The sequence below is a fragment of the Rousettus aegyptiacus genome, unplaced genomic scaffold (genome assembly GCF_014176215.1).
Source record: "Rousettus aegyptiacus isolate mRouAeg1 unplaced genomic scaffold, mRouAeg1.p scaffold_m13_p_9, whole genome shotgun sequence".
In the NCBI taxonomy this organism is placed as follows: domain Eukaryota; kingdom Metazoa; phylum Chordata; class Mammalia; order Chiroptera; family Pteropodidae; genus Rousettus; species Rousettus aegyptiacus.
In genome coordinates this window covers 27,221,399-27,365,577 of record NW_023416312.1, presented here as the reverse complement: position 1 = coordinate 27,365,577, position 144,179 = coordinate 27,221,399, and the positions used below count along the sequence as shown (strand labels likewise).

Here is a 144,179-nt window from a genome sequence, read left to right as displayed (position 1 = left end):
CGACTCAGCCAAACTATACAGAGGTACATATTAAATGTGACTAGGTTTATTTTAGAACAAGACATTTTAATAGGCAATATCACTATGTATGCCAATAATATATTTTTAGCAATACAAGAGAATTTCTTTCTTCTTATTCCCAAATAATATTACCTCTTATAACTTGAAATGATGTCTCAAAGAAAATGCTTATCTTATTAAAGAACTCCCTTACCTCATCATTCCAAAATCCCAAACAGAATCTCACCTTCCAGCATTCCTCACTCACCCATACTCTTATGGCACATTTCCCATCATTAATTATACTTCCTTCACCATCAGCAATGGAACTAAAAAATACCTTTATCCAAGTGTAGCTATTAGACCTACTCCCATTCCCCTTAACTTTACCCACCTTGACCTATGCAACTCAAACTTTGAACCACTTATCGACCTATACTATAATATTTCCTATAATCTAAAACCTTCTTCATGGTTTAACTACTTTGGCACTACCTTACATCCTACTAAAACTAAAAGAATTTCTGGCTCTTTTTCCCTTGGCTATCAAACTTACATGTTACTTTATCTAGATGGTGGATGGAAGAAATCATTTTTACACCACTTTTCTCTTATCACCAACCACTCAGTACTACCATTCACTGACTTTTACTATACTCATAACCCTAGGGACCAATGTTCCCTCTCCAACCCCTTGGAATTTTGTGTTATTTATAGAGGCTGTTATAACTCTACCATCTGCTTACGCACACTCCATTTCCCCCCTATATTTTCCTTTGGCATTGACAAACCTAAACCCAAACTCTCAAAACCCCCTCCTATCATTACTTTAACAGATAATCCCATTCGGATTATCTTCCAACCACAGCTCAAATGAACTACCATCTATTTCTCACCTTCTGATTTTCTTGATACATCACTTTTACCAAAATGTGACACTCTTGACCCCCCAATCAATATCAGAAATACATCCTTTCCACAGCATTTTCATACTAACGCCAGACAACTCTTGCAACTCTATATCGCCTCCTTTGCCCTTGCTTCAGCTTCTCTTTCTATCAGCATCGCTAACTCTATCAAACTTAGCAGCTTTTCCCATGACCTCAATAACTCCATTTACAAGTCCTCCGAAGACCAAGCAAGAATTGTCAAGCTCGTCTCATCATCCCTGGACTCTGCATACACCTTAGCAGCACAAACCCAACAACAAATTGAGCTACTTAGATGCTCCTCCGAAGAATCAAAAACATCTCTCCAAAAGTTGCATTATGACCTCGAAGACCTCAGAAATCATTTCCAAAACTACCAGTTAAGAACTCAGTACCAGATCATTCAAGACTGATTTACTCAAGCATAAAAAGATCTCCTACTTCACCTGCAAACAGGTCACGACTATAACCCCCTTTGTAGTGATTACACAACCAGAGTAGACTTTTCTAAACCCATTGGCTGTCTTTTTAATGATTGTGAACTCTCTATTATCTCTACTATTGGTGGCGAACATCTCATTGCCTATCCAACTTTCAACATCCCTAGTAGACTACCTGATGACTCTTTCGCCATCCCTACAGGAGAATTACTATATGTTGACCTTTATTTCTTTCTAAAATCTAACCTCATAGCTTTCATTCCTCAAATCTGTATCGCAACCACTACCCTAGAGCTGAACACCTTTCCCACTGATCTCATGCCTCATAACCTTGCTCCTTACATCTATAATCTTGGACACCATAACTTCATTGTATGTTTTTCTAACTTCTCTTACTTTGATCATACCACCTCCCTAGACCTTAATGCTTCATCTATTCATGACTGTACACTTATTTCCAATACCATGAATGTTACACTCTCTAATAGAATTCATTACACCACCTATACAACTGAATCTACCCTTTACTGGAACCACACTATTCCCCTCATTCCCTCTATACAACCCCACCATTATTCTGCTCCTCCCTCTTTTAATGATTTCTTACAAAAACTTAAAGATCTTGAACCTTCTATTCACAAAATCTTATCAGACTTAGGCAAAACCACCAATCTTCTTCATCACCTTACCTACGTTCTGAACGCCATGGCCATCACCGCCAAAAAATTCATAGATCAACTGCATACAAGCTGTTCATCAACTGACACTTCCTATCATTGTGGAAGACAGTACCCTGTCAACCTAATTGGAATCAACTAAACCCCACCACTTGGATTCAACACGGCTTTTCAGGACTTTTCAGTTTTTGGACTTTACTTAAAGAAATCCTTTTTGCCTTTGCATGCCATTTCCTCCTTGGTTTATTCATTAAATATATTCTACCTTTATTTCGTAGACATAAAAATAAATTATAATCTTGGTTCCTTTGATCTTAAATCACGGGAACCACCGGGTGGAATGTTACAGTGATTTATTACATGTGGATTGTGAGTTTATTTGCCCTTGTGTGAACTAGATTTGAATTACATTACATGTGTGTGAAATGGCTCCACTAATGTCAGAAACCTCAGAAATGTAAACAAACTGTTTTGCCGAACTGAAAACGTTTACCCCAAGAGTGAAATTGTTTTGACCAAGAATGATAACCAGACACCCGTGCGCCTGGCTGATAAGACACTGAAGACATCACTGCTACACGTAAAATCTCTAGAACTCTCTGCCTGAATCAGAGCACTCTCTCTTTCTCACAAGAGCATGTCTCTCTGTCCCTTGATTCCCTTCTTGGCCCAAAATTCTGTCCATCCGAACAAGAGGCCTCTTCGCCCATCGACAGTTGATCGACCGGCAATTGACCCAGGACGATGCTGTTACTGCTCACCATGTGTCTGTTTCAGCCAGCATCGCTGGGTGGTCTGCTAGGACTGAAAACCATCAGGATCTGGTATGAATAAACCCTAACATGCTTGCAATTTTATTTGTTTGTGTGTCTGCATCCTTACTTAGTTGTTGTCTCGCTAGGCTCTTCATATTTAAGTATATTAAGCAAAGTGCTATCACGGGTTCAAACTGACTTAAGGGCCTTAAGGAACAAGTGAAGCCACTTGCGCATAAGTCCAAGAAAGAGAGTGACTTGGACAACCACCCCAGGGGCATCACACAGACAGGCTCTTTATAGTATATATGCCTTTCTCAACTAGTGACCTATACAACTGGAAGACACAGAATACACCTTTCTCTGAGAAACCCCAGGCATTAATGGGACTCTTAGTGTCTTTCAGATGCACTTCCCCAACTGGGATAATTGCCAACAGCTTTTAATTACCCCCTTGACCTCAGAAGAATGCAGACCCATTTGGACTCAAACACAGAAGATAGCTGTGGGAAGGAGGAGAGCTGAAGAAGCAGGGAAACAGGAATTTGCCTCCAGCCGCCCAGACTGGGGACACAATTCTCAGGCAGGGAAAACAGCATTAGATCGGTACCACCAGATTCTAATTGGGGGAATTAGGATGGCTGCTTGCCAGCCAACTAACCTTTCTAAGGCAACCGAAGTTACACAGGGAGGGACCTCAGGAATCCCCTGGAGCGTTTCTTGAATGAGGCGTACCAGATATACACCCCCATTGATCCTGAGGCCCCTGAAAACGAGCAGGCAATAAAAAATGGGGTTTAGGGCTTTAAAAACCTGTACCTCTACATTTAGGGGCTGCTTAATTTGGGGTCTGCGTACCCCTGGCAAACCCAGCTGGCCAAAAAGACTGTGTTTCCTATAACTCACTGAGTTATGGTGGTCCGTGTGTCTTTCAGGGGCTGGTGGCTACAACACGGGAACTCCTCTGATGGCAGCTGGTCTCACTGTGATCTGTATCTACAGCGGGAATGCTCAGGCACAAAAGTTGCAGCATGTATATGGCTTTAAGTAAGGCTAAGATCTCCTCCTTGTTCTTAATGTCCTTCCCAGATGAAGTCAGAAGCCTTCTTTCCTTGTAGATGACTCTGTGTATATGTGTAGTGGCAAAGGCGTATTGGCTGTCAGTATATATTGTGACTGCCTTATCCTTTCCCCATCTTAGTGTCTCAGTGAGGGTGATGAGTTGTGCCTTTTTAGCAGAAGTCCTATGGAGAAGAACTTGTGACCAGACGGTGCCAGTTAGAGTTACAACCCTTGTCCCAGCATTCCTCCTTCCTTCCTGCATGAAGCTGCTCCCATTCATGAACAGAACTTCATCGGCCTCAGGCAGAGGGGAGTCTTTGAGATCTGGCCGCAAGGAACACACAGCGTCAGTGAAATCTGTGCAGTCATGAACGGGGGTCTCGGGGTCTGGGTCTGGCAACAGATTGGCTGGGTTGATGACAATCGCTTTGAATTTTAGCCATATGTTTGGGGTCATCCAGTGGCTCCCTGTTATTGAACACCTTTTAGGCTAGCTCAGCAATTGGGACAGGTTCATCTCTGCAAAACCTTCTAATTTTTTGCAATTTACGCCAGATATCAGGGGCTGCCTGAGTAGCAAAGGGTATATTAATTGCCTGCTGGTTCTCAGGGGCCTCAGGATCAATGAGCGTTCAAGAAATGTTCCAGAGGATTCCTGAGGTCCCTCCCTGTATAACTTCAGTTATCTTAGAATGGTTATTTGTCTGAGGAGTAGCCATCCTAATTCCCTCGTTTAGAATCTGGTGGTACCCATCTAATGTCTTTCTCCCTGCCTGAGAATTGTGTACCCAGTCTGGGCGTGTGGAGAGAATTTCCTTCTCAATCTGTTCCTGTGCTTCCTCAACTTTCCTTCCTCCCACAGCTATCTTTTGTATTTTAGTCTGAATGTCTTTGCATTCTTCCACGGTGAAGGAGGTAATTAAAACTGTTGGCAATCATCCCAGGTGGGGCAGTGAGTCTGGAAGACACTTTCTAAGAGTACCAATAATGCCTGGGATTTCTCAGAGAAAGGTGTATTCTGTGTCTTCCAGTTGTACAGGTCACTAGTCAAGAAACACACATAAACTATAAAGGGCCTGTCTGTGTGATACTCCTAGGGTGGTGCTTCTCACAAGGAGAGAATGGCCAGAGTGGTGGTATTGGCTGGTGCCTTGCCTGGGAGCGGGAGCAGGAGGTCCATAGGGGTTACCTGATGGCAGTCCGAGGAGGTGAGGAGGTGCTATCTGCCCTCTGTTGTCCTAAATTATAGGGTGGGAGATGGTCACTGTCCTCCAGTGGAGATTGGAAGATTGAGCGATTGGGCTGTCTTGGAGATTCAGTTGCTGCATCTTTCGGGGTGCCCACAACTAAGACTCATGCCCTTAGAGAAAAGGGCACAGCGGTGGAGCCAAGGAGGGCGTTTCTGAACAAGATTTAATCATTGATTGATGTACGGAAACTGATAAGGATGTCCTGGGTCTCATGTGACAATCTTTCCAAACATTCCTCACTAAAGCTCTGTCAAAAGAACTCTCCGGAGGCCAGTTTATATCAATATTGCAGGAGACACCCCAAAGGTGTCTTCTGTGAACTCGGGCTTCTCCCCATTGCTTGCACAGAAAACACAAAACAAACACTCAAACAAGAACAATTACTGGGGTGTAGGTTGACCCAGAGAAGTCTGCCACCTACAACCTAGACAAGACCAAAGACAATAGACAGAACCTGATAACAGAGCACAAGAGTCTGCTTCCCGTGGCCTGGCCACCGTCCAGGAGATATGACTGCGTCCAGTCTCTCCATGGACCCCCAAATGACCAGTCAATAGAAACAGAAAGGTACCTTTTATCCAGATGTCGAGGCCTGGGAGATTCCCATTGGGACCAGGAACAAAGAGTGTGTCCTTAAAGTTGCATCCTTAACGATTGCATTGACCCCATCACAGCATTTAAGGGCCCTGGAATGTCTCAGGTTGGCCACCCTTTTGAATCCGTAATAGGGACTGCAACCACTTTGGAGGCTGGTCTGGTCTTATATCTTAGGGCCACTCCCTGAGATCTCGCTGGGGCCTCCAAATGTTGTAGCCACCAGCCCCCGAAAGACACACAGACCACCAGAAATCAGTGAGTTTTAGGAAACACACTCTTTATTCAGCCAGCTGTGTCTGCCAGGGGTATGCAGACCCCAAATTAAGCAGCCCCGAAATGTAGAGGTACAGGGTTTTTAAGCCGCAAACCCCATTCTTTATCCTGTCTAAACACAAAATTCTATTTTTCTTCTATTTACTAACTGTCAACCTACAGGTCGGTTGTGCAAGCAGGGGTACAGAAGCAGAAAGCTTATTTTTAGAATGTTATGTTCCTATGGGTGATAGCCTATGTTCCCATGGGCAATAGCCAAGCAGTAATTTTTCAGCCAGCACAACAGCGCTGGCTTTGTTGTTGGGATTGGAAACACCTCACAGCGATGGCCACCCTACTGTGAATACTTTTGGTTCTGAATCACTTGGAAAAGGGATTGGCAACCATGCAGCAACAACTGCTCTCGGCAGTCTTCTGGTTGGGTGGGGCGGGGTCTCAGAGAGACATTGGCAGTCAGATCATCAGCCTCAGTCTTGCTGCAAATTTGGTAACTGTTGTGAGTTCCTGCAAAAGACCCAGCTCATAGCAAGACCAGCTGCTATCTGGGACTAGCCCACGAGTCCCTGGTATCTGCCCAAGTTTGTGTTGTCAGTAGCAATCTGCCTGACTCTGTCTCTGAAATGTGGCTCACAGCTGCTGTCCACTATTGCTGGGATTAGAAACGCTGCTCTCAGACCAGAGGTTCCTAGTGGCTCTGTAGGAGGGTTCTGCACAGTCAAGCTGGTACGGTTTGTAGACTGCCTGGTAGCGGGGCTGGACTAAGGCACAATGGTGGCTGCCTTTCCAGCCCTTGTTTAGACAACAGATTATGGAGACCTTTTCAGAATGAATCCCACGCAGCCTCTGACCCACAAATGGCATCCAGAGTGAGTGTCCACAGGTCAGAAAGCCTCTGTGCGGGTCCTTCAAAGGGACATCTAGGGGTTCAGTTGCCTTCTGTCTCATCCAGATGGCCGGAATCCCCTCCAGTTTCTACAGTCAAAATTATTGGAATCTCCTCTTCCCTGGTCTAGGATCCTGTGCTGGAGGGCCCGCAGATGTGACCAGGATTCCCCCTCTCCCTCAGGAGAGCCTCTGCAGCCTCGCTCTCTCTCAGCAATCCTCCACCACCTGTGGGTGCAGATCCATCCCTATTTGCGACTTCGCCTCTCCTACTGGCTTCAGTGTGGCTCCTTTATATTATCAGATGTAGGTGTTATGATCAGTTGGAATTCAGGTGATTCTCCATTTTGGTTATTTTATAGTTTGGCTGTAATTTCAATGTGGTCCTGGGAGGAGACGAACCCTGCTTTTACCTAGTCTGCCATCTTCCTCGGATTCCTGTCCTGTATTTTTATTTGCTAAATTTGGCAACCCTAATTCCAGCCTCAGCTCCCTCTGTTCTTCTATGCCTCTGGTACACTATACTAGTCACCTCTTCCCAAGGTGAGTACTGCATGTCTTCATCCCTTCCTTCTACATCTTCTGAGAATGGCCATCCTGGACTAGTGCACCCCATCCCCATTAAATTTAATTACACTCTACTTTCTGCCAGCACAATCCTTTAATATTAATCTCTCTATGAAGACTTATCACATTCTATTGTTATTATTTACTTAGTGTTTATCTTACTATTAAAATAAAAGCATCGGGAGGACCATGTCTTACTAATCTTGGTATGTTCAGAGTGCCTGGAAGCAGGTGAGATCTCCCCGAACATTTGTTGCCTAACTGAATAAATGGAGGCAGACATGAGTGAATGGTCTATGTGGCAGTGATTTCCACACTTATCTCATGACAAATAGGAATGACACTTCTAACAAGACCATTTATTTATATTTTTTTTCTATTTTCTTCTGCAAGTTTAGTGCATTGTACATTTATCATGTACTGGACATTTTTCTCTCTTTTGGACACCCAAGATCTAAAGTTTCTTCTTGCATTTGGAGAATCTGCCACTTCATTCACATAATGACATGGTCTGAGACAGGTATTGGTAGCTGGAACATGATCATGTGACCCAGGCCCAGTCAATTAATATGGACTTTGAATTCAAAATACATTCAGGCTTTGAAATTAGAATAAATGATCAGAGCAGTTTAGCTTTATTCTGGTAGTTCTAGTGGAGCCCAACCATGCTCAGTGGTTGCACTTTAAGGACTTTTCCTTATTCATGACTGTTCTAGTACTGAGTGCTATTTGCCAAATATTTCCAGTTCTTTCCTTTTTCTGTGTACATGGTGCAATTTCATTTCCTGGCTTCCTTGAGATTGCGTAGATCCATATGACCCATTATGGCAAATGAATTGGGCTGCAGATGATGAATGTGACTTCAGGGCTGAGAATTTAATTGGTCGAGTGAGACCCTTCAGAATTATCTTTTCCTTTTGACATGGCCACTTGCAATGTTCGAGATTGTGGTTGCCTTATCAGCCTGAGGCCTAGAGTGACTATATTGAGCGGAGAACCTCTGTTATCCTAAGATAGACATGTGGGTTGAGCAAGAAATTAGCCTTTATTGATTTAAGCTGCTTAAATATAACCTAGTCAATCCTGTAACTGGTTCCAGTTTATTTAGTAGCATAGTTCTTTAGCCGTCCCACTGATATGAAGCCAACCTATGTCCTTTCAACAAATTCTTCTTTCTTAAGATAGATAGTATTAATTTCAGTTGTTTACCACCCAGAACATCAAGTGTCCCACTAGAGGTACACTGACAGCTGACAAAGCTAATGATAGCTTCAATTTGTAGGAAAAGAATCCTTTTGGCTTAATATCTGTTTCTGAATTATTATGGACAAGAAATAGAATCTCTAGGAAGAAAGAAAATTTTTGGAAATCCTAACATTCTATGGCTTGGTAGTTATGCTACCTTTGGAATGAGCTGCTACTTCTACCATTTGAAACCTATTCGTTCAGGGTTGATGTGAAAGTCAATGAGAAGTGTCATGTGAAAATGTTCTGTAACCTTATCAAGGCTGTACAAATGTGTCAGTTCATACTTGACCCAGGGCGGGACTGAGAATTTAAGGAGTCCCATTGCAATAACATTTGAGATTGAATTATTAGGTAATTACGCAAAAAAAAAACCCAAAAAACAAAACAAAACAACAACAACAACAAAAACAGGTCACTGCAGGTGCTGTGTAAATTTGAGAAGAGATTAGGAACCTTGTGAAAGGAGAAACCATATCAGCTATAGTTTCAGTGGGCTTGGGTGCATGCTGTGTTAACAAAAAGAACAAACAAACAAACAAGAAACAACCTGCCTGCCCATCCCAGGTGTCACTGGGATGAAGCCAGAATTGCTCTAGGCTAATGGGAATAGCATCACACCCAACTGAAGTTTCACCTGAAAGCTTTTATTTATAATAAGGCGACTGTTTCTGGATTCTCCTTCTACTTGACAAAAATAATGTATCAGACCCTTCAGATACCTTGCTCCACATCCTCCTAGCACATTTATTTTTTGCCCCAGCCATTGAAATGACAACCAGTTTTGCACAGGTATAAGATCACAGCTCTTCATTTTGACTGTATCTTGTACTTTTCGCATTCTGTCCCAGGGTTCCTCTGACACCACTGTATGAGGTACCTGTAGAAACTTTCTTGTCACTTATATATGCATAAGCTGGAAGTGTGGGAGACTTAATGTCCTACAGTCAACACTTGACCAATGAAAGATGGGAGTAATTGGATAAATGCTTCCCCTTTATGTACCATTGACAGATAACTGTGAGACACATTCTATACGGCCCCCCAGAAAGTACCAGATAGATTGAATCCCAGGTGCCCATATTGTGCTCCTCCTTTTTATTTCCCTTTTCCCAGTCCACATCGCCATTCTTTGGAAACACTTCCCCCAAATAAACTATCTGCATGAACACCCTTGCCCCAGACTGTTTTTTATGGCAATCAGGCAAAGGAAAGCACCATATTTATGCAAAGCTGATGCTCTCCAAGATCATCCATCTACTCTATCCACTCCCTTTTCCTAGAATTCCTGTATAAAACTTCAATATTCCACACTTGCCTTCCATATTTCTCTCTTTTTGGAGGTGTGTGTGTGTGTGTGTATGTCTTTCTCTTTTGTGCACACACTCACAAATGCACACAATGGCTGCTGGCACTCTTTTAATAAGATCTATCATTTTTGTCTTAAAAATGCAAAGTATTGAGATTTAGCAATTTTACAGATGGATATAAATTCCATAATAATAATAGTAATAACAACTTGGTTAACTGGTGTAAGGTAGTCAAATTTTAATTGTGTGAAATAAAAATATTCTAAAAACTATCTACTTTTATTATTAGTTTCTAAAAGAAGACATGTTAACACCAGAAAAGCAGAAAGAATATAATCTCAAACTAGGTGATGGTTCCCAAATTAGCATAATCTTTGATGTCTGAATATTTCACCGCAGTGTTCTTCATATTCCCATTTTTAGAAAGATTGATAATGCTTGGTGCACAGGGGTTATCTGTTCCCTCTGGGGTTCTACGTGCACTCTGCTGTTCCTTTCTCATACTTTTTGGCCTCTGCAACCCCTCCAACAATGTCATCAGCTCTGTTCCCTTCATTTTGTGCAAAAGGGTTTGCACATGTATCGTTTAATTATTTTTCCTAAGTAGACATGACATTTCTGAAATTCTAAAGCCAAAAAAATATATTTGCAAACAATGCCTCCAGTAAGGGCCTAATATACAAAATATACAAAGAACTCATACAACTCAATAACAACAACAGAAAAACAAACAATCCAATCAAAAAATGAACAGAGGACCTGAACAGACACTTCTCCCAAGAAGACATGCAAATGGCCAACAAACATATGAAAAGATAGTCAACATCTCTAGCTATTGGGGAAATGCAAATCAAAACCACAATGAGATATACACCTAAAAGCAATAAATGAATAGGACAAAAAAACAGAGACTCATAGACATGGGCATAGACTAGTGGTTACCAGAGGGTAGGAGGAAAGGCAGAGGGAGGTAAATTGGGTAAAGGGGTCAAATGTGTAGTGACAGAAAAAAATCTAACTATAGGAGATGAACACATGACACAATATATATATGTCTTACTATTAAATTGCACACCTGAAACTTACTGGATTTCATTAACCAATGTCACTATAAAATAAATAAATAAATAACATCTTATGTTCTAGCCTTTTAAACTAAACCTTTTAAATTATTTTATATTAATATACTTTTGAGATAATTAATTTACATATGCTTTTTATAAGCATTTTTAATGTAAGGCAAGATTTCGCAAACCATGGCCAAGGGGCCAAATTCAACCCATTAACCTATTTTGTAAATGAAGTTTTATTAGAGCACACACACACACACACAAACCAAAAAGCAAACAAACAAACAAACAAAAACAGAACAACAAAGGTATTTCGTGCTTAATAGCTTCCCTTTTTATTTTTTTTTAAGATAAAAATTCAGGGAAATATCCTTGGTATTAGAAAACCAGAAGTGAAGTAATAGCTCTGTCATTTATCAGTTGTGTGATGTCAGAACAACCTGCATCTCTGATAGGCATAGTGTCCGTGTGTGTGTGTGTGTGTGTGTGTGTGTGTGTGTGTGTGTGTGTGTGTCAAGGATGTAACTTGGGTTTCGAGTCATCTTGTAAGTTGATAAAGAATAGGGCTGTGACCTCTGGAGTTTGGACTCTGCCAACTTTGCCCCTCTGACACTGATGGCCTCTGCCCAGGCCCTGCCCTGGGGCATGGCCACTCTCCCTGAGAAATTCTCACCAACTCTGCAATTAGCTATGTGGCTATTATTTTTTCTCACAGTGATTTACTTTATTTTAAAATTATTTATAGTTTGGTGTTTCGGTGTTAGTTTTGTACACTCTCACTCTGTTAAACTTATTTGAAATTATTTTTCTTTGAATTAGTACCCTATTTTCTTTTCTATTCTTTGACTCTCTAAAGTTTATGCTTTTAAAAACTCTTCCCTTCGAGTATCTCTTCATTTTATATGACTTTTATTTTTAAAATCACCATTATATATTTTCATTCTCTTCCTCTTCCAATGCACTAACAAACTTTTTTCATTTTGACTCCTTACGTTTTTACCATTTTGTTTAATTATATTTAATAGTTTAATGTGATAAATATCCTTTTCAACGGTATGTCTTTAATTGGTACATTTCCCCCTTATTTCTAACATTCATAGTAATATGCTGTTACAGGTTTTCAGGAGGAATTTTTTTCCCCCCATGCATGTCCCTTTTTTTTTCTTCTACCTTCCAGACAGATGGCTTGTGTCCAATGAGTCCTTTCATTGACTCATTCTTTTTAGCATTTGGGCTTCATTCAAGGGTCCAAAGCACTGTCTCCTGTCCTGTGCCAACCTAAAACTCCAATTTCTTTGGTTAGGAAAATCATCAAAGACCCCAAAATGGCTGTAGCTTCAGATGATCACTTGTATTTCCATCTGCCTCCTAAGTTTCTTGTTAACTTGGTTATTCATTTAAAAAGATGTGCATTATGTCTCTATATTTTTTATTGAGGTCACATTGATATAACATGATATTAACCATTTTGCAGTGTACATTTCAATGACATTTAGTGTATTCACAATGTTGTGCAACTACCACCTTGTTTACTTGAGAAATATTTTCATCACTCCAAAGGGAAACCCTGTATCTGTTGAGCAGTTAATCCCCCATTTCCTCCTCTCCCCAACTCCTGGAAACCATAACTCTTTCTGTCTTTTGGATTTACCTATTCCAGATATTTCATATAAATGGTATCATACAACATGTGATGTTTTGTTCCTGGGTTTTTAAATTTAGTATGATGTGATGTTTGTTATGTTTTTATCTAGAGTTTTTAGTTATTTTGTATTGGGAGAATTTTCAGGACATGTAGTATATATATCATCTTGCTTGAAATAGAAGTCCTATACTGGTTATTATTTAATATTACCATGAGTAGGAAATTAAGGGATTTTATTAAAATTCTCTTTCAACTAAAATTTATGTCAGAGTTCTGAAACTTTCATCCAGTACTTTATTTTTTTAAAGCATGGATAAGAGAGTTTCCTCTACTATTTGGTCAATAATTCCCTAAAACAATGATATAACAAAACAAAATATAAATTTATTTTATCCATATTTTGAAACTCATACTAAATTTCATTTAATAGTCATAAAAAAGTGATTTTTTTCTAACTTTACCATAGGAAAAAATATTGTATTGAATTGAGAAAAAATACATTGTGAATATATCTTCTTGCTTCTCTCTCTTATAGAGATCAATTTTTTATTTCATTTTTTTCTTTTGATATTTATATAATTTATGAAATGATTCCCCTGATTACTCTATCACCCATATGGCTCTACACATAGTCACTACAATTCTATTGACTATATTCTTTGTGCTGTACTCTACATCCCTGTGACTATTTTGTAACTACAATTGTATTTCAACCCTTCACCTTTTTCTCTCAGCACCCCTTTACCAAGCCCTCTCCCCTCCAGCAGTCAACATATTGTCCTCTGTATTTGTGAGTTGTTTTCATTTAGTTTGTTCCTTTTGTTTCTTAGATTCCACATATAAGAGAAAACGTATGGTATTTGTCTTTGTCTGACTTATTTTACTCAGCATAATAACCTCTAGATACATCCATGCCATTGCAGATGGTAAAATTTCATTTTTTTTATGTCTGAATAATATTCCATTGTATATATGAACCACAAATTCTTTATCCAATCGTCTGTTGGTGGACATTTAGGTTGCTTTCATATCTTGGCTATTGTGAATAGCACTGCCATGAACAGAGTGGTGTGTAGATCTTTATGAACTAGTGTTTTGGTTTTATTTGGATAAATACCCAGAAGTATGATTGCTGCATCAAATGGTAGTTCCATTTTTCATTTCTTGAGGAACCTCCAGACTGTTTTCCAACTTGCACTGCCACCAACAGTGTTTGAGGGTTCTCTTTTCTCCACATCTTCGCCAACACTTGTTGTTCTTTGATTTATTGATGATACCCATTCTGGCAGGTGTGGGTGAAATCTCATTGTGGTTTTAATGTGCATTTCTCTGATGATTGGTGGTTTTGAGCATCTTTTCATATATCTCTTGGCCATCTGTATTTCCTCTGTGGAAAATATCTATTCATGTCTCCTGCCCATTTTTAAATTGGATTGTTTGTTTTGTTGTTGTTGAGTTCTCTGAGTTCTTTATATATTTTGAATATTAACCCCTTATCAGATGTATCATAAGCAAATATCTTCTTCCAGTCAGTCGGTTGTTTTTTTGTTTTGTTGATAGTTTCCTTTACTGTACAAAAACTTTTTAGTTTGATGTAGTCCCCTTAATTTATTTTTTCTTTTGTTTCCCTTGCCTAAGGAGATAGATCAGAGAAGAAATTATTAGTAGCAATATCTGAGAGAGATTACTGCCTATGTTTTCTTCTAGAAGTTTTATGGTTTCGGGTATTACATTTAAGTCTTTAATCCATTTTGAATCTATTCTTGTATATGGTGTAAGAGGAGGTCCAGTTTCTTTCTTTATTTTTCCTTTTTTTTGTATCTGTCCAATTTTTTTGGCACCATTTTGTGAAGAGACTGTCTTTACCTCATTGTATATTATTGCCTCCTTTGTTGTATATTAAGTGATCATATAGGCATGGATTTATTTCTGAGCTCTCTAGTCTGTTACATTGATCAATGTATCCGTTTTTATGCCAGTATCATGCTGTTTTGATTATGGTAGCCTTGTAGTATAGTTTGATATCAGGTAGTGTGATACTTTAAACTTTGTTCTTTTTTCTCAAGATTGTGTGGCTATTTGGAGTACTTTATGGTTCCATATAAATTTTAGGATCATTTGTTCTAGCTCTCTGAAAAATGTCATTGGTATTTTGATAAGGATTGCATTGAATGTAGATTGCTTTGAGTAGTAGGGCCATTTTAATGATGTTTATTCTTCCTATCTATGAGCATGGTATATACTTCCATTATTTATATCATCTTCAAATTTTTTAATGGCTTATAATTTTCCAAGAATAGGTCTTAGCTCATCGGTTAATTCAATTCCCAGGTATTTTATAGTATTTTATAGAGAGAGGAATTGGATCACATGACTGGGGAGACTGAGAAATTTCACAATCTGCTATCTGCAAGCTGGAGACCCAGGAAAGCCAGTGGTATAATTCAGTCCAAATCCAAAAGCATGAGAACTAGGGGAGCAAATGGTTAAAATCTAAGTGTGAGGGCTGGAGAAGATGAGATGAGATGTATCAAGTCAAGACTTGAGGCAAGAGTGAAAGGAGCAAATTTCTCCTTCCTCCACATTTTGTTCTATTTAGGCCCTCAGCAGGTAGGATAATGCCCACCTACATTGGGGAGGGTAATATGGTTTAGTAAGTCCACTGATTCGAATGTCAATTTCTTCTGGAAATACTCACAGGCACATATGTCCAGAAATAATGTTTAGTCTAGGCACTCTGTGGATAGTCAAATTGACATATAAAATTGACCATCGCACCAGAAGTGCTGCCGCTAAGCATCCTACAATGCACAGAACAGCTCCACAACAAAGCCTTTTTTCTGTCAAACATTTCACTTGTATAGACGTTAAGAAACCTTGATCTAGCCTGAAGCAATTCTAGAATTCAAATCTTGCTCGTTCTTGGTCTCAGATAATTTTAATTAACTTTTAAAAATGCATTTAAAATCTGCAAGGCCAGAGAATATGTTCTTGATATTAATACTCTTGTATCCAAATGTTAAATATCTAAGGTTTAGTTTCTTGCTTTTCACTTTTCCAGCTCAAGAAATGTAACACCTATATTTTAGTTGAATATTTCTCAAAATACAGTTTTTAAGCCACTAATGGGTGACAAGGTTTCCCCTGAAGAGCTGAAAACAAACCTAAAAATATAAATGTTTATATCACATCAGTGTTTCTAGGAGTATCACATACAATTCCACAGACTTTAAGTTCTACTGGAAAGTATAATGAGAAGATTCAGCAGCTGTGAAATCTTTTGCTCTGCCTAAGTCATTCTCAGTTTAAAAAAAAAGTATGAGAAACTCTGCTATCGAAACTCTTTTTTTGTAAAAAAAAATACTTTATATCAGTTTCAGGTATACAGTATTTTGGTTAGACATTTATATAGTTTATGACGGGATTCCCCCGATTATTATAGCACCCATCTGGCTCTACACATAGCCATTACTATACTACCGACTATATTCCTTATGCTGTACTCTTATGTCCACGTGACTATTTTGTAATAATCAATTTGTTCTTTATCCTTTCACCTTTTTCATCCAGCTCCCCAACACCCCTTCCCTCTGGCACTCACCAATTTGTCTCTGTATCTGAGAGTCTGTTTTCATTTAGTTTGTTCTTTTTGTTCCTTAGATTCAGCATATAAGTGAAATCATATGGTATTTATTGTTCTCTGTCTGACATATTTTACCTTCTAGGTTCATTCATGTAGTTGCAAATGGTAAAATTTCATTTATTTATGGCTGAGATATTCCATTGTGTGTGTGTGTGTGTGTGTGTGTGTGTGTGTGTGTGTGTGTGTGTGTATCTCATAACTTCTTTATCCAGTCATCTACTGTTAGGCACTTAAGTTGCTTCCATATCTTGGCTATTGTGAATAGCGCTGCTGTGAACATAGAGGTACATAGATCTTTACGAATTACTGTCTTGGGTTCTTTTTGGATAAATACTCAGAAGTGCAATTGCCAGGTCAAATGGTAGTTTCAGTTTTGATTTTTTTGAGAAACCTTCAAATGGTTGAAACTCTTCTTTGTAACTACTCCTTTTGCCTAGCCTCCCTGTCTCTTCCTTCTCTCTCTTACTTTTTACCTGCAGATCTTGGTCTTCCTTCAGGATTCACCTCAAGTCCCCCGACACTGATTGACATATTTATTTTTTGTTCATTTATTACACCCATTGAGAATCTACCAAACACCACTACCATTATGTTAAAGACTGGGGACACGGGAAAAACCCACTAAGACAGAGTTCTTTAGATAGTTCTTTTAATGGAAATAGATTTCCCTGTACCCTACAATTTAATACTGGGTCATATCTGCTACTCATTACTCTCAAATCGACTTCTTTCTTTTAATATTTCCTTCTGAACCAGAACAAAATATCTTTTGGGGTTAGGGTTGCCAGATAAAATATAGAACCTCCAGTTAAATTTTAATTTCAAATAAATGATAAATAACTTTTAGCATGATTATGTTGCTAATGTTATATGGGACACATTTATACTAAAAATGTAATTTATTGAAATTCAAATGTAACTGAGCATCTTATATTTTTATTTGCCAAATCTAGCAACCCTTTTTAGAGCAAGCATTCTCTAATATTTTCCTTACATCTCCAATAAGATATGAGAGAGGCCTGGCTGTGCAATCAATATTCAAATAAGCAATTATTTAATTCCTTTGAGGCAGATATAAAGTTAAAATATTCTTCCTCCAAAGACAGGGACAGTGAGTAATTTGTCTTAGTTCATACCCACATCATAGTTAAACCAGTTATGATCTGAAGTAGAAGCAGGATTCCAAGAAATGGTGGAGCTCAGGAGGTAACTTCTGAAATAACAACTTAAGAGAGAAAATCCAGGCCCTAGGGATTTTTTTTTCTGGAAGGATAGGGTGGGTAGGTGAGAGTCTATCTTTTAGTCTCATTCATTCCAAGCCTGAGTTTCATATAGAGCATTAGTATATTGATAATCCAGGGAAGCAACCTGTTTTAGTCTCAATTATTTGAATAATTAATTTTAACCCCAAATTGTATTTTTTTTCCTCTAACACTTTTCTTCAATAAACATTAAACTATTTCTACAGTGAACACTGTAACTAAAAATACCCGGAACTGCTCCTAAAGTCTCAGCACTGATGAAATGATTTAACTTAAATGCCTAGGAAGCATAAAAAGCCATTGTCAAATGCATTCATTCTGAGCCCAGCAGGTCAAAGTTTCTATTTGCAACAACAACTACAAGTATTCCTTACTGAAGCCTGAAAATGCCCTGCTATCTGTAATTTGTTGGTAAATATCTCACATATAGCAGAGTATTATATAACTACAGTCACACAAAATGCCATGACAATTTCACAAGATTTCAGCTTTTTAATACTTGTTTTTCATACCAAGGAGTCCTGTGTTCAAACTTTGGCTATATAATTGGGTGCTATTGTTTGCAGGAGGAAGGGATATTAGAGATGAGCTTTCTTCCTGTTCCTATTTAGAGCTTTCTGGCTGTTCCACTGTCTCACAGTTAGGGCCTGCTTGACGCCAACCTTAGTCCTTGTCCCTAAGGCTTTAGGCGGGCCTCTATAAGGAGGTGACACCAGAGATACAGACCAAATAGTTTCAAAGGTCTTTTTCAGCTCTGTGGTTTACATCATCAACCCTATTAAGATTGAAAGGTATTAACTTCTCATCTGTTTTGAGGAGATGGAAAATTTGTTTGTATTCATTCCAGGTAATTCCAGGCAGAGAACAAAGAAACTGAATGATTTGCTAAAGTAGGAAGTAAGGAAGATGGGCAAACTTTATTTTCTTTAGTAAATTCTCTATTATCCAACATAGTTAAACAATATTTTTTTCAGATTAACACAAATTTATCGATCCATTATCAATATTCAAATCATTTAAATGTAATAAAATATGATTAATAAAATTATAGTCAACAGATTAAAAAACATTTCATTCTATAAATTTTCAGAAATGCACACAAATAGAAAGTGTAGTATATTCTTCAGGTATCTGTCACCCAGCTTTGATTTTAATCACATTTTGCCAGTCTTGTCTTATTCACAGCTACCACTATTTTTTCCTAGTGTATTCCAAATCAAATCTCAAACATGTTCTTTAGCCTTCAAGTGTTTAGTATGCATCTCTAACTAATAAGGACATTTTTATATAACCGCCATTCCCTTATCACATATCAAAATGAAAAATAATTGCTTAATACCATCTAGTAGCCAGTCCATAGTCAAATTTCTCCATTTGTTCCCAAAATACAGTGGGTTTACACTAATACTCATGACCCAAATAAATCTACACATTGCATTTGGTTGGGTCTCTTAAGTATTTTTATAGGGAGCATATTTAATATTTTTCACCAGACAATTTAGTAGACATGCTAGGATTTCGGAGACTCTTATGACCCTTAGCATAATAATAATTACATTGTATATGACCATGTATCTGTAAGCTGTTATAGTATTAAAATATCAGACTGTAGTTCAGAACTTTGGGATACAGAACTTTTCCAAGTGATACACAAAGAACCAAAGTGAGACCATAGCCTTTGTTATTTAGCCTCTTTCAAAAAAATGTGTAAAGGAGTACTGGAATAAAAATAGACTCAGATCAATGGAACAGAACAGAGAGCCTAAAATAAAACCACGCCTACACAGTCAATTAATCTATGACAAAGGAGGCATACACAATTGGGTAAAGGCAGCTTATTTAATAAATAGTGTTAGGAAAACTGGATAGATACCTGCAAACAAATGAAACTAGACCACCTTCTTACACCATATACAAGAATAAACTCAAAATGGATTAAGGGCTTAAATGTAAAACCTCGAACCATAAAACTTCTAGAAGAAAACATAGGCAGCAAACTCTCTGATATTGCTATTAGTAATTTCTTTCCTGATATGTCTCCTTGGGCAAGGGAAACAAAGGACAAAATAAACAAATGGGACTACATCAAACTAAAAAGTTTTTTCACAGCAAAGGAAACCATCGACAAAATAGGAAGACAACCTACTGAATGAGGGGAGATATTCACCAATGATATATCTGACAAAGGGGGAATATCCAAAATTTATAAAGAACTCATATAACTCAACATCAAAAAACAAATAATCCCATAAAAAAATAGGCAGAGGACCTAAATAGACACTTCTCTGAAGAGGACATATAGATGGACAATAGACATATAAAAAATGATTAATGTCACTAATCATTAGAGAAATGCAAATTAAATCTACAATGAGATATCACTTCACATGTCTCAGAATGGCTATCATCAATAAATAAACAAACAGCAAGTGCTGGTGAGAATATAGCGGGATTGCAAATTGGTACAGCCACTATGGAAAACAGTTTGGAGGTTCCTCAAAAAATTAAAAGTAGAACTACCTTATGGCCTAGCAATTCCACCTTTGGGTATTTACTCAAAGCAAACCAAAACGCTAATTCTAAAAAACATATGCATCCCTATGTTCACTGCAGCATTATTTATAATAGCCAAGATATGGAAGCAACATAACTGCCCATCTATAGACAATTGAATAAAGATGAAGTGATACATATATACAATGGACTATGACTCAGCCATAAAAATGAGTGAACTCTCACTATTTGCAACAACATGGATGGACCTGGAAGGCATTATGCTAAATTAAATAAATCAGACAGAAAAGGACAAATGCCATATGATAACACTCATATATGGAATTTAAAGAACAAAATAAATGAACAAACCAAACAGAAACAGACTCATAGATGCAGGGATCAAGCTGATGGTTGCCAAATAGAAAGGGGGATGGGGGCTGGGTGAAAAAGGTGAAGGGATTATTAATTAAAAATTGGTAGTTACGAAATAGTCATGAGTATGTAAAGTATAGGGAATATAGTCAATAATATTGTAATAACTCTGTATAGTGTCATGTGGGTACTAAACTAGTCAGGGAGATCACTACGTAAATTATATAAATGTCTAACCACTATGCTGTACAACTGAAACTAATAAAAAATAATATTGAATGCCATTGTAATTGAACAATTCTTGAAAAGGGGCGGGGGAAAGGTGAAGGGGAATAAGAGGTTCAAATTTCCAAGTATAAAACAAGTCATAGAAATGTAGTATATAGCACAGGGAATATAGTCAATAATATTGTCAAAGTGTTGTACTTTGTCAGATGATTGCTAAACTTATCATGATAATCACCTCTTCAGGTATATAAACGCTAAATAACTAAGTTGTACACCTGAAACTAATGTAATATTGTATGTTATCTATATTTTATTAAAAATCTTACAGGTGCTGGTAAAAACGGCATAGATGACAGAGGCTTTGGTTTTAACAAGATCCTTCCATTTTCTCTGTTAAGAAGAGACTGAAGTAGGGGACAAGAGTAAAATGAAGAAGAAACATTAAGAAATAAGAAAAAACAGAGATGAAGGGAAAAATGGCATAGATGATAGAGGCTTTGTTCATCCCTCTCACAACAACATCACAATTGTGACAGAAACACGGAGCAAACAGCAAGGAAAGTCATCTGGGATTTAAAATGAGCCCTACAACTAGAGAGAGAAATAATTAATCAATCTGCAATACTAGAAGATAGGGGGCAAGGCTCAAGGCTGCCTGGTCCTGAGCGGCTGAGTGGGACAGAGGCTACAGTAGCAGCAGCTGGCAGCTGTAGGTGCCTCTTAAAGAGGTCATGTCCACGAGCAGACTTTCGTTATAACGGACCTGCTTGCTCTGAGCACTGGTGCCGAGTTGGCTGCACAGCAGGCACCAGGGACTTACAGGGGACACTGGTTGAAGTGAGGGCTGGAGGCAAGGCTCTCTCCCCGGCAAAAGTTCTGGCAATATCCATTGCTCCTCTGTTGTGTGCAGATGCAACGGCACCTTAGCTGCGATGTCATCAAACTACATAACAGAGGTCGCTCTACCAAAGGATTCCTGAAACTCTACCTCACCCAACTTGTGGCCCTACTCGGGCCACATTCAGTTGTGTCTTCAGTGAGTCTGGTGCTCCTTTCTGAGCCAACTACAAGACATACTGGTGGCAGCAGCCTTCGATTTCTGGCATGGCCTCTTGAGGCAACTATAAGCACAGCATCTGTGAATTGCTTGCTAAATCTTAACAGGTGGCCCTGAAGGGGCACAGGCTGGGGCTTAACTTGGCTTGCAGCCAAACCCCTCTCAGGACTGTGCCACTGGACACCTACTACACAAAGCCATGCTAATGAGATGGGGAGACTTAGAGCTCTGCTTAGTTCATAGAAACAGACACAGAAAAGCAGCCAAAATGAGAAGACAAAGAAGCAGAAACCATATGAGATAAAAGAAAAGAGATCCAAGAATAATTGAGTCAAGCAATCTAACAGATGCAGAGTTCAAAACACTGTTCGATGAACTGAGGGTAAGAGTAAATGAACTCAGTAAGAGTTCTCTTTAACAAAGAGATAAGAAACATAAAAATGGAAATGGAAATTGTAACAGAGGACCAGTCAGCAATGAAGAACATATTCTGAAATGAAGAGTATATTAGGTGGAATAAACAGAGTGAATAAAGAGGATCAAACCACAAATATAGAAGATGGGGCAGCCAAGACTCTCATTCAGAATGGTAAGAAAAAAAAAGCCAAGCCTATGATAATAATTTAAGGAGCTTACAGGATACAATTAAATGTAAAAATATCCATGTCATAGAGGTACCTGAAGGAAAACAAGGCGTTGAATTGTTATTTGAAGAAACAGTGAAGGAAAACGTCCCTCGCCTGATGAAGGAAATAGACATACAACCCCAGGAAGCTCAGAGAGTCCCCAAAAAGAGGAACCCAAAGAGGCCCAATATGAAGACACAACATAATTAAAATGCCAAAGGCTAAAGACAAAGAGAGACTCTTAAAAGCAGCAAGAGAAAAAAACATTTAGTTACCTACAAGGGAGAATCCATAAGACTGGCAGCCGATTTCTCAAAAGAAACTATGGAGGACAGAAGGGCTTGGCACACAGTATTCAACGTGATGAAAACCTAGGATCTGCAACCAAGAATACATTATCCAGCGAAGCTATCATTTAGAGTCTAAGGACAGATAAAGAGCTTCCCAGACAAAAATAAGCTAAAATAATTTATCAACACCAAGCCAGTATTACAGGAAATGTGGGAGGGATCTTCTTTAAGAAGAAAAAATATGTATCAAAATCGTGAATAAAGAATGGTAATAATCACATATCTATCAACAAGTACTTCGAATTGAAAAGAGTTAAGTGCTCCAATCAAACGATAGGGAAGTTGAATGGGTAAGAAAATGAGACCCATACACATGCTGCCTACAAGAGACTCACTTCAGATTGAAAGACAAATACAGACTAAAAGGAAGGGTATGGAAAAATATATTGCCTTGATGGACCTAGAAGATATTGCACTGAATGAAAAAAGTCATATAGAGAAAGATAAATATCACATTATTGCACAGACACGTGGAATCTAAAGAATAAATAAACAACGATAACAACAAAAAAGGAAATAAACTCATAGATACAGAATTTTGAGAGTTACTAGATGGGAGGGGGTTTGGAAGGATGGTGAAAAAGGACAAAGAGATTAAGAAGTACAAATGGATAGTTACAAAATACACATGGAGATATAAAGTGTAGCATAAGGAAAATAGTCAATAATGTTGAAGTAAATAATGTTGTAAGGGGGAAAAGGTGTACTAGATTTAGCGAGGTAATCACTTTGTGAATTATCTAGATCTCTAATCACTATGCTGAACAAATAATAAATTGTATGCAAATTATACTTAAAAAAACACCTTATTGACTTGTACAATGTAAATACAACCAACTGTCTATTATATTTCTATAAAGCTGGGAAAAAATCTTAAAAACAAAAATGTGTAAAGGACTTAATTGAGATTTCTTGGCTTTGTTGTGCAAGTGATGTAGCTAAAAATTTCCAACTTAAAATAAGTACCTCCAAAATACTACCTAAAGTCAAGACTATCTATTAGGAAAATCGTGGTAAAATTTGAAGACATTTTTTTTGTGTGTGGCAGAATTTTTATGGGTGCATGAAATTTCAAGGAAGGGCTTATTTGATTTACTGACAGAGAACACACAACATTTCTAGTAAAATGAAAGCTTTCACCATAGTGGCTGAGTAACTAGGCTCTGGAATTGGGAAAACCATGTGGACAGGGGACTAAGAAGGAAAGAATCAAGCAGGAGTAACATAAAAGTTACAGGAAGATTTAGCCAGGGAACTCAACAAAGATACGTGAACATAAAAAGTAAAAAGTATAAAAGGGTAGCCTGAGGAGGGCCGAAAGTAGAAGAGAAAAAAATCCTTACATTGTGCATTTATCTGCCATAACAAAAACCATAGTCTGTGTGGCTTAGACAACAGAAATGTGTTTCTTACAGTTTTGGAGGTTGGGAAGTCAGATCAGAATGACATCATGCAGCCTCACATGGTACAGGGAGAGAATGAGGGGATAGTAGGGATGAAAGAAAGAGAGTACTCTCTGGTGTCTTTTATTAATAAGGGTACTAATCCCATCAAAAGCTCCCCCCCACGCACACACATTTAAACATATTCCCCTTTCAAAGGCCCCACCTTCAAATACCATCACACTATGGCTAAGGATTCAACATATGACTTTTGCAGGGACATAATTTAGTTCATCGCTTATGGGAACTGTGGAAGGGAGAATGAAGGGCATAGTTTTGTAAACCCCAGCATAGCACCAAATGTCTCAAGACATGAGTGGCACTATTCTCTTGGGAAAAGCAATGGCAGAGTGTATTTAACAATTTTTCTACCCCTAAGTAGGAAGTGCAACCTATGCATGCCTTGAATGTAGAAAAAACAAACAAAAGTGATAATGTAAGAAGCATGATGCTGACACATAGAGTATAGGAAAGCAAGACTTGAAAAGAAGTCAGCTCTTTGAATTTTTCATTAGTTTTAGGTTTCAGATGAAGCTGTTAGAGAGCCAGACTTAGCAAATTGCTAAAAACTTGGCAGAGCTCTGTAAGGGTAAGTAGGGTCTGGGTGTCTATATCATTACTGTTTCTAACAGCAGAGTGTGAGCATTCAATCAATGCATGAATATGTGAACTTTTTAATCCTTATGGAAATAAAATGACAACACATGTGCAGTGGTTACTGTGTACCTGTCAGCTAGCCTTGTTATATCAGGAGCTGTGAGGATGTGAATGTATGTTCCCTGCCCTCAAGGAAGACACATGTATTCAACAAATACAGTTTAAATTGAGTGATATCATTGGTATTTTAGTGATTCAGAGTAAGGGGAGGTGAAGTGGGCCTGAGCATCTAGGAAAATTAATGGAAGCAGAGAGATTGATTTAGACATTGCAGTAGAGGCAAGGGATTTGGAGAGACAGAGGGAAGATAAAACAGTCTGGCAATGGATTGGCAAAGACAGAACAGGGAAAGAGCAAAGATGCAGAGGCTGGATTGGGCCTGACTGACTGCAAAGAGGTTTGCCCTAAAGGATGTGTATATGGACTTTGTGGGGAGGGCTGTTCAAAGCAAGGGCACTAGGGGCAGCTCAGGGATGCCATGAAGCCAGGTAGAGGAGCTTGGATGTAATATGGACACCACAGGGGCAATGTTGATCACATTTATTCATCTCTTCTCTTAATATTTCTACATTTGAGTCATTGTTATGAAAAATTTCCCCATTCCCAGTTTATAAGGATTTCTCCCATGTTTTCTTTTAGCACTTGTATAGTTTAATATATATTTTTTACATTTAAATTCCTGATATATTTGGAATGTATTCTGGTATGTGATGAGAAGCATGGAATCAATTTTATCTTTTGCTTTATGGCTATCTAGTTACTTCAATACCTTTTATTAACAACTCCATTTTGGGGGGACATGTCAGAGACAGAAGTCAGCTTGAAAGGGCACCCTTCCACTTACAATTTGAGCATCAAAATAAATATGAATATTAATGGACTATAACCCACTGAAAAAAATAAGGATACATGAGTCCATACTACTATAATGTGAATATGGTAAAGGTTTAATGAGGAATAAGATATTTATGATAGTCTCAAAGTACCTCTTCACAAAATAGTTATTAACTAAAAAAGAAAAGAAAAAGTACTTTATAGTAGAAGCCTGGAAGCTGCCACTTTAACCAAAATATCAAAATTAACATCACTAGTAATGGGACCAATTTAAATTGTACCTGATAGGACACAATTATAACAAAGACACGCTTCTGTAATATTTCTGCCAAAGATGCATGCTGAATCTAACACAAGGAAATATCAGACAAATCCAAATTGAAGGACATTCTACAAAATTTCTTTACTAAGTTCTTCTATAGTGTCAAGGTCATGAAAGTTAAGGCAAGACAGAACTATTTTAAATTAAAGGAGTCTAAAGAAACCCACAACTAAATGCAACATATGATTCAGGACAGGGTTAGGTCCTTTTGCTAGAAAAGACAAATTTTTCTAGAAAAGCAAAATTTGAATGGGGTTGAGGACTAGATGATAATTATGGGTCAATGTTAATTTTCACATTTTGAGGGTAATATTGTGTTTATGTGGGAGAATGACTTTGTTGATAGGAAATAGACACTAAAGTATTTTGTGGGGATAGTGATGGGACATCGCAACAAGTTATTCTCAAATGCTTCAGGGGAATAATAAGTTCTTTCTGCTGTACTTGTACTTTTCTGTATATTTGAGCTTATTTAAAATAACAATTAAGGAGAAAAAATAACTTCCATATTTTCCTCACTGATTTGAGAATCACCTTATATCACATAGCAAATTTCCATTACAATTGAGTCAATTTATGCAATTCCATTCCATTGGTTTGTCTATCTTGAGTTAATGCCACCATATTTTAGTCATGGAAGCTTTTAAATAAAATTTTATACCTAACAAGTCCAGCCCTCTGCTTTTCTTTGTTTTTCCTCTTATTTTTCAGGATTTTCCTAGCTATGCTAAGGTAAAAATGTCTCTATTTGCATACCCCTTATGTAAAACTCAAATCAATGGAAAAACTACTGCAAATGACAAGAGATTTTAATAAAGCAATAGGTTATAAAATAAATGTACAAAATTAAAGTTCTCCATTAAAAACAGCATCATAGTCAAAGATATAATTAAACAAAAGATCCCATTCACAATAGAAAAAAAAGAAAATTGCTACGCATAAACTTAACAAGATATATGCAAAACCTATATGAGGAAAATTGCAAAACAGTTTGGAAAAATACAAGATCGTACTTAAACAAGTGGAAAAAACTTTCATGTTCTTGGATAAAAAGAGTCAACATCATAAAGATATTGGTTCTTCCCAAGCTAATTTTATAAATATGTAACAGATTCCAATAAAATCATGTCAGCCCTCTTTAGGGATTGTCTCAGCTGCTGAGAGCTGTATCATCATCCCTAGGCAATGAGGGATTGAGGCAGGGATACAAATGCCTGGCCCCCCCTCAAAAGGGGAACAACACTGCAAGGCTGTTCCAGTGCCAGGGGTTGGCTGAGGCTTCTATTGATACTATATTCAGCTCAGCTTCTTCAATTTCCCGCTCCTTTCCTTTCCTTCCTATAGGCTTGAATCCTGAGAGCACTCCCTAATAAATCTCCAGCTCACTAACCTCTGTTAAAGTAGTTAAACAAGGATGCCATTAGACTGAGGTGGCTGTGAGGTGGCTTGATAACCTACAGAAGCAAACTGAAATGTAAGCCAGTATCAATTCACACCTATCCAAGAATATAAAATTTAAGAACAACCAATCACAAACAGTCAGCTAGGCCTTTCCAAATAAGGCAACCTTAAACTCTAGCCAATAAATTAACCTCCTTGCTTTGTTTCCAAATCTGCCTTATAAAAGCCTTGCCCTCCAGATCCTTTCGTGGAGTGCTCCTACCCACTTCCTGTTTGGTGCTGCCTCATTCAAATAGATGTTTGCTCAAATAAACTTCTCAGTGTTTTAATGTGCCTCAGTTTATCTCTCGATACCTATATCTCTAAGTCTACTTCCTGGGTAATCCAGAAACCCTCAGTCTCATGCTTTAGGCACAAGGCTTCTGTCCAGCCATGGAGATAATCACTCCAATCCAATTTTGATACTGAGAAATGGTAACTTTCTGTAGTTCCTCCAGTTTGCCCCCTGTCATAGAATATTTTTCTTCCCTTGTAGATACCTGGTTTATAAAACATGATGATGCTATCTATCTTCTGAGGAGGCCCTATACAACTAGGCATACTCGGCTGCTGGTCCACAATCTTGGTGGTACTTCCACAAACAAAAGAATCTCAGTGGGAGCTTCTAAACACACTAGTTATGTAATATGGTACATACAATTAATATATAATACATTATATATGTATAAGTAATCTATTTGTATTATTATATTATATTATATATTATATATATTATATATTATATTATATAATATAATATATTATATTATATTTCAGATAGTATATTCAGGTTTTCTACCTCTTGTAATACATTTCAGGTTTTTGCATATATTGGCCATTTTCTGCTTTACTTATTTTTATAATTGTTCATAGTTCAGACCCTAATAGTCACAACATCCATAGTGAAGCATAATTTTGGTCTTAAACACCTTCATTTCAATCATTTTATTTCATATAAACTGGATTTCTATTACTTAGCAGAGTTCAAGTCAACTCAAGCCTCAGCTATTAGCATCATTTTGTAATGTGTAAGCCTTCTCACCAGGAATATATATTGTTGCAGGAGCCATCTGTACATGCAGCTCCTTTTCTCATCTGATTACTATAGTCACCAGACCCTGATTGCACTCGTCATCTGGAGTCTATGTAACATAAATGTGTATTTATAAGAAAACATGGAGAGATTATTTAACTCATGACTACATAAAGAAAACCAAAGGGTTGATTCTGCATCAGTTACTTCACATTATGAAATTAGATTAATATAAATAATAATTAATTGAAAATAGCTCTATTCAACAACCAATAATTAGTATAAATGTAGCTCTAATATTAATTTCTAATTTTCTCTTCCCAAAAGAATTGGTGAAAACCGTTAGTTAACCTGGTCTTCTTAGGAAATGTCTTCTTTCTCAGCTGAATATTTGCTATTTGCCCTTCCTCTGTGTGATCCACACAGCCCTTGTCACATCATTTGTTCTGATATGTCACTCCTTATTTAGAAACATTTATTATGATTTGTGGAAATATTTTTAGTCTCACTTTGGCTACAGTTCGTTTAGCACTTATATTGCAGTAAGGTTTGTTTTCTCTCAGCATGCTAGGCAACATGTCTTGGTATGACCTCTATCTTTCTGAAACCTTGTAGCTTCAAGTCTCTGCCTGACTCATATGTTCTGGGGTCTGCCCCTCTGTGTTATGCCCTTTTGTCTTTGTCTTGCTCATGCTCTGGCAAGTAGGTCATAGGTGAGAGAGCTATATGCTGGTTCTTTGGGCAGGAAGAGTCTTTGACCATCTAAACCTTGTCTCTATGAACCAGCTCAGTGAATCCACATAGCTGTCAACCTGTTAAGGTGAGTCATGAACAGCCACCTGTCATTTGGCTTGTTCTCTGTCAATTCTACTTTGATCCAGTTCCTGAACAGTTTCCTGGCTCTTGGGTATGCCTCTGGGACATCTTAAATCAGCCTACGGACTTTTGAGTTGGATCTTGAGTCTCTAGCCCAATGCCCCATGAAGGGCTTTACTTGGAGTCAAACTGGGTACCTTCAACTCAAGCTTTTTAAGGATGTGATTCTTCTCTAAGCAAGTCACTGAGGCCAAAAGCAAGGTCTTGGCTCACTGAACTTTCCCTTTTGTCTTATTAAGTATATGAACACTTTCATATTAGGATCCAAACTGATGATGGATACTTTACTGGGCATAATCAGAGGCCTTATAACATTTAATGATTGTTGAATTGTTAAAATTCCAATTTAACATTGTTAAATAACTGTTCTGGCTGCAATGGCTGACTTGTTCATCATTTGATTCCCCAGTGTATGTTTAAAAAAAGATGAACAGAAAAGTTGGGAAAAGAAACTGGTATGCTCTAAAAAAATCTAATCTTAAAAAAAAATTCCATCCCCTGTCAAGCTTCCAGTGTCCCTCCCCTCCCTTTAAAGACGAAATGTACAACTTAGATAATATCAGGTGAACTCTGTTCTGCACAGCTTGCCTCTTTATTGAAACCTCTTATGGCATTATAGGAAACTCACCAAAATAATGAAAAGTGAACATCAAGAAAGAAGTAATAAGGGCATTTTATCTCTTTAGCAGTCTTCTAATAAGAAAATGAAAGGAATGTAAGCTCATTTTAATTGATGAAAGAAACATAGATTTCATCAAGTTGAAAGGGCAAATAAACACTGCTCAGAGCAAATAGCATTCTTTTGTGCTTCTTGAGTAGAGGTGGTGAGCACTGTTTCATTGGAATATAAATTAGGTTTATTTTACTTGTTTTCATATTTAGTTTTCCTAGGATTAGCATTCTTTCTTCTTTCTAAGGGCTTATTTCCACTGATAAGCATAGTGACTGACACAGTGTTGGTGCTCAATAAATTGTTCTTGAATGGATTAATAAAATATAATGATAATCCATTCCTGTAGGACTTTATTATCAATTTGAGAAGAGAAAACACAAACACACACAAATAAATGCAATTTTTTCAACTATTATTATCCTATTAATCACTAATAGTTTTGTGGTATTATAACAAGTCTTAAAGGTGGTCAAAGATGTACTTTGTATCCTAGACTGTGTCCAATTTTTCCAATACTCCAGCCTCAGGCTTGCCTTCCAACTCTGTCTGGTGTGCTCATCTTCTTCAACAGTCGATTAACCCCAATTGATCTTTCAAGTCCCAGTAGAAGTCATTTTCTTCTGGAGGTCCTCTATGATTGCCTGGGCTAGGTTATCTGGCCCTGCTGCATATTCCAAAGCAATATTCAGAATTATACTTGTGATCTCTCTTTCTGGCAGTATGTGAGCCTCAAAAGGGCTGGGAAGCCACCATTTTGTTTATCTCTTCCTCTCTTCCTCAGGGTTCAGTATAGCATATATTTCATAAATGCTTACATAATGAGCAAATACCTTCTCATTAGGACCATCTTCAGATAGGTAAAGCATTCTGGAACATAGAGCTCTCTCTGGAACTAATGGGGAGCAGAGGCCTGGAGTAGAAAAGAATTTGCTCAAGGTGTGTGGTACATGGACCAGCAGCACTAGCATCACCTGGAACTTATTAGAAAATATAGCTTCTCATAGCCCAGCCCAAATCTGGGTGGTTTGTACACATGTTCAAGTTTGAGGAGTACTACTTTTAAGGGCTTCATCTGGCCACATAATGCTGAGGGAGAAGACAAACCTTGGGACTTACCCCAACCTAAAAGACTTAGAACCCTGAGCAGGCCTGAATGACTACCTGTATGTGGGGACAGAGGTGGCTTCAGAGACCCTCTAACGGCTCCTATTTTCTTTATTACCAAGGCTTGGGTTCTAATTCAACCAATTTGTGACTTCGCAGAGTATAAGTAACTGATTACCTTTGTGTGGGGAAAATGCTATTTGTCAGTGAGTTTTTTCCATAGACATCATGGAACTTTGGATTTTCTCCTGGCCTAGTTTCCAGTTGGACATCAAGAAGAAATAGTCAGCCTGCATTGGACTCAAAGCTTTAACTACCCAGTCCTGTGGCTGACTTGGCATTGCTAGAGCCAAGCAAAACAGATCCCAAGCATATCTTACAAGTATCCTCTCCATCCATTCCACCTCACACTTGCAGGCTAGGTGAGGGGACAGAGTGTCCACAGCTAAGGATTCTGCAGCTTCAGGGCCTTGCCAATAGAAGTGGATGGGTAGGGCTTGCAAGGAGGAGGACAGTATAGGCTGTCTGCAGGATGAGGCAGTGGGGACGTAGGCTCAAGTTTTAGGCCCTGGGGCTGTTTTATACCAAAGCAAAAGAAATGGAAGTTTCGAGAATCCACGTCAAAGCTGGATCTAAACTTTCCCTGCCACTGATGACTTCTCAGTCACAGACATGTCCAAACCCTCTTCTAGTCTGAGAGCAACAGAAGCTCAGGATACTTTGGTAGCAGGTAATTACATGAACTGGGGTGGGATGAGAAGGAGGTTTGCTTCAGCCTCTCATCAATTCACTAGACCCAAAGCCAGCCCCTCATTGCAGCTCTTCTAACCTGAACAGAAGCACTTCATATAATTGCTCTTGAAAAGCCACCATACATTGCTTTTTTACACTTTTGGTTCTCAGAGTGGCTTTCCTAGTGTTCTGAAGAAATATACTTCTATTTCACTTGGAGTCATCTCAGTTTAAACACCTTTAATCTTGTTGAATCACCCCTATGTTTGGCAAATGGAGGTCCCCAGACCCACAGCCAAGGATCATAAATAACTCTCCTTTCCACTTGAGGGAGGAGTCTCAATTCCACCCTGCCCATCTAAGGCCTTGCCCCTGTTACCACCAGTTTCCTGGGTTCCTGCTTCAGCAACTCCCACCACTGACAGTGGTTTGCTCAAGGAGCAGTTGACTATTTTGATCATTTGCAAAAGTGAGGCAATTTAAAACCTTAGGTGCTGTGTTTCCAATACTAGGAAAGAGCCTTCCTGAGTTAATTGCATGCATAAGGGTAGGGGGTGTGGGGAAAGATGTGGGTATTTGAAAAAGAGGATGAGAGAGCTGGGAATCCTACTAGAGGATATGTCAAGATAATGGCAATACAGTGTAATGGGTCAAAGTGGGTCTCAGAACCTTATTGGCTTTTTTTCTTTCAGGTTATTTTTTCTTGCCCTCACCCCTTGTTACTTTTATCTAATTTTCCTCATCTTTAAAATTGGTCGTTGTAAGGTTTAACTGGAGTCATGCAATGTAAAACACTTAGTAAGGTGCCTGGTACCTGGAAAGAGCGCAACTAATATTTTCCATTATCTGTATTGCTCCATTATGGGGATTAATTGGGGTGCTGGAGGAAGACACCCCAATCTGCCTTCCTCTCAGCCCCCCGAGCTCAATTGCACATTAGGAAGGCTGGTGAGAAAATACTGCTCAGAGAGCCAAGGAGTGGTGGTCCCTGGGAAGGACTTTGCTGACCCCTGGCGACCACTCTACCTAGGTGTCTGTCTTCCCCAGGTCCGAACCGCAGAGCCGGGGGGAGGGGCGATGGCCTAGCTCTGCACCCGGCCAGCACGTGGACAGGCAGGCGGGGCTCTGCTCTGCGGCGCCCTGGGCGGGCAATATAGCAGCCCCGCGGAGGCTGTAGTGCTCTGGGGCGGTGCAGCGGGCGGGGACCGAAACCCAGAGGCCAGAGCAGCGAGCGCCAGAGCAGCCTGGAGAAGGGCGAACGCCATGAGCAACAATTACGACGTGGTCGTGGTGGGGGGCGGCATCTCAGGTCAGTCGCGGCTGCGTGCTCTTCTTTCTCTTCTGGCTCTCGGAGAAGTGGTGGCCTACGGAGGCGCGCAGGGCTGCCATGGACAGGGACTGCCTCCAGGAGCCTCTAGACTGTCCATGCACCCAGGGAATCAGCGCTGCCAGAACCCTCCCCCTTGGAGGAAGGTTTTGGTGTGCGACTGGACAGAAGCGGGGGCCTGGAAGTCTGTTGAAAGTCTGGGGCCAGGCTTAACTTCTTCCCTGAAAGGCTGCCAAATCTACGCTTGCTGGAATTTTCAAAGGGAAGGGAAAGGGGGTGGGCAGGCGAGAGACTCTGGGGTACCGCAAAGGTCTGTCCTTTGCCCCAAGCAAAGGTCAGTCATTTGCTCCAACTTGACCTGGATACTCAGCACCCTCGCTTGAAGCAGGCGTGTACCACGATTTATTACTTTCTGGACACCATAAAGACGACCTTGAACAGCTCCCGGGCTTTCGGGACAATCAATTGCAAAAGGCCCTTCTGACCCCGATTCTCTGTGGTTCTGTGATTGTCATAGGTCTACCAAGGGCTGCAGGGCCTTCTTGGTAAATGCCTCTTCTCTCATCCTCTCCCCCAAACCCTGCCCTGCCCCTCCCCCACTACCAGCGCAGGGTGGCCGAGCAGCCCAGCAGAACTGAGGTGAAAAAACTTGGCTCTTTGGGCCAGTCCGTATTGGCAGGGATGGGGACAGAGATTACCCTTTCATACACGGGGTAGCTGTTTGCATAGCTGGGACCCTGAAGACAGAAGTTAGAAATCTGGGATCAGTGGGGGAAACCACCCTCCGAGGAGCGTCAGGCAGATCATATGGAGTGGGATCAGTTGGAATAAACAGTGTTTCCAATATAGCCTGTTTAACAGACCACTGGAGATGCTTTGGACAAACAACTGGGGCCTCCTGGTGCTTGAGCAATAATTAGGACACCCGTGGATGTGTTGGCTAAGACTTGCCCTAACCAGATTTCAGGAGCTTGGTTGGCCTTGCTCCCTGTGACGTGTGCAGAACAGAGGTGCTCCGACTCTGCTGTGCTTGGATGGAAACCAAGGTGTTGGATGTTGGGTGCTGACCCTGGTCTGGGCAGCTTCCTCCATTCCAGCTCTTCTCACCTTTGACTCAGATCTCAGGCTACCACTTCTGTCTGCCTGGCCCTCCTGAGCTCACCCATGCTAGACTTCATACCTGATTCTGTAGGTACATAGATGCATAAACATAACAGCATGCTGAGGTGGCCCAGGACTATATATATCTAGTTTTCTTTCAGCATTTTTGTTATCTTCTTTCCTGGAGGAACTTAGACTTAAAAACAGACCTACATCGGTGTTTTATAAAATATTACTAAGTGCTTCCTGATGCTGTCTTGCATAGCACCCCATTGTATAGAAGCTGAGTTCTTTCCAGGCCCCCCAAATCTTTTTCTTGCCCAAAATATATCTCAAGGGTTCAGATTCTTTTATCTCCCCTCTATTTTTCCTTTTCTGATTCGTACTCCAAACCTTCAAGCTCACTCAAATTATTCATGTTAGACTCATGTGGAAAGGATAGATAAATATTTAACTGTTTTTACAAGCACTGATGAATCTCTGCATTCACCCTCAAACTCTCCAAACAAGGGGCTGACGAGCAGATTTGCCTTTTCTCAAGATCTCTATCTACATGAAATAGCATTGTTCTAAAAACCAGGAAAACAGGATTCCAAGGCCTTGCTCAATTGCTTTATCTGCTACATGAGGAAAACACCAATTTTTTATGGCTAGCTTACAGGGTCATTGTGAAAGGCAGGTGAAACAATGTGTGTGAAAATAGCTTTGCAGCTGTGACACACAACACAAGTTCCTACTAGAGTTCTGCTTATTTACTCAAACAATAGGTATTAGGGTAGACTGTAGTAAGGAATGCAAAAGTCGATCACATTGTTATTGCCATGGAAGATTTGTCAATCCAGGAAGGAAGATGAGATGCCCAAACAAAGACAATACAAGATAAAAAACGATACATGCCACAAGAAAGATACATTCATTAATTCATCATTCATTCAGTCATTCAGTCAACGAACATTTACTTTCTGTCCTACATCTTATCCTAAAGAGAATAAAAGGTGAATTTTATAGGGCTTTAGTCCCTGGGGTGTGCACAAGCTGATGTGAGAGGCAGGGTCATGAGCAGTTAATATGAATGACCTGATAGATGCTTTAGTAGCTTATAGAAAAAGTTCTAGAGAAGGTGATTGGAGAGAATGCCAAACTCTGCCTGAGAAAATCTGGGTGGACTTCACAGAGGAGGTGAGATTCGAAGTAAGTCTTAATGAATATGAACTCACCAGGAAACTAGATGAAGAAAGCATTTTAAGCTAAGGGACAGCTTCAGAGGGGAAGGGGGTGGAGGGATAGCCAAAAAAAGCGAAGAGGATTAAGAGGTACACATTTCCAGTTATAAAATAAATGTCGTGGAGATATAATCTACAACATAAAAAATAAAGTCAATAATACTGTAATTGTGTATGGTAGCACCTGATATTAGACTTATTGTGGTGATCACTTTGGGATATATATAAATGTCAATCACTGTGTTATAGACCTAAAACTAATATAATATTGTATGTATGTCAACTATAATTTTAAAAAAAATAGAAGAAAAAATTACAAATATGTGAAAAAAACATAGGAACATGCTTGGGAAACCTTAAGAACTTCAGTGGGGGGTCTGGTGGGAGACAAAGCTACAAAGGTCAGTTGGGAAGAATTGTGGGAAGTTTTGTATGTCATCCTCAAAAGGTTTAATTCTTTCTCTGGTCACTAAATGACAACTGGGGATTTTTCATTCACATGTGTCAAGTGACAGTGTTAGCAAAAAGAGGGATGTGAAGAAGAGAAAGAGTAGGTTTGGTGGAAAGATGGGACATCTGGAGTTGGAGGTGCTGGAAGGATACCCAAAAAGAAGTGTCTAGCAGTTGGAAATGCAAGGAAGAAGTTGGGCTTACAGTTGTGTGTGACAGAGAAGTTTTAGTTGAAGCCACTGAAGTAAATAAAATAAACCAAACCAAGAGTGTAGAGAGAAGAGAGGAGGCCCAGGAGAGAACTGGAAGAGAGGGTACTTACTTCTACCACAAAGAAGAAGATATTTCATTCTCTTTGAGGAGAGAAATGAGGAAAATGAGAAACTGAAAAACATTTTGTTAACCTTAGATCTTAGCTCAGAGGTCATTTCCCAGAGTAGTCTTCCTGAATCCCCCCAGATGGGATTAGATGCCTCTGTTTAACTCTGCCACCTTGTTATTTTCCATGAGTTTTTAATTGTTAACTTATTAGTGTAATTACAGGCATATGTTGTTTTGTTGCACTTTGCTTTATCATGCTTCACAGATAGTGTGTTTTTTTACAAATTGAAGGTTTTTGTAACAATCCTGTGTCAAGCAAATCTATTGGAGCCATTTTTAAAGCAGACTCAAATGATAGTTAGCATTTTTTTTTAGCAATACTGTATTTTTAAACTAAGGTATGCACATTTTTAAAAGACATAATGCTATTGCACACTTACGTGGTTACAGTATAGCACAAACAACTTTTATATGTACTGGGAAACTAAAATTTATGTGACTCCCTTTATTGTGGTATTCACTTTATTATGAGGGTCTGGAACCAAAACCACAATGTATCTAAGGTATGCCTGTATTCAGTCAATATCTTTCTTCTACACGAGGCTGTAAACCTCTGGAGATCATAAAGGTGTCTCTTTTCCTACCCAGAGAAACCCCTAACCCCCAGCTTCAGAGCTCTGCCTGACCCAGTTAGCACTCAATAAATATGTTGAATTAATGAACTTTAACTTAACACCAACAAAGAAGCAATTGAGTGGATTAAAATTCACATCCATTTACTACCACCCTTTTTTCATTTCCTGCAAATCATGTTGAGAATGGGAAACATGGTAAAATCAGAATTTTAGAATTAGGTGACTGATCAAATAATTTATGTTTAAAAGCATCTAAATTTGACTCTGGTTTTAAATTTTGTTAATTATTAAACTTGGTACATTCTGTCAGTTCTCTGTCAGCAAATTTTAATCATTCCAACTGAGATAAATAGAGATGTATTTGGGGGTATAACTGGTTAATATGTAACTTCCTTTTTTGATGTCTGAAAAATTCCAAGGCAATTGTGAAACAGCTTTTTAGAAATATGTGTGGTATCTAGATGCATAACTACTGATATCTCTTTCACTCAAGGAGCAGGTAGGTCATCTCTGGAGACATTTCAGAATAGTGGCACTTCCCACATGGAACTGGGCTGCAGCACATTGTTTCTGTCCTGAGACTCAGTTTTAGTGTTTGGGTTGGTGGAACCATGGAAACTATCTTTTGTAATTCTGGAATGGCTCTTGCTCCGTCTTCAGAATAAAAGCTAATAAGGAAACTTAAAAGCAAAAGGAGAAAGTTTTTGCCAGGTTGGAGAGAGGAGATTCAGCCATCTGAGGGTGGCAAGCACTTGGCTTAGATCCTGGAAGAGTTAGAGCCAGCCCTACAAATTGTAACCAACCTGGCAGGTGATCTGTACAAGAGAGCAAACCTGCTATGGCTAGTGGGACTAACTTGGGCAGGGAGTGTCAGAGGGATCATGGGTTGAAGGATGGGGTAGGCAGATATGGCCCGTGTGTTAATGGAAAAGCTACCTCCTCATCTTTGGTGAAGAAAGATGGAGAATATCCCTAGACTCCTATAATAACTGCGTGAAAGTACTTGGAAATTTGTGTATCCCAGTCAAGGTGAGGATATAGAGAGGCAGTTTCCCGTTTCCTACACTCATGTATTGTATAACCTTAAAAGTTTCCCCATCTCCCTATTTTTCAGCTGCCTTACTTTAAGATAAGACTCCTAATGACTTTATGGCAGAGGATTAGAAAGGATGTGCATGAAGGACTGTACATGGTGGCCATTATGTCTTCAGCTTGTACCTTTTGGAAAAGCTATTTAGCTTCTAGGGTTTTTTTTTTATCTATGGGAGCAGAAGTAGACATTTTTGTGTAATCACTTCTTCTTCACCAGCCAATAATTTTTCTTGCTGTGAGGCATTTATAAGGCAGCAACAGGATGCGAGGTATATGTGCAGGTATTTGGCAGGAACCCGCCTGCTTCCAGCATCATCCTACTCTGCCCCATCCCTTTAGACCATCCAGCGAGGGGCCTGAGGAGCTCAAGCTCACCCTGGCTTTGGGATCTACTGTGTTCATTAGTGGAAAATTTGGAAGCTCTCGATCTGTATTTCAGCATCACTACAGCGTGGCTGTTATTCTGTCTCTGACCTGGTCCTCACTTCAGCCACCTGACTGTAGTCTTAATTATAACAAATAACAAATATATTAATAACAAATGATAATATTTAATAATATTAATTATTTAATAATAATAAATAATAATAAAAACACTGTTTACATGCTGGGTGAGGCGTTAGGAGCTTGACCTTTCACAACAGCTTTGTGAAGGTTTAGAGTAATACAGCCCTGTTCCTTTTTATTGATTCTATTACGTGGAGCACATTGTGGGAGGAGCCTGCTTGGTGGGCCATGTGAGCAGACCCAGGTGCCACTAAAGCCACAATTTCTAGGTCTTTATATATTCTCAGAAGTTACCAGGGCACGTTTAAGGCTTGGCTTGGTTATTTTCAATGGCAACAATTTCTTTCCCCTCTGGTGAGGTGTTGAGGTCTAGGCTCCCTGTCATCCAGGGGCAGTGGTAGAGCATAGAAGGTTAAGAATATGGTGTCTACCCTGATGTCTGCTAACTAGCCATGCCAACTTAAGTAGAATTGGTAACCTTTCCATGCCTTAGTTTTCTCATCTGGAAAATAGAGATAATATATCTACTTCAAAAAGTGGTTGAGAAGATTAAAAGAGAAAATGCATGTAAAGTGCTACTTGAGTGGGGTTTGACATCTGGCAAGCACACAATATACATTGGCTATTATTGTTAATTGGGCTGACAGAATGGGCACTAACCACTAGTGTGTCTGAAGTGCCAGTGTGCCAGCTGACTCCACTGTCAAACTTTGGATTGAGGAAATGGCTATTGGCTGTGTATGCACATGTACATGCACACGCATATGAAATATTATTTTGTAACAGGGACACTGCTTCCCAGCCCTACTTTCTTGGCTTGCACATGATTTGCTAACATAGATGATGTAAGAAAGCCATTAGCTAAATTTAAAGGTTAAAATTTAAATTAAATTTAAAGCTTAACATTTAATTATTCTTAATATATATTTAAGAGATAAATATATAAGAAATTTAAAATGCCGAACACATTTCTATATGAAGATTTCTAATTCATTTGATGCCCGGCAGGTGTTAATATTAGGATCACCTCACTGTTACTCAATTTACGTTCAATTTCCTGGTTGATTTCTTCTGCTCCTAATGAAAATGTTATTAGAGGAGTTCCAAGTTCCAGGCAATCTTAACCTTTGCCCATTATCAGAACAGTCATTTCCTCTGTAACAAGAACTTAGAATTGTTTTGATATAATTCGTTCATACTCACATGGCAGCAAAGGCACACACTGAGAAGATTTTAGTAAAGTGGTTATCTTATGTACCTGATACATATATGTCAGCAAAGTTTGTTTTAAAGTATACTACAGCTTATAACTGAAAACCAACTGTTTTAACGATTCCTGCATTTTTGACAAAAAGTATACGCAGGGGGCCTCTGGGTCAAATTTATCCTATGAACTTGAAGAAATAATTTAGTTTCTAACTTCTAACTTACTTTTTTAAAAAAAAAACATTTTGGACCTCAGTAGCATTTCCATGTTCCATTGACATAGTAAAGTCAAGTATTATTTCTCCAGTTAATGAAAATGACTAGTATGTTATCACAAAATTCTAATGTGTTAGTACATTTCTTTATTCCTGTCAATATTCAAATTGCATATGTATATACACTTGACTGATGTACATTGAATTAGAATTTCTACACTTTAAATAACATTTAAAATTAGTTAATATTAAATTATTACGGGTGACAAGAACATAGGATAATGGCAGATGGCATTCAACACCTGAGACAAATGATGTATTTACAGTTGTATGTGACACCAGCAGAACTACCACTAATTTCAGTTTCAACTTTGGATTTGACGACATTGCACATATAGTCTTAGCAGTGCTCCATGTGTATCTCTATTACTACATGTCATTTGCCATGTTTAAACTATCTGTTTAAGCATCTGTGAACCCTCATCTGACCATGGGCTGCCCAAATTCTGGGACATTATATGATTTATCTCCCTATCTCTGGTGTTTAGCAAGGAGCTCAGCCCACCTAGCCCCCAGAAATTGAATTAAATTGGTAGAGTCCCTTGATCAGGCCCATGGGTCTTCTCAGGCTTTGGACCCAGAGAAGGTAAGCTCCATAACCAAAAAAAAACTACTGAAAGAATGGAGCAAACCTTTTACCTCCTGGAGGAAGCAGGGTAACACAGAAGTTAAATGGTCTAATTCAGTTAAATAGTCTAATACACAAGATCTAATTATCTTCTAAGTCCAAAAATGAGCCAAACTGAGAGGCTATGTTCAGAATGAGTGCTTTTATCCCCATAACAGAATGCTTTGGAGATTTACTCAGGTTAAATGGGCAGCATTACCATTTTGCAAGGGCCCCACATTTATTAAGCTTAGGTTTTTAGTAATGCCTCTGCATAAAAGTCATTATTTCCCTTAAGAGTGGGGACAGAATGGTTCAAAAGTCTTTCTTGATTTTGAACATCCAAATTACATAAACTTCTTCGGAGCTTAAAAAAAAAAGTTGTTTGCTTTAATAGAATCATTAGTGACTGAAGATGGACGTGTCTTTAGTTTTTAGCTACAAGTGAGAACACCTGGTTTTCTGTCCAAGGAAAAGCAGACCAAGAGAGGCCAAAGGGCTGGCTCCAGGCCTCACAGCCACTTCTTTTGAATAAAATTGCTGTCTTGGAGGATGAACCTCAGCTTTATGAGGAAGTGCTATTGAAACAAGAACCTGACAAAATGATACTAAGTGGAAAGTAAAAGGTACTAATACTTTGATAGCACTGTTTCTACTTTCTACTTTCATGTTCACAAAATAGATCTATCTTCAGACTCCTGAGTAAACAAAGGTACTGTAGAAAAACAGTACCTTGACATCTTTATTTACTGAAGGGGGTACAGAAAAAGGGTAAGACCAAGTTCCTACCCTCAGAAAACTTAAAATGCAGCTAGAGACACAAGACCAGCATATAGAAGCAATAGGGAATGACTAATAATAATCATTAATAATAATAACTTCAGTTCTATACTGTGGGACTTAAGGGCTAAGTTAGATAAAAGAAATCATTGAAAACTCAAGGAGTTGGAGAAGGTCTGATTAAAGGAGTGGAATTCAAACAAGTCCTGAATAACAGTCAAGGTTTGGGTGGGTAGACAAGAAGGGAGAGGCTTTGAAGATCAGAGGAATAATATAAATCATAGGGCCACAAGGTCCAAGTAATAGCTGATATTTCTATTTATAGAAAGATAGAAAGCCCAGCAAGACTAGAAAATAGGATTATAAAGTTAATAGAAGGAGGGTAGGATCAAACAATGAGACAGTGAAAAGCAAAGTGAATAGTTAAATTTTTCTGTGGTTAGAAATAGAGAGCCATTGAAAATTTATGCTATAAAGTTAAGGTGTCCAGTTATGTGTCTGATAGGTGAAAGAGGGCAACCCTAAAGCCAGGGAAGCCAAGAAATGGGTAGAAATTCAGGAACAAGTTGAGAGGTGATCAGCTGATTATAATGAATTGGATTATCCCCGCCCTTCAAGGCAGATTATAAGAAGAAGGAGAAAAGGCAAGAATGGGAAGGAGGTCTTCATAGGCATGCTTTGCTTTCTTCTATTTTGCTGAGAGCATACACAGAAAAGAAGTATCGCAAAAAAATAAGTAATGTTTTCCCTATGAAGTTTTATCATTAGAATTGAAGGACTTGACTGTATTTAAATTTTTGCTTTAAAAAAAATCAGAAGTCTTCTTCCCAAGGACTTTGACCCAGTTTACTAAATGACAAACACGAAGTGAATGGTTCATCCTATTTGTTATATAAAAGTTGTCATTGAAACCTGTTATTTTGTGAGAGGGTACAATCAGAAAGCATCTTTGGGAAGGTCTGACTTTTCAAATGTTAGTCATGTTATTATAGTCTCCTTTTAATGGCATCTTAAATGTCATATTCTAGTTAATTTCCATATCATGTCAGAAGTTTAAGCTCTTTATCTTATGTTAGTCATCTTTAACTAATGTGAATTTTCAGTCTGGCCTCATCATCATGAACATTTATCAGGATCGCACAATGGTGAAGGTGACCTATTAGGGCCTTAGTTTTATTTGCTCTCCTTCAAGCCTAAATAATCCCCTCTTTTGGCTTACCTCAAAAAATATTTCCAATGATTCTTTCATATTGAATTTGGAATCCTGACCTCTTCTGATGTTGGAGCATTTTTTTTTTATTTCTATGATCCCGGTTGTGTTTCTGTCTTAAATTGTGTCTTTATGATGATGTTCTTTAATTATATCTCACTTCTTTGTGTTTTTTTTTACTGGAAAGGGCAACAAGTTCTTTGGAAGAGTTTTTGTTATCCAACAGGGCTTTTTTTTTTTTCAAATAATTTAGGATACGTTGAAGAATTAATAATCGAATTAATTAATAACCAAGATTCCCTCAAAAAATTTTAAAGAGGTCACTGAGATAAATGAAAGATGAAATCACATTCCTTCTTGGTGATTTACAGTTTAAGGACTTTTTTTTTGAGAGGTGGAAACATTTTTTTAGTAATGTGAATTGCAGAAATAATACATATTTATTGTAAAAATCTGTAAATTGGAGAAAAGGGCAAAAAGAGAATGAAACTTATCCATAATTGATCTTACAAAAAACAAACAAACAAACAACTAACCACTGTTAGTATTGCCACCTACCTTTTCTTTTTTACTCATTGTCTACCGTGTTTACCGCATCATTGGTAGCCCTTTTAAAATAAATAATAGCATATTATGAGAGTTAATCATGTCTTAAATGTTCTTTTTTATGCGATCTTGATAACTTTGTTACTTCATATGATTATATTTAGTTTATTTAACCAATATCCTGTTGCTGAACAGCTGCATTCCCAAATTTCTGTTATTATAAACAAAGCTGCTATGAATATCCTTATACCTAAACCATTGTGCATAATTGTGATTATTTCTTTAGGAAATTCCTAGACATAAGTGTTGGTAATCCTTTGAAGGCATTTAATAATTATCACAAAATTGTCATCTGAAGAAAGTTTTAACAATTTACTTTATGGCAGAATTTTAATAATAGGCATCTGAATTACTTCAGTAGGAAACCAACATCCTCCATCCCCAGCACAATACAGAGAAAACCATGGTTCTTTGCCAGTCTATAGTTGTAATTTAATGAGTTGTAGGTACTAAAAATTAAAAGTATCATTATAAATTTATAAAATTTCACTGGTAGTGAGTAAATTTTGGTCTCTACAATATGTAGGCAAACAAGTTTTTGTAACTAATTTTTATGCCTACCATTATTTACTAGGAACACATTTTTTTATATTACTTTAAAATATTTTGGATATCATTTATACTGTGATTCTAGAAGTTTAACATCATTAATTAGATAGTTCTGTTGTGTTTCAGTACAGAAAAGAAAATAACCCTGTGACAAATCATTTTCTGTGATTATTTTCACCCATGTAGATAAGACATGAATATAGCCTTTGTCCACAGTCTATTGTAACAGCTGATCAAACACCTGTTTCCTGTTTTACATTTTAATTTCCTCTCTAGTTTGCATTCAAATCCTATGATAGATTTTAGTTTATTTAGGAGTCCTGTCAGATACAATTGACTGTCTCAGAATAGCCCTTTAATGCTATAACAGTTAGTCAAAATCAGACAGCCCTTGTTAAGCACTGTTGATAAGCACACACAAAGGTGTACACTCAAATGAGTTATCCTTGTTCATCAAATTTGTTTTCCTATCTTGTTGTTTCTACAGGGGAGAAAGTGAAGTCAAGTTTGCTCATTTGTCGATTCATTATTCATTCAGTAAATCTTTATAAATGTGTTGTTTACCAAGAATTGGGTTAGGGATGGGGATATACAGATGGGAGGGGTACACCAAACAGAGCAAGGCTCATACAGCTACATACAAGTAAATGCTCTGAGGGATGGTTGGAAAGAACCCTGATAAAGTTCATTTGGTTCAGATGACACAAAGGAGAGGAGGATGGTAGCTTCACCTCAGAGCCTCAAAGGACCTGAAGGAAGATTTGGTGATAGGATTAATGGAGAGATAATCAGCGAATTCAAATATTCTTCCTTCAAATACAGCTTTAAGTGGTTGAAACTCAAATCTGTGCTCGAATATACACAGGGCATGCAAATTTCAGTTTCACTCTTTTTACTGTTGGCCCTAAAATGGCATTGTAGAAGATGCTGTAGTGGGCTGCCCCAGTCCTCTTCAGGACGGTTATTTCCCTACCTGCTAAGCGTATTGGCTGCTGCTGGTATATGACTGAGTCCCTTTTTGGAAATTGCCTTTGATTGAAGGGAGTTGACTCACTCAACAGCTTCCTTCTTTTCTGGGGGCACCCTGCAGTAAGTGTGAGGGTATAGACTCCTGGCCCCTGATCATTCAGGACAACTCTGAGTGGTCATCTTGGCTCTGAAGCTCTCTATAGGATTGACTGAGGTCTTTTGTTGTGACTAAATCTCAGTTCAACCCCTTTCTCTGCCCAATCCTGCTTCCCTTACTGCTTTACACATGTTGAACCCTGATAAAACCTCTACATGCAAATCTATCTCAGAGGCTGCTTACCATGGACCCTAATCTAGACAGACAATAATTGAACAGCATTTTTGTTTTATATGTCACAAGGTGCTCTAACCATGAAGTTTTAGTTGGGGGTGGAGGCCATTAAAGGACTTGGCCTTTTTTAGGATGAAAGAAGCCAAAAGGGCCTAGGGAGAGTACTGAGCCTCATTACTTCTGGATAACCTCTCTTAGGTGCCTGAGCCCTTGCAACAGGGTAGAGGGTGGAGGCTGACTGCTACACTGGCCCAGGGAATCTAATTCTTCTTTCACCACTCTGTAGGCTTATTTAGAGCTGAAGTTGATAGCCTCTGATCTGGGATCGCTACAAATATGGATTTCTTCCTTTATTGGAAAAATTTCTGATAATGTAGCCAAGGGAACAGACATCCCTCATCTGTGAAGATGGGATACAGAAGATCATGGGCTGTCCATCTATCTCAAGCTACCATTTGAGATTCAGCTCAGATTCTGGGTTTTTGGAAAAGTAGTGCTGTTGGTGTGCACCTCTGTTCTTTCCCCAATCCTACTATTATTTTATACAGCTTTCTGTAGGATTTCTCACAGAGAATTGAAGATGCTGAAAGTGACTGTAAAAATGGACAGTGGACTCCTAGATGGACATGGGAGAAAATGAGACTATGAGGAGGCTTGTTGGTAGTGTTTGAGTAGAGGGGTTAATAGACTAGGGATCTTTGGTTAAAGGACATTTGTATTAGAGGGATTTTAGAGGAATTTGAGAGTGAATTAGAAGGATAGAAGAGCATAATTGTGAGGGAATGTGCTGTAGAGTTTTCACAGGTAACCTTTGATCGTACTTCTTGGAAATGACCTTTGGTAACATCTAAATGAGTTACAACATTTTGAATTGGCATGTACAGAAATCTGATCCTCTGAGTAATCCAACAAATAAATTCAGGGCCAGAAAAAATATCTTTTTTTTTCTTTCAGTGATCCACTATTGGTTTTATAATTGGGCAGAGGAAAGACAACTGTCCAATCACTCTAAGTTTAGAATGACTGAGAAAGGCAGGAATACTGTGCTTTGGATTCTGGCAATCCTAAGTAGAAGTCTCTGTTCAAACTGTAAGCACATCACTGGGATTGACAACCAATGCCTCTACTGCTGACTTGTATGACTGATTTACAGCAAAATGGGGAGAATACTCAAAGCAAAATACGTAGGGTCCAGCAGTGCAGGGTAGCTGGGAGGCAAAGACAGATTTTTCCCTACTAGCTCATTTTCTTCAAAATGATTAGAGAAACATAGAAAAAGGCAGGGAGTATATATAATTCAGAATTATATAATGTCCAGTGGTGACAACATTTTGTCTGAGAGAGAGAGAGAGAGAGAGAGAGAGATAGAGAGAGAGAGAAAGCCTATCTTTTCCAGGCCTGCCATACCAAACCTGATGGAGCTAGACTACTAGTATGATGGCATTAACACTTTGAGGATTCTATTCTCTAGCTGGAAAAGACAAAGCACAGTGATTATGGAAATGTTTGTAAAAGGGAATTGTGGGCTAGTTTTTAATCCTGTGACTCAGCCTCTTATATTTACTATTTACTGAAAATCCTGGGTGGCAGCAAGCCAATCTATCTCTATCTGTTCCTGCTAGTCCTTCATTTAGAAAATATGAAGTGAGTGCCTTCACATACTAGGTGCTAAGAATAAGCAATCAGGAAACAGTTCCAGCTTAACACATACACACACATAAGACATGATGTTAAATTACATTTCCTGTGCTGAATAATTGTTGGCTCATGCACAAAAATGTACTTTTTAAATGAAAGATTCCCTGTGTACCTTAAGGTAGATTACCTTCAGAACAAGTCAGAATGGATGTGAAGATAATTTTGGTTTTGGTTTCCATATGTTGTGTCTTCTGCTAGCTTTTTTAGTTTTACTTATAAGTGGCATGATATTCCTGACCTTATGAGGGGCAAGTAGAATATCATACATGTCTTTTCTGTCATCAGAAATTGGGCTGCACATAGGAATGGTTAGTCTGAAAGGAAATCACATGCTCCTAGTTGATAAAAGGCAGAACATCTAAAATACACTGCCTATGATCTGCTTTTATCCCTTTGTTCCTTTCCCTCTGATTTCATGGAGAATGTGTCCACGGGGAAAATGAGTTTTCTATAGGTAAATCAGCCTGTCAGTCTATCATACTAAACTTCTAGTGGGCAGATCTGAGAAATGAGGAAAAGTACAAAGAAATTGAGATGGCTATAAGGTAGGGGAGGCAAAAAGAAAAAATCATTTGGGATTTATGCTTGCTTTATTTCTGTGGTTTAGTTTGTGAACAGAAGACTATGAGAAGCTGATAAAAATGAGAAAGAATTTTTTTTCCTCCTATTGTGTTTTTTTAAAGGTGTATTTCAGTAAACAAATCTTCGAAAATATTTTCTTCCCTATAGATGAATTCTTTTGAAAATAGTTTGTAGGTTTAATGATTGCTGGAGAATAAGTTTAAAACCAATCTTTAAAATGAAAAACATTAGTGAATTTTAAATTTCCAGTGAATGTGTGTGTTAAGATGTTTGAATATCTTTTCTTAGAAAGTAGGGTTTTAAAATTATTAGCACTTAGAATTTAAGCCAGTCTTCAAATCCTGCATTCTACATATACATTCTTGGCATTGGTTTTCAATAGTTTTCAAATACAATGGATGAAGACTTCAATGACAATGAAAAATGATGTTTTCAAGTAATTTGTAAACTGAGAGTTTATTTAATCTTGCTGCTAGAATAATTGCAGCTGTATGTGAAGAACAAATTTCTTATGCAAAATATAGTAACAAGAATATCTGCCTGATATTTCTAAAAGAACTTGATTACATATAATTCTTATACATATAAGAAAGGCCAATTAGGTTTTCTTTCATATAAGGTGGTATGTGCAATATCTCGATTTCTATAATTTTTTAAAATTTTATTTTATCATTAGTTTCAGGTATAAAGTACATTGGTTAGACATTTATATAGTTGATAAAATGATATTCTTAATTGCTCTTTCTCTCCCTTGGCTCTCCACCTAGCCATTACATTAATGCTAACCTCATTCCCTATGCCATGCTCCCCATCCCTGTGCCCTTCTGTCAACTACTAATTTGTTAACCTTCACTCCATTTCCCCAGCCCCTTGACTACCCTCCCCTCTGGCCATCACCAGATTGTCCTCTTTATTTGTAAGTCTGTTTTAGATTAGTTTGTTCTTTTTGTTTCTTAAATTCTGCATATAAGTGAAATCGTGTGGTATTTCTCTTTCTCTGTCTGACTTATTTCACTCAGCATAATAACCTCTAGGTCTATCCATGTCATTGCAAATGGTAAGATTTCATTTTTTTTAATGGCTGGGTAATATTCCATTGTATATATGAACCATAGCTTCTTTATCTGTTTGTCTGTTGATGGGCATTTAGATTGCTTCCATATCTTGATTTCTAAAATTTTATATCAGGTAGAAGGTCAGAAAGAGATGAAGAGTGGAAACAGGCCGAGGATTTCTATTTCTCGCAATGTTATTTGTCTACTTCAATATTGTTTCCTATGTCTTTATTATCTGAGCCTTGAAGTATAGGATGTTTGGACCCTATAAATTTTTATTTAACTAATACTGTTTTCCAAAATAGTTACCACAATTTATGAAAATATTTTCCAGCTTCCCATGCTGTGTGTTAACCAGACATTTTAAAACATCCATCTTCATCACTCCTAGGATCCCATAGTTTCTTGCATACCTCCTACCTCTCTAGCTGCTCCTTTAGTCTCCTTTGCCTGCTCTTACTCACTTCATCTCCAGTGTTTCCTGTTTTGGGAAACAGAATCACCTTCAGACTAGTTTTCAAGCTAACATTTGTAGCAGACACTGTAGGGGTCCCATCATCTCCCCTTGGCACCTAGTCCCATACACAGGAACCTATTGTCTTCTGACTACTGCAAGTTTTTACCTGAGGGTTTTCTCTAGCCACTGGAGCCCCTCTTGGCTCTCAATACAGGCCAACATTGGGGTGGGATTAATGCCCTCAGGAGCAACTGCCTGTTTATGACTGACAGACTATATAACTCAGCTTCCTCACCTCTTAGTTGGGATTACTGAGACATGTTCCACACAGTCTTCCAGAGGCCCACAGAGGGATCCAGCCCCAGTGCCCACTGTGGCAACCTGCTTGATACTGCAGCCCTCACTACCTACCTTCTCTCCCTTGTCTCACCTTCCCAGAGCCTACCAAGGCTTCTTGAGATCACCTCCCAAATAGAGTAGTGGCACTTAACTCCTTGTTTCAGGGTCTACTTTTGGATGCCAGATACTAAATTCTTCTCTTCTCTTTTAATTATTCCTAAAGTCCTGTTCCAGTTCTTCCTCTACCACTACCTTTTCCTCCTCCTCCTCCTCCTCCTCCTCCTCCTCCTCCTCCTCCTCCTCCTCTTCCTCCTTATTTTAATAACAATGGAAAACTATTCATATTTTCTCAACATACAGCCATTATATATATATTTGGATATATTTGTAGATTAGATTATTCACATACTGTCTTCAAACCTGCAGGACTGAATGCAAAAGACCTCATATTGCTTTAAGAGTTCTCAATATTTTGCTCAAGGAAATGCCAAACCTTTGGCAGTAGAAATTATCTATAGACAAGGAGATATCAGCAAATTCACTGCTTTCTTTATTTCTCCATATAAGCTGACTGCTTTAAAATCTTAGAAAAATGGTATGGATTACTATAAGAAATAATTTTTTTTCAGAATAAACATACAAAGCACATTTCTACTTCTAAGCTATCCTTACATGTTCTGGCAGATGTAAGTCAGGCAAAATTAATAAATGAGATTTATTAATATTTAAAATATATATACAAGTGATTTATGATATAAATTCCTCAAGTAGTTTTTGATCAATATTCATCTATTTACTTATGAATTATTTTTTAAAATTCTCGTACCCTCACTCTCTTTCCTTTGGTAACTATCAATTTATTCTCTATATTTATGACTCTGTTTTGTTTTGTTTATTCATTTATTTTGTTTTTGTTTTTAGTTTGTACATACAAGTGAAATCATACAGTATCTTTCTCTGTCTGATTTATTTCGCTTTGCATAATGTTTTCTAGGTCCATCCATGTTGTCACAAATAGCAAGATTTCTTTTTTTTATTGCTAAATAATATTCCATTATACGGATATACTGCATTTTATTTCTCTTCATTAGTTGATAAACATTTGGGTTGTTTCCACTTTTTGGCTATTATGAATCACGCTGCTATGAGCAGTTGTGTACATGTTTTTGTGTGGACATATGTTTTCATATCTCGTGTATGTGTGTGTGTGTGTGTGTGTTTGTAACGAGTCATATGATAATGCTGTGCTTAATCTTTTGAGAATCATAGTAAGATTTTAAAATGTGATTTTCTGTATACAACATAATGTGGCTGCACCTAGAAAGTTGTTATTTTGTGTTGCTTTCTGGAAAGAAATGAAGTCGACTGCATTAGTGGAAGAGACTAGAAGAAAACAGGAGAGGCCTCTAGTTATAAAAAAGGCATGTAGGTAGAGGTGCCTGCCCAGCTGAGCTGCCTGGTTCTGCCATATGCTTTTCCTAGATGATTGGGGCTGGAAGAGATCCTTTGGGTAAGTGTTCCAACATTCACATGAAAACCCTGACCAAGGAAAATACTTATATGTATATTTAAGTATATACTTATATATAAAATGTGTATGTTTACATGAATATATTTGTGTGTGTACTTAGGTAGTATATTTAACATGTAATAAGTATTTTCCTTAGTCACAGTTTTCCTACTAATGTCGGGGCATTTTAGTTGGCCCATGAGGCTGGACTTACAGATTGTGATGCCAAATTCAGTCCCTTAATTGGTGAACAATAATTACATTGTATTCATCAGTTTAGAAAGCACAATATAAACAATGTTATTAAGTTCTAAAATTTACAGGGTAATCTAATAAAGATGGTGCTTAAAGAAAAACCAATTAAAAGAAATGGCTCCCGAGCCTTGAAAAAATAAGGTGCATCCTTTTCTCCTTTCACGGTCTGATCATTAGGTTGTAATTGAAATAAATTTCATAAAATATCAATTAGTTGAGTTTATTTTTATTTGGTTTGACATAAAGTCCACCTTTGGGAAAACACTATCAATTCACTTGCATATAACATTTTTTTCTAAAATAGGAAAGGTTAGTGGCAATATAAAGGAAGATAGACTGTGATTTATAGAGAAGTTTTGCAATTATATGACTCTAAGTGCTTGATTTTAGGTCTCTGAAAAGTATGAATTTATAATAAAAAGTCCATTATTTATTTAGTGGATCCTGGGAATAATCTAGTAAATTAAATTATTCACATGGTATTATGAATAAATAAATTCCTTTTTTTTTTACTAATTCTGGATGAATTATTTTTATAAGTTTAGTTTTAAGTCCTACCATCCAAAGGCAACTATTGTTAACATTTGGGTATATTTTCTTCCATACATTTGTTTGTGTGTGTGTGCGTGTGTGTGTGTGTACATCGCACATATATATTTATAGTCATATTACAGACAAAATTTTATATCTTTTCACTTGATATTAAAGAATAAACATTTCCCACATTATTACACTCTTTATGAACATAATTTAATTAATATGAAATAGGCATACCATAGCTTACTTAACTAATACCAGATTATCGAACATTATGTATTATGTATATGTATTATTATAAATAATATTTCACTAAAGCTCTTTAAGAGTAATATTTTTTTCATTTTTGGTATTATTTCTTGGAATTGAATCATGAAGTAATAATTTCCAATGTAAAGATACAGGCACTTTAAAGTTTTTGACAGATATTGTCAAATTGCTTTTCTCAGGTGTTTTACCAATTGCTATTCCAGTCAGCTTTGTTTCATCACATTGTTGGCAGCATTTAATATCATACTGTTTTTAGAAATCTTTCTCAAATTGAGTGCGAGTATGGTATTTCTCAGTTTCTCAAACCGAGGTGAAAATCGTTGTTTTTCATTTTTAATTACTAGTAAATTTGAACTTTTTTTGTATCTATTATTCTGTTACATTTTTCTGGGACTGCTATCCTTATGTTATTTTTTCCTTGACTTGTGGTTAGACTAGCATCAGTTACCTATAAGTTCAGAAACATAACCAATGTTTAACTGATAACTGATACTAGAAACATTTTAGCCAAGATGTTGAAATGCTCTGTCTTTGAGAATCATTATGTCCTTGCAATACATGTAGTCTTCTGTGAGTTTCTCAACTACTTTCAGTGCACAGATTTATGTCCAAAAGCCATCAGATGATTCTGATACTGTAATTAAAATGGCCTAATCTAAGCATTGACTTCCTAGAACATGTTTTCCTTGTGGTATTATTCTATGTAAAATTTTTATTGTGATTTTACTACTTTTACAAACCTCAGAGGAACTCAGTGGTTTCAAAACTCATCTGTACTAAAATGAGTTCCAAATCTCTGTAAGTGGTGACATTGGCATTTTAAGTTCCATTTGCTCCTTTGTCTAGGGAGAATTTGTCAAGGATCACATGATCCCCGGGTCTGGATTACACTTCTTTTCAACAAGATGGAATTGGCCTCTCTTTAGAGGTAGCTTCATCTTTCAATTTGAAATGTTTATTAATGTTACTGTTTGGGGCTATGCCCAAAGCTTGGGAGTGCAGATAGTTTGTTTAAGGCACTTACATATACACACACAATATTTTAGCTAGAGCATAATATTAAAACACGTTTAATATATAAGAAATTTCTGTAAGTGGCTAGTACAATGTAGACCAGGTATCTTTCTGTTCTACAGCCCAGTGCTGCAAGTATAAGATTTAAATGCCCTAGAGAAATTTATAATTAACAAAGCCCTTAAACTACCTCTAAAATATCACATGCTCTAATGACCTTTAGCAGCAGTAGCAGTTTAATTTTTTAATCAGTGCAGATGCTATTATTGTTTAAGAGGAATTCTATAGACTTTAGATGTGAGGCAGTCAGGTTTTGGAGCTGACATTGTACTGCCATATTTGTGGATCTGTTTGAATCTTTGTCCAGGTGGAAGACTTCATTTTAAAATTGCTACTTTTTTTTTCCCTTGCAACAATTTTGTATTAAATTTATAATTAAAAGATATTTGGGGCTGAAAATTTTAAATGTTAATTTAAATTACTTATGATCAAATGGTTACATTAACATTAGAATAAGTTTTGTGATACAACAGATTTTGAATAGAACTATGTTCTGATGAACCCACCAGATTAAGGTCTTTGCAAAATGAACCACTCTTTATCCTTCACGGCTGAATTAGTTGACTTGACTGATTTCTTTCATGCCGGTAAGAAACATTTATCAAAGATATCTACATGACAGAAATTCTCCCAGGTGTTGGGGATGAAGCAGGAAACAAAACAAGATCCCTGCCCTTGCAGAGCTTATAATATAGTAAGGAGGGTCACACAATAAATAACCAATAAATCAACCAAATAAATACCTACCTACATATATACATACATACATAGATACATGCAAACAAAGTACTACCAGTGGAAAGGAATCCATGAAAAATAAAATAGATGGGGAGATGGATCAGAGTCATGGGACGCATCTTTCTTATAGGTGAGGCATAAGCTCAACTCTGAGATGCTAAACATGTAAATATCAGGGGGGGAAGAATATGACAAGAGATGAGAACAGTTGGTACAAAGCCCCTATGGTAAGAACAACTTTGATATGTTCAAGGAACAGAAGAAAAATCAATATGGCTAGAGTGGATTGAGCAAAGCATAGTAAGACAAGATATGTAGGTAAAAATGAGATTATATGTGGCCTTGCAAGTTAAGTAATGGGGTGGGATCGCCTCTTTGCAACATAAGTCATTGGAAGATTTGAAACAGGGAAGCATCATGAGTTTGATTCTTTAAAAGGTATTCTTTCTGTACTGTGCAGATTGAAGATTTAGAGAAGAGTGGAAGTAGTGCATAGGATCCAGCAATCCCTCTACCGAGTATTTACCCCGAGGACTTGAAAATTCATATCTGAAGAGATATTTGCACACCGATGTTCATAGCAGCATTATTTACAGTGGCCAGGACATGGAAGCAATCAAAGTGTCCTATGATAGATGATTGGATAAAGAAGCTGTGATACATATATACAATGGAATATTACTCAGCCATAAGAAGAGATGAAATACTTATATTTGTGACAAGACTGATAGACCTTGAGATAATAAAGCTAAACGAAATAAGCCATACAGAAAAAGTTGAAACTCACATGATATCACTATATATGGGATAGAAACCTAAAACAACAAATGGACAGCTGTAAGAAACAGAGACTCATGGACATGGCCAGTAGACCAGAGGGTAGGGGGAAGGAGGGCAGGGAGAGGTAGATGGGGTAAAGGGGGTCAAATATGTGGTGACAGAAAGAAATCTAGCTATAGGAGGTGAACACACAATGAAAATATATATATGCCTTACTGTTAAAATGTGCAGCTGAAACTTATTGGAGGTCGTTAACCAATGCCACCATAAAAAAAAAGTGGAAGTAGTTGCGAGGCTATTGCAAAAGTCCAAAAGAGAAATATCATCTTAGACCATGGTGGTAGTAGTAAGGGTGCTAAGAAATGGTGTGTGCACGTAGAGTTGACTTACCGGTATATTGTTTGGAGGGCAAAGTGGTCAGGGAAAAAAATTAAGGATGATTCCTGGATTTTGGTATGAACAACTGTGTGAATTGAGGTACCATTACTGAGATGAACATGACTGGAGAAGAACTGGTTTAGGGGAAGAAGTCAAGAGCTCTGTTTGGGATATGTTAAGATTGAGATGATTATTTAATAGCTGAAGGCACAATTAACTAGGTAATTTATATATCGAACTTGGAGCTTCAGGGCTATGGGGTTTGGTGAGATAACCTTGGAATGATTTAAAAAAAGAGGTGAAAGAACTGAGTCTGGGCCTCTACAACATTTAGAGGTTGGGAAGAGAAGTACCCAGCAAAGGAATCTGAGAAGGGGCAATGAGAGAGGAAAAAACTGAAGGAGGTATGTGACCAGGAAACTAAGTGAAGATAGTAGGTCAAGAAGGAGGATAAGACCAAAAGCTGCTAGGATAACACGTAATATAAAGACAAAGACTTCACCATTACATTTGGCAATATGAAAATCACTGGCATCCTTGACAAGAGCAGTCTAGGTAGAATGGTAGGGATGAAAGCCTGACTGGAGTGAGGTGGGAAAATAGAGGCAATATTTGTAGATAACTCTTTTTTAAGAAATGCTGTGAAGGGATGCAGAGGGAAGGGATTGTAATTAAAAGGAGATGTTGAGCCACAGTTAGATTTTTTTGAAGATGGGAGGTAGAGAAGTTTTGTGCACTGATAACAATGATCCAGGAGAGAGAGAAAAAGTAATGATGCAGGAGAGAAAGTATGCAATTAGAGGATCAAAGCCCTGGGGGGAATTGGATTAAAAGAGTGGGGAGGGTTGGCTTTGTTAAAGAAGTCACTTAATTTAAATAATAGGAGTTAAAGCAGCACATACAGGCACAGATGAAGGTATTTTTGCAGATTTATTTGTGGAAAGATGAACTTTTCTCATTAAAATATGAATAGGCAAATTTATTGTGGAAAGATGAATTTTTATCAATAAAATATGAAGCAGAGTCATTAGCTGATGAGGGCTAGGCGATGGTGTCAGGTAAGAAGTTTGAGAAGGAAAGGTAGGAAATAACTATTTGGACAGTGGGAAATTGCACACTAAGATTAAAAAAATGTTATTCATTTAATTGCATCAAGGTATCTATCAAACACAATAATCTTAACTTTAAGAAAGAGATGTTAAAATATTCTTTCTGATAATGATTAATCAAAAAATACTGCTTGGATTTCTCCAGGTCCATAAAAATGCTATCACCAGAGAAAAATTGTTTTACCTTCCTCTGCTATGGTCTGTGGGCATTTGTCCATTCCATGATACAATTTATCCATTTGTTTTGTTATAGGTTAAAAAGAAGGTAGTTAAGAACCAATTATTTTTTTTTCTGATGCACGGCTTGAAGAAATATTAAAACCTAGGAGATTATGCCAATATAGTATTATGTGGTCTATAGATAAACCACCTAAACTGAATCAAAGGATGATGAGAGCTGCTGTAAAAATCTTTTAAGTTATTAATAAGTATTTGTATGGAGATGGAAGTGAAAGAGAAGTAAAGGTCCAATTAATTCCCAAACTCAGCCTATCACCAGATAGCAACATCAGGCCCTATATATGCAAGTAATTTTGTACGCATAACCTTTACATCAACTCTGCATGCAAAGTATCATCCCTCTTTCACAAACTGAAATTAAGAGTTCAGAAATTACTTTCCCAGGATTCCACAGTGCTTAAGAGACAGAGTGGGGTCAGAATCTAATTCTTCCAATTTCAAAGCCAAATACTTCCTAAGATATTGGATTCATTCATTCATGGAACAGATATTTGTTGTGTATTTACCATACAACAGGCAGTGCGTTCAGTACCTTATATATTTGCCTCAATTTCTTTTCACAACTATTCAGTGAGGTAAGGGGTAAATGTTTTCACCCTTTTACAGGTCAGGAAATTGAGATTTAAACAAGGGCATAAATTTGATCACCTGGCTAATGGCAGATTAAGAATGAGAGATTTTTAATTTTTAAAGAAAATTTTCTTCTTAAAGTAATACAAAGCCAATTTAACATAAAGAAGACAGGTGGTTTGGCAAGAGTTGGGGCCCACCACTCAGCATGAAATCTAGATATTTTGACTAAAAGTACCTGAATTTGTTTTTGAGTTGGGGTAGCTGAGCAACTGTCCTAAAGTGAATGGAGAGACTGCATCACAGCTGCAGACACTCCTGAAATAATTTGCCTAGACAACAATAGGTATTTTGTGTTTTTTTTTTTTGGAAATCTTTGCACTAGTGTTAATTTTTGTGTGACAAGTCTTCTGATACTAACTTTGACAACTGAATCCAGGGCCTCTCATTGAGCTTTAAAATGATCTTTTGTTCTTAAAGTTTAATTTTCCCTAAAAAAGAATGAAACCTAATAAACAAATAATTTCATCTGAGTTCCATTTGAGGCCTTGTCTTCTCAAACATTGCCAGCTTGTTTTGGCTTTCTTTTAAGGCTTTTATCAAACCACAAATTAGGTTTTAGCTAGAGAAGTTTCAAACCATCTCCAGTCTGTTGGTATGAAATAATAGGAAAATCTGTCCAAAAATAATTTGAGTGAAAAATTTGAAATTATGGAGCGCCCAAAAGATTCTAGTGGATTTAGATGCAAAGTGTGCCTCAGCTTCTCTTCTCCTGGCCCACCATTGTCTCCTTATACTTATTATAGGTGATCTAATAAGGAAAACCCTACTTGGGGCTTCTAACACACCCTAGGAGTTGGTTAGATCAAGTTGTCTAGAGCTTAGGTGCACTTAAGGTGCATTTTGAGGGATAAGGTGTAATTAGGTGAAATTTTCCAGGCAGAACAAAGGCTTGGAAACAGTAAATAGTGTGGAAATAGTATGGAAAGAACCACAGGGGGAGGGGTTTCGATATTGATGATGTATAGTGTACAGGGTGGGAAGTGGAAGGATAAGAAACTAGAGAAGTTTGCAGGGGCCAGGTCATGTTGAGTCTTGCAAGGCATGAAGGGTAAAATGGGACAGGGGACCAGGAAGACTCAGTGATGAAACCGAGGTTTTATACTTGAGCTCCTGGGTAAATGAGTGGGCCCAAGTTATAAGCCAGAAAAAATCTGGGAAAATGAATTAGATTTTCTCATTGATTGGTTTCAGGTTTGTCAATTTTCCCTATGTTTAAATATGCTCAAAACTTGGAATTTTCTTAGAAGAAGTCCTGCTTTGGAACATGAAGAGACTCCATTTTTGAAGCCATGCAGGATGTGGACAAACCAGTGAGGCCCCAGAAAAATGGTACCCTTGGCTGAAGCCACATCCTTATTAAATAAGATTAGGCCCAGATTAGGCTTAGAGCAGGGGTACTAAATTGATTGTCCACAGGCCAAGTCTCATAATTTGAGGATGACTCTCCAGTGTTTAAAATTAGAATTAAGTGCTTTTGTTCAAGGCACACAGTCTTCAGCTCTTCACAGTACTTGGCCCTGGATCTTGTTTTACACATGCTCACTTCATACTTTACATGCTTTGCCCTGCTCCCCAGTGCTTTTGGATTTTCAATCCCTGTCTTAGAATGAAAAGTGAAGGCAAGATCTTGCCAGAACCTCAATATCTATAACTGATAGATTAGTCCAGGCAACATAACTTCTAGTGGCTTGCACTCGGGAGGTATTAGGAAGAATTAGGTTACCAGAACAACTAGAAATGGAAAGAAAATTATCTGTAGCCAGATTGGCAGGTGCTTTTTCTTTCTCAGGAAGGCAGAAGCCAGAGAAAGACATACCATACTTTTAAGTAAGTGCTCTTGGGCTACTAGCCTTGCCCCAAATTCCAATTTTATGTCTAGATGGTCACAGAATGTGTAGTCTGTATTGAGGTGCTAGAGAGTATCCACGACTTTCTATTTTAAAAGGGGCAATTGAATTGTAATTGAATTTTTAAAATACTAAGATTTCAGCAGGATCTTTTTTCAGAAGTAAAATAGAATACCCTGTAAGTTTTTTTTGAGGGCAAATTCTTGAACCTTGGATAGAATTACTGATTTTCCTTGGTGATGGAGGAGATATTTTGTCTGCTCAGATCTATGCTGTGCCAGAGAGGCTGACCTTAGGCATGGGGATGATAAAGCAGGGAGGCTTAGCTCTAAGGCTAACATGTGAAAGCAGCTTCTCAGAAAACACACTTTTGCCCTTATCCCTTCGTGGCAGCACTCTTTCCAAGACACTTACCTTAATAGTGTTTGCCAGGAGAGCCACAGCTCCTTTTGTTAATTGCCCTTTGTTTACCTGTTTACGATTCTGGATACAAGGTCTGTTCTAGTTGAGTCAATTAAAAAACATGCATAAGGATTCTCATCGTTGGTGTTATTACCTCACAAGATTCTTATTTTCTTCCTCTAACTCCAGTTACTTATCGTAGTAGCTTTGTGTTGTCTCCTTATTTTAGCAGGAAGGGTGGCACCCAGTGGCAGTGCAGGAGCAGTGACAGCTTGTGCATTGCTGCTACCATCTCACTCCCACCCCTGGGTAATTCTTCTAGCTATGTGTATTGAGCACAGCTTTGGAGTGCACGCACACACACACATACTCATATGCTAGAAACTGTACACACATATGTGTACTCTTGCCTTGGTTCAAGTCTACACATTCTTTAGGTGGGACTTATAGTCTTAGCATGAGTCTTTCTACAGAAAAAACAGATTGTTCTTGGCCCATGAATATTGGGGCTAATATTTTAATACCAGAACTGATTCTTCCTCTTCTTTCAACTTCTTTTGAAAGTAGTTAAAACCTTAAAGGACAGATTTTCCTATGTACACATTTCAAAATGGGCCATTTCTGGCCAAGTTCAAACTTGCCACTATGTTTCTATACCACTGAGAAGGCAGGATGAAACCTCTCATATCTAGGTGTGTCACAGCTTTTCCATGGCACTGAGTAAAGACATGAGCCTGAAGTGAGTTTTTATCAGTAAGTTAAATAATTTCATAAATGGCATTGACAATCATTTAATTTTTGAGTAGAGTTTAATGAGAGACTTAAACATCAAACATTCTAAAAATGTTATGGAATTTGTATGAAGCAAAGAAATTGTACAATCTTGGAAAAGGCTGGTTCCTTAATGCACATGTCAGGTTTCATTCCTCACCTAGGTTTTAGAACATTCATGCACTATCATTATTATTTACTGCTCTACGTTGAATGCAGAAAGGCCTCCCCTTTATTATGCTGCTTACGCCGATGCTGAAAGTCATATCCTTAAGTTTTGTCCCCATGAGATTCACCCAACTGCTCATGTAACACCTGTTTGGGCTAGTACTCCATTCCCCAGGTCCAGAAATAGTACCACTGGCAAACGTCCCTTCCTCTCTGCCTTCTTACCACCACCAGCACCCCCCCCCCCACTGCGCCCACACACACCAATACCTCAGTACTCCTGAGAACATAAGAAATGCCAATCTAGCCTGGCCAACTAGGACTTTCATCACCAGGTTATCCCAAAGTAGGTTCAATTAACAGTGAAGTTACCTTAATATGGAAAATACAATTTCTTCTGTGTATTAGTTTGCTGGGGCTGCTGTAACATAGAACTACAAATATGGTGGCTTAAAACAACAGAAACATATTTCCTGGAGGCCAGAACTCCAAGATCAAGGTTGTTTCCTTCTGAGAATGTGAGGAAAAATCTGTACCATGCCTCTCCCTTAGCTTCTGCTGGTTTGTTGCAATCCTTGACATTCCTTGGCTTGTAGAGGCATCACCCCGATCTCTACTCTCATCTTCGCTTGACGTTCTCTCTGTATGCATCTTTGTCTGTAGATTTCCCTCTTTTATAGGTAGACCAGTCATACTGAATTAGGGCCACCCTAATGACCTTATTTTAACTTGATTACCTCTGTAAAGATGTATCTCGAAATGAGGTCTTATTCTGAGGTTCTAGGTATTAAGATTTAAATATATGAATTTTTAGAAGGTATAATTCAACTTATAACACAATGCTACCAAAATATACTCATATGGTTGTCCTTTGGCTAATTTATGACACCTCAGAGGTAGCAGCCCACTTTCCCCCTTTCTGGGGCTCCTACCGTTGTATCGTCTCCTAAGGCTTTACAGATCCCTGAACTCCTATATTTGGCCTGCCTTTCTCTAACAATCCTGTTGCACTCCATGTCCTGAAAGAAGAGATAATTTTCTAGTTCTCTTCTTGGTAGGACACTGTCTTTTTCCTTCTCATTTCACCATTTTCCACTTTTCTATAACTTGGCCGAACCAAGTACATTTCCAGCCTTCCCAAGAAGCTCCCTTTCCAAACATATTATGGTCACCCTCTTCCTATCCCCATGGTGCTTCTCCAGTTAGGCTTTGTTCTCTTATAGAAGCAAGTCCTGTCTTGGACATCAATTCCTTGATAATGTGAAACCTGAGGGCAATGGTGTTGTTTAGAATGTTTGATTTGTTGGGGGAAAGAGAAGAGGAATTTTTTCTTGGGAGAAGGGTTCTGTAACAAACTGACCACCAGTTGTAGCCACACTGACCAAATGTCCCAGTTTCTTTAAGTAGTGTTTCCCCAAATATGTAAGGAGATATTTCTGCCCTCAAAAAAAAATCATTTCTATCCACAGTCCTCCAGTAAGTTATAAAGACTAAGAAATTATGTAAATGGCATATGTAGTCTCTTCTGATGAAGTTAGATAATATGTTAATTAAAGACTCTGACAAGTCCAGTAGAATAGAAACTGTTTTAATGTTTTTTCTATAATTCTCTTTTGAAAACTTTCAAAAAATTGTGTAGTCAACACTTATACCTACCAAGTAGATTCCGCAGTTAAAGTTTTTGCTCTATATGCTTCAGTCCATTGTATCCATCTATCCATCCTTTTCTCCATCTAGCAATTCCTCTTGTTTTTTGATGCATTTCAAAGTAAGTCAGACATCAGGACCTTTTGCCCCTAATTACATTAGCACACCTACCCTTCACAGCTTTGTTTAAATCAGCATTTCATTGTCATACCTGATTATAAAAATAACATTTTTTAAATTAACACCTATTGATGCCACCCAAATTTCATGCTCCAGAGGGCAGACTTCAGACTGGATGCTTCGGAGTTATCAAGACACTACCTATGTAATGAAATCTCAGCTTACTTAAAACCGTGTCCTGTCTCATTTAGATTAATTACAAAATGGAAGGGGCTTAATTTAATCACCCAGTTTTACAGATGGAGAAAGTGAGATCCAGAAAGGTGAGGACTCTTGCCCAAGGTTATACAACCAAGCAGTGGTCCATTAGGCATAGAGCTTTTTCTATGGAATGGCAGTGTTCTGCCTTGTCTTTGAACCAGGCAGTGTTTCCTGTTCACTCTGATTCTTGTACACTGCTGACTGCCTTGGTCTTTGATTTACAGGAGTGTTTCAGGAACAAAGTAAAGCTCCTGGGCCAGGCTATGCAGTAGCCTGAAGAAAAAAGACAGAAGGAGGGACTAGCTTTGGCATCACAAAATGACTCCTTTTTATCTTCACTTCTTCTAGTTACTTATGTCTCACCCTACCCAGATTTCTTTTTCTTGGCACACCTACATTTTATTCTCTTTCTAGAATTCCTAATTTATCATTTCACTTTTGGTAAACAGAGATGTTTAAATGGAGAAGTATTCAAAGTATTCTACAGCATGCCTCTGACCTTCGGGCTATTTATAACACCCAGCTCTTTCATAGACTAGGATCTAGGAAGCAGGTGAGCTAAAGAGAGCAAGGTATCTCTCCAATTTTATTTTCTACCTTAAAGATGTTTGTGATCTTAAAAATCGTGTTGGTAATCCATAGGAAGGCTACTATCATGGCAAAGAGATATTTCATCGTCACGCCACAGTCAAGGAAACTATCATGGCACCATATTATTGTCTTTTATACTTAGACAACAGTATTCTTAAGAGTGTCTTTTTATTTATTTATACAGATTCTATCAAATTCCTAAAAAGATTTGAGGCAAGCAAATTAAAAGTTTAGTTTTATGTAACAGTTTTTAAAATGAAGACTATCACACACAACTTGAGAAAAATAAAGCTGTAATTTCTAGGTTTGTATCCTTTGTTTCATGGGAGACCATGTTGAGGTAAAACAAAAGCAAATTTTGTATACCATGATTACAATACACAAAAGGCATCCCACTCCTTTTAAACAACAAAGGGTAAAGCCAAAACTTGGATATGAAGCAAGACTTATGATTGGTGACATTTTTGGAAAATGCAATCATTTGCATATAAAGGTAGGATAAAGAAACAAATTTGTGATTTTAGACATATTCTGAAAGGCCTCGGATGGCAATCTCATTCTAGTATTTTAAAGCAGCCACATCTGGAGAAAGGTTGCTATGGCAACTCGTGAAAACTTAATGTTTTTTATCCCTTTCAAGAGCATAAATAGTCTCACACACAGCCTGAGGTTTTGTTCAGTAAAGGTCTCCTTTATGTTAGAAGCTACTGCCTTTTATTTTTGTGCTATATATTTCAACCACCTTAGAGAATACAGAGAAAAGGGCTTCCAAGAAGGCATTGTGTCTATCTTTTTCATATTCGGAGGCAAGATGTGAATAACGTAATTCTAGACTTTGCTCCTCAATGATCAAAATGATGGTACATATTCATATGTTTGGGGTATGTCCTGTGTTGTTTTGGTTTCCCAAAAAGTTGTAATTCATGCATTCTCAGGGAAGAGGAGTCAGTCTCTGCTCAAGAAGGAAAACTGGTTGGCCAAAGCACCTCTTAATAAGTAGTTCAGTGGAACTGTTTTAGAGGGCATAGCATTGCTCCAAATGCTTTCAGGTCTTCTTGTAATGATATGTCCTCGGAGTTTTGAAGCATTGACAGGCTCTAGGTGGTTTTATCAATATATTTTTTCCAAGAAAGTTAAGAAATATTATAATTTTTAAACTCATCATGCTTTTAGAATTTTTTTAACAACCTAGGTCAGTGTATGTTATAGGATGTAATGTAAGTTATGAAAAAAACATAGGACACAGAACAACAGGGGTTTTGCCCTAACTCTCCCATCGTTAGCTGTATAATACTGAGCAAGCCTTTGAATCTCTTTGAGCTTCCATTTCCTAATATGAAAAATAGGAATAACAGTGCTAGTTTCACAGGGATATTGTTAAGAATTGCATATTGGAAACTATAGTGCTGTACAAATGTAAGGTAGTTATGATTATTGGTTGGTTGTCTTTCTTTGCAGCTCTTTCTCTTAAAAAAAGTCAAGGGTATCCTTTATCAAAGTAAATCAATTTCACTATGTGTAAATATTTTAGTTAAATATATTATGTTTATATGGACACCATTGCAGCCATTTATTTTTTGTCTACTAAGTAATTAAATATTATCTTTGTTTAAGGGTATTAAATGAATCCATTCAACAAACAAGTAAGTACCAACTATGTATTAGCATTGAGGAGACACAGAATAATTTAATTCTTATTATTCAGAAAATAAGGTTTCTGAGTTTCCAGGCCATAGCATAAGCTGTTTAGGCAGTGCCCTGTGCAAGGGTGCCAGGTCAATGCAATGAAAGGGAGTATAGTCCAGCCCACACTCTGCCAACCAAGCTGTTTACACTGAGGTGGGTTGCATTTCTCTGAAGGAAGGATGTCTTTTTAAAATTTACCTGCCAGCAATATTGTAATAAATGTATGGGGTAGAGAGGTACTAGATTTATTGGTGCAAGTTATATAGATCTCTAATCACTATGTTGTACACCCCAAACTAAAATATTGTATCTGAACTCTAACTGAAAAATTAAAAATATTATAAAAAAATTTTACCTGCCAAGAGTGTGTACCTTCTTGTAATTTACAGAGAGGCATGAAATGTGCTAGCAGCAGCCCTGATGCTTGTATGCTCTGCAATTTTCAATAGAAGGCTTTCAGTATTTCACTGTTTAGTATGAGGAAGGCTGCCGGGCATGCTTCTTATCTGGAGTCAGACTGCCTGGATTCAAATACTGACTCTGCCACTCGTTAGCTGTGTGAATTTGGGCACATGACACGGCCTCTCTGTGCTTCACTTTCAACATCTAACCACTTCATAGAGTAGTTGGGAGGATAAATGAATTCTTATATGAAAAACACTTAGACTAGAAACTGAAACACAGTGTTCAAAATGTTAGCTGTCTTTAGTGATATCTTAACTCTGAGTTGAAACTTCAAAAATTAACATCCGAATTCTACCTACAAATACCACTTTCCTTTAATGAATTAAATTGTACATTGAGGATATTTTTTCTTTCTACTCCAGGCTTTTTTTTCTTTGCATGTATTTGTGTTAAATAACTAAAAAGCATTCTCTTTAAAGACATCAAAGAATTCTAGTTATTTAATTAGAAAGTCACTTGATCGTTTCTAGAATTTCCTCATAAAACTATTACTTTATCAGAAGTGACCAGAAGGTGATGAGGGCTATTTGTGTATTTTTGGCTTTTTTTCCTTCTTAGAGGAATGACTATTTGTTTACCAGAGTCATGAGGTTAGAGATGCTTTGAGGTGTAGTGAATATCGTTGTCAATTTTAGTTAACATGATTCTTTTTAAAAAAAATGGGACAAAATCCTTAGAGAGTATCAAAGTATAGATGCTTCTCAGTATTTTCAAGACAATTAACTTTGCATTTTAAAATGTTTGAAATATTTTGTTAAAAATCTGATTTTGATATGAAGGACATGAGACAGAATGCTAAATCAAAGAATGAGGCAGATGGTGATTTTGATTTTTCCCTTCTCTCCAAATCCTCACTCCTACACTGCTCTTATGACAACTTGAATAGGCCCCTGGATTACCTGTGCTGTATACTTTCCAGTATTCTACAGCATCCAACTCTTGGGCCATTTTCCATGGCACAAAACTGGAAGCATAGAAGGCTAATAATGCTACACACCACTGATTTCCAATATTTAAAATAATTTGGGTGTCTAATCCCAACTGAGTTATCCAAATAATTGAGATAGCCATCACTTTAATGAAATCTTTTCCAAGTAAACTACTTAGGGAGAGAGAAGCAATATTTTTATAATTTCATGGCATTAGGCATTAGTCTACCATTATTGCTGTGTGCCATGCTATGGTTATTCATCCAAAGAAGACTCCCTAAGCCAAAACTCTGTGGACCTCGCACTATTTGGAAGCAACATATAAGAGAATCTCATTGTAAACTTGTCAGGGGTACATAGGAGCTTCTTCTGAAAGTGGCAAATTATAATTAATTTGTGAAATATAAATAGATTTTGCATGTTAAACTCAAGTTTAACTAGGTTTTTAAAAGTACAAAGTGATTATAAACTTGGTCCTAAGCTAGTTGCAAAAGTTAAATATCCATTTAAGATAAGAACTGATATTTCAAGATTCTTACATTCAGATAGGGAGCAGAATATTTTAAGGTACTTTGTATCAATCAGTGTATCCAGTTACTTACTGTATTTTTCCTTTTTCCCTTTTGGTACCAGGGTGGTAGCTGAGAGTTCAGGTTTGGGGCTGAACTCTTACCCTACTGTTTACTAATTGTGTAATTTATAGCAAGTCAGTGAATGTATTTAACTCTCCATTTCTTCTTTTTAAAATGAGGGTAATCATATCTCTCAGCATTGTGGTGAAGATCAGAAGTGCTTTGTGTGGAAAGCACTTCATACAGAGCAAAGCAAGTGCTCAGTGCTTTCTGATGGTGGCTGTTATTGTCAGGAAATGATTGCTTAAGTGTTTAAACAGTGACAATTACATTGTCTAGTGTTTTAGGGCAAACTAATTTCTGCTACTTTGTGATTTTTTCACAATAATATTGCATTTTAACATTCCTGGACTTCCTAGAGAACACACCATCTCTTATATTTTTGTTCTATTGCAAAATGTATTAAAAGTTCCAAACAACAGACATAGAAATGAACTGTTGGGGCAGCTCTGTATAGTTAATTATTTGCTTATTCATTCTTCAGCCAAACCATTAGTTCTTTCACCAGTAATCACTAAGGAATCTTGAGAGCTATTTCTTAACTATGTTAATCATCTCCTGACCAGACTCCAATTCCTCAGGTTCTTGGGTACCCTAAAATCTCCTCCTCCTAAATTGCAGTGACTTTCTTAAGCCATTGATATTTGGGCCAATTCTTTTTCAAATCAGTTTATGTCAGTTGATGTACAACAAGCATTTTGAATAGCCCCCTATGAACATTAGTGAGATGAATTGTGAGGTATTTCCAACATACTCTTGTATTGCTCTATTTAAAGATATTTTTGTAATTTTCTATTTATGGTTTTTTAAGGCACATGAGGTTATAGAACTCTATTCAATGGTTTGATAAGACTCTGGCTTGTTTTAGTAACTGTTTATGTTTAGTATCAGATACTACTGGGTAACTATACTTACTAAAAGACAGTATGTTTTGTAGAATATAAAATGGTAATGTATATGAGTGATGTAGTATTTTGTTCTGAACCCTTTTGTTTAAGCTTCAGCATGCACAACAGGTCTGAATTCTCTGATAATAGCTATGATCATGGCTGCATTTTATTTCATATTTCATTTATTTAACTGATGCTTGATAAGAGAAACAGCATTGAATTGTCTGCAATTTTGAATCTAAATAGAAATATTTTCCCTTTTTTTTTCCTTACAAAGGTAAAATTAGGAAACCAGAATTAAAAATCCAAGCCCTGTATTCCTAAATTAGGGTTGACTGTGGACTTTGAGACTCTTACCCCACTGCCAACTGAAAAGCTCAGGCTCTGCCCTCAAGGACAGAGATCAGAAGATGGATTAACTCAAATAATGAAATGTCAACTCAACCTCTTTTAAAAAATGGGTTTCTTCTTTTAGATTAGTCTATAGGTGGTGAATGAAGCCTTGGATTTTTATTATGGCTTTTACAGTGGGCTCATATCTTATGTTCCATGGAGTCTTATCAAATAAAAGATACAAATGTGTTTTAAAAACACGTTGATCCAAAGAAAGTGAAAAATATCTTTTGAAATGTAATTTCTCCCTGAAGCAAAAATTGAGACATATGATCTACAAAGAGGATGGCTCTGAGGCTCTTTGGAAAGCAGTACTCATAGTGGTTACAAATACTGACACTGGAGCAAAATAGCCTGACTTTACCCGCTGGCTCCTTATGTGACCTTGGACACCTCTCTGTGCTTGTTTCCTCATCTATAAAATGAAAATGTCAATAGTACCTTTTCTCATTGGGTTGCTGTGAGAATTCAGCTTCTCTAATGTGGTGAGCACTATATGAGTATTTTTATAAGAATTCTTTTTTTCACATTAATATGGCTTAAAAGTCCCAGAAGTATTATTTTTTAGGGACAAGATAGAAGCTGTTTTATTTTTCTCTAAGGCATAGTGTCTTGACATTTCCTTAATGTTGTTTGGTGTCATAAAAGCAAATGAGTAAGGTAATTGGAACTGAGCAAATTCAGTTTGTTATTCAGAGCATTGGAATTCTGTTGTCTGAGAAAACGTTTACTAAATTGTAATACAGAGTGCTTTTAATGATGCAGGATTTTAAGACCTTAAAGACCAAAATCTATATCCATGATGTTCTTGTACCAAAAACTACATATATAAACTCTATACCAAGCTTTGTACATTGTTAAAATTCAGTGGGTAAAGTTTGTTGTTTGTAAATTTATCTCAATAAAACTGCTTTTAAATTTTATTATTATTATTATTATTATTATTATTATTATTATTTTAATCTTTGAAAAGGCATACTTTCCTATGCAATGGTTCTGCCTTTGAAAAACTGCTTTTTTTAAAAGCTAAATTTATGGTGGTGAGAATGTAGTAGGCATTCATTAAATATTTTTGACTACATTAATAATTAAGTGGATGAATGAATGGTTAATTCATTCTTCAGAGATGGTCAAATTTATGTCCTTGCTTTTGAAACTTTACATTAATCTCTAAGAGTCCAATTTAACTGTAAACCCTCTTACATACTTTGAAGTCCCAGCAACTTACTTGTTTTTCAGATATACCTTATAAATGAAGTCAGTGGTTACACTTGGTCCTGTGTCTGCTGGGGCTTACATAGTTCTCTTAAGTATGATCTTATGTTTTCATCTGTGTTGTCTGATGTATAACCATGCAATTTAGTCCTAAAAATAAACATTTTGATATAATGACAAAAGTTGTTTTTAAGATTTGAGACATTTACCAAAAATAAACCCTTTTTGTTCTTTCTACAAATATCAGCTGGTTTCCCAGACTTGGAATTTGGTCTTCTGTTGAGAAACCCTAGCCACCTATAAGTTAAATGTAACAGTAGACCATATGGGTGAGCCAACATGGACTTTTCCCATTGACTGTTAGCATGAGGAGTTTATCTGAGTTTCTATAAGGTGTTTGATTCTGATTTCTTATTGTATTTTCTTCCAGGTATGGCAGCAGCCAAACTTCTGCATGATACTGGCCTGAATGTAGTTGTTTTGGAAGCCCGGGACCGTGTAGGAGGCAGGACCTATACCATTAGGGTAAGACATTAAGAATAGGGTGGAGAAATATGAGGCCGAGTTTTTTTCTTTTTCTTGCTGAAAGCCTTGAATTTCATTGGACTCTTTGTAAGAGGGTGAAAATTACTCTGAAACATTTCCCACAGCTTCTATCCCAACTTGTTTCCTTTTCAACTTTTTCTTTTGCCCCTTTTCTCTTTTCACTTCATGACACTTGGTACTTGCCCAGTAAATTATTGCACCAATAAATAGGTATCTGGAATACATCAGTAAATAAAACAAAATACCCTTGTGAAACTTATGTTCTCTTTGGGGTGGGAGGAGCAAGACAATGAACAAACAAGCAAACAACAAAAAGGAGGGCCTTCTCTGGTGTTTCTGACTAATAGGTACCCAATTATGCTTAGACACATTCAGATATAGGGAGATTTTCTACTCACTTCTTGTTCAAAGGTTGGTTCTTAGTCATTGGATGTGAAGCTGATTCAAAACCATATAGAAAACTTGCTATTAAACATGAGAGCAATTTCAAAGGTTTGAATCATGACCAATTATTCCCTGATGCTATCTTTCAAACATCTGGATTAGTAAACCACGTAAGAAATGATTATTTCCTTTCTTGTTTTCTCTCTAGCATTAGGTGCCTAAAAAGTACTAAGTAAAGAGAAATTAGGTGCCTCAAGTAATAAGTGAAGAGAAATTCACCAACAATTCATAGCTTATAAACTCAAGGCATTAAAACACAAGCCATGTTGTGGTACATTGTGAATGACGGGGTTCAGAAGTTTCTTGCCTATACAAAGTTCAATCAATTTTGCTTTAAACTCACTGTTACATTGCATGAATGGAGTTAATAGAATCCAATTTTTCATTGATATACCTCAAGATGTGTCTACAACCTGTTAAATGCCAATCGACTTATTTAGGAACTCTTTTTTATCTTAGGAATAACATCATCACACCTAATTATTTTTATTATTTTTTTCCATGGGAAAACAGAACAAAATGGTTAAATATGTGGACCTTGGAGGATCCTATGTTGGGCCAACCCAGAATCGTATCTTAAGGTTAGCCAAGGACCTGGGATTGGAAACCTACAAAGTGAATGAAATAGAGTATCTTATCCACCACGTAAAGGTAAGCCTGGGCCAGCCTTTGAAGGATTTGAAGGCTACTCTGTGGGTATTTCCACATATGAATTCCAAATTGTTCTCTCAGAGAAACTTTTGCATCCGTGAATGATGCATATGCATATGTATTTTATAAGGGTATTTCAGCCAATCTGAGAATTTTTTCACTGTTATCAAAGTAGAATTAGGTGAGAATTCTAAACCTGTTCGGGAAAGTAATTGATGAAGTAGTATTACCCATTTGGTAAAAGTTTAACAAAACTAATAGAGAAAAACATTTGTGATTCGTTTTCTAAGTACTTTGGGCTCCTTCATGTAGTACAAAAACTTATGTACAGTTTTACAAATACTTCCCTAGACTTCACAGTATAAAAAGTATTTGCAACATGTCCAATGTAATATTTTGAAATTCTATCAAAATGTCAAAATTTTATCAAATTATATCAGCTAAAGTGACTTTTCTTTGGATATTTACAGAAAAGTGGCTCAAGTCCCAAATTCCTTTTTTTTGTGTGAGGAAGCTCCATTGCTCTCCCCAAGATTTTTGTGAGTTTACTGGGTTTCACATTTCCATGATTAGTTGTAGTTTATGGTTCCTGATTCCATAACAGCTATGCTCATTCACATCTTCACACTCTTTTCTTTCTTTTATTCTGTGCCAACCTAGGTTCAAACTCACCTCTTTGTTGTTATTTTCCTCAAACCATCCAGTCAATCAGACTTGACTGGAGTTCTGAGCAGTGGGAGTTAATAGAAACACAAATAGCTTAGAATTGAATAGTGGACATTCTAATTCTAATAAGTCCTTAGACCTGTATGCCCCTGGATATTTCTCACTGGCCGCATTTCTCTGTGGATTCAAGTCTTCCACCACCACCACGTTGCTGATCTTCAGATTTCTTTTACATCTGCCTGATCCTTGTTTTGCCAGAAGCATCGTTGTCAGAAAAGTCACTGATGTTCTCTGACAAGCAGAGTCGCTCCCCCTCCAACCATTCCCCACCCAGTCTCACAGGAGAACTGGCAGAGGTTTTGAGTTTGTCTTTACTCTCTCCCTCACTTGCCTCCATAGGTGGAAGTGAGCAGTATAAAGGCATATTCCTCATTAGTAGAAAGCATCCCATTAGAAGACAGAAGAAGCTAGCAACAGTCAGTTTGATTCACATAACAATTTTGACACAATTATATTATTTGTGAGTGATAATATCAAAAAGGACAAATAACAAACCATACATTATGAATCATTTAATAAAACAGGAAATACACATCTATCTAATTCAAGAAAAAGATTTTCTTAAATCTTATTTCTTTAGATTTTGTTTTATACGCCTTTTCATTTTGCTTCTATATGTGTCTAGGAGACATTTAGAAATGAAAATGTTGCATGGTGATTGTGCAATTTGTTGAACATTAATCAGAAGAGCTTAGTAAACATCCTTCATTGATTCCTTACTTTTAAATGTAAGTCACATTGATTGATCTCGCCATTCTTCCTTGTCCTAACATATAAGACTTACAGGGACTTACTTTTCAGAAAACTGGGATCCCTTTTAGGTTTCTTCAGACAAAGGCGATGACTAGAGATGATACTCACTTTTCTGTCTTTGTGTATGCAGGGTTTCTTGACAGTTAGGAGCTATGTTCAGGATGTTTGTTTTTCTGATACTCTCATGGCTGACATTAAGTTCCTTGTTTAAAAGAGATTGCTCACAATCATCAATTATGAAAATGATGTTGCACAATAATTTTTCAGAGTGATGGCCAAAATATGCTGCTTTCTCAGACTATTTCAAATAATGTATGTGCACCTATGAAAATACAAATAATTAAACAGTATCTTTGACTTGATGCAGGGTAAATACATATGCCAACAGTGCTCTTTGTAAAACTTAAATGTTATTGCTTTTTAATTACTACTAAAGTAAAACATATTTATTGTAAAAATATAAATAGAAAATGTGGGTAAGGAAAAACTAAAAAAAAAAACCCTTCATAATCCTATCTAGGGAAAATCACTCTAAAAGAAATACTTTCTTAGTTCATAGATTTTTCGTATTCCTGCATTGCTATTTTCTGACCTCTAGTGGAAGAAATGAGGAATATCAATGCACTTAAAAATACTGTATAGATATGCATATGCCTACATGTTTCATATACTAATTTGCTCTAATGAATTCTCACTAATGAGACAATTGAAATGCTAATGAGAAAATGAAACAAAGATTTTTTTCGATCTTGATAGAGGTGCTAATTTGACCTCTTCATGGCTATATCCAGTGAAGAGCTGCTTGATAAGTAATGTCAAAAACCTTATAGCTAAGAAATTCTCCCCAAACTAAAACCTTTTTCTCTACTATCAAATCTTCCATGTCTTCTCACACATGTCATTGTTCTCATTTTTAGTCTGTAAAAAGCGTCTCGGATGGTTGTATCCATCTATGGAATTATTGATCAGAACTATGACATTTTATCTCCTATTATGTGCCAAAGAATGTAGTTTGGAAATTTGTCTCCTTTTTCATGTAGGCAGTACTTTTGACATTTAGACATTATTCTCTATTACATATTTTAATAACTTGATTCCAAGTACAAACTATGGTTTATGCAAATATATAGTATATTTGTGTCTCATTTCTTTAGCAGACCTGCATGTATTTCTTAACACTTGAGAGTATCAAGTGTGCTACTTTCCATATCATCAGATCCTGCTATTAGGATCAGCTTGTTCAAGAAATCTGCTTTTTAGATTTTGTTATATGATTGTTGATGGAAGACAGAGTTATGTAGAGTGTTAATAACATAAGGTTAAGGAACTCGGATTTGCTGGTTGGGATTAAAACTGATGACATGAGCTACCCACAAAAGGGGGAGGGTACTGCAGCTCATGATAGGCTAGCTATCCAAATACAGGATGTCTTTCTCAAGAAATGGCTACCCGTATCTCTAGTTCTCTGGTAGTTGTAGGAGAAATGGTCTGACAATAGATGGCTGTGTTTATGCCAGCTCCATAACAGGAAAACCCTGGTGTACTGAGATGTGTATGCCTCTTTACTGTCTGTCTCCCATCTGTTGTAAATGTTTGTATCTACTGAGTGCATTAATTTTTAGTGCTACTGTCTTAAGCTGCTAAAATGTGGTTTTCCGAAACCTCGTTGGTAAGTAAAAGATGTGATACTAAGCTATATTGGAATTTAATTATCAGTGGGAAAAGTTATCACTTCAGCTCAAGTCTGTATAATTTAGGTGTTTTCCTCACTTCTAAAATATTGATACAGCCATTAGTGCTTAAGAATTATTGTTAAGCATCTGCTAAAGTTTTTAATCTGTTTTACAGTCATGCTAATTTCTACTAGTATAGTTTAGAAGACAGCTGTTTAGATGCCTTAAAAGTGACTTGTAAGAATCATTCCCTTTCAAAGACTATCTCATAATCAAAAGAAAAAGATGAAAAATAAAAACTTCTTTAAAAACCTCGTTATATGTTGACTTATGCCTCTGCCTCTTTCATCTAGTATGTGCATGTGTGTTTGCATGTGTACATGTGTGTGGTTGTTTTGTTGTTTGTTTTTTTTTGTTCTTTTGGGTTTTTACTTAAAGAAGTTGGAGAAAATCTGAAGTTTGGTACACTTTAGACCTTTAGCAAATAAAATTTCTCCATCTCAGAAACTTTTATCAGTCTGAAATTTGAAACTAAATTGTAGTCAAAGTAAGCATGAAACTGATTTAGGCCTGAAGTCCTAATCTGTTAAGCATTCAGTAAATGTAAAAATGTAGCATGACTTACTATTAAGAGTTCAACTTCATGCTGATAATAATTTCCAAACTTCAGCTATCTGGAGAAATTGCAAAAAAACATGCTCTGGTATTAGTCTGCTTCCTAGTGGGCAAAATCCAAACTCATTGTCAAAGTTCCTTTTGTGTTGTATGTGGTCAGTCTCAATGCTTCAAGAGGCATCTAAATGAAGAGACGTCTCATATATATTGCCTACTTGTTGCTACTACAATTGCTGTTGCTCAAGAAACCTCACAAAAGAGGCAGCATTTGACACAGCCCCTTAGCTTGTTGAGAACTCCGAAGTGCAGCCGTAAATACAGTACACAAAAAGCACATAAAAGGCAGAGGTTGGTGGAAACTAGATTTCTATTTACAAGACCAGTGAATTTCTTGGAAGAGATCACAGGTGCTAAACTGTCTCTCAGTACTGGGGAACAGCAACAAAATTGGAGCCAAAATATCGAGAAATAAAACATTCAAATTATCACTGTATTTGGCAAACAGAAACTGTCCTGTCATGCAGGACCTCAGCATCTCCAAGATAACAGTAGGCTAGAATATTCAATCTTCTTCAAGCTTTTAATGCCCCCCTTCTCCATGCCTCTACCTTCAACCCTATTAATCCAGGGAATCCTGGATCAAAGTCCAGGGTATACTTGCTTCTCTCATGATGACAAAAGTCTCCAGGGACAGGTTAGACAAACACTTGTTTTTCAACCATGAACAGCTGCCCATTTCACGTAAACTTCGCCCATGCCACACAGAGCTCCTTGGCTCCAAGAGTTTGCCCTAGCCAAGATGAGCTTTATGAACTTTCTCTTCACCCGTTTAATTTCTTATTTGTTTGAAATACAGCTTATCATCATGCGAGATTTTTTTTCCAAAAAAAAATGCAGAGAACTGTAATTTCCTCTTTAGCAAGTGAAACCCATTTGTATAGTGATCATTCTGAAACTTATGTTAAATTATTTTGGAAACAAAAAGTATTCGTTTGTGTCCTTTAGAAAATACAGTTGGATTTTTGGCATGTAATAATTTGCTGAAAATTATACCTTCAATTGTTGGATTTGGAGCAATATTTTGAAATTTGAGCTGAATCTATCCTAGGCCACCAAGGTTTCCATTTGGAACTTAAAAGACGATAAAATCAGTAAACATATCCTCTATGTACAAGCACAAACACGTCTGGATAAATTTAACAGTTTATAGAGTTGTGGGTAACAGAGTTAATATTAAATTATGCTGGAGGTAGAGAGTAGAGAGTATATAGATTTCAGTTATAATGGTGAAATTTGCTAAAAGAAGCAAGCCTATAGTATAAATCTTCTGCAACATTTTACAGCCTCTATGCTGTGTTCTCATGGCCAAGTAGTTCAAAGGAGATGTAATGACAGGGGCCCAGTTCACCAAAGGATGGTGACTAATAAGTGTGACCATGTAAGTCAAAGAGCTTCAGCTGTCTACAATACTGAGGAATTGGCAGGAAGTACAAAATGACCTAAATGTGTTAACCTACCTTGCCACTCCCTCAGCAGTAGCAGACTGCAGAAAGGCTTAGACATGATTCTAAGTCTGTTGATCACAGAGCTCATACTTTTCCCTTGGCCTCTGCTGCAACCAGAAAATAATGATAATGGTAACATTACTCTGGTATGGACATCTAAAACCTACTATGATTTCACACATGGTATTTTATTTGGGCCACATAAATGTAAGTCCCAAATAACTAAAAGTTATTTAGTTGTGAACTAGAAGTTTTATCCCCATTTAACAGATGAGAACATAAAGGCTATAAAGAGATTAATTGCATATGGCAGGAAGTGATGGGGTCAGAGTATAAACCGAGGTCTTCGGGTGCCAAGAATACACAGTAAAGAGCTGAATGTCCCCTGGATGTGAGGCTTTCTGGCATTTCTTTCTGAACCCCAGCAACAGGCTTTCCTGCCTACCTTCCTGCCAAACTTATACTCTCACATCTTAGAAAAAACTAGTTCGAGATCCTCCTTTCCTTAAAATTTTCCACAATTGACTACAGTTATTCACTGGCTCCTTCCTAAGCCCCATATCCTTCTGACTTTCCTCATTACACTTTTTAAAAACTTGTTTGGAAGCAGGAAGAAAAACTGTTCTGTTATTTGTACTTCAAGATTATATACACACATGCACGCCCACATAGTATATTTTCTTTATATTTAACATTCTTGGATTCCTATTTTTATACTTTCATATAAAAAAGTTTTTAGTTATGAATATTTCACAAATATTTTCCAATGTCATTAAAACTTCCTTGTATATATCATTTTAAATGGACATATAATATTCTTGCATAACAGCACTGTATTATAGTGGATATTTTGCTAATCAGTTACTATTAATTAAGTATCTACACTCTATTCAAATCATCCAATATTCATTGAGCATCTAATATAGGTTACTACTGTGCAAGACATTGGACTAAATAATTTAATCTGAGACAATTTGGGGTATAGTTTGTGGGATCGTAGATTCTTTTTTAAATATAAAAGGAAATGAACAAAAAAAAATACAAAAAAATGACTAAATAAAATGAAGCAAAATAAAAAAAGAGATTCCCATGCCACAAATAAATCATGAAAAGACAGCAGCTTCATTAAATTTGATAATTAATGGCAAGGAATATTTAATGTTTCTAATCCTGGGTGCTTAATTCCAGAGCTACACCATTGCCAAAAACAAATGTATTACAAATAAAAACCAACAATTACTAACATTCCAACAGGTTTTTTTAGAGCTTCAAGGTTGGTAAGTACCTGGTTTTTCTTTCAAATTATCCAGGCAACAGTTTTGCCAATGCTGTCACACTTTCTCTACCTTTAAATCATGTGACATCTCTTTTGTGGCCACCTGCATGCTGTCCACTCCAAGCCAATGGCATACAACTTAAAATTTTGTCATAGCAGCACTCCACTTTAAGGGATCATAAAATGATGGCTCAAAATAAAGAACTAAGCAATGGATAAGGTTTAGTGAATTGCTGTTAAACATGAAATACATTTGAATAAAGATTTAAATATAAAGAATTGGAAGAATTATGATTGTAGTACAGAATTTACTACAGGCTGTATTTAAAAAAAAACCTTTATATGGTAAAAATGTATATAATCTATAAAATCAGAAAGTAGGGAAGGTGAGAAGGGAAGAAATATAAGAAAGTGAGTGCTACTGAAATCTTCCTTCATAGCATGGAATCAGTCTATACAAAATTAAACTTGTAGCTATTTAAAAAAAAAACTCAAATCTCAATGATTTTTATGATCTTTTGACTTTATGCCACAGGGCTTTTTCAGAAACTACTATTTCTTAGGGTTTTACAACCCTTGTTTGAAGTTTAGCACTTCCTTCACTTCAGTTTGTGTTTCTTTCATTAAATTCCAGTACATTTATTTCATTAAAAAAGACAAATATAATATGACTTGATTCTCAGACATTTGTATTTCTTTCTTTGCCCTTTCCTCCCTCTTTCCTTTTCTCCTTCCTTACATTTTTGTCCCCATCCTCTCTCTTTCATCATCCATTTGTCCTTTAGTTCATCCACATTAACCATCCACCCATCTTACTATCTTATAGATGCTTATAAAGAGGTTTAGGATATCATGCAACAAATGTTATAGCTATTTTTTAAACCTGGAAGGTGCAGTTTGAAGTAATTTGTTGCCTCCTTTTTTGTATATAGTACTGCTCAAAGTGTTTGTAAAGAGCTCTCATTTTTATTTTTAAAAATGTAATCAGGCACAGACTCTACTTTTGAGAGCTCGTGGTCTATGAGAAGAGTTTAGGCTCAGTGTTTCCAGCAGATCTCTGTGATTCTCACCTGCCTAGGCAGTAGTCTCCTGGGTTACATATCTACTAACAATAACCAAGCTGCTTCCAGCCTGACTTAGTGACTGAGCTTCGACCTTTTGAGTTTAGACAGTCCACATTCCAAAACATCTGTTCAAATGTAGAACCTTTTGTGTGACCTTGGCATCTGTTCAAATGTAGAACCTTTTGTGTGACCTTGGCATGTTATTCATGCTTTTGTGCCTTAATTTCTTCACTTGCAAAAGGATATGTGTACCTGTCCTGCTTAATACTTTGAGCTTTTGAAGAGGAAAGATGATAAGAGAAGATATTGGTTAACATTATTCTCACCAACAGGGCTGTTATGATACATTGAAGATGCTAAAGATGTTTTGATAGGAAGACTAGAGTCTGTTATTTTTCTTTTGAAAACAAACTTTTCTAATAGGCTCTGGGGATTCTTACTACCAAGTAAGAATTTAAATGTCAAGATACCAGATAGGATAAAGCTTTACAAATTCTTTTCAAAAGAGAACCAGGTCAATAAACTTACCCTGAAAATATTTTCATAGGCTCCTTATACATTGAACTATAATTCCTCTCACTTTTAAATCCAGTCTTTCCTTCTTTATTTTTCTCCTGTATTATTAGTAGGTTAGGACATCAGCATTTGGCTGCAACTGAACTCACAAGCCCAAACAAGCAGAGTAAGTAGATAATAGAAAAAATAAATTAAAATATCCATAGGAGGTTATATTACCTTCTAAGTTTCTTTCAGCTCTACTCTGATGTCTTTAGATCCTGCATGTGGGACAGTGGTTATTATTTGGCCCAGTTGAGACCCTGTCCTTAGAGTAACTAAGTGGCAGTGGTGGGAATTTTGTAGAGCTGTGAGGAGACAGTAGATATGTCAGAGTTTACTAACCTCTAAATAACCTAAGGTCAGAGAATCAAAATACATTCATTTCCCCCTTCTTTTTGACATATACATAAAATCTATAAATACTAATTAAAATAGCTTAAAACAGCACTGCCCAATCAAAATATAACGTGCCACATATGTAACTTAAAATCTTCTAGTAGGCATATTGAAACATAAAAAGAAATAGGTGATTAATTATAATTTTAATAATAGATTTTATTTACTCCAATATATCTAAAATTTTATCATTTGAACATATAGTAAATATAAACCATTATTAATAAGATATTTTATGTTCTTTTTGTACTAAGCTTTTGAAATCTGGTATGTATTTTACACTTATAGCACATCTCAGTTTGGACTAACCGCCTACTAAATGCTCAATGACCACATATGGCTAGTGGATACTATCTTGGACAGTATAGGCCTAAAAGGTTAAGAGTTTCCATGTATTTTTAAAAATTTTTCTAATCTATCTTTAAGTTTTAAAAACATATGCCTAGATCCTACAACATAAATTCTACATTACTGCACAGATTAATTCACTTATTCTGGTATTTTCTAAATGGCTGGCATCACAGAGAACTTGGAAAGAAACAAAGAGAGAAATTCCTTATATGCGCGTTGCTTTATAAACAAACATGCTTTGAATCACTTTTTAAAAACTCTCCTAGGTGCATGAGGTGATGCCATGTCCTTGAGATTTTCATGCATGAGGCAGTGAGCAAGTTGGAACTAAATGAGTTAGATGTGGTCAGAGATGCCACCATAGAGAATGCTTTGAACACTTCTTAAAACCTTGACGGGCATCACTAAATAAATTTAATGGAATAACTTTATGTATAGTCATTATTTTAATAAAGTTGTTAAATTGTCCCTGACTATGACTAACTCAGGAGAAACTATAGAAACTGGCCCAAAGTGCTATAAATTATTATTGTCATAAAATATAGTTCTGGAAGAGTCTCACGGTAATGAGTTGTAGAGAAAATAAGCTTGCAGTTCAGTAGAAGAAGTTTATTTATTTATTTCATGATTTTAGCACACATGCTCTGTGCAAAACTCTGAGTAAAAGGGCTGCAGAATGATCTGGAGCCTTTTACTGCTGACATTTACTCTTTCCCCCTTTTTCAGCTGGCAAATGTTAAGGACAGCTGTTACAGACAGCATCTAGTCATATACAAACCAAGAAAAAATCAAAGTTTATAATAAACCTACAGTTTAGACTCTCATATTGAACGAAACACACATGTGCATTATGGATCCTAGAGATTCAGTTTGAAATTGAATTTAATAACAAAAGCAGCCAACGCCTTTTGAGATTTCAGTATATGCAATGCACCATTTTAAGCATTCGATGTGCATCATCTCACTTACTACTCAGAAAGCCCAATGGTTGTCATTATCCCTTTTTTACAAATGAGGACATTGAAACACAAAACATCTGGGTGATTTGCCCCAAATCCCCCAGTTGGTAAGTGACAGAATGGGGACCCAACCCTGATTCATCTCACTCCACAGTTCCTCTTTTTGGCTCCCCAAGTGATGTGCTGACCTACATGGAAATTGTACTTAAAAGTGGGGAAAGTCTCAAGAAAGATAAGGAAAAGTGTGAGTGCTAAAGACTGAACTGTGGGACACATCCTCAACCCTCTTCTTTCTGTTCAGGTGCTGATTCCCTCATGCTACCTTTTCTTCTGTCTTATGCCTCATTGCTGATTTTTTTATCCCTGTTGGACCTCCTGAGACCCATCTGATTTCCTAGTGGCATCAGAACCCCATGGAGGGCACTGACATGAACTGTCCATTTGGTTAAATCAAGGGCTAAGGAAAGACATTAAAACATATCATTTTATTCTTAATCCAGGAATTTTTTAAACTATTAAAGCTGCTTCTTATTCTGGTAAGACTCCTGGAACTCTGTGTCATACCAGATAAATATGAGTAGACAACTATATATATATATATATATATATATATAATATTCATTTCATTTTCCCATTACAAATTGTAAACATAATAAGGTTAGAAGGAGCATTGCTGTATGAACAACCTCCTTAGGCAGAAAGAGAAGATGAAACTATATATTTAAGGGTGACTTATGTAGAGTAGCTATTTGGGCAGTTGAAGGGTATCATTATGATATCTAATGACATTGATCTTTTGGATTAGAAAAGATGAGAGTCCATCTAAAAACAACAGGTTGTTTTTAAGCTGCTACCTTTTTCTAAGACTAGGATAGTTGTACTGCTGCTATTTTAGAGGTCTCATATTTCTCCCTTATTGTTTCCAGGCATTTCTCCCAGATCATTGTTGATATTTTATCTATGTATTCAGGATGGAACTAAAGTTTCATGATTGTAGAACCTAGAGTAAAAACAAAACAAAACAAAACAAAACAAAAAACATTAAAAATTATGTAGAAGAATGAATAAAATTAAATTTGTATCATGGCCCACAAGTAACTGTACAATACGCTCTTACCAAGCTCCTGACTCAGTTCACCCTAGTCTAGCCACTCTGGCTTCTAGTATGCCAAGTTTATTTCTACCCCAGGGCTTTTGCATTTTGAGTCAGATTAAAGATGGCCACATTTTCTTTGATACTCCTTCCATGGAGGAAAGGTTGGTCCTGGCCCCTCCCTTTAAATTAGGAGATATCTGTTTCTGCTATGACCAGTAGAATATGACAGAGGTGATGCTATTCCAGTTTTGGGGTACAGGCCTTAAGAAACAGGTAGGTTCCACTTCACTCTTGGAACAAACACTCTTGGAGGCTCGAGTTATACCATGTAAGAAGTCCACATACCCTGAGACCACCATGCTGGAGAGGCCACATTTTGGCACTCTGGTCACCTGTCCCAGCTAAATCAGCCTTCCAGCCATCGCTGCTAGGGTGCTGAACTTGGGAGTGTCTTGGATCTCTACCACAGTTGAGCCTTCAAGTAACTGCAGCCCAAGCCACTCTTTGATACAGCTACATGAGTGACCTCAAGCAAGAACTACCCAGCTGAGCCCAGTCAACCCAAAGAACTATGATAAATAATAGTAGATTGATCTTTTAAAACATGATCTTTTAAAAAATGTAGCAAGAGATGACCAAAATGCACTTACTATTCCCGCCACTTGGAATGCTCTTTCTTGGGTCTCAATTCAAATATTTCTTCCTCAGAAAGGGCTTCCATGATAATCTGATATCTGAAGGAATTGATTCCTCCCAACCTGTTATTCTATATTCCTAATTTATCCCTCCCCTGCTTTATTATTATTTTTTCATAGCACTTACAAATGTCTAACATCATATCTTATTTGTATTTGTTTTTCATCTGCCTTCTCCTGGTAGAATGGAAACTCCATCTGGGCACATTTTTTTTCTATTTTGTCCACTGTGGTATCTCCAGCACTTGGGTAAGGACCTGGAATATAGTAGGCTTTAGGTAAGTGTTTCTTGCATGAATGAATGAAAGAATAGTTCTTTACCCCTATGTTAGCCCATTTCGTTTAGAACACAATTGGGCATACCTTGATTTGGTATTGCTTTTAGGGGCAAAACTGAAATATTTTTATTACAAGTAACCTACAGGAAAATAAGTGCCTACCTTATATGATGTCAAGAAACCAGGAAAGCCCACCCATCTCAACACATACACCACCAGCTCCCACCAAAATACCACCACTGAAGACTACTTTCTTTACCCACAGTTAAGGTACAAATAAACTTACAAATACAGAGGCAAATGAAATATGCAAAAATTCTTGCTCTCATGGAGCTTATGTGTTAGCTGGGGAAGACAGGCAATAAACAGAAATAAAATATATAGAAAAAACAATTTATATGCCTAAGATAAAAGTGGAATTGACCATGTTTAACTTTATATTACTTTGCACTTACAGTAACAGGCACAATAAAAAAATATGGTAAAATTAAAAATAAAAAATAGTATAAAATATGAATTTTCTTAAAATGAAGCTAATTCAGATGTACCAAAAATTAATATATTGCATTGTCCGAAACTTTTTAAAATGTTAATTTTTAATTTAATACTCTCAACTCTAATAGGTATATGAGTTGATTTTCCAATATATTTTGGAGTTAAAATTTCATTAACCACCAAGTTGCTGAATTATACAAAAAAGTTTGACTTTCAAAATCTGTTACTTTCTCATGTCTACAAAGGGTTGAACTTTTAAACCAGACCTATTAAATCACCCACATACATTAAAGCAATGTGTAATAAAACACCTGCTCAGCCATATAAGAAAAAAGAAAACAATTATCAGAGGTCTTGACTGCTATGGAAAATGGGAGTGCGAGAGTGTGGGATCCAAATTCAAATAGAGTAGTCAGATAGGGCCTCACTGAGGAGATGGCATTTCACCAAAAACCTAAATCTCATCTGTAGGGTTTGCAGAGTGTAGATACTTCACAGTGGCTCATATCAGCCTACCAACTTACCACTGAATGCAGAATTGAGAAGAGATTAGCACAATCAATTGGTCTCATGAGCCAGTATGCACAAGTCCCAGCACAACACTGGAAGGTCAAAGAGCTAACATCCAACATTAGATAGCAGAAGGCCTACAAGAAGTTATAAGAACATTGGCTTTTACTATGGGTGATATGAGAAGCCATTGGAACGTTTTAAGTAGAGAAGTAACATGATATGAATTTTGCCTTAACAGTAATATTCTATAGAAGTTTGCTTATGATCAAATAAATACTCTGTGCATGTGCATGCACATGTGCACACGAATGCATGGATATGTGTGTTTCTTCTTCATAGATGTCATTTCACACCAGCCACCACTCTGCTCTTTCTTTTCGGGGGATACAAAAGAATACACATCTTTTCCTGTGAAGATTCGATCCTCTTTTGTCATTCAGGCATTTAACCAAGAACCTGCTGGAAAAAAATGCCATATATTATGATTTTTAAGAATACATGGCTTGTTCAACCCTAGAGCTTGTCATAAAAGTGAAATTCAGCACACATAAAGCCTTAAGTTGTCATCACAATTAGTTTTATTACTTCATTAATTGGTGATTATAGTATTCTTAGGATCCTGTTCTGTTCTCCAGCTCTGAAGGTCATAGCATTCTATCCAAACTGATATATGTACACTTAAGAAACATAAGAGATGTCAGCAGACATTCAATAATTTTGAAGAAGAGCATTTTGAAACTACAATTAGACCACCCTGCATTTCTCATTACCATGGTTGTCATTTAAACCTACATTAGGTCAATATAAGTTAGCTAGCACTCTGTGGCCTGCTTTGAAATTTTAAAGTTGAAGCTACACATAAGAATAGTGTTGGAGGTATTTTAGAAACTGTCTAAGTTAATAGATTAATTTTGAGTGAGTTTAAATGAAACAGGTCAAAGAAAAAGAAAAGACTTGTAAGTGACAGACTTCCGGGGCATAAATACATAGGCTTAAGATGGAAAAGGTGAGCTAGTTGAAAATAATGTCAAGAAGGAGAAAGAAATAAATGCTCATAAATTTAACAGAAGCTATAAATTATTATACAGTGCATCTTAAAGAGTGTCTCTCATCACTATGAAAGAAATAGTCTTTGTCCTAATGGTCTTTTGCTAATATCTTTCAGTAGCTCGAAAACATGTTGGCATTATTATATCAAAGCTCCTCATAGCTTTGAAAAAATATGTTATCAAGTATATTTTCAAGGGAAAGGCAAAAGTTAAAACAATCCAGTTCATCTGTAATATTATAGAGATTAGGATCATAGACTTTGAACTCAGAGGTCCTAGATTTGAATTTACAACTCACTATGTATTAGTTGTGTAATTTTAAGCAAGTTTCTGAATCAATCTGTGCCTCTATTTCTTAATCTAAAAATGAGAATAATAAACCTTCCTCATAGGGTTGTTGAGAGAGATAACTGAATTAAATTTGTAACATCTTTGAAACAGTCCCTGGTACAGAGCAAATGTTCAGAAGGTGTTAGCCATGATGAAGATGATAAGGATGATGGTGATGGTGGTGGAAGTGGTAGTGGTGATAATGGTAATTATGATGCTTGCCTATCACAATCCTTATTTTTCTTACCTTTGTTCTTACTCATTACTGCTCCTTGGCAATGGTATTTTAAAAAATTATTTTAAGCATATTTGTGTCAATAAAAAGTACCCCCTAAGTGAATTTTGTTGAAAACTCTTTCTTCCTGAAATAATAGTTTCAAATAAGTAGATACCTCTGAGATATCCTTTTCATTTCAGTCCAGTTGGCAAAACTTGAATTCTTTGAAAGTATCTCTTGGGTGCCTTGCATCTAAAATTCACAAGTTGCCTCTTTGCCAGACTTGCCTCTTCCTTTCTTTGAACCTCACTCCAGATTTCTCCTGCCATGTCATTTCTCTACTGGAACCCAGAATGTTCTTCTAATCAGGATCTGCCCAGTACTCACTCATTGCCTCAACAAGTGACTCTCCCTTAAATCCACACAATTTCACCAGTAATGATTAACGTTCATAGCAGCAAAGCTCCTTTTGAGGCCAAGGAAACCTTTCTATTTATGCATAAAGTCTCCTTTGATTTATTTCAAAGTGGAGTTCTTATTTCAAAGCATTGAATTTCTTTGGGAGGAATCTTCTGACTCATATAAGTGAATCATCATTTTAGTTAGTACCATTAGAGAAAGTAAACAATTTCCCCAAACAATTTATGGAGTGAAAAGTTGGTATTTGTACCAGCATTAATCAGAGGACAACTTTGGATCTGGGTGAGTTATTCAATGGAGAGTAGATTACATGTTGTTTCAGATACATTCAAGGATATGAATTTCCATCTTATAAGGACCTCTCTGTAGAGAAAGGCAGACTACCTGGAGTCACAGGCCTCCGTTAAAGTCTTGGGCTTTCAATAGATTCACTATGGATCCTGAGCATATAATTTACTGCTTCTTAGAAGCCTCAATACCTAGTCTGTAAAGTGGGACTGTTAGTTTCTAGTGTTGTTATGGAAATTAAATATGATAATATATAAAAATGACTAGAAATATGAGGTACTTTCACCATTTAAAAAATCTTATGTGGTAGAGAAACCCTTTAAGAGGTTTTTTTTAACATAAATTGCTTTTTAGATAGTTTTTCCAGATTCAAATCATCACATATTCTGATTTCAAAATGATAGTCTGGTAACCCAAAGATGATAATAACTGATGTCTGAGGAAAGACCAATTTTGAGAAAAATCATTTATTTTAGAAGTCTTACTCATCCCCCACCCTTTTATATTGTGCTATGTCTATACCCATGATAATATATGGCATTTCATCTTGTCACTACTCTGTATAGTTTAGGGACATCAAAAGCATTCGGATAATATCTTTGAAAAACCAGAGAAACACCTGTTGTCTGGCACCCGTGACCCAAGTGAGACTACATTTGGGTGAAGAAAGTGGCACAGTTGTTTGGGATTAACTGAGCTGATCTCTAAAATGAGTTCAGGGTCCAGGTCTGGAGGTTCAGAGAGGGCTTGATAGAGAAGGTGACTAGATGAGCACCTTCCCTGACAAGGATGTGCAAGGGTGAGCAGTTGGATATTGATTTTTTCTGCTGGTAAATCCCAGCATGCTGAGTGATGCTGTAAGTGAAGGAGGCTCTGCACCTTTTGTTACAAAGACATCCATGGGCTCATACAGTGGCATTCCCCTAGATGACCTGGAGAGCCTTCCTTTATGGGAGGTTCAAAATGTGTTAGTAAAAGGGCTTGTGATATTTATTAGAATAATAACAATAAAATTCTTCTAAGCACTTTACATATATTATCTCATTTAATCCTCACCTCAGCTCTGTGCCTTTCCTCACATTGTATGGATGGTGAAAGTGTCAGAGATGTAAAGTAACTTACCTAAGGTCATACGATTAGTCTGTGTATTGAGCCGATGCTGTGGACAGGAAAGTATAGGGAGAGTAATGATGATATTAGTTAGTATTTACGCATTTAGTGTGTGCAAGGCATTTTGTTAAGAGATGTATATGTATCATCTCGCTGACTGCCATCAATAACATCTTGAAAATGGTTCTATTTACATCTCCATTATACAGAGGCTCAGCAGTTGAAGCTGTTTGTCTGAGTTCACATGATCACCTAGTGGTATGTCACTTCTAATAACGTGTATGTGGGCATAAAAATGAATGTTTTCCAAGTGATTTCTGATGTTTGAATATTTCAAATTAAGGATTTGTGATGATTATGGTTAAGCTGAGTGTCCCTTTGTTGCTAAGGCCATTGTGTTTAGTTTTATTTCTTTATTGCCCTACAATTCAATTACCTAAAAATCACTTTACATCTTTTTTCATATAGTTGACATAATATTATATTAGTTTCAGGTATCCAACTTAGTGATTATGCATTTATATAACTTACAAAGTGATCACCCCAATAAGTCTAGTACCCATCTGACACCGTACATAGTTATTACAATATTATTTGCTGTATTCCCTATGCTATACTTTATATCCCCATGATTGTTTTTATAATTGGCAATTTGTACATCATAATTCTTTCCTCTTTTTCATCAATCTGCTTTATCTCTTAATATGATCTATTTCTTACTCACAATACTTCTGACACCAAATGTGTGGCTGAATTTTTTCCCCACAACAACCCGTTATTTAACTTTCCAGACACTAACTGGGTATCCTACAATTCAATTCAGTTCAACACTAACTACTCAGCTAGTGTAGATCCCACAAATTAAGGACTCAGTCCTGCAAAACTGTCCCCATTTCAGATGCCAATTGCAAATTCAAGGCCTCCTGTACTTCTGACTGACCAGCTATAAATCAGATGTTCCCATGACACATGCCTCAGGTTTTAAAATTTTCTAGAACAGCTCACAGTTCACAGAACTTAGGAAAAATAATTTACTTACTACTACTGGTTTACTCTAAAGGACATAGATGAACAGCTAGATAAAGAAGTACATAGGACAAGGGTTTGAAGGATCCTGAGCACAGGAGCTTCTGCCCTCCGGGAGTTTGGGGTGTACCACCCTTCAGACATGTGGATGAAGTGTTATTCACAATCTTGTAAACTCCCTGACCTCTCTTGTCTAGGGGATTTTATGGATGTTTCATTATGTAGGTAAAATTGATTAAATCATTAGCATTTGGCGATTAAATCCATCTTTGCCCAATACCTGCACCGCAGACATACCTCTCTTCATAAGTCCAGGGGTGGGGCTAAAAGTTTCAAGCTTCTTTTTTTATATATAAATTAATTAATTGATTAATTTTTTATGGTAACAGTGGTTAATGAAATCTGCTAAGTTTCAGATGTACATTTTAACAGTAAGGCATATATCTATATCTATCTATATCTGTATATCTATATCTATATATCTATATCTATATCTATCTATATATATCTACATCTATATCTAAATATATAGATAGATATAGATATAGATATTTACATTGTGTGTTCACCTCCCATAGTTAGATTTCTTTCTGTCACCACATATTTGACCTCCCTTACCTCATCTACCTCCTCCTTTCCCCCTCCCTTCTACCCTCTGGTAACCACTAGTCTATTGTCCATGTCCAAGAGTCTCTGTTTCTTACAGCTGTTCATTTGTCATTTTAGGTTTCTATCCCACTTATAAGTGATATCATGTGATTTTCAACTTTTTCTGTCTGGCTGTTTTCACTTAGCATGATTATCTCGAGGTCTATCCATGTTGTTGCAAATGGCAGTAATTCATCTCTTCTTATGGCTGAGTAATATTCCATTGTATATATGTACCACAGCTTCTTTATCCAATCACCTATCATAGTATACTTTGGTTAATTCCATGTCCTAATCACATGGTTGGTCTCTCTGGCAATCTGCCCCCATCCTGAAGCTACCTAAGGGCCCACAAAGAGTCAACTCATTAGCATAAACCAGGTAGGGTTGAAAGAGCTTGTTGTAAATAAGAAAAGGTACTCCTCTCACCCCTATCACTCAGGAAATTGTAACGGTTTTAGAAAATCTGGCTCTAGGGACTGGGGACACAGACCAATTATATATTATCACCATATCATACTTCTGTAGTAAAATTTCCAAACTGTAACATATCTATAGAAGCATGCAATTTTACAGCTCTTTAATAATGGTTATTTTAACAAGCCATTTATATTTTTGTCTGTGGAAAATCACATTAGATTTATTAATTAAGCTGAAATATTAGCGCTAGGAAAACTATCTTTTGTGTAAATTATTTATGGAGGATTTTATGAAGTCTTTTAGTGAGACTAGAATGTTCTTTTCTCTACGATTATGTGTAAGCTAATGTAGCTAACAGAGCATGTTAAAACACATGGAGGAAGTTTCAATATTTAGGCTTATTTAAAATTCATTGCAATTTGGAGATCATGTGGATTTACACGCCAATGTCCTTTCCTAAATAACTTGAAACATATGATAAAAGTTTTTTTAAAGTACTTGGAGACAATTTTAAGATGGCAAATTCGCTCTTGCTCTAGGTACAAACCTTTATATTAACATTAATGAGATTTTAAAATTATCACCTATGATATAAATATGAGCTTTGACTTATAGGCCTTAGGTTTGATTATAAATTCTTCTCTCAAATTCCCCCTTTCGGACTGAGTATATTTGTAGTAGCAATTGCTATATTTCTCATTTCCTTTAGCAAGTTGTTGAAGATTGTGGAGAAGGAGATTGGGAACTCCTCACTAATCTTCCCCAAAGAAAACTATTCTTAATGAGGTCCCACTATGCCTGGGTTTGTATGTCTTTCATGAGGTTTGGGCCACCCCAGGTCCTTGGGATTGAGGTTCTTTAGGCATTGGTACAGTTTGTTATCCTCATCCCAATGAATGGCTGTTGTGGTGTAGTGCCTCAGGAAGCTGACTCTGAGATGAATATTAGCATGCAAGAGGTTTATTAGGAAGTTCTCTGGGGGAGTGGGGATCAACAGCTGTGGATAGGAGGGAAAAGAGGCAGGAGCCAGCAGAGAGAGTAGTCAAACAGTGATGTAATTTCAATGGAAACCTCAGACAACCCTGGACGGAATTCTGAAGATGGGGTGACCCCTCACATCAATCAGTGAGGTTGGAAGTGGGTTGCCCAGAGAAGCTGCCTAATCTTGGGCAAAGTGGTTTTTTCTACAGCTGGGGTAATAATCCCCGAAAAGGGCTAAGAACCAAGGGCTGCCTGTCAGGAATACTCCTAAGAACTGAAGAAATAAGTCCCTTATTTCTGAATGGGGATATAGGCAAACTTATCACTATGACCACCACATTGACCACTTCGGTAACCCATTCTTTTTAGTGGTTGTAGGTCAAGCTTTACTTTACCTAAAGGGTCTTCTGTATACCTTGCCATACAGCTTATGGAATGTCTCTAGATGGAGAAGCATAGGAGTACTGGGGTTAAGACAGATGCAGTCGTGAATCTTGCTGACTGTACTCTCCATGAAATAGCTCCCTATACCTAAAGACTGGAGGTTCCACTAAGGAACTTTGCAGTACACAAGCGTGTAGCCAGGTGATGCCATAAAACCAGTCATGTGCCATGTTATAATTATGATGCTGTAATTCTCTGTTTCCATGGATCTGCCTCTCTAACTAGACTTTGGAGGTCCTTGAGCCTGGGATTGTGTCATTTTATTTTTGTATCTTCAGAACATTACATTATACCTGTCTTATACATTGTGGTTAATATATTTTTACTGAATGAAAAGAAATTTTCTAAGTGTGAGTAGCACTTAAAAGTATGATGCCTTGAGATTTTTTTCTGAGCCCATCCAAGCCTTATCAGTAAGACAAATTTGATTCTCATCATTGTTTAGCTCAATATAGTATCATTAGTTCTAATTTAATAGTTATTCTTGCTTTCTCTCTCTGCCTGAGACTTAAAGTCACAATTATATTAAAGCAGACAGAGTGGAATGGCTGTGAGGTGGCATGTTTTGGGGCCTGCTGTGGCCTGTGAACCAGCGACCATTCAGATCTTGGATCTCCTGCTGCATAAGAGGTGACGTGAACTGGAGAACTAGCTTGACTTTAAGCATAGCTGAATTTGAATCCCCCCGATTTCCTGTGTGATCCTGGAAAAGTTGTTATCCTAAGACTCACTCTCCTTATCTGTAAAATGAACTAATACACACATGTTCATGCAGCATTATTCTAATAGTCAAAAAATGAAAACCACCCAGATGTTCATCAACAGATGGATGGATAAATAAAATGTGGTCTATCTGTACAATGAAATATTAGTCAGCCTTAAAAGTGAAATTCTGATACATGCTACAGCATAGATGGACCTGGAAAACATTATGATAAATTTAATAAATAAGACAAAATTCACTTACTAGAGATACTAGAATAGGCAAATTCATAGAAACATAAAGTAGACTAGAGGTTGCCAGGGGCTAGTGGGAGGGTGAAATTAAGAGTTAGTGTTTAATAGGTATGAAGTTTCTATTTAGGATGATGAAAAGTTCTGAAAATGGATAGTATTGATGGTTGCACAGCATTGTGAATTTACTTAATGGCACTAAACTGTGTACTTAATGATGTTTAAAATATATTAAATTTTATGTAATGTATATTTTTTCTGAAATAAAAATGGATTAATTTGATGGTATGTGAATTTTATCTCAATAAAGCTGTTATTAAAACATAAGGTTAATAATAGTACTTATCCCACAAAAGATTTGTGAGGATTGAGAATGATATACGAGAAGTACCATGCACATGGTCAGTGCTTACCAAAAGGTAGTTGTTACTATGCATAACCTAGAAATTAAATAGTTGCTTTATGTAAAGGACACCATAATTCTAAAAGGTATTGATACTTAAGGACCGGGATGTGTAGCTCTTTCTCTGGTCTCTAGATGGGTGCAGGAGTCTTCTCTAATATAATCCGTATATACACTTGGGTGAGAGCTGTCCTTTCTCAGAGCATTTATGCTTCCCCACTGCACCTTGCCCCACCCTAACACAAGAAGATCACCTGTTTCACACTAGTCCTTTCATTTTTTCTTGCCTGAACTTCTTTGTGGTCAGTGATAAGTGTTGTCAAGACAGACTCAGTGTTTCAGTTCATCACCATGAGTCAATGACTTATCTTCAAAAATGAAGAATTTATCACGAACACCTGTTTTTCTGTGATTAAGGCATAGCTACCCTTTTGGTACCATTACTCTTTGCTATGAATGTCCTCTGGCCTCTAATTGTGGTTTCAGATCAGCACGGTATCAGATTTTTATTTATGGGTTGTAGATCATTCTCATTGCTGTATGGTGTTCCATTGCAGGAATATAACTAACTTTATTTGTTCATATTAATGTTAATGGACATTTAAAACCGTTGCATATATGTCTGGATAACATTTCTTGGGTACTTACCTAGAAGTGGGTCGTAAGCTATGTGCATGTGCAGCTTTAGTAGATACTAACAGTTTTTCAGAGTGGTTATACCACATTATGCTTAGCAGGGTATGAGAGTTCTGGGTTGCTCTTTAATCTCACCAACACTTGGTATTTTCATCAAACTTTCTCAACTTCAAATTGATGTACTCTTTTGGAAGGACCCAAGATAAGCTTCAGGTATACTTCCCCGTTTTATCTATAGAATTGTTTGTATGTGTCCACTTTACTGGAGGGATTCCATGGTTTTCAGCAGATTTTCAGAGGGTCCCTTGTCCCAGAGATGTGCAAGAACCACTGCTTCAAAGTTTTGGCTTTCTTATAATCATTAACATTGTGATAGTACCTTTTATTTGAGCCAGGATTTCTCCTGAAAAAGTTAAAGCTGCTGGGTAGCTGTATCTATTTTTAAAAAGTGCATTATTCAAGGCTAGACACTCTGGAATTTTGCTAGCGCTAGTGCATGTTGGGTAACATGTTGGAGATGTTCAGAATTACCTCCTCTAAATAAAAGGACAATATTTATTGGGGTATTTTAGAGGCCTATGTAATTTGATCAAATAAATACTCATGTGTCTATAAATTGAAGGAGTAAAAAAATGGCACAGGTAAACAGGTTTTGGCTGTGGGCATTATTCTGCTTTGAAGAAAAATCTCTTGGCATCAGTAGTGTGTCCTAATGGCTTGCAATGTGATATGACTGGAAATGGCTGATATAAATGGCTGAGGATTAGGGGCACAAAACCCTGTATCCTTCTCAACACACTCTTATTCTTTGAAGAAACTCTATGGACTAATTTTGGAAACTCTCCCCTGTGAAATTCAGGCCTGCTTCCCTTGGAAGATCTATTTACCACACATTATAAGGATAAAGAGGACAAAGATATTGATTGGGCCTTTTAGGGGAAGGCTTTCAAATTTCAGCTTCCTAGTTTAAACACATTTTGATTTTTTCAGAAGAAATTAATTTTGATTGCATTTAGAGCATTAAGTCAGATTCTGTCTCAGGCCCTGAGAATTCCTCTTCTTATTTTAATACCATTTTCCTTAGTTTGAGCTGCTATTACAGAGTACCACAGACTGGGTGGTTTATAAACAACAGACACTTACTGCTCATGGTTCTGGAAGCTGGGAAGTCCAAGATCAAGGTGCCACTAGGATTGTTGTTGCTATCTTCTTGCTGTGTTCTCACATGGCAGAAGCTCTTTAAAGTCTCTCTTACAAGGGTACTGATCTCATTCATGAGGAAGCCCTGATGACCTAATCACCTCCCAAAGGCCTCATCTCCAAATACCATTGCACTGGGGGTTAGGTTTTAACATATAAAATTTGAAAGGACACAGACATTTACTCAACAGCACTATTCATTCAATCATTCATCTATCTGTCCATCCATCCATCCCATTATCCAACACTTGTCAAACATCCTTAAGCATTATAAGAGTATGAAAATGGTCAATTTCTTTCCTGAAGTTGCTGGAGAGAGAAGATAAATCCATAACCTGGGCAAGTACAAGATAATATGGTAGGAACTCAGAATGGAGTGAACTTCCTGTGTAGAGCACTGATCAAGGGTGAGGTGAATTTTGGAAGCCTTCTTGAAGAAACTGAGTCTTGAGCTTGGCATAGAAACTGGTTTAAGCTTTGCACTGATGGAGATTAGAAGGCAAAAAGCCTTCGAGGGAAGATGCAGCAATAATTCAGTCATGAGAATGGCTTACTGAGATCAGGGAAACTGCCTGACCAGATCACAGAGGCCACTCTAGCAACCACCTTCTCTGGCAACCTTAAGAACCAGGGTCAGGAGCCTGGATATGTTACAATGAGCAAGGGGACATCCCCATAGGAGAGAGGATGAAGCTGTTTCCTTCCCATGTCTTGCGTAGTCTATTTATACTTCCATCTCAGGACATTTGCTGGGGCCTCTGCCTGAAGGCTTCCCCTACTGCCAGGTAGTCTCACATGGTTTCCTTCTTCTTTTTCATCTTTTCACTCAAATATCACTTGTGAACGAGGTCTTCTCTGACCACTTTACTAAAAATTACAACCAACCCAAGGTACCAACACTTCTTTGTCTTCCTTACTCTCTTTTTATTCCTAGCACTTATTACCTTTTAATATACTATATGATTTTCCTATTTATTTTGTGTAGTGTCTGTTTTGTTAGTTTTTGTTTGTTTGTTTGTTTGTTTAACATCTAAAAGATTCCGGGAGACCAGAGTCTTTTGTCTCTTGTCACTCGCTACTGTGCCCCCAGAGCCTGGAATAGTAATAGGTGCATAGAAGATGCTCAAGAAATATTCATTGAATGAATGAGTGAATGAACTGATGTGGCAGTCATTTGAGGATGGCCTGGACTGTTCCTTGCCTGGGAATAAGAAGGACAGCTAAAGAAAAGATCTGGCTGGTCATTGAACCCATCATTAGCTTCTACCTCGTTTGTATGAATCTCAGGTGATTACATGATCTAAAAGCTTTCCAGAGACCACCTTTAAACCAGCTGAGCAGTGGCTCATACTTCAGAGCCCTAAGGAAGACCTTGAACTCTGAACACACAAACCTGAGGTTAAATTGTTTCCACCACATATAAGCTGTGTGACCTTAAACAAGTTACTCAACTCATTTGTGCTTTAGAATTCATTGTTGTGGGAATTAAATTAAGTAATTTAATTAAAAATGTTAGCACAGTGTCTGACAAATGGTTTTCAATAATTATAATTATAATTAAGAGGCCGGGAGGCTTCATGATCAAGAGCATTGGCCTTCAAATGTCTGAATTTAAACCTGCTGCCACTTATAAGTTGTGAGAACTTGAGCAAATAATAATTATTACATATCTCTATGCCTCAGTTTCTTCATTTGAAAGGGTTGTTGTGAAGACTAATGAATCAAACATGTGGAGTTCACAGAACAAGGCCTGAAGAGACTAAATGCTCAGTGTTAACTGTTATCATTACTGTCTGTTATTATTTCTGCAGGGTTTTGCCTAGTTTCTCAGCCACTGCCACCACCATCTTCCCTATTTGTTTATATGTAGACAATTGCAGCTCTTTCCTGTGCTTCAGTGCTGCTGGTGGGTTCCAAAAACACTGTCATTGTTGTCTGCCCTTTCCTCCATCTTTACATGTTATGATGCAAAGAAGACAGTATCAGTGCCAGCTTCAGGTACTTAGAAATGTGAACGCATGAGCAGCAGAAGAAAGCCATTTTGCCTACGTAGAGCTTGCAAGACTTCCTTCGCTCCTCCCCCATGGAGGAGATTAATTTCTTTCAAACTAGAAATATAGATAAAAAGTAAAGCTTTATGGCCCAGCTATAATCCGTGCCAATAGCTGTAAAAAAAAATGATTGAGTTCTAGAGGCTTGCACAGCCTACTCCAGCTCCACACAGTGATCAAAGCAAGATTCCCTTGAACAGCAGAGGAAAAACTCTCAGAGAAAAAGGCCACTACTGAGGAGTCAGATCGAAGAAGTGCTAGGCCACCTCTTCCTACTAACAGAGACAGGGGTCAGCATCAGGAATCAGTTGGCAAATGGGCTTCTCATATGGGACAGAAATTGGGGTGTAGGGTCTTTGCCTCCAGAGAACAAGGGTCAGAAGAGCAGGACATCTGGTGCATTGAAGTTGTTGTTAATGATATGCATGTCACCAAGCCAACTTGTTTTCAAGAGCTATTAACATACTCCTTAGGTAGGGAATCCAGAAGGCAGATTTCAGATGTTTATATATAGTCTGAGGCTCATAGGCTATAAAATAAGGCTGTGTGATGATCAAGTTGGTTGCTGTTTTCAGCAAGGCTGCTTTAAAAAGTCAAACATAAATCTTCATGGCAGGAATTCTGATTCTAGGAGTGTATCTAAATAAAATTAATCAAAAATGTGGACATGGATTTATGTGTAATAAATGGCTGTATAAATGAAAGGGCGTTCATCACGATCAAAGAACCATAAGTAACATCCATTTAGTGGGCACATCCTGTTTGCCCTGTATAATCTCAATTAATTTATACAATATCCCTGTGAGATGGATACCATTATTCCAAATCTAAAGATAAGAGAACACAGATGTTGAGCAACTTGCCTGTAGTGACACAACTATCAAGTTTCAGAGCCTGTTTCAATCAGTCTGTTGGCCTCTTAAAAGCCATCCTGCATTCCTTCTGCAGTTCTATTCCAACACTTCTCAAACCTGTACATTCTTAAAAATTGTTGAGAACCTCAATTAGCTTTTGCTCATGTAACTATATCTATATTTCCCATATTAGGAATTAAAACTGAGAATTTTTAACAAGTTAACATTTTTTATGAAGAAAAAGTTTCTAAAACAGAAAGTGAGTGAACTGCATTGATTTACATTTTTGAATATCTCTTTCACATCTGGCTTGATAGGAGACAGCTGGTTTCTCATATCTGCATTGGCATTCAAGCTGTTGCAATGTATTGTTTTGGTTGCAATATATGAAGAAAATCTTCCCACATGTGTGATTGGAAAGGGGAGACCCTTACAGATACCTCAAACGTGTTTTGGGGACCTTAATGGGTCCTAAGATCACAGTTTGAGAACTGCTGGTCTGTGCATATTGTGGAATTTTATGTAATATTAAGAAAGATATGCCTAATGAGGAAATGAATGACATGGGAAATGTTTAGCATACAACATTGACTGAAAACTAGTAGGACAATAACAGTGTGTACAATAAGATTTCAATTGTAGAATGTATACATATATACAAAAAGATGAAAGAAACATGCTGAAATGTTAACAGCCATGATAGAGTTCTACTTGATGGGATTATGAATGCTTACCGTTTATAGTTTTCTTTGTCATCTAAAATTTCTACAAAAATAAAATACATACATACATATGTATATGTATATATTTGTGATGCGACATATAACATTTACATTACGAATAATTCCTGGGCTTTGCCTTCTTCCCATCAGCAGAGGTCTATGCTTTCAGACATGTGTTACCTCTCCACTAGTGCCCATCCTCCCTGAAGTGACCCCTAAAGAACTTTAGGCTGCTTTGGACTTTTCTGTACCATCTATTTGCCTCTAAATTCCTTCCACTATTTCTTCCAGAGACCCATAGGACAATGTTCTTTGCTCTTAAATCCCAGAATCTCTGAGGTGGTGTCCCTTAATTGTGCTTGCCATGGACACTTACTTAATTTGTATCACAGAGATTTTAATATTAGTCATCAGTATATACTTATTAGTGAATGGATGGTTTATGTCGATTTGCCAGACATTCCCCATTCCCCTCACACACACTTGTGACCTTGACAACTACTGTAAATAAAATTGAACTGGTAGCTTCCACTCATGAAATATGAGATCCTGAACTAGTCATTTAAATTTATCTGAGCTTTGTTTTCTTTACCTGGAAAAGGAAGAAATAACTTCTGCTTGACCTACCTCGAGGGGATGTATGGTTAAGATAAAAGAAAAATGCAGTATGTATTTAGAATATGTAACTCAGAAGCACCCTGACCTGGGGACTTACTTTGATGATTTCTACTGATTGCTTCAGAAAAAACAAGCCTCCATGGACAATGTTCTAAGTAGTAACACTTACTGGACTTTGGTACAAAACTCTTATAGTACTTTTGGTTGTGTTAAAATAAATTTAGACATTCCCTCCATACTCTACTTATTCCTTGAAGCTTGAAGATTTAAAATTTTTATGGGTCTAACAATAGCTCTTTCCTGTGTTTATCAGAAGATTTTCCTACTCTTATAAAAGAATAATCACTTTTATAAATTTAGCTAAGCTGTTACTACTTGGATGTAAAACATCAAAGACTGTCAGTAAATGAGTACATGAAAGGGTGTTTTCTCGTTCTTCATCATGGTGTTCTTTACATATTGTTTGGTTTTCATTTACTCACACAGAGCCCTTTGTGGTGGTCACTTCTCACTTTCGTTTTGGTTTTAGAGTTCTTAACATACCTTCTTTCTAAGAATGTTCTTGATTTAGGAAGGCTTTAGCAGTTGGTCTGACACCACCTGAATGCTGAATGGTTTCTATTCATGTAGCCATCATCATGTTTGGGACCCCATTGAATGAGACCCCCTATACTTCAGCTGGGGCAATATTTCAACTGGGCTACTGAGCTGAGATCTGTCAGATGGGATCTGTCCACCCCCATCAGATTCTTTCCATATGACACATGCTGTACAAAGACCTTCCTTGAGAAAGGAAGGAGATAGAGAGCTACCTGTCTCACAATGTATCCTTGAATGGAAGGTTAATATGGAAAGAAGAACAGGTGACAGTTTTTAGATGGTGCTCCCTATGCAGGTCACAGTTTGCTTGGTAACTACCCACAGCTAAAAGCTTTTCTTCATCTTTTCCCAGGCCAGGCTGTATGAGTCAAACTGGAGTTTCCAGTTTCTGAAGCAATTGTCTTTATGTTCCTTGGAATATAAAGTTGGTGTAGAATTTGGCAGTGATAGAACAGACACCAATTAACCAAATCTACTGGTATCACACTCTTCTTCAAGTCATCTGCTGATGATTTCTGGTAAAACAAAAGTATTTGTGAAAACAAATACAAAACTTTGAATAAATTGTTTTTCTGAGTACCAATTTCTTCCCCTCCATTTTGTCTGTAAGGGCTTTTCAAACAAAAATATTCTGCTTTCCTGATTTAAGGGGTGACTATTAAGTCTGCTTTTGTTTTTATCTCTGATCCCCTTTACCTGTGGGCACAATACCACACTGAAGAAGTCCAGGGAGATGTTTTTGTATGCCAATCTCGGATGCACTCTGTTGTTGGTAGGTAGCCTGATTTGGTTCTTCACTATTGGAGTTCCATCCTTCTCCCCTTTGTATAAGTGAATCTGTGTGTGTGGTGAGAAGGTGGGTAAGGGTTGGCACCACTCTGCTGGTGTGGATCTGCAGAAGCCAGAGTGCTATAGTCTGAATGTTCATATCTCCCAAAATTCATATTGGGGAGTTGAAATCCTAACTGCCAATGTGATGCTCTTAGGAGATGGGACTTTTAGGAGATGATTAGTTTGCGAAGGCAGAGTCTTCATAAATGAGATCAGTGTCCTTATAAAAGAGACTCTGAAGTGCTTCTTTGTCTCTTTCATCATATTAGGACACAGTGAAAAGATGGCTCCTTGGAGGAGTGGCAGAACCTAGGACTGGGGAAGAGACAGTAGAATATGAGTCTGGAGAATCTTTTAGTGCCAGAAATGAAGGAAGTATTCAAGATACAAAAGGATGGGGGAATGTCAAAAAGATACAGAGATCCTAATGGCCACAGGTGGGATAATTTGAGCATAAATAAATGCATAAATAAATAAAGTAGTGCTGTATTATAACTCAAAGTATAAAGTAAATATATATAAATTCATACTGACATAAGTAAAAGAGTGAATAAATATTGGGGCAAGAGGCAAATCTTCCTTAGAGAAGAATTTTAAAAATTGATATCAATACTCTCTTTCTAGGAAGTGAAAGAATTTACTTCCACCATCTCCTCTTGAGGATGGACTGAACTTAGTGATTCTCTTCCGAAGAAGCAAGCATGGAAAGGGGAAATAGTAATTTTACAGTGGGAAACCTGGCAGGTACCACCTTAACCAAGAAATCAAGTTAAGTGTGTTCGGACACGTGGTGGAGTGAGAGATGTCCCCAGATATCTCCCCTCGAAACAACAAGCCGAACATCTAAAACTCAACAAAAAACACAAACTACACACTAGCATGTCTGAACACAGGATCTGTGCATAAGAGCTATCACAGGTCAGAGCCATGGGAGCTGGGCAGTAGATTGAGAGAAACAAAGAAGCTGCTTCTCACAGATAGAGCCTGCTACAAGAGGAGGGGAAGGGGAGAAGGTGTGGTGGATTCCTTGAACAACCTTGCCTGAGAGAGCTGTGGGCTCTACACAGCAGCAGTGCCCAGGAATCAGGGCAGAAAGCAGAGAAAAGGGAATGGCAGAAAAGAGGGGATGGTAGAGAAGCAACAGTTGATTGTTACCAGCCACAGCTGCAAAATGCGAGGCTGAACTTTAGCCCTCATTCTCTAACCCAGAGAGCCCCTTTCCCCATATCCCCCAAAACCAAACACTGTGGAGCCCCAAGGCAATCTGAGCAAATGCTATCCAAACTGTAGCTAACACTGACGGGCACTGAAACTGAAGGTAGAGAGCATGATTGAATATCTATCTATAAGAAAAAAGACATTATTAAGGCTTTATATAAAGTAGGGATCCAAGAGGCTTAGATGCCACCTACTGGAAACCAGAAGAAAAATACCTTTTTGCAACAGGCTAAAGAGAGGCCTTTATATAAGAAATTTTCTTTCTAGAAAAACAACAGAATACACTTCCATTAATGCCCAGGTGGAGAAATAGTCCATTAAACACAATGAACAACCAAGGTGACAAGACATCTCAGAAAGAAAGAGAACAATCTCCAGAAAATAAGCTTACTGATATAGAAATATGTGACTTAAATGACAGAGAATTTAGGATGGTACTTCTGAAAAACTCAGTGAGATCCAAAATGAGTCATATCAACAATTTTAGGAACTGAAAAAAAAAACAACTAGATGAGAAAAATGAGTTCTTTAGCAAGTAGTTTGAAACCCTCAAAAAGAACAGAATAGAACTTCTGGAGATAAAAAACACACTGCAAAAGATGAAAAATGAAATAGCAAGTTTGGGAAATAGAGTTGACCAAATGGAAGAAAGAATCAGTGATCTTGAAGACAAAAATCTAGAAATAAATCAGAAGGAGGAAGAGAGAGACCAAAGAATGAAATATAATGAAAGAGAAATATAAGAACTAGTTGATACTATCAGGATGGGAAACATAAGAATAATGGATATTCCAGAAGGAGAGGAAAAAAGCACAGATCAGAAAGTATTTTCAAGCAAATAGTTGACAGGAAGTTCTCAGACCTAAGGAATGAGCTGGAGCTTGAAATTCAGAAAGTCAACAGAACACTCAATTATCTCAACCCCAAAAGGCTTTCTCCAAGGCACATTATATTTAAATTATCAAAAGTTAATGACAAAGAAAGAATTCTCAAGGCAGCCAAGGAAAAGAAGATGGTAACCTATAAAGAAATCCCATTAGATTATTGTTGGACTTCTCAGCACAAATCTTATAATCAAGAAGGAGTGGAACCAAATATTCAAACTATTAAGTGAAAAGAATTACCAGCCAAGAATAATATATCCAGCAAAGCTCTTCTTTCAATATAAAGGAGAAACGAAGACCTTTCTAGACATAAAAAAATTGAAGGAATTCTTCACAATGAGGCCTGCATTACAGGAGATACTAAAAGAGATCAGCTAACCTAAAACAAAATGACAAAAAATATGTAACTATGACTAAGGTGACTACCTGGCAGATAGAAGCAGAGTAGTGCAATCCTTATTAAGAACAGGGTATTATAAGCTTAAACAATAAGAGATTTGCTATTGCAAGATAGTAATGGATGATCAACATACATAGGGACAAAATGAGACAATGATAACAGAAAAGTGGAAGATTCAAAGATGGACATTCTCAAATAGGAGTAGAGATAAGGCACACACAGAAGAAAATGGACTACTATACACACACACACACAACTGTCCTTTACATATTCATAGTGCTAAACACATGCAAAAGATGTAGAACTTAGGTACGTAACATAAAATAAGGAAGGCCAGAGGGAACATCCACAAAATCCAACCAAAAAACAAAAAAAAAACCCAAAACAAAATAAAAACAGACATTCAAGGACAAGGAAGCATTGGAAACACCAAGCTACCAGAAAGCAAAAGACAGAATGATTATAAGAAAATCTCATATTTCAATAATCATCCTAAATGTAAATGGAGTGAACTCACCAATAAAAAGGCACAGAGTTGCAGACTGGATCAAAAAACAAAACTCAACCATATGCTGACTCCAGGAGATACATCTCAGTTCAAAAGACAAATATAGACTCAAATTGCAGGGTGAAAATGATATTTCAAGAAAATGGTATTCAGAGAAAAGCAGTATTAATATTGGATGAAATAGATTTCAAAATGAAAAAGGTAAAGAAAGATACTTTACCATTATGAAGGATACTTCATAATGATAAAGGGGATCCTACACCAAGAAGACGTTACACTTATTAATATCTATGCTCCAAATCAGGGAGCCCCAAAATATATAAAGCAATTACTAACAGAACTAAAGGGAGAAACAGACCAAAACATTATCATAGTAGGAGACCTAAATACTCTACTGCTGAATATGGACAGATTATCCAAACCCTGGCTAGACTAACTAAAAAAAATTTAAATAAAAATAAATTAATAAGAGAAATCAAGTTAACATCACCAATGAAAAGTCAGGTGGGTATCATGATGTGATGAGAAGGGCACTTTGGCCCTGTTGTTTTCTTCTAAAGAACCCATATCTAAAAATGAAAAACAAACAAACTTCACATAGATCCAAATTTAGGGACATTTTACAAAATACCTAACCAATATTCTTCAAAACTGTCAAAGTCATGAAAACAAGGAAAGACTGAGAAATTGTCACAAACCTGAGGTAACTAAGGAGACCATCACTTGAGTCATTAAGTGTTGACTAAATGTAATATATCTTGCATGGGATCCTGGGACAGAAAAAGTACATTAGTTGATAAACTGGTGAAATCTGAATGAAGTCTGAAGTTTTATAAATAGTTATGTACCAGTGTCAGTCTCTTGGTTTTGATAAATGTACATTAGTAACGTACTATGCTAACATTAGGGAAAACTAGTTGAGAGGTATACGGACACTTTCTGTACTATCTCTGCAACTTCTCTACAAATCTAACATTGTTCTAAAATAAAATATATATATATTTAAAGTATTAAGCATAAAAGAAAAGTCCACAGGGTTGGTCATGATGTGCAGCAAGTAGAACTCATACACTGCTGATGAGAATGTGAAGTGGTTCAATCACTCTGGGAAATGGTTAAACTTAAAAAGGTAAACATAGAGCACAGCAATTTTACTCCTAGGAATTTACCCAAGAGAAAGGAAAGTATGCACACAAAAAGAACTGTACAAGAATGTTCATAGCAACTTATTTGCTATAGATGAAAAGTAGAAATAGTCATCAACAGAGGAATGGATAAACAAACCAAGTACATCTATACAGTGGAATACTATTCAGCAATAAAAGATGAACAAGTTGAAACATGGACACACCTCAGGAAAAGTATTCCAAGCAAAAGAAGACAGATAAACATGCCATCATACACACTGCATGACTCCATTTTTTAAAAAATGTAGAACAGGCAAAACCTATAATGACAGAAAATTGATCAGTGTTTTTCTGGGACAACAAAGCAGGCAAAGAAGTAAAGTACAGCATAGGTGTCAGAACGGTGTTAGAATAATTGGGGTGATCACTTCATAAAGTATATAAATGTCTAATCACTATGTTGTATACTTGAAACTAATATAATATTACATGTCAGCTGTAATTGAAAATAAATTTTAAAAACAAAGAAATAACAAACATGAAATCTTCCCCTTTTACAACTCCAGTCCTTGTCTACAAAATAAATATGAGATGAATCTTTGCTGAATGACAGAGTTGTGAGATTTTGGTTAACTGTGTACCTTGAGATTCTCTGATTCAGATGAAAGATAGTGGTAGAATGCACAGCCTGACTTCTAACTCAGGTTTTCAGATGGACCAAAGTGTCTTTTGTGCATGTCTCTTAACTGCCATCAATGAGTTAAGCCCTCCCAGAGATGACATATAGGCTATCTTATTATATCCTTTATGAAATGTGTTCCCTTCATCTCTGTGTTGAGCTGTTCTACCCTACTTGGAGAACCAGGTAGCATAAACATGGCTCGAGGCAAGGCGTGAAGTTGTTGTTGTTGTTGTATTATTTTGTCGTGACCCTGCAGAACTCTGGGAACTCATGAGTTGACCTAGCGCATCTGATTCCTTGGGAAACTTATCTGGGCTCTGTATTGAGGATCTTGCTACAGATCATTGCATTCCTGTGATTGGTTTATCATCCTCTTCTACCTTTTTATGTTAATCAATCAATTAATTAATTAATTAATAATGGTGGCATTGGTTAATGAAGTCTGGTAAGTTTCAGCTGTATATTTCAACAGTATGGCTTATATATATTGTATATATTTACATTGTGTGTTCACCTCCCACGGTTATATTTCTTTCTGTCACCACATAATTGTCTCCTTTACGCCATCTACCTTCCCCTTCCCCACTATTCCCTACCCTCTGGTAACCACTAGTCTATTGTTCATGTCCATGAGTCTGTTTCTTACTGCTGTTGATTTGTTTTAGGTTTCTATCCCACATGTAAGTGATATCATGTGATTTTCAACATTTTCTGTCTGGCCGATTTCGCTTAGCATGATTATCTCGAAGTCCATCCATGTTGCCGCAAATGGCAGTAATTCATCTCTTCTTATGGCTGAGTAATATTCCATCGCATATATGTACCACCGATTCTTTAGCCAGTCATCTATCGTAGGACACTTTGGTTGCTTCCACGTCCTGGCCACTGTGAATACAGCTGCTGTGAACATCGGTGTGCAAATATCTTTGAGGATATGAGTTTTCGAGTCTTTGGGGTAAATACCCAGAAGAGGGATTGCTGGATCATATGGTAGATCAATTCTTAGTTTTTTTGAGAAATCTCCATACTGTTTTCCATGCTGGCCATACCAATTTGCAGTTCCACCATCAGTGTACGAGGGTTCCTTTTTCTCCGCATCCTCTCCAACATTTGTTATTACTCGTTCTGTTGATTATAGCTATTCTATTAGGTGTGAGGTGGTCTCTTATTGTGGTTTTGATTTGCATTTCCCTAGTAGCTTGCAATGTTGAGCATCTTTTCAAATATTTGTTGGCCATTTGAATGTCTTCTTGGGAGAAGTGTCTGTTCAGGTCTTCTGCCATTTTTTTGACTGGATCCTTTGTTTTTTGTTTTGTTTTTGTTATTGAGTTGTATGAGTTCTCTTTATATTTTGGATATTAGGTCCTTATTGGAGGCATTGCTTGCAAATATATTTTCTCATTCGGATCGTGTCTCTTTACCTTGTTGACAGTTTCTTTTGCTGTGCAGAAGCTTTTTAGTTTGATGTAGCCCCATTCATTTATTTTAGCTTTTACTTCCCTTGCTTTTGAGGTCAAATTCATAAAATCCTCTTTAAGTCTAAGGTCCTTGAGTTTGGTACCTATGTTTTCTTCTATGTATTTCATTGTTTCAGGTCTGGTATTCAGGTCCTTAATCCATTTTGAGATAATTTTGATGTATAGTGATAGACAACAGTCTAGTTTCATTCTTTTGCAGGTGGCTTTCCAGTTCTCCCAGCACCATTTATTGAAGAGGCTTTCCTTTCTCCACTGTATGTTTTTGGCTTTTATGTCAAAAATTATTTGCCCATATAAATATGGGTTTACTTTTGGACTCTCGATTCTGTTCCACTGGTCCATGTGTCCGTTTTGCTGCCAATACCATGCCGTTTTGATTACTGTCGCTTTGTAGTATAATTTGAAATCGGGCAGAGTGATGCCTCCAGGCTTGTTCTTTATTCTCGGGATGGCTTTGGCAATTCGGGATCTTTAGTGCTTCTATACAAATTCGATGATTTCTTGTTCTGTTTATTTAAAAACTGCCGATGGGATTTTGATGGGGATTGCATTAAATCTGTATAATCTGTATAATGCTTTAGGTAATATGGTCATTTTAACTACGTTGATTCCTCCAATCCAAGGACATGGAATAACTTTCCATTTCTTTGTGTCTACTTTGATTTCTTTTAATAGGGTCTTATAGTTTTCATTATATAGGTCCTTCGCATGTTTCGTTACATTTTTTCCTAGGTATTTTATTATTTTTGTTGCAATTGCAAAAGGAATTATTTTTTCCACTTCTTTTTCTGACACTTTATTATTAGAGCATAAGAACGCTATGGAGTTTTGAACATTGATTTTATATCTGGAAACTTTACTGTATTTACTTATTGTTTCTAGTAGTGTTCTTGTGGAGTCTTTAGAGTTTGCTATATAGAGAATCATGTCATCTGCAAATAGTGACAATTTGACTTCTTTGTTTCCTATTTGGATGCCTTTTATATCTTTCTCTCGCCTGATTGCACTCACTAGGACCTCCAATGTTATAGTGAATAAGAGTGGTGACAGTGGGCAGGCAGCCTTGCCTTGTTCCTGATCTTAGAGAGAAGGTTTTAAGTTTTTCACCATTAAGCATAATGTTGGCTGAGGGCTTGCCATATATGGCTTTTATTACTTTAAGGTACTTTCCTTCTATACCGATTTTGTTAAGTGTTTTGATCATAAATGGATGCTGTATCTTGTCGAAGGCTTTTTCTGCATCTATTGAGAAAATCATATGAATCTTATGTTTTAATTTATTCATGTGGTGTCTCACATTAATTGATTCGCGTATGTCGAACCATCCCTGTGCCTCTGGGATGAAGCCCACTTTATCATGGCGTATAATCCTTTTAATATATTGGTGTATTTGGTTTGCTAGTATCTTATTTATGATTTTTGCATCTGTGTTTATGATAGATATTGGTCTGTAGTTTTCTTTTGTGTGTGTTATTTTTACCAGGTTTTGGTATCAGGGTAATATTGCCTCATAAAATGAGTTGGGAAGTATTGCCTTCTCTTTGAATTTTTGGAAGAGCTTGAGGAGAATAGGTATTAGATCTTCTTGGAATGGTAGGCAGAATTCCCTGGTGAAGCCACCTGTTCCTGGACTTTTACTTTTGGGTAGGCTTTTGATGATTACTTCCATGTCTATCCTGCTGATCAGTTTATTTTGATTTTCTAGTTCTTGATTCAATATAGGAATATTGTGTTTTTCTTTGGACTCATCCATCTCTTTCTGGATCTTCTAGGATTTCTTCTAGGATCTAAGTGTTATATACTTTTTCATAGTTCTTGTATGATCCTTTGTATTTCTGCATCCCTTTCTACTTTGTTTAATGTTTATAGTTGTAATTTTCTAGCCCTCCAGGTACACTGACTCTGAAATTCTAGCAAGTATTATTGGCAAATGAGATTACTTTAGGTAACCCCATTTCTGTTTTGGCATTCATATTTTACATGGTAAGGGTTCCAATTTCAGAGATAATCTTTTTATTGTGTTTGTTATGGAATCAAATTTATTTAGGTAACAGAACTTTGTTTGAAATCTCAATGTTAAATAGTTAACTAGAGTTCTGAAGCCACAAGGAACTAAAAGACTTGAGTGTATATCATATATTGATAACATGATTTTGCTTGCAGGCATTTATCTACTTGGCATATTTAACATTGTAGTAAGTGCTTCATTTAAAAAATATTTTTTATCATCTCATAGGGCAAATCATACCCATTCAGGGGCCCATTACCATCGACATGGAATCCAATTACCTACCTAGATTATAATAATCTTTGGAGGACAGTGGATAACATGGGACAAGAGGTAAATTTTTCTAAAGCTTCTTTGACTACCTTTGTATTTTTCAAAATAATTTTAAAAGAAAAAAAAGATAGAACATATCACCAATGCATATTGTGAAATGAATGAATGAACTTGTTTCTAAATGCTAAAAGAGTGATATGTCCAACAGACTGCTATTCGTATACTACTGATGAAAGGGGAGAAGATCATATATTACTTGACCTTTTTGAGATTGTTTCTAATCCAGAAAATCCTCAGATTATAGCAAAATAAGACTTCTGGATTTGTGAGTCACCATCATGCCCAAACCTGCAGCCCATATACACAGAGCTTGACCTGAAACTCCAGTTAAGATGTGATTTGAAACAGCTGTCCAATATGTGTAAATAGGTAGAATTTATGAACATTCTCTCTAAATAAGTAACTTAGTAATGATATTTGGAAGCATACCAATTGCAACATAGCAGGAAGTGTTATAAATTAAAATTAATCACATAGTATATATAGATATATAATAGGATAGCTACACAGACAGCATTGGCTGTGCAGTAAAAGTCACTTTTGGAGGATTTGGAAAACTTCTTTAAGTTAGAATTTTAATACTATTAAAATAGTTATTTAAAGTAGAAAATTACATTTTTTTTCTCTCCGAATTCTCATCTGAATGTAGATTCCCAGTGATGCCCCATGGAAGGCACCCCTTGCAGAAGAGTGGGACCACATGACAATGAAGGAGCTACTAGACAAGATCTGTTGGACAGAGTAAGACTCTATATTAAGCACGGGCATTTACTATGACTGTCTTTTAGGTTTATTTAGCAATACCATTCAACAGGAATGGGACAAGTATCTATTTTGTATCTAAAACTATGACATTTGGCCAGATAGAATGCTAAAAAATACTGGAAGTGGGCCGTGCCCTAAAGGCATCTACACATCAGACCTACTTCTTTGAAAGAGTCTTGCATCACAAAACTGGTATTTTTCAGTGAAGTCCTCAGAACAGACCAGAATGTGCCTCCTCCTTTACTAGAACAGCTTAAAGACCATTAGTTTAATGATCCAATTTATTAAATTGTTGATATAGGAATACTTTCGTGCTCCTCTCTGGTGGTTCAATGTAGAGATAGTATTTAGCATATGCATATGAAACACCTTATAGGAGCAACTCTTCAAGGATTTGAAGAGGAACTTCCAGAGAAGTTCTCGAAATAATTCACAACTGTAGAGGAAACATGTATGACTGGACCGACTGCTCTCATTAAATGGAAATCATGTAGTATCGAAAGCAAGTGTGATTGACAGAGTTGGGAACTATATATAAATGCTGAGGTCTATATAGATAGAAATATGGAGAGGCCTCACTGCTCTTGGACTGCAAGGAAAAAGAAAAGAATGGTAAGTCCAAGGACATGGTGAATTTGTGATAAAGAAAGGAAGAAAAATGGAAGCCAAGTTCAAGGAGACTGTCCTCCATGCTAAGTAGCATAAGTTGTGAATATGTTTGACTCTGGGATTGATATCTTTATTCCCTAGGCATTGGGGAGGGAAGCTGGAACATTAACAACTAAAAATTAAAACAAAAAAAACAGGCAATTTTTTAGCAATATCTAAATCTAAGATATGGAAATAACAAAAAGACATGAAATTTATATACTAAATATATAAATTCAACTTCTTAGAATTTAGATTAAAGAAAGAGAGAGAAAAGAACAGAGGTAGGTAGGCATACAAGGAGGGAGGAAGGGAGAGAGGAAGGGAGAGAGGGAGATTCAAATAATTATTTTTAAAAGGGAAAATATAGTTTGGAGAAACATGGCGGAGTGAGAGACATCCTAAGATCTCTCCCCTTGAAACAAAAATAAGCTGAACATCTAAAACTCAACAAGAAACACCCAAACCACACACAAGCATGTCTGATCATGGGATCTGCATATAAAAGCTACCACAGGTGTCAGGTAGTGGTCTGGGAGAAATAAAGAAGCTGTCCCTAGCAGCTGCCATAGCTCCCTGTAGGGTGAGGGGGAGGAGAGAAGGTGCGGTGAGTTCCTTGAAAAGCCCTGCCTGGGAGAGCTGTGAGTTCCACACGACTGGTGGTGGGGCCCAGTAATCAGGGCAGAAAGTAGGCAAGCAGGATGGCAGAGAAGCAAGTTGATTTTTACCAGCTGTGGTTGCAAAACCGAGGCTGAACTGCAGCCCCTAACCCCGAATCCAGAGGGCCCCTCCCCACATACCCTGTGAGACTGATACCATGGAACTCAGGGGTATCTGAGCAAATGCTACAGAAACTGTCACTAACACAGACAGAGACTCAGATCGAGGGTAGCAAGCATGATTAAATAGCTACAAGAAAATAAAAAGGCATTATTAAGGCTTTATATGAAGCAGGGATCCAAGAGGCTTAGACACCACCTATAGGAAACCAAAAGAAAAGCTCCTTCTTTGCAACAGGTTAAAGAGACCTTTAATATAACAAATCTTTCTGGAAAAACAGCAGAATACACTTCCATTAATGCCCAGGTGGAGAGATAATCCATTAAACACCATGAACAACTAAGGTGACAAGGCACATCAGAAATAAAGAGAAAATGAGCTTATAGACATAGAAATATGTGACTTAAATGACAGATAATTAAGAATGGTACTTCTGAAAAAACCTCAGCGAGATCTGAAATGAGTCAGATCAACAATTTCAGGAACTGCAAAAACAACTAGATGAAGAGAGAAAGGAAATCGAAACCCTCAAAAAGAACAGAATAGTTCATTTGGAAGTGAAAAAAAATGGACTGCAGGATTTGGAAAATGAAATGGCAAGTTTGGGAAACAGAGTCGACCAGTGATCTCGAAGACAGAAATCTAGAAATAAATCAGAAGGAAGAAGAGAAAAATCAGAGAATGAAAGAGAGATTCAAGAACTAGATGATACCATCAGGAGAGGAAACATAAGAATAATGGGCATTATTGAAAGTGAGGTAAAAGAGCAAGGACTAGAAAGATTTTCAGACAAATAGTGGAAGTGAATTTCCTAAATCTAAGGAATGAGTTGGAGCTTAGAATTCAAGAAGTGAACAGAACACCCAATTGTCTCAACTCAAAAAGGACTTCACTAGGATATATATATATATATATATATATATATATATATATATACACACACACACACACACACACACACACACACACACATATATATAAATTATCAAAACTCAATGAAAAAGACAGGATTCTCAAGGAAGCCAGGGAGAAGAAGATGGTAAATTATAAAGGAAAACCCATTATATTATCTTCAGACTTCTCAGCACAGACCTAACAAGCAAGAAGGGAATGGAATCAAATATTCAAACTATTAAGTGAAAGGAAATACGACCCAAGAATAATGTGTCCAGCAAAGTTCTTCTTTAGATATGAAGGAGAAATCAAGACCTTTACAGACATACAAAACTTGAGGGAATTCTCAACTATGAGGCCTGCATTACAGGAAATAGTGACAGGGGTCAGGTCACCTAAAACAAAATGACAAAAAATAAAAATTACATAATTAGAGATAAGGTGACTAGCAGGCAAATAGAAGCAGAGGAGTGCAGCCCTTACTAACAATCAGACTCTATAGACTTAAACAATAAGATATTTGCTATAACAATATAGTAATGAATATACATCATACATAGGGACAAATTAAGACAACAATGACTGAAAAGGGGAGGATTCAAAGATCCAAATTCACAAAGGAGAATGGAGATGAGGCATGCGCAGAAGAAAATGGATGACTGTTTGCGTGTGTGTATACATATAATTATCCTTTACATATTCATAATAGTAACCACACACCAAAGATTCAGAACTGAAGTGTATAAATAAGAAGAACCACAGGTAAAACCCAGAGAAGTCAACCAAAATAAAGAAAACAGAAACACAAGGACAAGGAAGCAATGGAAACACCGAGCTACCAGAAAGCAAATGATTAAATGACTATAAGAAGACCTCATATTTCAATAGTCACCCTAAATGTAAATGGATCGAACTCACTATTAAAAAGGCACAGAGTTGCAAATCGGATCAAAAAACAAAACTCAACCATATGCTGCCTCAAGTAGACACATATCAGCTCTAAAGAGAAATGTAGACTCAAAAGGGGGGAAAATGCTATTCCAAGCAAATGGCATTCAGAGAAAAGTGGGAGTAGTGGTACTAATATTGGATGAAATAGACTTCAAAATAAAAAAAGTAAAGATACTGAAGGACACTTCGTAATGATAAAGGGAACATATACCAAGAAGACCTAATACTTATTAATATCTATGCTCCCAATCAGGGAGCTCCGAAATATGTAAAGCAATTATAACAGTCCTAAAGGGAGAAACAGACCAAAACACTATCGTAGTAGGGGACCTAAATACCCCACTGTTGGATATGGACAAATTATCCAAACAAAATCAATAAGGAAATAACATTCTTAAATGACAGGTTAGACCATATGGACATAATTGACATTTACAGAGCTTTCCATCAAAAAACAGATGTTTATACATTCTTCTCTAGTGCACATGGAACATTCTCAAGAATTGACCACATACTGGGATTGAGATAGCCTCAACAAATACAAGAGGGTTGAAATAATACCAACCATATTCTCTGATCATAATGCTTAGAAACTAGAGATCAACTGCAGAAAGAACTTAGGAAAAACCACAAATACATGGAGATTAAACAACATGTTACTGAAAAACGAACTCAGAGAAGAAATAAAGAGAGATCAAGAGATACATAGAAATGAATGATAATGATAGTATAACATATCAAAACTTTTGGGACACAGCAAAAGAGTTCATAAAAGGAAAGTTCATATCATTACAGGACTATTTCTAACAACAAGAACAAGTCCAAATAGACAACCTAATGATTCATCTTAAAAAACTAGGAAAGGAAGAACAAATGAAGCCTAAAGTCAGCGGAAGGAAAGAAATAATCAAAATTACAGCAATAATTAATGAAATTGAAAACAAAACAAAATAACAACAACGACCTCAAAACAATAGAAAAACTAAATGCAACAAAGAGCTGGTTCTCTGAGGTTAATAAAATTGGCATATCCCTGGCTAGATGCACTAAAGAAAAAAGAGAACAGACACAAAATGTAAAATCAGAGATGAAAGAAGGGAAATTATGACTGACATCACAGAAATACAAAGAATCGTACAAGAATACTATGAAAAAATGTATACCACCAAATATAATAATCTAGAAGAAATGGACGAGTACTTAGAAAAATACAATATTACTAGAGTGCATGAAGAACTGGAAAATCTAAATAAACTGATCAGCAATATGGAAATGGAAACAATCATCAAAAACCTACCCAAAAGTAAAAGTCCAGGAACAGGTGGCTTCACCAGGGAATTCTGCCTACCATTCCAAGAAGATCTAATACCTATTCTCCTCAAGCTCTTCCAAAAATTCAAAGAGAAGGCAATACTTCCCAACTCATTTTATGAGGCAATATTACCCTGATACCAAAACCTGGTAAAAATAACACACACAAAAGAAAACTACAGACCAATATCTATCATAAACACAGATGCAAAAATCATAAATAAGATACTAGCAAACCAAATACACCAATATATTAAAAGGATTATACGCCATGATAAAGTGGGCTTCATCCCAGAGGCACAGGGATGGTTCGACATACGCGAATCAATTAATGTGAGACACCACATGAATAAATTAAAACATAAGATTCATATGATTTTCTCAATAGATGCAGAAAAAGCCTTCGACAAGATACAGCATCCATTTATGATCAAAACACTTAACAAAATCGGTATAGAAGGAAAGTACCTTAAAGTAATAAAAGCCATATATGGCAAGCCCTCAGCCAACATTATGCTTAATGGTGAAAAACTTAAAACCTTCTCTCTAAGATCAGGAACAAGGCAAGGCTGCCTGCCCACTGTCACCACTCTTATTCACTATAACATTGGAGGTCCTAGTGAGTGCAATCAGGCGAGAGAAAGATATAAAAGGCATCCAAATAGGAAACAAAGAAGTCAAATTGTCACTATTTGCAGATGACATGATTCTCTATATAGCAAACTCTAAAGACTCCACAAGAACACTACTAGAAACAATAAGTAAATACAGTAAAGTTTCCAGATATAAAATCAATGTTCAAAACTCCATAGCGTTCTTATGCTCTAATAATAAAGTGTCAGAAAAAGAAGTGGAAAAAATAATTCCTTTTGCAATTGCAACAAAAATAATAAAATACCTAGGAAAAAATGTAACGAAACATGCAAAGGACCTATATAATGAAAACTATAAGACCCTATTAAAAGAAATCAAAGTAGACACAAAGAAATGGAAAGTTATTCCATGTCCTTGGATTGGAGGAATCAACGTAGTTAAAATGACCATATTACCTAAAGCATTATACAGATTATACAGATTTAATGCAATCCCCATCAAAATCCCATCGGCAGTTTTTAAATAAACAGAACAAGAAATCATCGAATTTGTATAGAAGCACTAAAGATCCCGAATTGCCAAAGCCATCCCGAGAATAAAGAACAAGCCTGGAGGCATCACTCTGCCCGATTTCAAATTATACTACAAAGCGACAGTAATCAAAACGGCATGGTATTGGCAGCAAAACGGACACATGGACCAGTGGAACAGAATCGAGAGTCCAAAAGTAAACCCATATTTATATGGGCAAATAATTTTTGACATAAAAGCCAAAAACATACAGTGGAGAAAGGAAAGCCTCTTCAATAAATGGTGCTGGGAGAACTGGAAAGCCACCTGCAAAAGAATGAAACTAGACTGTTGTCTATCACTATACATCAAAATTATCTCAAAATGGATTAAGGACCTGAATACCAGACCTGAAACAATGAAATACATAGAAGAAAACATAGGTACCAAACTCAAGGACCTTAGACTTAAAGAGGATTTTATGAATTTGACCTCAAAAGCAAGGGAAGTAAAAGCTAAAATAAATGAATGGGGCTACATCAAACTAAAAAGCTTCTGCACAGCAAAAGAAACTGTCAACAAGGTAAAGAGACACGATCCGAATGAGAAAATATATTTGCAAGCAATGCCTCCAATAAGGACCTAATATCCAAAATATAAAGAGAACTCATACAACTCAATAACAAAAACAAAACAAAAAACAAAGGATCCAGTCAAAAAAATGGCAGAAGACCTGAACAGACACTTCTCCCAAGAAGACATTCAAATGGCCAACAAATATTTGAAAAGATGCTCAACATTGCAAGCTACTAGGGAAATGCAAATCAAAACCACAATAAGAGACCACCTCACACCTAATAGAATAGCTATAATCAACAGAACGAGTAATAACAAATGTTGGAGAGGATGCGGAGAAAAAGGAACCCTCGTACACTGATGGTGGAACTGCAAATTGGTATGGCCAGCATGGAAAACAGTATGGAGATTTCTCAAAAAAACTAAGAATTGATCTACCATATGATCCAGCAATCCCTCTTCTGGGTATTTACCCCAAAGACTCGAAAACTCATATCCTCAAAGATATTTGCACACCGATGTTCACAGCAGCTGTATTCACAGTGGCCAGGACGTGGAAGCAACCAAAGTGTCCTACGATAGATGACTGGCTAAAGAATCGGTGGTACATATATGCGATGGAATATTACTCAGCCATAAGAAGAGATGAATTACTGCCATTTGCGGCAACATGGATGGACTTCGAGATAATCATGCTAAGCGAAATCGGCCAGACAGAAAATGTTGAAAATCACATGATATCACTTACATGTGGGATAGAAACCTAAAACAAATCAACAGCAGTAAGAAACAGACTCATGGACATGAACAATAGACTAGTGGTAACCAGAGGAGGTAGATGGCGTAAAGGAGACAATTATGTGGTGATAGAAAGAAATATAACTGTGGGAGGTGAATACATAGTGTGTGTGTGTGTGTATGTATGTGTATACATATATAAATTATATATATATATATATATATATAATTTATATATGTATATGCCTTACTGTTAAAATGTAGAGCTGTAACTTATTTGATTGTGTCAACCAATGTCACCATAAAATAAATAAATTAATTATATTTATTTATTTTATATATAAAATAATTTATTATTTTATATATAAATATAATTATATATATAATTATATATAAAATATATTATTTTATATATAAAATAATTTATATATATATATATGCCTTACTGTTAAAATGTAGAGCTGTAACTTATTTGATTGTGTCAACCAATGTCACCATAAAATAAATAAATTAATTAATTAAGAAATAAACCCAAGGGAAAATATAAATGTCTAATAATAGAAGAAGATTGGTTGAATTATTTGTAGGATACCTGAAAAATGGAATACTGCACAGTCTTTTGAAATCATTTGGAAGTATATTTAATCTCTTGAAAAGATCATAATGTTAAATCCATAGAAAAGCCGGCTGTCATTGAGTATGTGTAGTGTGATATATGTTTCTGAAAAGGAAAGTGTATATTCACTGCAAAAGCAATGGGCATCCATCAAAATGTTTTTTAACACTTAATATTTAATACAAACATTTATTCACGTCTTTAAAAGTGCTCCACCAAATATAATACTTCATGGTTCGAGGATATTCTGTGCAAAATGAATACTATGATGTTTTATTCATTAGCATTTTGGTTACTTCTAGTTTTTCATTATTATTAATAATAATATGTAATTATCTGTTTTAAAAATCTTTGTATTTCTATGTCTTTGACCTTTGAAACAAACCCATTTTGTAATAATAAAATCCTATTACTGTCATGAAATCAATGTCTATTATTAATTATATTCTTTTTAATATTTATCTAAGCTATTTGCCACCTTTTTTGAGAATATAGTTTGTAATATAACTTATTTTGATTGTAATAAAATCACAGAATTTACCTTTAAATCTACACATTAGATTTTTCAAAATTTATTGAGTATTTAACTATCTGCATTTATTTTATAACTTATATTATGAAAAGGTTTTTATAAATTAAGTTACATCTTTTGTTCCAAGAGCACTTTAAAGCTCCTTAAAGATAGGACTAATTTTATTCCTTTAGGACCATAGATATCTGACTTTTTCTATCATAGTCCTTTGCCTAGTCTTCCCTTTGGGGAAATTCTAGGTTGTTGGCTGACAAAATAAAGAATTCTGAGATATTAGGAATATATGAACACAAGGTAATTTTCTACCTTTTCCTAAACAAGATATACAAGGTATATATTTCTTGGTTTTAAAAGAAGTAATCCCCAGAATATCCAACCTATCATGATTCGAACTAAAGCACAATGATATATTCAAAGACTAATATTGATCATTCTTTCAGTTTTTATTTATAAAGTGCTTTTCAGAAACACAAATTAAATTTGCAATGTGGTTACAGCTATTTAAATACCTTTTTAAAAACCTATACCTAGAAAAAAATGCGTTAAAATGAAACTAGTGACTATCTTTTGAGGACGAGAAATGTGGAAGATATTCATTCTCTTATCTGTTTATTTTACGAATTTTCCAAATTTTATATAATGTGTATCTATTTTTCATGTATAAAAATATGTTTATCTTTTAAAAAGTCAACAGTGCAAAGAGTACAAAAATATTATTACACCAGCTTCCTTGACCTTCCTTCCCTCAGATGTTGTTCTTCTCATTTCTTTTCACGCTAAAACTCCCAGAGTAAATCAAATAAAAGATTAGGAATGACCTGACCCTCCAGAAGGAATTACTTTTAGATCTCCCTCCATTTCAAGCCTAAATTATTTCTTTTAAATTGGCAGTAATAACAACTGCAATGCGGCTGTATTTTTATGTTTAATATTGGCTGTCTGGCTAGGCCAACATTAGGTTTTTAGTTATTTATTACTCCCTTAACCTTATACTGCCCAAATTCACCTATAAAACAAGGAATAAAAGAAACAGGATATTAGGTAACAGCAAAAGGATGTTTTCACTTTGAAGTAATATTTTAAACCAATGTTTGGATATTTGCTTTAGATAGATGTCACAAATTGTTTCTCCAAAGGAATCACAAGTAAGCAATTTCTATTCCTTCAGTTATCATGAAGAATCTTACGAAACCATGTCACTTCAACATATATATCACATTATTCGCTGGCTCAATGATGGAGAATGTCACAAAAGTTCTGTCAGGTTGTTATGGCTGCAAATATTGTCAGTAACTGTTATGTGTGTTAGGTGTGATTCTACAAACGTCCAGAGTCAAGGTACACTAGAGTAAAGAGATGCCCTTTGTTGAGTCAACTTGTCAGTTGACTAATTGAATAAGATATGATGTGGTTTGAAGTTGTATCATTTAGTGAGCCGTGTACTACATATTACTAACCTCTCTGAATCTGTTTTGGGGCTTGAGACTGGGGAAAAATAATAACTATTTTATAGTTATTATGGTAATTCAATAAGACAATAGGTTTGAAAACCTTTGAGTGTGAAAGAGTTCAATATTGTTTATTCCACTCATTGTCAGCACTACCAGGTAGTAAATTCTGCCTCAGACATGACCAGATTAACAACACAGAAACTTTACGTAAAAGTCAAAGGGGTGATTGGTCCTTATTAAAGATATCTCAGAGTATGTATTTCTACTGGTGAACTTTTAGGTGTGTTAGATATAACTGAGTCACTGGAATTATGTGAAATTATTCACTTGCTGGTGTGCCTGCAGATAGGATATAACCTCCCACCATTTACATGACAACTCCAAGCAAAAGTTCACCTATCTTTGTTCTATTAATTGTTTTTCCTCCTATTTATCCTTTGAACTTGTCTTGATTAGGCAGTAAAATAATTGAATAGATAGCTGTGACTAATTCTGTGTTTTGTACAGTTCCTAGTATATTCTTTGTGCATTATAGATAATTTTGAAATAATGTCTAATTGATATTCCTTATTAACCTTTCATTCAATCATCCAACAAATACTGAGTGCTTACTATGTCCAAGGCACTTTTATTAAAGGGGGCACTATGGTGGGCAAGAAAGTTAAGATCTCTCTTTTCATTGGTTGATATTCTAGAGGGGTAGACAGCAATAAAAATAATAAAACAATAATTAAGATAATTTAAGATAGTGAAAAGAATTCTAAAGATACTATATTATGATAAAATGATAGAGAATTCTAGGGTACTTGGAATGTGGAAGCCAATGCTCATTTTCATAGATATATAAGAGTTCATCTTTCTGAGGAGACATTAGGATAAGTAGAGAGAGTATAAGATGAGATAGAGAAGGTAAGCATGGACTATATCACTTAGGACTTTGGAGGCCATGGTAAAAGATCTGAATCTTATTCGGGTTTTGATAGGATAACACTGGAGGGTTTTAAGCAAGGGAATGACATGACTTAATTTACATTTTAGGAAGAGCTCCATGTAAGGGAGAGAGATAAAAACCTTCTGGCTTCAAGTGTAGTGAATAGATACCAGGTGAAGACAAGTAGAGACAGAGAGATTGGTCTAGAGGAAATAATTGCAATACCCATGGCAAGAGATGATGCTAAATTGGTGGTGATGAAGGTGGAGTGATGCAGTGAAAGACAATAGGACTTCCTGATGGATTGGATGCAGGAAGAGTGATGGAAAGAGAGAAATTAAGGCTGATTTCTAGAGTGTTGGCCTCAGCAATTGGATGAATGCCTTTTACTGAGATGGGGGTCACTGGAAGAGTAGCAAGTGTGTGGGGAGAAATCATGACAGCATAGACTATGAAATATAAACTGAATCTGAGTTAGGTATTTTGGTTAATGAAAAAATAAATCTCATAATCCCCAAATCTCTGATGTCATGTTTTATAATACAGGAGTCTAGTGACAATTTTCTCTGACTTGTCAAGTTATGCAAAACTTAGCTAAGTAAATTTATTGCTTGAATAATTTCCAGAGAATGAAGATGATGCTCTGTTGCATTTGACAATTTTGCTTTTGTTTCTTCCTGAACAGATCTGCAAAGAAGCTTGCTACTCTCTTTGTGAACCTGTGTGTCACTGCGGAGACCCATGAGGTCTCTGCTCTCTGGTTCCTGTGGTATGTGAAGCAGTGTGGGGGCACAACTAGGATCATCTCAACAACCAATGGAGGGCAGGTACCCATCTATATCCCCACCATTTCAACAGAAAACCACCACTGCTTAAATGAAATATTGGCATCATCCTTTAATCGTGAGCAGATAGAGCAGGAGGAAGGCTTGTTAATTTTAGAGCTTTACCATGACAGCTCAAAGTAACTTTTGTGAGAGGACAGCCTGTTGTAGGTTCCCAATGTAATTTTAAGATTAGGCTTGTTTCTTTTTATGTACTTTCACAATTTTCCAATTGTATATACATTTTGTTTTTATTTGATAAGTTCGTAGGAGACTATCTGATTAACATAACTTGAACACTTCTTGGAAAACTCAATGAGGAAAGTCAGATATGTGTTTTTCATTTAAAACACACAGCAAATGGAATTCATTCATTCATTCATTGCCTATTTTCTGAGCTCCAGCATTGTATAAGGCACTATGCTAGGCACAGTAGGAAGTGGTTTAGACTTCTTATATAACCTGCTTGTTAGTCATTTTCCTTTCCTCTCCTTCTTTTCCCCCTTCCTCCTCCTCATTCCCTGTTTTTCTCCTTCTCCCCTCCTTTTCTCCTTCTCCTTATTTCTTTCCTTCTTCCTAAACCCATTTTAAATAGTCTTTTCAAAATTAACTGAAAATTTAGGAGGACGCAGTCAGCTCAACTGTGTGCACAACCACGAAGAATCTTTCAAAGCTTTAGCAGGGATTCAGTAGGTTAGTGCAGTGAGGTAAAATAACCTCAGTGGCCATGGAAGCAGCAGGCACCCAGGATAAGATGGGAAGCCTGTAATAGGTAATAGGCTGGCCTGGGGATGGATGGGCCAGGGAGGTTCTGGACCTGAGTAATAAGGATGGGGAAAACAGGCTCAGGACAGTGGTGGCCCAACTGTAGGTAGTTTCACCAGACCCAGCAACCCAACAAGGGGAAACAGATAGGGCATAGCACAGGGGTCATGATTAGACCGGGGGGGGGGGCATGGGGTCAGGTTGAGGTGGTCCAGCTAAGGTTAGAGCCTGGGAATCTGCAAAAGCATAGAGTTGGAGATGACTGTTAGAAAACCTGTAATTTTTTCAAAAGCCAGCAATCACTAGTAAGAAAACAATGGTTAAAGGCACTGTTCACAACAGCAAAATGAAATTTTATTTATCTCACATAAAGATCTGTGAAGGAAGTTATTAATAATTTGTACATATTCCTATATTTCCTATCTACCTCTTGTGTACTTTTATTTTCCAGGAGAGGAAATTTGTGGGTGGATCTGGTCAAGTGAGTGAGCGGATAATGGATCTCCTTGGGGATCGAGTGAAGCTAGAGAGGCCTGTGACTCACATTGACCAGACAGGAGAAAATGTCCTTGTGGAGACCTTAAATCATGAGGTGTATGAGGTAACCAAGAGCTTTAAATTAGAGGGAAGATGCCAGAGTCTCATAGATAACCAAAGCTTAAATAAATCCAAGAATATTCCAGACACCATAGATAATCCTTTTGTCAAAAGTTAAAAGGCTAACTCTATTTGAAAGAAAGTAAAAGAGAACCAGAATATTGGGGAGAGAGGAGGGATTTTTAAAAACATATATTATCAACTATCTGTATTGCACTTTTATATAGTTAGAAAAACAAAGAAAATATTTATTTGATAAATATTAAGTGCCTCCTATGTGCCTGGAACTATTCTGAGAGTTGGGAACATAACAGTGAACAACATTTTCTGCCTTCATCTGGCCTACACTCTAGTGAAGGAGCAAGGCCATAATCACATACATAGTTAAAATATAAAGTATACTAGATAGTAATAAGTACTGTGGGAAAAAAATCAAGCAGGGAAGGGGGAGGGAGCATGCCCAAGGTGGTTTGAGATGACTGGATATGCAATTTTAAATATGTCATCAAGGAAGGCTTCACTTAGAAGGTGATGTTTAAGCATAGCACCAAAAAAGATGAGGGATTGAGCCATGTGGCTCTCTGAGAGAGGAGCATTCTTGGTAGACAGAATAGCTAGTGCAAAATCCCTGAGGTAGAGACAAGCTTGGCATGATGAAGGGACAGCAAGTTAATCAAAATGGCAGAGTTAAGGATCGAGGGGAATAGTAATTAAAGGTAAGATAAAAGATGTAACAGGGGTCTATTTCATGTATAGTCTTGAGGTGACTATGAGAAACTTGGTTTTGATTCTGTGTGTATTATGAAATCATTGGAGGTTCTGACCTAAGGAATAAGGGCTTGTTTTGGTTTTAACAAGATCCTTCCAGTTTCTCTGTTAAGAAGAGACTGAAGTAGAGGGAAAGAGTAAAATGGAGGAGAAACATTAAGAAATAAGCAAAAACAGGGAAGGGGGGGGGAAATGGCATAGACGATAGAAGCTTTCTTCATCCCTCTCACAACCACATCAAAGTTGTGACAGAAACACGGAGCAACAGCAAAGAAAGTTGCCTGGGATCTAGATGAACAGAAACACCACAACTAAGGAGAGAAGTAATCAGCCTGCAATGATGGAAGGTAGGAGGGTGTGAAGATGCAAGGTTGACCAGTCCCCAGTGGCTGAGTGGGAAAGGGGCTGTGTCCATGACTGGACTTTAGTGGTGATTGACCTGTTTGCTCTGAGCACCAGCTCTGGGTCAGCTACACAGGGGGCACCAGGGACTTACAGGGGGACATTGAGTTGTCAGAGTGAGGGCCAGAGGTGAGACTGTCTCCAGGACAGAAGTTATGGTGGTATCCATTGCTCCTCTGTTGAGCCCTCTCCCCTCGCAGTGCACAGACACAGTGCCCCCATAGCTGAGACTTCATCAAACTGGATAACGGAGGTCGTTCCACCCAGAGGATTCCCTGAGACTCTGCCTCTCCCAACTAGCAGCCTGACTCAAACCACATCCAGTTGTGTTCTCCATGACTCTGGTGTTCCTTGCTGAATAGTGCTAAGACTCACACTGGTGGCAGCTGACCTCAGCTCTAGTGTGGTTTCCAGAGGCATTTATAAGCACAGCATCTGCAGATTGCTTGCTGAATTTTAATAGGTGGCCCCAGAGGGGCACAGGCTGGGGCTTAACTTGGCCTGCAGTTGAACCCCTCTCAGGACTATGCCACGGGACACCTACTAAACAAAGCCATGCTAATAAGACTCGAAGACTTAAGAACTTTGCTTAGTACATAGAAATAGACACAGAAAGGCAGCCAAAATGGTAAGACAAAGAAGCAGAAACCATATGAAAGAACAGAACAGAGATCCAGGAATAATGGAGTCAAGCAATCTAACAGATGTAGAGTTCAAAACACTGGTTATAAAGATGCTAAATGAACTTAGGGAAAGAGTAAATAAGCTCAGAACTTTAAAAAAGAGATAAGAAACATAAAAATGGAAATGGAAATTATAAAAGGGGACGAGTCAGAAATGAAGAACACATATTCTGGGATGAAGAGTACATTAGATAGAATAAACAGAGTGGACGAAGAAGAGAATTGACCACCAATAAAGAGGATGGGGAAGCCAAGGACATTCAATCAAAATGGCAAAAGAGAGAAAAAAAACAAGACTGTAATAATAATTTAAGGAGCCTATGGGATACAATTAAATGTAAAAATATCCATGTCATAGGGGTGTCTGAGGGAAAACAAGACGTTGAATTGCTATTTGAAGAAATAATGAAGAAAAATTTTCCTAACCTGGTGAAGAAAATAGACATGCAACTCCAGGAAGCTCAGAGAGTCCCAAGAAAGAAGAACTCAAACAGACCTACACCAAGACACATCATAATTAAAATGCCAAAGAGAATCTTAAAAACAACAAGAGAAAGACATTTAGTTACCTACAAGGGAACACCCATAAGACTGACAGCTGATTTCTCGAAAGAAACTATGTAGGACAGAAGGGCTTGGCACAAAATATTCAACACAATGAAAACCCAGAATCTACAACCAAGAATACTTTATCTAGCAAAGCTATCATTTAGAGTCACAAGACAGATAAAGAGCTTCCCAGACTAAAATGAGCAAAAGAAATTCATCAGCACCAAGCCAGTATGACAGGAAATGTTGTAGGGACTTTTTAAAGAAGAAAAACATGTATCCAAAACATGAATAAAGAATAATAATAACTACATTCCTATCAACAAGCACCTCACATGCAGAAGAATTAAGTGCTCCAACCAAAAGTTAGAGTGGCTAAATGGATAAGAAAATACAACCCCTACATATGCTGCCTACAAGAGACTTGCTTCTTATTAAAAGACTCACACAGACTAAAAGGAAGGGTATGGAAAAAGATGTTGCCTTGGTGGACCTAGAGGGTATTGTGCTGAATGAAATAAGTCAGATAAAGACAAATACCATGTAATTTCATGTACATGTGGAATCTAAAAAACAAAATAAACAACAACAACAACAAAAACAGAAACAAACTCATAGATACAGGGAATATTTTGAGGGCTACTAGATGGAAGGGTGGGTGGAGGGGGTGGTAACAGTGAAAAATAGCAAAGGAATTAAGAAATACAAATGGATAGTTATAAAATAGACATGGAGATATAAGGCGTAGCATAAGAAAAACAATAATGTAATATAAGGGGAAAAGGAGTACTAGATTTAGTGGGGTGATCACTTTGTGAGTTATATAGATCTCTAATCACTATGTACAACTGATCAGCTTTACAACTGAAATTAATATATTATCGTATGCCAAATATAATTGAAAAAAACCTTATTGAATTTTACAATGTAAATACGAGCAACTAATTGTCTATTATATTTCAATAAAGATGAAAAGAAATAGAACTAAAAAAAGAGGGGGAAAAAAAGAAGCAAAACAACCCAGCAACAATGTTTAACCGTGTTATTTTCTTTCAGGCTAAGTATGTGATTAGTGCCATTCCTCCTACTCTGGGCATGAAGATTCATTTCAATCCCCCTCTGTCAATGATGAGAAACCAACTTATCACTCGTGTGCCTTTGGGTTCAGTCATCAAGTGTATTGTTTACTATAAAGAGCCCTTTTGGAAGAAAAAGAGTGAGTACTTTCCTTAAATAAAGACCTTCAGGAGAAGGTCTAAGAAACTTAGTATAAATACATGTATTTGCATGTAACTGTTTTAATTAGAATGCTGGACATAAAACATTTAGTCCAGGTTTTAAGTACTTTTCTATCAAATAAAATATATTAACGCAAACTCATGAAATTTGCTTTCCTTGGGGTATGACCAACTTTTTATAGTTCAATATAAAGTTTATTAATCTTTCCATAAAATCTTGTGAATATAACTTATTAATATTTTCTAACACAACTTTTAAAAGTATGCATTTATAGAGCCATTCACAAAGGTGAATTTTGAAAATTTCCAAGCCATTTCTCATACGTGTCGAGATTCTACTATATTAAATTAAATCAATTTGTTCATCATACATATTCAACAAGTGTGCTACTGTACTGTGTAAAATAGTATCTTTCTGTTTCTACCCTTTTTCAGCTACCTCATAGCCTCCTAATTCTCTACCTTTGTAAGAAATCCTATTTAGAACTATTATTAAATTGGTGTATTAGTTGAGCAAGTAATTTACCTTTTGCAAAGGACAGTGTAGTGACTCACCATAAAGAGCCTACTGCCGCTAAACTGTTTCCTCTCATCACCCAGGTCCCACATTTTAGGTAGCTGGCTGATGACAAGTAGATCAGGTTAAGGATAGAGATTTTTCTCCTAATGACTTGAATGCCTTTATCTGTGAAGAGAATCTATTACTTTCCATTCATGTCTGAAAACTTTTATCTTAGGCCTGCTGTGTGCTAAGGAAGTTCAATGTTGGGTACCAGTATCAAAAAGAAAACCCAAGTTCTCCACCTTTTAGAGGTTAAGTCCGACTGAGTCTCTGTAGGTAATGATCTTTGAGTTGCATTTAAAAAAAATGATTGTTGATATGAAAGTCTCACCAAAACATTTTTAGTTTCCTTTGAGTTACTATATTAATGTATTTCTTTAACTGATCACTATTGAGCACCTATTGTACAACAGACATTGGGAATTGGGAATTACCAATTATAATAGGCATTGGAAATTCACGTTTCCTTGCCCAGAAAACCCAGACTCAGGAAGAAGACAGTCATGTAAACTGATAATTGCATGATGATATGTTAAGTTCAGTGTTGGCATTCCCTAGGCTATTGTAGAAACACAAGAGAAGGCTCCAAAACTCACATCCAATGTGATTTCCTGTTACGTTGATAAGCGATTCGATAAGTTTCTTTTCTTTTCTTTTCTTTTTTCTCTTCTCTTCTCTTCTCTTCTCTTCTCTTCTCTCTCTCTTCTCTTCTCTCTCTTCTTCTCCTTCTCTTCTCTTCTCTTCTTTCTCTCTTCTCTTCTCTTCTCTTCTCTTCTCTTCTCTCTCTCCTCTCCTCTCCTCTCCCTCCTCTCCTCTCCTCTCCTCTCCTCTCCTCCTCCTCTCCTCTCTCTCTCTCTTTCTCTTCTCTTCTCTTCTCTTCTCTTCTCTTCTCTCCTCCTTTTCTCTTCTCTTCTCCTCCTTCTTTCTCTTTTCCTTTCCTTTCCTTCCTTTTCCTTTCCTTTCCTTTCCTTTCCTTCCCCCTTTCCTTTCCTTTCCTTTCCTTTCCTTTCCTTTTCCTTCCTTTCCTTTCCTTTCCTTTCCTTCCTTTCCTTTCCTTTCCTTTTCTTTTTAGTTGAGGCAACCCTTGGTTGACTTCACAGATTGCAAGGACTCTGTCAGCTTACAATCCCCCCTCCCTTTCTTAAAGTTTTTTTATGCCTACAGCTCCTGGTCTTCCTAGTTGGTCTCCTATCCAAGTACTAACCAAGCCTAACCCTACTTAGCTTCTGAGATCAGACGGGATTGGGTTTGTTCAGGGTGGCATGACCATAGTCAATAACAGTTTCTTGAAGGATTCAATAAGGTAATGAAATCTGATGAAATTGACTCTTATAACATAGCCTTTGCATTGTCTTAGAGTGCTAACGTCACTGCTGAAGACACTGTGATTAACAAGTAACACAAAAGCTCCGAGATTATTGAGCTAACCAGATAAAAGGGAGAGAATTTAGCAGCCCGAACAGCCTAGCGCAATAACTAGCACATATTGGGCACTCAGCAACCAATCATTTAAAATTTTTGTTTGTTTGCTTTGTTTTGTTTCATAAGTGCAGTATGGTTTGGATTATTAAAGAAAAGGTAACTTTTTGCATTTTGATACAGACAGTCCTTGATTGCTTGTAGATTGATTATTCCAGGAAATGCCTTTCAGTGTCTTGGTGCATAACATCTGTTTGAATTTGCAAGGAGTACCCCCGTTCTTTTCTGGACTTCCACCAAGTCATCCTAAGTCCAGCTACTCTCACTACCTGTATCCTGCCATCCCAGGATCCCTGTGAGAGTTGGACATCACAGCCGCCTCATTCTTTCTCTCTTCCCCACTTACCTGGAGAGAGCAGGCTGTTACCAATGTCTTGAATCTTTCCAGTCTCCCTCGCTTTTACTTATCTACATCACTTACACTTTCTATTAAATCTAATTTATATCAATTTCTTCTCAAAATGGCAGAAGCAATACCCAATTTTTAGACAAATTACAGAAGCAAACTTGTCCACTATAAAACTTTCAAAAAATAAGTTTATGAAAAATATCCTTCTTCTATATTACCCTTCCCTTTAGGGAATCACTGTTGAAATTTTAAGTCGTTTATCCTTGGAGAGTTATTGTATGCACAGGGAATACTTTAAATATATACATGCATATATATTGAAATATATATATATATATATACACTTTATTTTTTTATTTTTTCAATTATAGTTGACATTCAATTTTTTTTTCATTACTCTCAGGTGTACAACAGTGTCTTAATGTGTATAATAACATTTATACACAAACATAATTTTAAATAAATGTTATATGTTTTCCCCAAACTATTATTTTTTTAAAAACGCAATACATATTAAACTGAAATTTGTGTTTTCCTGTTAGCGGTTTGCCATAAATATTTTCCTATCAATGCATTTAAATGTACCTCATTTCAATAACTGAAGAAACAGAATTTTACTGTATGACTCTATCAGAATATACCTAATATGTCTACTGTTGATATACATTTGATTATTTCCAAGGTTTTGCTATTACATACTATGCTGCAATAAACAGCTTCATTCGTATGGCTCTGAAGATTTGTATAGGAACATTTTGATAAATTTGTAAAAGTGGAATTATAAAGTCAGTTGACTTGGGTATATCCAGCTAATAATATTTTTAAAATTTTGCCAATCAGTAGGGGAAAATATCCCATTTATCTGTAATTTGTTAGTTTTATCCTTAATAAGGCTTAGGGACTATATTAAATCATTCTGTAAGTTACCTATTTATCTTTTGCTTGTTACTTTTTTTTCTATATATGTTGCAGATATTGTTTCCCAGTGTATCAGTTTTTAAACATTTGTTTATGATGGTTTCACTCTACTGAATTCTTATATACATGGGGCTTTTCTGGACTGACAATTCTATTCTACTGATCTTTGTTACTGTCCTCCAAATATTTTTATAGCCTTATACATAAAAAAATTTTGAATACCAAACTACCACTGAATATATTTATTCCCCAATTACACACATGGACCTCTGAAAATATATTTTTTATTATTAAAAAATATATAAAAGTAGACTTTTTGGAAAAGCTTAAGTTCTAATATCTTCCGCCACTATCTAGATGGCAATCTAGGTATCCAACACAGGTGTATATTAACTAGTGCAATGACAGCACTGTATTCTTTTAATCACTGTGGCTTTATAATATATTTCATATCTGGTAGGAAATTCTCTCTCTCTCTCTCTCTCTCTCTCTCTCTCTCTCTCTCTCTCTCTCTCTCTCTCTCTTATTTTTCCTGTAATTTTGTCAGTGGTAAACTTGAGTTATTATTCCAGATGAATGTGATCATTTGTTCAGAACCCTTAAACCTCTACACTCATAAAGCTTCTATCGAATTATTTTATTCTTAATATTCCTCGTTCTCACCTCCCATAGTTGCAATGTCTTTGCTTTTCTCCCTAGAGATGTTACTTGCCACTTTGGGAGAAATTTCTTCTACTCATTGTCTTATTTTACTGAGAGTTCCTTCTTGTTTATTAGCTCATTACTGCTTTTGTCTTTGCTGCTCTTGTAAAAGGACTTTGTTAAATGTCTAGATGTCCTTGAATGCTTCTTCTTTTTTAAGAGTGAGGCAGGACCAAGCTAACTGGAAGTTCTGGATATCCTGTGTGCACGGGCAGGGCTCAGCTTTCTACCTACAAATGATAGAACTGCCACTGGTGCCACATGGTTTGTCCTGGCATGAACTGGATCTTCTCTCTGCCCCTTGTTCCTTCACTTCTTCCCAGTGCACCTGCATAGCTCAGAGACCAACTTTGCATTGGGAAGGAAGTGTCCAAGGAGTCTCACTACCCAGAAAGCAGGGCCTCCACCATGGACAGTCTGACATCCTCTGCTATCTCTCCATCCAATCCAGTTAACCCCCATATGATCAGTGTGCACTTGCTCTTATCACATCCTATCCAGTTTGTCTCCACTCTTTCCTGTCTTTTGATAATGGGTGATTCCTCAGCTATTTTTCTTGTATTCTTAAATCTTCTTGAGTTCTTGTGTAGACTTTAAACATTTCTCTTTCCCACATTTCAGTATTCCTAAATGTTTCTCTGTCCCAGTATACTTGAGGGTCATGCAGGCACTCCTCAACTTGGACACTGATTCTCATGGATGCACAGTGGGGAGGGTTGTGGGAGGAGAGAGAGAAGCAAGTGCCAGTAAAAAGGCGTACAGGTGAGTCTGCTCATATACAGGTTAGGGTGGTACATACGCTCAAAATTCTTTCTCTGTTTTTTTCTTCTTCATTTTGAAACCCTCTTATTGGATTTTCTATACAATATTTGTTCCAGAGTCTTCCACCATAATTTTGTTCAAACAACCTCAATATGAAAATAAATGATGGAGCAGTTGGAGTGGTGCACTATAATAAGATAGTATTATAGCATGTTAAATTCTACTCTGATATTTTTCCTACTGCTTTGTCACATTCTTTTGTTGAAATTGTATATATTATGCTCAGGAGGGGAATGAGAGAAGCCATTTGTCCAAAATGAGCTGAATTTTTTTCTTAGTTGTTCTTATGGTCATGTTTGAAATGAGAATTTGGAACCCTGTGGATTTTAGTTATCCATGTCCTCTCTGACTTGTTTCCAGATAATAAAGAACTAGTTAATATGAAGTAAGTGGCTCCTCATAAAGTGTGAGTGTTTAGTTTCTTTTATTTTACAGTAATGGACTAATATTTCTTTTACACATCTCTTGTTTTTATCTGATGTATTATGAAAGAGGAAATAGAGGACACAAGTCTTAATGCCAAAGGAAACAAGATTTCATTAAAGGGTGTCCTGGATTAATGGAAAATATCACGTTACTTTAGTCTTTACAAAGAGGGGTTTACAGTTAGATTTTTTCACAATATATTGGCTACTTAGCTTTCTTTTTGACATCGGTTTGGCTTGCCTGTATATATTTAGAGTATAACATCTTATATTTGACCTTTGAGCTTCTCAAGTTTAAAAATATGTGCTCATTATAATTGTTATGGGTAGCTTGATAGGGTGATAAATATCTTCTTTCATTTTGATGATTTCCAAGATTACTGTGGAACCATGATTATTGAAGGAGAGGAAGCTCCAGTTGCCTACACGTTGGATGATACCAAACCCGATGGCAACTATGCAGCCATAATGGGGTAAGGCACAGTTATGGTGGTGTGAATGCTATTTGGTATTGACAGTGTAGTCACATATTATTAATAAATGTGCCCCAAACTTTTTAAAAAATAACTTTTACCCAATGGCACTATTTCCTAAGTCCAGCAGTAGAAAATTATTTTTTAAAAAATAATTTCTTCCAATGAATAAATATTTAGAAAGGAATTAGAACACCGATAACATTTTAAAATTTATTATATTAATTTTCTGCTTCATAGTAATTTCTGGGTGTTGGGATATATGTTGGTAAGCTGTCTTTTGAGAAAGCATGATATGAAGAAGTAAGTTAGAGTGTTTTACTAAGGGGGCTTCTTGCGAAGGCTTGCAAGGACATCAGTGGTATTTATGTGGAATGCTGAGATTTTTTCAGTCCTACTAGAGAAGAGCCAAGACCAGCCCATGTTCCGTTTGGCAAGGAAGACCAGCACATATGGGGAATATTGTGAGAGACAACATTCCTCTCCCAGAGAGGTGATCACCTCGAGCAGCCAAAATTGAGATGAGCCTTAGGATATGTATAAGTTTATTTCAGAGAGAGCCAAAGGTCAGAAGAGGGAGATCAAAGTCAGTTTTATGAAGTCAAAGGCAAACATAGAGCTAGAAATAGAGATGCACTCTAGAAGGCTGGGTACTAGGGAGACAACATCGTGAAGATAGAACCAAAGGGCAAAGACTGGATGAAACTGGAAAGGCTCAGACACACCTTAGATGGGAATTTGAAAGCCAGGACTCATTCCTATTAGCCACCAGCCACGTAGTGGGAGGTGGGTCAGTCACAGAAATTATGACCATCTGTCTTTAGTCCCTTGAATCCCTAAAGGTGGAAGGTACCTTTTAGTGTCAGGAATGTAATACATAAATAGTAAAACATTGAAGATAAAATAAGCTAGTATATAATTTGTTTCTTTGGGTTGACTTTTAACTTGCTCACTAGGCACCAATTAATTTACCCCATTTTTCTTGTTTGTACGTCTTAGATTTATCCTTGCCAACAAAGCCAGAAAACTGGCTCGTCTTACCAAAGAAGAAAGGTAAGGATATAGTGGGTCTTCTTTCTTTTTTCACTTCCTCCCTCCCTTACTTTCTTCCTCTACCTCTCTTACTTCTTGTCCCCTCCCCACCCACCCTTTTCCCCTTCTTCCCTTCTTTTACTTCTTCTTACTTTTCTGCCTACTTGCCTGCCTTTCAATTTTACTTAATTTTCATTTTAAATACTGCCTAATAATATGTGTGTGCCCAATACTATATGTGTGTTATGTTAATTATAAGGGTTTTGTATAGAGGCACCATGCTTGTAACTTAAGAATCAAGTATTCAAATTAATATCTATTGAGTTTATTGTACATAAGATAACATACAAAGATAACATACAAAGAGCTATAGAGAATACAAAATACACGTACCACCTATATAAAAAATGTATATAGCTCAGGAGCTGAAAATTTACTTGCGGAAGCAGTGCATTTCTAATAAGTTCCTGGGTGATTCTGCTGCTGGGACCACACACTGTTTTACATCATCAATGAAAAATCATGTGTTTATTGGTAAAACTAACACTCTGAAAACTTAAATAATCTGCTCCAGACCTTATAATACATAAAATACAGAAGCAGAATTCAAAGCCTTTTCTGCTCCCTCCTTTTCAACTCTGCTCCTTGCTTTATAGTTGGGCAGGAGGAGGAAGGGGGAGAGCAGTGATCAGGTCTGGATCCTACCAGAATCTCCAGTGCTTAGCAGATTGACTGATACATAAGAGGTACACAATGAATTTTTGAATGAATAAACAAATTGTCGTGTGCCTGCAGTGCCTCAGGCAATACATCACTTTATTTTTCATTACTTTTGACCTCATAGATTTAAGACACTTCAAATAGAACAAGGTGCTTTGTTTTGAAAATTTAAAATGAAAAGCAATGGCTTACAGAGTCTTTTTAAATGAGAGGATAGATGCCTCTTTTCCTTCCTTCCTTCATTTTTACTTTTGTCTACCCCAACCCTCCTCCTCCCATAGGTTGAATAAACTTTGTGAGCTCTATGCAAAAGTTCTGGGCTCCCAAGAAGCTTTGCAGGTAAGGCTGCTTCCCTTTCCTTCCATAAGCATTAGATATCTTGCTTTGACCTCAAGGGGCTAGCAGGGATAGGCTCATAAGTAGGGCCTTAGAGCTCACGTTTTCCCTGATATATTCTTAGAGGAGCCTGCACAAGGCTGGTCAACTTTTAAGTTGTCTCAAAGAATATTGGCCCTGACTGTGCTGGTGGCAGCTCAGGAACTCTGCAACACTGCTGTGCTACACTTGTTCTTGAGTTCAGAGCTCTTCCTGGAGCAGGGTACTGGGTCACTCTGCTCTCAGCTCTGTCAGGGTATAAAAGAGGAAAGCTTCTGCTACCCCTACTGAGCTCCTACACCCTAGCAGCCAGGATTGGGATGAAAAGAGTTTTGTCTTTCTCTGTTGATTCGTAAAGAAACTGGAGTCTCATTTGTATATATAAACTAGCATATAAGCACTTCCTAACATCCAACCTACCCCCACTGTCTCACGAGCAAAATTAGGGTGGCCTGCTCCACTTCTGAACATTCCTTTTTGTCCTGTTTTACCTTTGAATATTACAGGTTCAGGGAAGACATGCTGATTGACTCAAAGTCAGCCTTATCAACTGAGTTTCCTAGACAGTTTTGGAAGAAGCCTAAGGAAAATGATCACCTAGTTTAACTAGTAGTACTTTGCAGATGATCAAAGGAGGGGTGAGGCTAGGATAGGGAGGCAGTGTGGTAGGATATTTCATGACAGTCACAGGGCCCAATATGCTCATCATAACAAGTAGCAATAACTGCTTCCCTTATCGTTTTTTGTGTTTTTGTTTTGTTTTGTTTTGTTTTTTCTTTCTTTTTTTTTCTTTTTTTTAGCAATGAGTTGGTGTTCTCATTACATTTACCAGACTGCTGGGTTTTTAATGTTTTGATGTGGATTAAGTCATCTTTTTAAAGTGATTATTAAATCCAGTTGTCCATGAAACATTTGAAGGCAATGGAGACTGATGTATAAATGAACAGTTAAAGTGTGAGAAAAATCTAATGAGGGGGCTAAGAATATTAAGCCTTTTAAATCCACATTTCTGTAGTGCGCACCCAGTTGAGCAGCTACATGACTTAATCTTATTATTCTAACATTTATCTTACTCAACTTCTCAGTGACTTGCTTCTTCTAGTCAAATTGTTGTGACTTTTGAATTTGTATTGTTTGTTTATTCTTTTAAAATATAAATTTTGTCCTGTACTTCATATAGGTGAAAACATGTGCTCTTAAGGACTTCTGGAGTTCTTTTTTGGCAAATGAACAAGAATAATTAATTGATTGGTTTGGAGAAAAACAATAATAATGAAGAATGTATTTTGCTTAATTTTTTGCTTTCGTATACCATTTATCAAGTTTAAATATAAGCATAGCCTCTAGGCTCAAGGGTACTGTGAGTGAAGTAATAAAAGCAAATTATATATGTGTGTGTGTGTGTGTGTGTGTGTGTATATAATCTACATACGTACACATGCATACATACACATATATACACACACACTGTATACTCATTTTACTCATATATACTCATTTTACATCTGTTAAAAAATACTTTTTTTCTGTTTAAAAGCACTGTTCAAGCTATTTTACCCTATAGATACTGCAGCTTTTTTGAAGTTATGTTCTGAGATATTCTCGAGTGAAGCAGTTCGAAATTGAGATTCTTCCAGCAACCTGTGAGGTAGTTGTTTGTTGAACCTTAGTTGGAAAGGAAAACAGTTGTTCTCAAATTTCAAAAAAAGTTAATAATTTTTACCTTGGCAATCTCTTTTTCTAAGAAGGATGTGGGTGATTAGTTGTCGATGATAAAAATGAGCTGGTCCTGTCCTTGATTTCTCTTGGCTTGGAGAGGGGCATTTTCTTTACTCTTGCTTTGTTGTCTGTTGTGTGGAAGGAAGCAAATACTAGGAAGTGAAAGTTGAAGTCCAGCCTTCCTTCTGATTGGCAGGAAACAGCCAGAGGAGGGTGCTCATGAGGTCGTTGTCACTCTCAGATGAGAAGAAAGAGGGCTGGTTAGGAGAGTGGGGATACCACTAGAGGCCTGGAGCAACTTACACTCCTCAGGCAAGGTCTAGTACTTTGTAAATAGGATGCATTACAAATGACTATCCAAAGTCCTATATGTGACTGCATATTTTTTAAACAAAACATTTTTTCAAAATCTATTTTTAAACTAACATTCTTATTTTAAAACTTGCCATATTGACTTTATGTTTTCAAAACATGTTTAATAATGACACTCATGTTTAGTTATTTTTAAAAAAGAGCTCAAGGTTTACAAAATCTCCTCTAATTGTAATGCATGTTCATGGCAGAAATATATTTTTCAGACCAATAGTTTCTTATAAGTATCACCAACAGAATTGCCTACATCCCATGAAAACATTAATTCACCTATCTAGCTTCCCTTAACAAAACTTAATTCCACCAGAAACATGAATCTGGTCATCTTTTTCCCTTGAAAGACTTATTTTTCTGCTTTGCTCTGCTCCAACTACCCCAGAAGTATAAATCAGTTTTTAAATTCGTCTTGAAATCATTAGATATTAAAACTTATTAATAGTTAAGACCAATTTAAAAATAGAACTAGACAACTGCAGTTTATTAACAGTACCTGAGACATAAATGAACCAACTGAGAAAACTTACTGAAGTCAGAACTTCTTAAAATTTATTACCAGGGACATTTATTTACTTACACAAAGATATATCTCTAAAAACATTAGGATAATAAGGCTTACTTCAGACATATAATGGTCCTTCGATATGAAGTCTACTGGACTGTGTTTGATTTATTCTAGATTAGATAGTTTCTTTTGAGTCTCCTTCAAGCTTTTGTCACTTTGCCTTGCAGCCGGTGCACTATGAAGAGAAGAACTGGTGTGAAGAACAGTACTCAGGAGGTTGCTACACAACCTACTTCCCCCCAGGAATCATGACTCAATATGGAAGGTAGAGTAAAAGTGTGCTAAGCTCTAATTGAAATGCCCTGAACCTGAATCCAAACTCTAAACAGGTTCATATAGTTCTTCTGTTTCTTTGAAATGAATAGGTCACCTCACTACTCTAAACCTCACTTTCCTTAGTAGGTGTATGAGAAAGCACCAGATAAACAATACAATAGACAATAATCAGTAAGTTAGTAATCAGTGTGTTATTTTTTTTAAATCTTTATTGAAATATAATTCACATACCATTCAATTCACCCAAAGTACATTAACAGTATTGTGCACCCAAGTATCACTCATTGGTGCTATTTGATGACAACAACAGGTGAGAATTATGTCATCAAAAAGAGTGACAGTTTGACTTCTTTGTTTCCTATTTGGATCGCTTTTATATCTTGCCTGATTGCGCTTGCTAGGACCTCCTATGTTATATTGAATAAGAGTGGTGACAGTGGACAGCCTTGCCTTGTTCCTGATCTTAGAGAGAAGGTTTTAAGTTTTTCACCATTAAGCATAATGTTGGCTGAGGGCTTGTCATATATGGCCTATATTATGTTAAGGTACTTTCCTTCTATACCGATTTTGTTAAGTGTTTTGATCGTAAATGGATGCTGTATCTTGTCGAAGGCTTTTTCTGCATCTATTGATATGATCATATGATTCTTATTTTTTAATTTGTTTATGTGGTGTATCACATTAATTGATTCGTATATATTGAACCATCCTTGTGCCTCTGGGATGAAGCCCACTTGATTGTGGTGTATAATCTTTGTAATATGTTGCTGTATTTGGTTCGCTAGAATCTTCTTTAGGATTTTCACATCCGTGTTCAGGAGAGATGTTGGTCTGTAGTTTTCTTTTTTTGTGTTATCTTTACCAGATTTGGTATCAGAGTAATATTGGCCTCATGAAATGAGTTAGGAACTATTGCCTCCTCTTCGATCTTTTGGAAGCATTTGAGGAGAATAGGTATGAAATCTTCGAATGGTTGGCAGAATTCACTGATGAAGCCATCTGGGCTGGACTTTTACTTTTTGGTAGGTTTTTGATGATTGTTTTAATTTCCATACTGCTGATCGGTCTATTTAGATTTTCTAGTTCTTCTTGATTCAGTCTAGGAAGGTTGTATTTATCTAAGTACTGGTCCGTCCATTTCTTCTAGGTTATTAAATTTGGTGTCATATACTTTTTCATGGTATTCTTGTATGATCCTTTGTATTTCTGCGATGTCAGTTGTAATTTCCCCTTTCATCCCTGATTTTGTTTATTTGTGTCTGTTCTCTTTTTAGTGCATCTAGCCAGGGGTATGTCAATTTTATTAACCATTTCAAAGAACCAGCTCTTTGTTGCATTTATTTTTTATATCATTTTTTTGTTTTTAATTTTATTTATTTATGCTCTAGGTTTGATGATTTCTTTTCTTCTGCTGACTTTAGGCTTCATTTGTTCTTCCTTTTCTAGTTTTAAGATGAAGCATTAGGTTGTTTATTTTGGCTCATTCTTGTTTTTGGAGATAGGCCTGTAATGATATAAATGTTCCTCTTATGACCTCTTTTGCGGTGTCCCATAAGATTTTATATGGTGTATTATCATTATCATTTATTTCTATATATCTCTTGATCTCTCTTGTTTCTTCTCTGACCCAGTTATTCTTCAGTAGCATGTTGTTTAATCTCCATGTATTTGTGGTTCTTTCTGATTTCTTTCTGCATTCGATGTCCAGTTTCAAAGCATTATGCTCAGAGAATATGGTTGGTCTGATTTCCTCCTTCTTATATTTGTTGAGGCTATCTCTGTGTTCCAGTATGTTGTCAATTCTTGAGAATGTTCATGTGCACTAGAGAAGAATGAATAAACATCTGTTTTCTGATGGAAAGCTCTGTAAATGTCAATTACATATAGTTGGTCTAATGTGTCATTTAAGGATCTTATTTCCTTTCTGATTTTCTGTTTAGATGATTTGTCCATATCCGACAGTGGGGTATTTAGGTCCCCTATGACAATAGTGTTTTGGTCTTTCTCCCTTTAGAACTGTTAGTGATTGCTTTACATATTTCAGGGCTCCCTAATTGGGAGCATAGATATTAATAAGTGTTATGTCTTTTTGGTGCATGATTTCTTCTATCATTATGAAGTGTCCTTCAGTATCTTTCTTTACTTTTTTATTTTCAAATCTATTTCGTCTGTTATTAGTACCACTACTCCTGCTTTTCTCTGAATGCCGTTTGCTTGCAATATCATTTTCCACCCTTTCACTTTGCATCTGTATTTGTCTTTGGAGCTGAGATGTGTCTCCTTGATGCAGCATATGGCTGAGTTTTGTTTTTTGATCCATTTTGCAACTCTGTGCCTTTTTATTGGTGAGCTCAATGCATTTACGTTTAGGGTGATTATTGAAATATGAGGTCTTCTTATGGTCATTTAACTTTTGCTATCTGGTAACTTGGTGTTTCCAGTGCTTCCTTGTCCTTGTGTTTGTTCTTTCTTTATTTTGTTTGGCTTTTGTGGGTTTCACCTCTAGTTCTTCTTGTTTCATGTTATATATTTCAGGTCTGAATCTTTGGTGTATGATTACCATTATGAATACATAAAGGATAGTTACACACACACACACACACACACACACACACACGCAATCATCCATTTTCTCTTGTGCATGCCTTATCTCCATTCCGCTTTGTGAATTTGGATCTTTGAATCCTCCTCATTTCAGTCATTGCTATCTCAAATTGTTCCTATGTATGCTGAATATTCATTACTATCTAGTTATAACAATTCTGTTCTTATTATTTAAACTTAAAATTCCCTGTTTTTAGTAAGGGTTGCACTCCTCTGCTTCTGTTTGCCCAATGGTCACTTTACTTCTAATTTTGTAATTTTTTTTTGGTATTTTTGTTTTAGGTGAGGTGACCCTTTTCTGTATTTTCAGGGATCATAGAGAGAATTCCCTCAATTTTTGTATGTCTGGAAAAGTTTTAATTTCTCCTTCATATCTAAAGAAGAGTTTTGCTGGACACATTATTCTAGGCTGGTCGTTTCTTTCACTTAATAGTTTAAATATTTTACTCCATTCCTTTCTGGCTTGGAAAGTTTGCACTGAGAAATTCAAGGATTATCTTATGGGTTTTCCTTTATAAGTTACTGTTTTCTTCATCCCAGCTTCACTGAGATTTCTGTCTTTGTCATTGATTTTTGACAATTTTAATACAATGTGGCTTGGTGAAAGCCTTTTTTAGTTGAGATAATTGGGTGTTCTGTTGAGTTCTTGAATTCCAAGCTCCAGCTCATTCTTTAGATTGAGAAATTGTCATCAACTCTTTGTCTGAAAATTCTTTCTAATCCCTGCTCCTTTTCTTCCCCTTTAAGAATGGTCATTGTTCTTATGTTTCCTCTCTTGATGGTATCAGCTAGTTCTTATATTTCTGTTTCATTATTTTTTTATTCTTCGGTTTTTCTCTTCTTCCTTCTGATTTATTTGTAGACTTCTGTCTTCAATATCACTGATCTTTTCCTCCATTTGGACAACTCTATATCCCAAGCTTGCTATTTCATTTTTCAACTCTTGCTGTGTGTTCTTCATCTCCAGAAGTTCTATTTGTTTTTTTTTTCCGAGGGTTTCAATCTCTTTGATCTGCTCATCTAGGTTTTTTCAATTCCTGAAATTGTAGATTTGAGTTGTTTAGGATCTCATCGAGTTTTTTCAGAAGTACTAACCTGAATTCTCTGTCATTTAAGTCTCATATTTCTATGTCTGTAAGCTTATTTCTTAGAGATTTTTCTCTTTCTTTCTGAGGTGCCTTGTCACCTTAGTTGTTCATGGTGTTTAATGGGCTATTTCTTCACCTGGGCATTAATGGAAGTGTATTTTGCTGTTTTTTTTTTCTGAAGGAATATTTATTATATAAAGGTCTCTCTTTAGCCTGTTGCAAAGAAGGCACTTTTCTTTTGTTTTCCAGTAGGTGGCATCTAAGCTTCTTGGATTCCTACTTTATATCACACCTTAATAATGCCTTTTTTTATTATAGATATTTAATCACACTCGCTAACCTCAGTCTCAGTCCTTGTCAGTGTTAGCGACAGTTTTGGCAGCATTTGCTCAGATTCCCCCTGGGACTCCAAGGTGTTCATTCTTGGCAGATATGAGGGGAGGAGCCTTCTGGGTTGGGGGATGGGGACTGCGGTTCAGCCTCAGTTTTGCAACCGCAGCTGGTAAAAATCAATTGTTTCTCTGCTGTCCCCGCTTCTCTGCATTCTGCCTCTATGACTGGTCCCTGCTGCCAGCTGCGTGGAGCTCACAGCTCTCCCAGGTAGAGCTGTTCAGGGAATTCACTGCACCTTCTATCCTCCCCCTCTTCCTACAGTGAGCTCCATCTGTGAGAGACAGCTTCTTTTTTTTTTCTTCCAGTCCACCACTCGACACCCAGAGTTTTGACCTGTGGTAGCTCTTATGCGCAGATCCTAAGCTCAGACATGACGGTGTGCAGTTTGGGTGTTTTTTGTTGAGTTTTAGATATTCAGCTTATTTTTGTTTCAAGGGGAGATATCTGGGGATGTCTCTCCTCTTCCATGTTTCTCCAAATTCCAGTAACACTTTTAACACTTGTAAAGCTCAATGAATGTTAGATTTGGAACCATAGTCAGACTTGCAGATTTGTTACATATTACTGATGGAAAAGGTCTTAAAATCATTGGATTGTGACATTTAAGAGATGGGTAGTCAGAACTCAGTGAAAGAAAGTGATTTTCCAAGTTCACTGGTAAAATAGACAGGTAGGGAACTGGGGGCATATGTCAGCTTATAGAGAGTTAATGTGTCATAGGAGGAGCTACTCCTGACTGGGCTCTTATAGTCTCTAACTTTATGTAGATGAAGGAAATATGTGTTCTATTGATGTCAGTCTCTTTTCTTGTAAGCTCTTGATGCAGGAATGGACTTTGGCTTTTATTACATTTTGTCTGTGACAAGGGTCCTACAAGACTTGGAGGAACTTGTGAACATTATTCTAAAACCGGCGGTGTACTCCTGATGCTTGCAATCTGAGAAAATCAACCAACCTTTGTCTTCATGGGAAGATTCTTCTCTGGTTCTCTGAAACTCACCATTGCTACCTCTTTGCTTTTATTTCAAGGATTCTACGCCAGCCAGTGGGAAAGATTTATTTCGCAGGCACTGAGACTGCCACACACTGGAGTGGATACATGGAGGGGGCTGTGGAAGCTGGGGAGAGAGCAGCCCGAGAGGTAGGGCATGGTGTTACTGTCTGTGGGGAAAGAGGCAACTCATGGTCCTGACAAGCAGGTCAAAGATGTGTGAGATTCTGGAGGTCAACTCACCAGTAATCTCCATCTGAAGACCTATGAAATATAATTTTAACAGTAGTCTCAGGTAAAGCGAACACCTTACTCCAAAAGTAACAAAAATATCTATCATGTCACCAAAGGTAAAAAGAGCCCATAGGGCAAAAGCTCACTATGGTTGTACTTGAGAGATAACCTAGGTCTAATATTGTAGAGCCAAACATGTTTCTGTTATAACTCAAGATTCCTTTGTATATATGCTGACAATTCCTTTGGTCTCATCTATATTAAGGTATCTTCACAACTACTACAATTTATGGTGAGTCTAATGATTAGAGCTTCTTATGCAATCAGTGAAAGACTTTTTGGAGACTTTTAAAGGTTGAGTGGGCTATGTTAGCTTTTACCCTGGTGGTGTTGATGACTATCCTGAGATTCAGTTAATCCTTTATTTAAAGAGTTATTAGGAGAAAGATGGTGTCGTTTTTGTTATTCACCAGGATATTCTTATTTTTCAGATCCTTCATGCCATGAGGAAGATCCCAGAAGATGAAATTTGGCAGTCTGAACCAGAGTCTGTGGTAAGTTATATTTTATTTCATGAATTTAAATCTCTTTCCTCCAAAAGCAATTATTTGCAAAAAGAACACTCTTGTATATATTCACATGCCTTTCTCTAATTGATTTGATCCATGGAGGTTTAAAGAGATACCATGGATTAGGGCAGAGGTGAGAGATTTGGAAGAACTTTTACAAATTTGTAGCTGCCACATTCATTACAGATTATTAGAAAAAAAAATATGGGTTTTTTTTTTTGTCAGAGAACTTTAGATATATTAAGAACTCAACACATGTCTGCTGAATAAATCTGTGACCTGGTGATTCTCAACAGGGGATAGGAAATGAAAGGACAATAAGTCAGCATAACACTGTCCAGGGGTGAAAGGATGGCATGAAATGGAACAGATTGAGATTAAAAATGTATCTTCAATATATACATTATTATTTTTGTAATAAAACCTCAGGAAGTCTTCCTGACTGGAAGGAAGAACACATACAAGATAGAGTGAAATGCATTGTGGAGCACATGGCTCAAAAAGGTCAAAGTTATTCATCTATCAAGTGTGAAGCCAGAAAGAATAGCCCTGCCAGGCCAATTAATTCTCTTAATGCTTCTGTCAGAGATGGGATTGAAGGCTAATTAGACTATAGAGTCATTCAACTCAAGAAAATATTTATTGTGCACCTATTCTGCACCAGCTGCTGTGATAAGGGTACAGCAGTGCTCTCACAGAGGTCAACATGTGGTTGAGAGAATAGATGATAACCAAAAAGCACAAGTGTGATGAAGAAGACATGCTGAGAATGTAAAAAGATGGAACATCTTAGCTTGGAGGCACAAGAAAAACTCCCTGAGGCCCTGAGGAAGTGAAGTATAAGCTGGGAGTTGAAGGATGAATTAATTAAGGAAAGGGCTCAGTAGGGGAATGGGATGAGTGTTATGACCAGAGGGAATGTTATGTTTAACAGCCTAGAGTTTGGCAAGAGTGGGTCATGTTCAAAGAACTGGAGGAAATACAGACTTTCTGTAGCAAAATGCACAAGTCCTGTACTAATATCAAATGTTCTCTAAACCTAGGATGTCCCTGCACAGCCCATTGCCACGACCTTTTTGGAGAGACATTTGCCCTCTGTACCAGGCTTGCTTAGGCTGATTGGATTGACTACCATCTTTTCAGCAACTGCTCTTGGCTTCCTAGCCCACAAAAGAGGGCTACTAAAGATAAGACATCTTTAACCACACCTTCTTCTTACTTTACTTGATGTGTGGGTTTGGGGAAGGAATTGCAGTAAAGTTCCATGAAAACATATATTCTCTAAAGTGAGGTGGGGACCATGAAGATAAGTCAGACTACTGACCACAGGAAGCAGTATCTCTATCTCCATTTTGGTCCCTGCTTATTATCCCCTACTTGGCTTAGCACTCTGTCTTGCCTATTTTCAAATTTACTGTCCTAAGAGTCTCCTCAGTAGTTAAGCAGCCTTGTTTCATGTCCTTGCTGAACCACAACACACCTTGCCCATGCACAAAAAAAATAGTTTTTGTCCCACCTTTGTGGCTTTTTACTTGTTCTTCTTCAAACCTGCAACATTCTCATCTTCCAAGTTCTCTGCATTTGTCCTTAGAATCCAGTATTGTTATAAATGAAAGACCATAGAGACCATCTAGTCCTCGCCTTCTATCTTAGAGTTAAGCCGCTTAAAGCTGAGAGAGATCGAACTCAATTGCTCAAGGTCCACAATAAGCCACTGATATTTTGGAGACTAGACCACAAGTTCATTGCTTTTCCCTCCTCCTGTGATATATGCCCCAATAGCCCTCCTTTTCTCCCTGCTGTGATTGCTGATGGTGACCCCTTGTATGAATTTATTCTGTACTAAGTTGTTATACGATACTACTATACTACTCCTACTGTTGTTATGCAATAAAGTTGATTCACCAGATATTTGTTGTTTTTTCTTTTGGGGTAATAACTTCCAAGGTTTTGACAGATCGAATCAACATCCAATATTAGTATGTAATTGTGGCTTTAAAGCATTTAATCAAAATTCCTTAAAGCCAAGATGATGCATGCATTTTGAATGTGTGATCCATCATGGGTGTGTGTGTGTGTGTGTGTGCACTTGGTAAATGATTTATAATGATATGATAAGGATACTAAAAGAAAGAGCTCCTTGCTTTCACCCCCCCAAAAAAAAACTAAAAATTATTGACATATTAATAAGCGAGATGCTTTAACTATTTAGGTAATGATAGTATTTCAACTGACCTTTTATATTCCTTATTGGTGCAAAAATTTTTACTAGGTACACTCATTAATTTTAAATTATAGTTTCACAGTCCATTAAATTGTATTTGAACTACTCCTCAGATGATATCATCATTTCAAAGGAGTCATGCCTCTCAACTCCCAAGGTCAGTTTTTATCAGGATGTATTTTAAATTCATAAATGACCATTCTCACACTCTCCCTTAGAAAATGGAGCCTGTTATTCTCAGCATAAATGGAATTTAAGAAATCCCCTAGTATTAATTAATAATAGTATAGGGTTTCTAATTTTATAGTGTAATTTACATTCCTGATAAGAACTTTAGAGACAAAATGAATGAATTAAAGAACCCACAAAGACTTTCTTTGTAAATCTTGTGTTTTGAATCTGTCGAAATATAATGTACTTGAT

At 36.9% G+C, this 144,179-nt stretch overlaps 1 protein-coding gene and 1 pseudogene across 1 annotated transcript; one reads left to right on the top strand and one right to left on the bottom strand.

The window, feature by feature from the left end:
- Nucleotides 1-33,005: 33,005 nt before the first annotated feature.
- MAOB (monoamine oxidase B) lies at nt 33,006-143,441 on the top strand. The gene is made up of 15 exons (XM_016137061.2): nt 33,006-33,158; nt 69,141-69,235; nt 70,214-70,351; nt 107,640-107,744; nt 108,394-108,485; nt 119,727-119,868; nt 121,082-121,231; nt 124,686-124,845; nt 130,501-130,597; nt 131,597-131,650; nt 132,631-132,688; nt 135,545-135,642; nt 140,768-140,879; nt 141,455-141,517; nt 142,576-143,441. The coding sequence occupies exons 1-15, from the start codon at nt 33,113-33,115 to the stop codon at nt 142,732-142,734; spliced, it is 1,569 nt and encodes a 522-aa protein (XP_015992547.1). The 5' UTR covers nt 33,006-33,112; the 3' UTR covers nt 142,735-143,441.
- Nucleotides 126,585-126,703, bottom strand: LOC118607920 (annotated as a pseudogene).
- Nucleotides 143,442-144,179: the final 738 nt, after the last annotated feature.

Excerpts from the sequence above, each read along its gene's own strand:
- MAOB (XM_016137061.2), top strand. The coding sequence starts at position 33,113 with ATGAGCAACAATTACGACGTGGTCGTGGTGGGGGGCGGCATCTCAG. Across the intron at positions 107,745-108,393 it reads TGGATAACATGGGACAAGAG|ATTCCCAGTGATGCCCCATG; the intron begins GTAAATTTTTCT and ends ATCTGAATGTAG. Across the intron at positions 121,232-124,685 it reads TAAATCATGAGGTGTATGAG|GCTAAGTATGTGATTAGTGC; the intron begins GTAACCAAGAGC and ends ATTTTCTTTCAG.